Source organism: Oncorhynchus tshawytscha, linkage group LG05, assembly GCF_018296145.1.
Source record: "Oncorhynchus tshawytscha isolate Ot180627B linkage group LG05, Otsh_v2.0, whole genome shotgun sequence".
Lineage (NCBI taxonomy): Eukaryota > Metazoa > Chordata > Actinopteri > Salmoniformes > Salmonidae > Oncorhynchus > Oncorhynchus tshawytscha.
In genome coordinates, this window is record NC_056433.1 from 84929420 (window position 1) to 85073598 (window position 144179).

A 144179-nucleotide genomic window follows, 5' to 3' on the forward strand; every position below is an offset into this window, starting at 1 on the left:
CCACTTCCTGAATAGGTCCCCCAATGTAGCCACTGTTTGACCATCCATACAAGGCTTGGGGGGTGGGGGCCTCCCAGTGTGTAGTGGCTACCGGGGAAACACTTGAGGTAGATGATAAACGGGGGGACATCCTTCCCAGCTGCATTGAAGCAGGCCAGCACTGTGATGTGCTCCTTGGTCCCCTGCTGGTACACGCGTTCTGCGCCCCGGGGAGCCAGCACTTTGCGCCCGCTCTGGTCAGCTACGAAACCCAGACTCATCGCAGTTATAGATTTCTCTGGGTTTCTCCCTCAACCCACAACTCCTTCAAGTGCTTCTCATAAGAAGTAAAGAAGGTGTCCATCGTCGGACGTGTGGCACACTCAGCTCTCCCCGTGTCCAGGGTGTCCGGCCTCCTCATGCTCAGGTTCTTGTGCCTCACATTTCCCACCACCTCTTCCCCAGTGGTGGGATTGTATCCCCTGGGTGCCGAAGCCTACAATAGAATAGAATATACAATTGTCCATCCAGGATAAACAGTTTGGTTTGGCATCACCATCCACATTTACATCACACACATTGAGAACAGTCAGTCCTGCATTCTACATACAGAAACACATAATACCTGCATATTTTGTCAGCGTATTTCATCAGCCTCTGTCTGGTGAAGGGGAAAACCAATGGCTGGCGCAGTAGATACAGCACTACACCAGTGAATTTGCATCTTGTGGTGCAAGCAATGTGGATGGTCCACTGCTACAACCATGGGGTCACCCGGGTCGTTCAGCCAGTCTGCCAACGTCTGCCGAGGTACACCATGCACCTTGGTAGATAAGAAAATAAAACTGTTACTGTTAGCAGATAAAATTCACATACACGTGGTAATCTCCTAAAAAAACAGAAGATACCTAACCTTGGCAGCCTGGAGGATAGCCATCCCTGCCCCGCAGTTCTCCGTGGCATGGAACATGTCCACCTGACTAACCTTGGCAGCCTAGAGGATAGCCATCCCTGCCCCGCAGTTCTCCGTGGCATGGAATATGTCCACCTGACTAACCTTGGCAGCCTAGAGGATAGCCATCCCTGCCCCGCAGTTCTCCGTGGCATGGAACAGGTCCACCTGACTAACCTTGGCAGCCTGGAGAATAGCCATCCCTGCCCCACAGTTCTCCGTGGCATGGAACATGTCCACCTGACTAACCTTGGCAGCCTGGAGGATAGCCATCCCTGCCCCGCAGTTCTCCGTGGCATGGAATAGGTCCACCTGACTAACCTTGGCAGCCTGGCGGATAGCCATCCCTGCCCCGCAGTTCTCCGTGGCATGGAATAGGTCCACCTGACTAACCTTGGCATCCTAGAGGATAGCCATCCCTGCCCCGCAGTTCTCAGTGGCATGGAACATGTCCACCTGACTAACCTTGGCAGCCTAGAGGATAGCCATCCCTGCCCCGCAGTTCTCCGTGGCATGGAATAGGTCCACCTGACTAACCTTGGCAGCCTGGAGGATAGCCATCCCTGCCCCGCAGTTCTCCGTGGCATGGAACAGGTCCACCTGACTAACCTTGGCAGCCTGAAGAATAGCCATCCCTGCCCCACAGTTCTCCGTGGCATGGAACATGTCCACCTGACTAACCTTGGCAGCCTGGAGGATAGCCATCCCTGCCCCGCAGTTCTCTGTGGCATGGAACAGGTGCACCTGACTAACCTTGGCAGCCTGGCGGATAGCCCCGCAGTTCTCCGTGACATGGAACAGGTCCACCTGATTAACCTTGGCAGCCTGGAGGATAGCCATCCCTGCCCCGCAGTTCTCCGTGGCATGGAACAGGTGCACCTGACTAACCTTGGCAGCCTGGAGGATAGCCATCCCTGCCCGTAGTTCTCCGTGGCATGGAACATGTCCACCTGACTAACCTTGGCAGCCTGGAGAATAGCCATCCCTGCCCCACAGTTCTCCGTGGCATGGAACATGTCCACCTGACTAACCTTGGCTGCCTGGAGTATAGCCATCCCTGCCCCGCAGTTCTCCGTGGCATGGAACATGTCCACCTGACTAACCTTGGCAGCCTGGAGGATAGCCATCCCTTCCCCGCAGTTCTCCGTGGCATGGAATAGGTCCACCTGACTAACCTTGGCAGCCTGGAGGATAGCCATCCCTGCCCCGCAGTTCTCCGTGGCATGGAACAGGTACACCTGATTAACCTTGGCAGCCTGGAGGATAGCCATCCCTGCCCCGCAGTTCTCTGTGGCATGGAACAGGTGCACCTGACTAACCATGGCAATAGCCCCGCAGTTCTCCGTGGCATGGAACATGTCCACCTGACTAACCTTGGCAGCCTGGAGGATAGCCATCCCTGCCCCGCAGTTCTCCGTGGCATGGAACATGTCCACCTGACTAACCTTGGCAGCCTGGAGGATAGCCATCCCTGCCCCGCAGTTCTCCGTGGCATGGAACATGTCCACCTGACTAACCTTGGCAGCCTGGCGGATAGCCCCGCAGTTCTCCGTGACATGGAACAGGTCCACCTGACTAACCTTGGCAGCCTGGCGGATAGCCATCCCTGCCCCGCAGTTCTCCGTGGCATGGAACATGTCCACCTGACTAACCTTGGCAGCCTGGCAGATAGCCCCGCAGTTCTCCGTGACATGGAACAGGTCCACTTGACTCCACTGCTTCCTCTTGACTTTCTCCATGCTGTGGTGTTAAATACATGTTGCTAAATAACTTGACACAATATACACATTTTAGAAAGATAACTCATTCTGAATATGTATAAACATTTACATTTCAGAGTTAAGGCATTGAATGGTGATGATGACATTTTTCACAATAACTGAAAGTGTACTCACGTTTGTTTTGTCTTGTAATGAAAATGAGGTGTCCCAATGAGTTTAATATTGATGCAGACATTGTAACTTTTGCCTAAATACTGCCTCTATGTAGCTGTTGTAAGATGAAACACAGTCTACAGTGATAGGTGTCAAAATGTTCATAGTTCAAAGTTCAAAATACATTTTTGCAGATTGTGCAAAACACCCCCGTCAGAGGACTCCAATTTTGATATGGTAACGAATGACAAATATTCAGTTGTTTTCATGATAGGTATTTTTTAACTCTTACAATTTATTTCCTTTTTGCTAGCTTATCAGTTATTTCAACATTTAGCAAACCAAGCTAGCAACATTAGCAAATCCGTATATTTCAGAGCTAAAACGTTGGATATTAAATGATGTGTGGTCTGTCGCACAGATGAATTTTACAATATACAACGTGTCCTACAAAATGTGTATACATGGTACTTTTTTAAAAAAACTCTCATAACCTAACTTAACTTACATAAATTGCAATAAAAAAATTGGTTGTCAGCTAGCTAGAAGGGTGCCTTTAGTTGCAAAACTTACCGTTATTTTCCAGTCCATTTAAATGTTGAGTTCGAGTGGAGTAATTTAGTCTCAAGTTGTTCAACAGCCACACCATTCATTACCAGATTCAGCTCGTCTAGAAATTAGGGAATTATTTGGAAAGGAGGGGCGAGCCATAAGACTGCTGAACAATTCATCAAATGGCCATCGGACTATTTACATTGACACCCTTCACTCCCCTCCATTTGTTTGTACACTGCTGTTACTCGCTGTTTGTTATCTATGCATGGTCACTTCACTCCTACGTACATGTAGAAATGACCTCTAATCCCCCCCCCCCTGCACACTGACTCGGTACCGGTACCCCCTGTATATAGCCTCGTTATTGTTATGTTATTGTCTTAGTTTTTATTATTTTTTACTTTAGTTTATTTGGTAAATATTTGCTTAATATCTCCTCTTGAACTTCACTGTTGGTTAAAGGGCTTGTAAGTAAGCATTTCACTGTAAGGTCTACACTTGTTGCATTCGGCGCATGTGACAAATAAAGTTGGCTTTGAAGAGCTAAATTACTTATTTATCCTCACAACGTCATGTTGAGTTTTTTCCTTGGTGTGTTCTGTATTGGGGCTGCTAGCCTGTTGTAATCCACAGGGGATTTTGGGAACAGGGTCCTTCTTGATTGACTCTGGGAGTTTTCCCATCTTGTTAAACAAGATAAAGCTTTCATTAAGATGAGAGCAGAGGGCGGCTGTCCTGTAGTGGTAGCCGGAGAATGAGTTTCCCTGCTTGTTTCCTAACCACAACCTTGAATAATGTGTTCTTTATCCACATTTGGACTAGACCTTCGGGAAGAGTCAGCGCTTTACAGAGAGGACAGGAGGACTCCGCAAAGAGAACACACAATTCATGTCCCTGTCAGACACTACGTCCCGGGGAAGAAAAAAAAAGTAGAATATCAGAAGATGCGTGGAACGACCACAGCTCTGAAATCAAAGATGTCCGCCAGCCAACATAACAAGGACACTGGTTGTTTCATCCCAAAATTACTCTTTCAAAACTGCTGAGCCCATATGAGAAATGTTACACAGCTAAGTAATGTCATCAAGCTCCATATTTAATGTAACCCTAAACTCCAAGAGAGCGAGGCCCGGAGGTTTTTTAAAACACATTAGACGAACACAATCTTCCTTGTACTCTACTCACACCCAGCCCTGTATTAGTTGCAGATGTAGCTATGCAATCTCTTTGACCTAATTCATATTGAACTAATAATGGTTTTGTTGGGGGGGGTTCGCTCTCCTCTCAGAGTTTCAACTAATCTATTTTATTAGGAGGGAGGCAGTTAGGAGAGGATATTGCACACTGCATGAAGCAGAAGCTGAGGAATGTGTTATGTGTTGTCTGTCCGGGTGGGCAGGGAGCTTCTCTCTAAGTGCCCATCTGAATCCAATGAAACAGAAAGGTTTCCACAATCATGAAACAAACAAATCAAATAGACTGGATCAAATCAACAGAGTATTTACAGTGGGGCAAAACAAGTATTTAGTCAGCCACCAATTGTGCAAGTTCTCCCACTAAAAAAAGATGAGAGAGGCCTGTAATTCTTTCTCATAGGTACACTTCAACTATGACAGACAAAATGAAAAAAAAATCCAGAAAATCACATTGTAGGATTTTTAATGAATTTATTTGCAAATGATGGTGGAAAATAAGTATTTGGTCAATAACAAAAGTTTATCTCAATACTTTGTTATATACCCTTTGTTGGCAATGACAGAGGTCAAACGTTTTCTGTAAGACTTCACAAGGTTTTCACACACTGTTGCTGATATTTTGGCCCATTCCTCCATGCAGATCTCCTCTAGAGCAGTGATGTTTTGGGGCTGTTGCTGGGCAACACGGACTTTCAACTCCCTCCAAAGATTTTCTATGGGGTTGAGATCTGGAGACTGGCTAGGCCACTCCAGGACCTTGAAATGCTTCTTACGAAGCCACTCCTTCGTTGCTCGGGCAGTGTGTTTGGGATCGTTGTCATGCTGAAAGACCCAGCCACGTTTCTTCTTCAATGCCCTTGCTGATGGAAGGAGGTTTTCACTCAAAATCTCACGATACATGGCCCCATTCATTCTTTCCTTTTCACGGATCAGTCGGCCTGGTCCCTTTGCAGAAAAACAGCCCCAAAGCATGATGTTTCCACCCCCATGCTTCACAGTAGGTATGGTGTTCTTTGGATGCAACTCAGCATTCTTTGTCCTCCAAACACGACGAGTTGAGTTTTTACCAAAAAGTTCTATTTTGGTTTCATCTGACCATATGACATTCTCCCAATCTTCTTCTGGATCATCCAAACGCTCTCTAGCAAACTTCTAACAGGCCTGGACATGTACTGGCTTAAGCAGGGAGACACGTCTGACACTGCAGGATTTGAGTCCCTGGTGGCGTAGTGTATTACTGATGGTAGGCTTGTTACTTTGGTCCCAGCTCTCTGCAGGTCATTTACTAGGTCCCCCTGTGTGGTTCTGGGATTTTTGCTCACTATTCTTATGATCATTTTGACCCCACGGGGTGAGATCTTGTGTGGAGCCCCAGATCGAGGGAGATTATCAGTGGTCTTGTATGTCTTCCATTTCCTAATAATTGCTCCCACAGTTGATTACTTCAAACCAAGCTGCTTACCTATTGCAGATTCAGTCTTCCCAGCCTGGTGCAGGTCTACAATTTTGTTTCTGGTGTCCTTTGACAGCTCTTTGGTCTTGGCCATAGTGGAGTATGGAGTGTGACTGTTTGAGGTTGTGGACAGGTGTCTTTTATACTGATAACAAGTTCAAACAGGTGCCATTAATACAGGTAACGAGTGGAGGACAGAGGAGCCTCTTAAAGAAGAAGTTACAGGTCTGTGAGAGCCAGATATCTTGCTTGTTTGTCGGTGACCAAATACTTATTTTCCACCATAACTGGCAAATAAATTCATTAAAAATCCTACCATGTAATTTTCTGGATTTTTTTTCTCATTTTGTCTGTCACAGTTGAAGTGTACCTATGATGAAAATTATAGGCCTCTCTCATCTTTTTAAGTGGGAGAACTTGCATAATTGGTGGCTGACTAAATTATTTTTTGCCCCACTGTATGTGTAGGCTTACACAACATATTATGGTACAGTATAGGAATATTCAAGTGGCATAATAATGAATATTCAAGAACAGGAATTGTAAACACAACACAATAGAGACAACAGAGAGAGTGAACAGGATTGTTTCTATGGACATCCTCAGTCAATCAGGGGACAATCTGTCCATGAAAGAGCCAACTAGATGTCTTGATTCAATCAGGGTACAATCTGTCCATCAAAGAGCCAACTAGATGGCCTGGACATCCTCAGTCAATCAGGGGACAATCTGTCCATGAAAGAGACAATTAGATGTCCTGGTTCAATCAGGGGACAATCTGTCCATCAAAGAGACAACTAGACGGCTAGGACATCCTCAGTCAATCAGGGGATTGACAACTTGCAGACTTGTTTACGAAAACAGACCTGCTGTTTTCAACTCTCTAGAGACAGCAGGAGCGGTAGAGATACTCTTAAATGATCGGCTATGAAAAGCCAACTGACATTTACTCCTGAGGTGCTGACTTGCTGCACCCTCGACAACTACTGTGATTATTTGACCCTGCTGGTCATTTGAACATCTTTGCCATGTTCTAATATAATCTCTACCCGGCACAGCCAGAAGAGGACTGGCTACCCCTCATAAGGCTACCCCTCATAACCTGGTTCCTCTCTAGGTTTCTTCCTAGGTTTTGGCCTTTCTAGGGAGTTTTTCCTAGCCACCGTGCTTCTACACCTGCATTGCTTGCTGTTTGGGGTTTTAGGCTGGGTTTCTGTACAGCACTTTGATATATCAGCTGATGTAAGAAGAGATACATAAATAAATTTGATTTGACCATCTATCCATCAAAGAGACAACTATACTGAACAAAAATATAAAACATGTAAAGTGTTGGTCCCATGATTCATTAGCTGAACTAAAATATCACATAAATATTCAATATGCACAAAAAGCTTACTTCTTTCAAATGTTGTGCACAAATTTGATTACATCCATGCTAGTTAGCATTTCTCCTTTGCCAAGATAGTCCATCCACCTGACAAGTGTGGCATATCAAGAAGCTGATTAATCAGCATGATCATTACACAGGAGCACCTTGTGCTGGGGACAATAAAAGTCCACTCTAAAATGGGCAGTTTTGTCACACAACACAATGCCGCAGATGTCTCAAATTTTAAGGAAACGTACAATTGGAATATTGGCTGCAGGAATGTCCACCAGAGCTGCTGCCAGATAATTTAATGCTAATTTCTCTACCATAAGCCGCCTCCAACGTCATTTTAGAGAATTTGGCAGTACGTCCAACCGGCCTTAAAACCGCAGACCACGTGTAATCCCTATATGAACTATGAACTATAACGCAGTAAAATGGCTCAACAATTTTCCCTCGGCAATCTACACCCAATACCCCATAATGACAAAGTAAAAACAGGTTTTTCGAATTTTTTGCAAATGTATTAAAATAAAAAAAACGGAAATATCACATTTACATGAGTATTCGGACCTTTTACTCAGTACTTTATTGAAGCAGCTTTTGCAGCGATTACAGCCTCAAGTCTTCTTGGGTATGACGCTACAAGCTTGGCACACCTGTATTTGGGGAGATTCTCCCATTCTTCTCTGCAGATACTCTCAAGCTCTGTCAGGTTGGATGGGGAGCGTTGCTGCACAGCTATTTTCAGGTCTCTCCAGAGATGTTCGATCAGGTTCAAGCCTGGGCTCTGGCTGGACCACACAAGGACATTCAAAGACTTGACCCGAAACCACTCCTGCGCTGTCTTGGCTGTGTGATCAGGGTTGTTGTCCTGTTGGAAGGTGAGCCTTCGCCCCAGTCTGACGTCCTGAGCGCTCTGGAGCTGGTTTTCATCAAGGATCTCTCTATACTTTTCTCCATTCATCATTCCCTCGATCCTGACAAGTCTCCCAGTCCCTGCTGCTGAAGATCATCCCCACAGCATGATGCTGCCACCACCATGCTTCACCGTAGGGATGGTGCCAGGTTTCCTCCAGACGTGACACTTGGCATTCTGGCCAAAGAGTTCAATTTTGGTGTCATCAAACCAGAGAATCCTGTTTCTCATGGTCAGAGTCCTTTAGGAGCCTTTTGGCAAAGTCTAAGCGGGTTGTCATGTGCCTTTTACTGAGGAGTGGCTTCCGTCTGGCCACTCTACCATAAAGTCCTGATTGGTGGAGTGCTGCAGAGATGGTTGTCCTTCTGGAAGGTTCTCCCTTCTCCACAGAGGAACTCTCGAGTTCTGTCAGAGTGACCATCGGGTTCTTGGTCACCTCCCTGACCAAGGCCCTTCTACCCCGATTGCTCAGTTTGGCCGGGCTGCCAGCTCTAGGAAGAGTGTTGGTGGTTACAAACTTCTCCATTTAAGAATGACGGAGGCCACTCTGTTCTTTGGGACATTCAATGTAATGTGTTTTGATACCCTTCCCGAGATCTGTGGCTCAACAAAAGCCAGTCTCAGAGCTCTATGGAAAATTCCTTCGACGTCATGGCTTTGTTTTTGCTCTGACATGCACTGTCAGCTGTGGTGTGTGCCTTTCCAAATCATGTCCAATCAATTTAATTTCCACAGATGGACTCCAATTAAGTTGTAGAAACATCTCAAGGATGATCAATGGAAACAGGATGCACCTGAGCTCAATTTAGAGTCTCTGTCACGCCCTGGCCTTAGTTATCTTTGTTTTCTTTATCATTTTGGTTAGGCCAGGGTGTGACATGGGTGATTTATGTGTTTTGGTCTTGTCTAGGTTTTTTTTTTGTAGATTTATGGGGTTGTATTTTTTTTAGGTGTCTAGGTAAGTCTATGGTTGCCTGGATTGGTTCTCAATCAGAGGCAGGTGTTTATCGTTGTCTCTGATTGGGAGCCATATTTAGGCAGCCATATTCTTTGGGTATTTTGTGGGTGATTGTTTCCTGTGTCAGTGTTTGTGCCACACGGGACTGTTTTCACGTTTATTGTTTTGTAGTTTGTTCATGTTAAGTGTCTCTTATTAAAGAACCATGAACTTCAACGACGCTGCGTTTTAGTCCGCCTCTCCTTCGACGGAAGAAAGCCGTGACAGAATCACCCACCACAACAGGACCAAGCGGAGTGGTGACAGGCAGCGGCAGCAGAAGCAGCACAAGGAGGAATGGACATGGGATGATGTGTTGGACGGCAAGGGTTGCTACACTTGGGAGGAGATCCTGGCGGGAAAGGATCGCCTCCCATGGGAACAGGTGGAGGCAGCTAGGAGAGCAGAGGCAGCCGGAGAGAGGAGCCGTCGATACGAGGGAACACGGCTGGCAAGGAAGCCCGGTAGGAGAGTGTGGCGAAGCCAGGTAGGAGACCTGCGCCAACTTCCTGTGCTTACCGGAGGGCGAGAGAGACCGGGCAGGCACCGTGTTATGCTGTGGAGCGCACGGTGTCCCCAGTGCGGGTGCATAGCCCGGTGCGGTACATACCAACTCCTCGGATCGGCCGGGCTAGAGTGGGCATCGAGCCAGGTGCCATGTAGCCGCCTCTACGCATCTGGTCTCCAGTAAGTTTCCTTGGGCCGGCATACATGGCACCAGCCTTGCGCATGGTGTCCGGTCTATCCAGTACCACCTCCACGCATCATCCCTCCGGTGGCAGCTCCCATCACTCGCCCAGAGGTGCGTGTCCTCAGCCCAGTACCACCAGTGCCGGCACCACGCACCAGGCCTACAGTGCGCCTTGCCTGTCCAGCGCTGCCAGAGCCTTCCTCCTCTCCAGCGCTGCTAGAGTCTCCCGTCTGTCCAGAGCTGCTAGAGTCTCCCGTCTGTCCAGAGCTGCTAGAGTCTCCCGTCTGTCCAGAGCTGCTAGAGTCTCCCGTCTGTCCAGAGCTGCTAGAGTCTCCCATCTGTCCAGAGCTGCTAGAGTCTCCCATCTGTCCAGAGCTGCTAGAGTCTCCCGTCTGTCATGAGCCGCCAGAGCCGCCAGTCGGCAAGGAGCCGCCAGAGCCGCCAGTCGGCAGGGAGCCTCCAGAGCCGCCATTCAGCCGGGATCCGCCAGAGCCGCCATTCAGCCGGGATCCGCCAGAGCCGCCAGTCAGCCAGGATCTGCCAGAGTCGTCAGCCAGTCCCGAGCTGCCCCTCAGTTCGGAGCTGCCCCTCAGTTCGGAGCTGCCCCTCAGTCCAGTGGGGCCATTTAGTAGGGTTGCCAATCCTAGGTCGGCGACGAGGGTCGCCGTTCCTAGGATGCTACAAAAACGGACTAAGACTATGGTGGAGTGGGGTCCACGTCCCGCGCCAGATCCGCCACTGTGGACAGACGTTCACCCAGACCCTACCCTATGGGTTTAGGTGTGCGGCCGGGAGTCCGCACCTTTGGGCGGGGGGGTACTGTCACGCCCTGGCCTTAGTTATCTTTGTTTTCTTTATTATTTTGGTTAGGCCAGGGTGTGACATGGGTGATTTATGTGTTTTGTCTTGTCTAGGTTTTTTTTTTGTGGATTTATGGGGTTGTGTTCTTTTAGGTGTCTAGGTAAGTCTATGGTTGCCTGGATTGCTTCTCAATCAGAGGCAGGTGTTTATCGTTGTCTCTGATTGGGAACTATATTTAGGCAGCCATATTCTTTGGGTATTTTGTGGGTGATTGTTTCCTGTGTCAGTGTTTGTGCCACACGGGACTGTTTTCGGTTTTCACGTTTATTGTTTTGTAGTTTGTTCATGTTAAGTGTCTCTTATTAAAGAACCATGAACTTCAACCACGCTACGTTTTGGTCCGCCTCTCTTTCGACGGAAGAAAGCCGTGACAGTCTCACAGCAAAGGGTCTGAATACTTATGTAAATAAGGTATATCTTTTTTTAATTTTATATACATTTGCAAAAATGTCTAAAAACCTGTTTTCGCTTTGTCATTATGGGGTATTGTGTGTAGAATGATGAGGAACATATTTCATTTATTACAATTCAGAAAAAGGCTATTCGTTATAAAATATGGAAAAGGGGTCCGAATGCACTGTATGCACTGTATGTACTCTCTGTCTCACTCACTCACTCACTCACTCACTCACTCACTCACTCACTCACTCACTCACTCACTCACTGTCTAACCCCACAACACATGTACTCTCTCTGTCTCTCTGTCTCTCTCTCTCTAACCCCACAACACATGTACTCTCTCTCTCTCTCTCTCACTCACTCACTCACTCACTCACTCACTCACTCACTGTCTAACCCCACAACACATGTTCTCTCTCTCTCTCTCACTCACTCACTCACTCACTCACTCACTCACTCACTCACTCACTCACTCACTCACTCACTCACTCACTAACCCCACAACACATGTACTCTCTCTCTCTCACTGTCTAACCCCACAACACATGTTCTCTCTCTCTCTCTCGATGTCTAACCCCACAACACATGTACTCTCTCTCAACACATGTACTGTCTCTCTCTCTCAACACATGTACTGTCTCTCTCTCTCTAACTCCACAACACATGTACTGTCTCTCTCTCTGTCAATCCCCACACCACATGGTTTGCTTTTGGATAGAAGAAGAGCTGACTCAGAAGAATTGGTTCATTGATGTAGCTTTCAAGCTGTGAAAATGTTATCTTGTGGTTCTACTTCATTAAGACCGTCTGTCGTAATTGTATTCATAATTTACACGCCACAATATCGTAACAGAATCATTATGTATCAGTCAGTCCACGATCTGGGCAAATGACTACAGTCTGAATTACAGACAAAAAAAAGGGGATTGTGGCTACTTCACTGACCGCACCCCCAAGCCAACGTTGCCCTTTGACCCAGGCCTCTAGACTCTCTCCTCTTTCCATGTCAGAGAGGTGTGATTTACAGCAGCCGAAAAAGGACAAGGGTGTCAGGTTCTGTCTCGGGTGACTCTCCATGGCACAACACATGTACTCTACCCCTGTGTTCTTTAACTGCTAGACCCATTGTAGGTGTAAGTCAATACCTGCCGTGTCGATTACAACAGGGTTGTTCAAGCAGGGGTCTGTGGTACAACAGGATTATTCAAGCAGGGGTCTGTGGTACAGCAGGGTTATTCAAGCAGGGGTCTGTGGTACAGCAGGGTTATTCAAGCAGGGGTCTGTGGTACAGCAGGGTTATTCAAGCAGGGGTCTGTGGTACAACAGGATTATTCAAGCAGGGGTCTGTGGTACAGCAGGGTTATTCAAGCAGGGGTCTGTGGTACAGCAGGGTTATTCAAGCAGGGGTCTGTGGTACAGCAGGGTTGTTCAAGCAGGGGTCTGTGGTACAGCAGGGTTATTCAAGCAGGGGTCTGTGGTACAGCAGGGTTGTTCAAGCAGGGGTCTGTGGTACAGCAGGGTTGTTCAAGCAGGGGCCTGTGGTACAGCAGGGTTGTTCAAGCAGGGGTCTGTGGTACAGCAGGGTTGTTCAAGCAGGGGTCTGTGGTACAGCAGGGTTATTCAAGCAGGGGTCTGTGGTACAACAGGGTTATTCAAGCAGGGGTCTGTGGTACAACAGGATTATTCAAGCAGGGGTCTGTGGTACAGCAGGGTTATTCAAGCAGGGGTCTGTGGTACAGCAGGGTTATTCAAGCAGGGGTCTACAGCAGGGTTATTCAAGCAGGGGTCTGTGGTACAGCAGGGTTGTTCAAGCAGGGGTCTGTGGTACAGCAGGGTTATTCAAGCAGGGGTCTGTGGTACAGCAGGGTTATTCAAGCAGGGGTCTGTGGTACAGCAGGGTTATTCAAGCAGGGGTCTGTGGTACAGCAGGGTTGTTCAAGCAGGGGTCTGTGGTACAACAGGGTTATTCAAGCAGGGGTCTGTGGTACAGCAGGGTTATTCAAGCAGGGGTCTGTGGTACAGCAGGGTTATTCAAGCAGGGGTCTGTGGTACAGCAGGGTTATTCAAGCAGGGGTCTGTGGTACAGCAGGGTTATTCAAGCAGGGGCCTGTGGTACAACAGGGTTATTCAAGCAGGGGTCTGTGGTACAGCAGGGTTATTCAAGCAGGGGTCTGTGGTACAGCAGGGTTATTCAAGCAGGGGTCTGTGGTACAGCAGGGTTGTTCAAGCAGGGGTCTGTGGTACAACAGGGGTCTGTGGTACAGCAGGGGTCTGTGGTACAACAGGGGTCTGTGGTACAGCATGGGTTTTCAAGAAGGGGTCTGTGGTACATCAGGGGTCTGTGGTACATCAGGGGTCTGTGGTGCAGCAGGGGTCTGTGGTGCAGCAGGGGTCTGTGGTGCAGCAGGGGTCTGTGGTGCAGCAGGGTTATTCAAGCAGGGGTCTGTGGTGCAGCAGGGGTCTGCAAAAAATATAAACAACAGTGGATTTTTTAAAATGTGTTATTTCAATGTTATTTCAATGTTTTTATTATTATAATAAATATTATTATTATTAATAATATATTATTATTATTATTAATATTATTATTACAATATTGTTATTATCACTAGCAACAATAACAATAAAAATAAATGTTTTAATGACATACCTACACTAGAAACAAGGAATATATCTTAAATCTCAATTCCTAAATTCTTTAGCAAATTACACACCATTACACACTAATTGTTTTATGTACCGCTGGCTGCTTTCTTGACTTGGACATTATTTTTTCCCATCACCTTTGTTTAACCAGCTGCTACTATTTAAAAAAAAATCTCATTCTCATTTACAATTGCGACCTGACCAAGATAAAGCAAAGCAGTTCGACAGATACAACAACACAGAGTTACACATGGAGTAAAACAAACATACAGTCAATAATACAGTAGAAACAAGTCTATATATGATGTGAGCAAATGAGGTGAGAAGGGAGGTAAAGGCAAAAAAAGGCCATGGTGGCAAAGTAAATACAATATAGCAAGTAAAACACTGGAATGGTAGATTTGCAGTGGAAGAATGTGCAAAGTAGAGATAAAACTAATGGGGTGCAAAGTAGCAAAATAAATAAATAAATACAGTGGGAAAGGGGTAGTTGTTTGGGCTAAATTATAGATGGGCTATGTACAGGTGCAGTAATCTGTGAGCTGCTCTGACAGTTGGTGCTAAAAGCTAGTGAGGGAGATAAGTGTTTCCAGTTTCAGAGATTTTTGTAGTTCGTTCCAGTCATTGGCAGCAATGACGTCGGACCTTAGTAGAGAGGGGTTACTGTGACGTCAGACCTTAGTAGAGAGGGGTTACTGTGACGTCAGACCTTAGTAGAGAGGGGTTACTGTGACGCCTGACCTTAGTAGAGAGGGGTTACTGTGATGCCTGACCTTCGTAGAGAGGGGTGACTGTGATGCCTGACCTTCGTAGAGAGGGGTTACTGTGACGTCGGACCTTAGTAGAGAGGGCTTACCGTGACGTCAGACCTTAGTAGAGAGGGGTTACTGTGACGTCAGACCTTAGTAGAGAGGGGTTACTGTGACGTCAGACCTTAGTAGAGAGGGGTTACTGTGACGTCAGACCTTAGTAGAGAGGGGTTACCGTGACGTCAGACCTTAGTAGAGAGGGGTTACCGTGACATCAGACCTTAGTAGAGAGGGGTTACTGTGACGTCAGACCTTAGTAGAGAGGGGTTACTGTGACGTCAGACCTTAGTAGAGAGGGGTTACCGTGACGTCAGACCTTAATAGAGAGGGGTTACTGTGACGTCAGACCTTAGTAGAGAGGGGTTACCGTGAAGTCAGACCTTAGTAGAGAGGGGTTACTGTGACGTCAGACCTTAGTAGAGAGGGGTTACCGTGAAGTCAGACCTTAGTAGAGAGGGGTTACCGTGAAGTCAGACCTTAGTAGAGAGGGGTTACTGTGACGGCAGACCTTAGTAGAGAGGGGTTACCGTGACGTCAGATCTTAGTAGAGAGGGGTTACCGTGACATCAGACCTTAGTAGAGAGGGGTTACCGTGAAGTCAGACCTTAGTAGAGAGGGGTTACCGTGAAGTCAGACCTTAGTAGAGAGGGGTTACTGTGACGGCAGACCTTAGTAGAGAGGGGTTACCGTGACGTCAGACCTTAGTAGAGAGGGGTTACTGTGACGTCAGACCTTAGTCTTTGACACACAGGGAAGCCAGGGGATTTCGTTTCAATATTGGTGTCTTTCTTTACCTTCACAATGACCACAACACAACCCTCAAACTGATATCTACACTGACCAACAATATAAATGCAACATGCTACAATTTCAAAGATTTTACTCAGTTACAGTCCATATAAGGAAATCAGTCAATTGAAATTAGTTCATTAGGCCCTAATCTATGGATTTCACATGACTGGGAATACAGATATGCATCTGTTGTTAACAGACACCTTCAAAAAAGGTAGGGGCCTGGATCAGAAAACCAGTCAGTATCTTGTGTGACCACCATTTGCCTCATGCAGCGAGACACATCTCCTTCACATAGAGTTGATCAGGCTGTTGATTGTGGCCTGTGGAATGTTGTCCCCACTCCTCTTCAATTTGCTGTGAGAAGTTGCTGGATATTAGCAGGAACTGAAACACCCTGTTGTACACGTCAATCCAGAGCATCCCAAACATGCTCAATGGGTGACATGTCTGGTGAGTATGCAGGCCATGGAAGAACTGGGACATTTTCAGCTTCCAGGAGTTGTGTACAGATCCTTGCGACATGGAGCTGTGTATTATCGTGCTGAAACATGAGGTGATGGCGGCGGATGAATGGCACGACAATGGACCTCAGGATCTCGTCCCGGTATCTCTGTGCATGCAAATTGCCGTCGATAAAATGCAATGTGTTCGTCATCTGTAGCTTGTGCCTCCCGATACCCCCACCGCCACCATGGGGCACTCTGTTCATTACATTGACATCAGCAAACCACACATGTGGTCTGCTGCTGTGATGCCGGTTAGACATACTGCCAAATTCTCTAAAATGACTTTTGGATGCTACCAATGTCTGGTGGAGATTCCTGCAGTCAGCAAGTCAATTGTACGCTCCATCAAAACTTGAGATATCTTTGTCATTGTGTTGTGTGACAAAACTGCACATTGTGAGAGAAAAAAATAGGTATTTACCCGATTTGTTTGATATTAATAGTTAGCAAGTAGCACTTCGTGCATTATGCTGAAACATGAGGGGATGGCAGCAGATGAATGGCACAACAATCGGCCTCAGGATCTCGTCACGGTATTTCTGTGAATTCCAAGTGCCATCAACAAAATGCAATTGTTTGTTGTCTGTAGCTTATGGTATCTCTGTGCATTCAAATTGCCATCGATAAAATGTACATTTTAGTTGTCCGTAGCTTGTTCCTGCCCACACCATAACCCACAGCCACCATGGACACTCTGTTCACAACGTTGACATCAGCAAAATGCTTGCCCGCATTTAAAATGTTATTTTACCCTTATTTTACCAGGTAATTCTTACGACCTGGAGAATAGTTACATGGGAGAGGAGGGGGGATGAATTAGCCAATTGGTAGCTGGGTGTGTTTAAGTGGCAATGATGGTATGACGCCATACATGCTGTCTGCCAACTGCCCGCTACAGTTGAAACAAGGATCCGTGAAGAGCACACTTCTCCAGCGTTCCTGTAGCTACTGAAGTCAGTTATGACGCCGAACTGCAGTCAGGTCAAGACCCTGGTGAGGACAACGGGGCATACAGATGTGCTTCCCCGAGACAGTTTCTGACAGTTTGTGCAGAAATTCTCCAATTGTGTAAACCCACAGTTTCATCAGTTCCAGGTTCCTGTCCTCAGACAATCCACAGGCACGTGTCCGTCAGTCACAGTCACGTACCCGTCAGTCACAGTCACGTATCCGTCAATCACCGTCAGTCACAGTCACATATCCGTCAGTCACCGTCAGTCACAATCACGTATCCTTCAGTCACCCTCAGTCACCGTCAGTCACAGTCACGTATCTGTCAGTCACAACCACGTATCCGTCAGTCACAACCACGTATCCGTCTGTCACAGTCAGTCACAACCACGTATCTGTCAATCACCGTCAGTCACAGTCACGTATCCGTCAGTCACAACCATGTATCCGATGTATCCGTCTGTCACAGTCAGTCACAACCACGTATCCGTCAATCACCGTCAGTCACAACCACGTATCCGTCAGTCACTGTCACGTATCCATCAGTCACAGTCACGTATCCGTCAGTCACAGTCACGTATCCGTCAGTCACAATCACGTATCCGTCAGTCACCCTCAGTCACCGTCAGTCACAGTCACGTATCCGTCAGTCACAGTCACGTATCCGTCAGTCACCGTCAGTCACAATCACGTATCCGTCAGTCACCCTCAGTCACCGTCAGTCACAGTCACGTATCCGTCAGTCACAGTCACGTATCCGTCAGTCACAGTCACGTATCCGTCAGTCACAGTCACGTATCCGTCAGTCACCGTCAGTCACAATCACGTATCCGTCAGTCACAGTCACGTATCCGTCAGTCACCGTCAGTCACAATCACGTATCCGTCAGTCACCCTCAGTCACCGTCAGTCACAGTCACGTATCCGTCAGTCACAGTCACGTATCCGTCAGTCACCGTCAGTCACAATCACGTATCCGTCAGTCACCCTCAGTCACCGTCAGTCACAGTCACGTATCCGTCAGTCACCGTCAGTCACAGTCACGTATCCGTCAGTCACAGTCACGTATCCGTCAGTCACAGTCACGTATCCGTCAGTCACCGTCAGTCACAATCACGTATCCGTCAGTCACCCTCAGTCACCGTCAGTCACAGTCACGTATCCATCAGTCACAATCACGTATCCGTCAGTCACAACCACGTATCCGTCAGTCACCGTCAGTCACAATCACGTATCCGTCAGTCACCCTCAGTCACCATCAGTCACAACCACGTATCCGTCAGTCACAACCACGTATCCGTCAGTCACAATCAGTCCCAGTCACATATCCGTCAGTCACAGTCAGTCACAACCACGTATCCGTCAGTCACCGTCAGTCCCAGTCACGTATCCGTCAGTCCCAGTCACGTATCCGTCAGTCAAAGGGTGAAAAAAGGACAAGGTCAGCTGTGTTATATATATATATTTCAATACTGTTCATTCATGGTGATAAAATGGCCTGGTTCATTCCTACTATACCCATGGCTCAGTTTCAAGCCTTTGATGTCTGGGTTGTGAATGAGACTGCTGCACCCTTTCTGTATTGTCCAACATATGTAGGGTGGGGACAATATCCCCTCTTGTGCATGGAGGAATAAATTGAGCCTCTGGGTTCATTCAGCCTCTGGGTTCATTCAGCCTCTGGGTTCATTCAGCCTCTGTGAAAGACAGCAGAGAGAGAGAGAGAGAGCGAGAGAGAGAGAGCGAGAGAGAGAGCGAAAGAGAGAGAGCGAAAGAGAGAGAGAGAGCGAGAGAGAGGAAGGAGCAGAGGACTGGGGGTTATTGTAATTAGTTGCACCTGTTTCCTTTAACGCGGCTCCGGTTTCACTCCTCAAACGCATGCAAATTACCCATCAAAGCCCCAGGCCACAGCCTCTCTCCTCCTCTCCTCAATGGACCCTTTGTTGCCAGTTGTTAGGGAAGCAAGCGGCCTCCAGAAGTGTGCAGCACAAGCAGAGCAGGCAGGGCCGTAGAGTACTGGAACTACAGCGAGTACATAACATGCAGGCCGTGGCGGCGTGACACAGAGACAACGCCGCGGCTGTCCCCCTGCCGTCCCCCCACCGTCCCCCCCGGCCTAGCCACAACAATATTAAACGGGGAGAGTTCATGTGCAAACAGGGAGTGTGCACATCGCAGCGCCATGTCCTCCATACGGACAGAGACCACAACATTTGCCTCATCTGTTAGTTAGGGGTTTGACTGAATATACTAGCCATCCACTAGTATATTCTCTATTCAAAGAGAGAGAAAGAGAGAGAGAGAGAGAGAGCGAAAGAGAGAGAGAGAGAGAGACAGAGAGACAGAGAGAAAGAGAGAGAGACAAAGAGAAAGAGAGAGAGAGAGAGATGTAGCTAGCCGTTTCCTTAAAGTTCAAACCCTGCTGCCAAATGTGAAGTAACAGGGTAACTAACAGTAGCCTACTTCAGACCAGTCATTTATGAAAACAGGACAACTTGCTATACTCTTCTCTTCTCTCATGGTGATGACTCTACTTCAGCTGTCCAGACTGAATAAGGCAACAGCACAGCCTAGTGGTAGAAAACAAGAGGTACTTCAATTGAAAATCTTCCTATATCTTCCTATTCACATATATGAGTCACTACTCTACTGTAGGTACGGTTCATGAGTAATAACTGTTCTTCTTTAGTCATCTAAACATTCAACTTCGGAGGGAAGGACCTCATAAGCAATCTTAATATGTGGTATCTATGTTCTCATTCTGTGTGATCAGATACTGGTCATCCACAGCAATAATATGCAGAGCAGCAGGTAGCCTAGTGGTTAAGAGAGTTGGACTAGTAACCGAAATGTCGCTGTTTCAAATCCCCGAGCTGACTAGGTGAAGAATCTGTCAATGATAGACAAACATTGGCAGTAGAATAGCCACTTAACCCCTAATTGCTCCGGTAAGTCGCTGTAGATAAGATCATCTGCTAAATGACTAATATATATAAATATATATACAGGGTGTATAGAAAATGCATTCAAAGACACTTCACAGACGTTGTTCTGTCACATCCTCATTAAACGAGGCCTTGATTGTTGTTATCTGTTCATTATGGGATTCAATGAGAGAACAGGAGCAATGAGGAGAGGAGATAAGGGAGGGAGGAGGAAGGGAAGGGAGGAGGAAGGGAAGGGAGGAGGAAGGGAAGGGGGAGGAAGGGAGGAGGAAGGGAAGGGAGGGGGGAGAGGGGAAGGGAGGAGGAAGGGAAGGGAGGGGGAGAGGGGAAGGGAGGAGGAAGGGAAGGGAAGGGAAGGGAGGAGGAAGGGAAGGGAGGAGGAAGGGAAGGGAAGGGAGGAGGAAGGGAAGGGAGAGGGGAAGGGAGGAAGGGGGAGGAGGAGGGGGAAGGGAGGAGGAGGAGGAAGGGAGGAGGAAGGGGAGGAGAGGAAGGGAGGAAGGGAGGGGGAGGGAAGGGAAGGGAGGAAGGGAGGAGGAGATAATGGCGCTGGAGGGGATAGGCTGCCGTTTTTACAGAAACTCGGTACTTAAGCAAAAGTACTGTTACTAAGACTGTAATTTATTCAAGTAAAATGAACCCTCTTAAGAACCTACTCAAGTAAGTGTAAAAAGGTGTCCAGGCAGACAATTACAGAAAGCCCATTTTGTTTTTACACCTTATGGTACATTTTGACAGCAAACAAAAATAACAACTTAGTGCATTTGATTTGACTAATTTATTATTTATGCCTGCCAGCACCATCTTGCAGATTTCCTCCAGCACAGGTAGGCTGTACAGTTTCAATTACAGTCTTATTCAAAGTTGACTTATAGTGGAACTGACAACATTTTAACTACTTTGCAGATATGAAACAGACAATCATAGTATCAGTCAAACATATCAAATTCCCAGTTTTGTTACAAAACCAACTTAAAGGTTTTAAAAATAGATTATATTTGCCTCAACATTCCATGACGTACACTAAGGCATTGTTGACAGAATATATGGATACAGTTTCATTCATGACGAATGTAATTCACCAATACATTTCTTGGTAGTGCAAAAGATATTGCTATCAGGTTGTCAGTCACAGCTGGCCTGGTACATGTGTTGCTGCCTCCATTCGGGATGCACTGTTTCAGTTCCAATGGCTCAATATTTTGGATAAAAACAGGACAAATGTAATTAGTGCTGACAATGTCAATACAGTCAAACTAGCAAAGGCAATGATCACAAGTCAGTCATAACATGGCTAATAGGCTAGCGCATCTATTTATGTAGCAAGCTAATAACACGGAGCTGCTAGGAGGATATCATGTCATTGGAGGAGTGGGTGAATGATTGATTTTCCCCTCATATTGTTTTTTTTTGGTAGCTATACGGTACACAGCTAGAGATGCAGGTGGGATTTGGTTAGCTAGCAAGAACTTGAATGACTGTTATCCAGTTAGCAAATAGCTTGCGTTGGCAAAATTCACTCTGGCTAACTAAAAATGAATGGCGCTCCTAATCAACTGTGCTATTTAGTTTGTTTTTTCACGTTGTTTGTAACTTATTTTTGTACATAATGTTGCTGCTACCGGGGCGGGTGTGTGTGCCTATTTGTCAATAACAGCTGGTGCGCGATGTCTAATATTAAAGAAGTCTTGAGGTAATCCTCACCTGAGCATGAATACCTCATGATAAGCTGTAGACCACACTATCTACCAAGAGAGTTCTCATCTATATTCTTCGTAGCTGTCCATTTACCACCACAAACCGATGCTGGCACTAAGACGGCAGTCAACGAGCTGTATAAGGCCATAAGCAAACAGGAAAACGCTCATCCAGAAGCGATGCTCCTAGTGGCCGGGGACTTTATTGCAGGGAAACTCAGTTTTACCTCATTTCTACCTGCATGTCACATGTGCAACCAGAGAGAAATGCCGAATGGAAACTTTAGGGTGTTTTCCATCATAATCTGCCAATTATATGCATATTATAGCTTCTGGACCTTCTGGACCTGAGAAATAGGCAGTTTACTTTGAGCACGTTTTTCATCCAAACATCAAAATACTGCCCCCTAGCCTCAAGAGGGCTTGTAAGTAAAGCATTCCACAGTAAAGTATACACTTGTTGTATTCGGCGCATGTGACTAATAAAGTTTGATTTGAGAAGAGAAGAGGAGGGGATGGAAGGAGGAGAGATGAGGATGACAGGAAAACTTGAGGAGAGATGAGAATGGGAGGAGAAGTGGAGAGATGAGGAGTAGAGGAAAAGAGGAGAATATGAGTGAATGGGAGGAGAAGAGTAGAAACAGAGAAGCGGGGGGGATGTGAGGAGTAGAAGATGAGTAGAGGAGGGGAGGAGTAGATGAGGGATGGGAGGAGTAGATGAGGAGTAGAGGAGGGGATGGGAGGAGTAGATGAGGGGATGGGAGGAGTAGATGAGGAGTAGAGGAGGGGATGGGAGGAGTAGAGGAGGAGGAGATGAGGAGGAGATGAGGTGATGGGAGGAGTAGATGAGGAGTAGAGGAGGGGATGGGAGGAGTAGAGGAGGAGGAGATGAGGAGGAGATGAGGTGATGGGAGGAGTAGAGGAGGAGGATATGAGGAGTAGAGGAAGGGATGGGAGGAGTAGATGAGGAGTAGAGGAGGGGATGGGAGGAGTAGAGGAGGAGGAGATGAGGAGGAGATGAGGTGATGGGAGGAGTAGAGAAGGAGGATATGAGGAGTAGAGGAGGGGATGGGAGGATGGGAGGAGTAGAGGAGGAGATGAGGGGATGGGAGGAGTAGAGGAGGAGATGAGGGGATGGGAAGAGTAGAGGAGGAGGAGATGAGGAGTAGAGGAGGGGATGGGAGGAGTAGAGGAGGAGGATATGAGGAGTAGAGGAGGGGATGGGAGGAGTAGAGGAGGAGTAGATGAGGAGGAGATGAGGGGATGGGAGGAGTTGATGAGGATTAGATGAGGGGATGGGAGGAATAGAGGAGGAGGAGAGGAGGGGAAAGAAGGAGTAGAGGAGGGGATGGGAGGAGTAGATGAGGAGTAGAGGAGGAGGAGAGGAGGGGAAAGAAGGAGTAGATGAGGGGATGGGAGGAGTAGAGGAGGGGAAGGGTGGAAGTCTGTGTACTGCTGGAGCATCACAAAGAGACAACAATGAGTGATGAGGAGGAGGAATTAATACATTAATCCATTATCTGCTCTGAAAATCTCATCAGCAATGCTTCACAAGGGACACGGTTAAATTTCTCATTGCATCTCTCTCTGATACAGAGTGATACTGGATCTCCAATGTGGTTTTCAAAGCTGATTCAACACAATGTTGCAATGCTTGTATCAAAGGAGCAATACCTCGTGATGACGCAGTTGGAATGTTCGGACATCATACTTGTACCATCTGACAGGTGTAGAGCCCTCTGTTGTAGACCACCATCTGACAGGTGTAGAGCCCTCTGTTGTAGACTACCATCTGACAGGTGTAGAGCCCTCTGTTGTAGACTACCATCTGACAGGTGTAGAGCCCTCTGTTGTAGACTATCATCTGACAGGTGTAGAGCCCTCTGTTGTAGACCACCATCTGACAGGTGTAGAGCCCTCTGTTGTAGACTACCATCTGACAGGTGTAGAGCCCTCTGTTGTAGACTACCATCTGACAGGTGTAGAGCCCTCTGTTGTAGACCACCATCTGACAGGTGTAGAGCCCTCTGTTGTAGACTACCATCTGACAGGTGTAGAGCCCTCTGTTGTAGACTACCATCTGACAGGTGTAGAGCCCTCTGTTGTAGACTACCATCTGACAGGTGTAGAGCCCTCTGTTGTAGACTACCATCTGACAGGTGTAGAGCCCTCTGTTGTAGACTACCATCTGACAGGTGTAGAGCCCTCTGTTGTAGACCACCATCTGACAGGTGTAGAGCCCTCTGTTGTAGACTACCATCTGACAGGTGTAGAGCCCTCTGTTGTAGACTACCATCTGACAGGTGTAGAGAAAGGTGGTCGGAAGAAGCAGATGCTAAGCTACAGGACTGTTTTGCTAGCACAGACTGGAATATGTTCCGGGATTCCTCCAATGGCATTGAGGAGTACACCACATCAGTCACTGGCTTCATCAATAAGTCCATCAATGACGTCCCCCCCACAGTGACCATACGTACATACCCTAACCAGAAGCCATGGATTACAAGCAACATTCGCACAGAGCTAAAGGGTGGAGCTGCCGCTTTCAAGGAGCGGGACTCTAACCCGGAAGCTTATAAGAAATGTCACTATGCCCTCCGACGAACCATCAAACAGGCAGAGCATCAATGCAGGACTAAGATCGAATATGACTACACCGGCTCCGACACTCGTCGGATGTGGCAGGGCTTGCAAACCATTACAGACTACAAAGGGAAGAACAGCCAAGAGATGCCCAGTGATACGAGCCTACCAGACGAGCTAAACTACTTCTATGCTCACTTCAAGGCAAATAACACTGAAACATGCATGAGAGCACCAGCTGTTCTGGAAGACTGTGTGATCACGCTCGCCGCAGCCGATATGAGTAAGACCTTTGAACAGGTCAACATTCACAAGGCCGCTGGGCCAGATGGATTACCAGGACGTGTACTGCAAACATGCGCTGACCAACTGGCAAGTGTCTTCACTGACATTTTCAACTTCTCCCTGTCTGAGTCTGTTATACCAACATGTTTTAAGCAGACCACCATAGTGCCTGTGCCCAAGAACACTAAGGTTAACTGCCTAAACGACTACCGAACCATAGCACTCACGTCTGTAGCCTTGAAGTGCTTCGAAAGGCTGGTCATGGCTCACATCAACACCATTATCCCAGATACCCTAGACCCACTCCAATTTGCATACCACCCAAACAGATCTGCAGATGGTGCAATCTCTATTGCACTCCACACTGCCCTTTCCCACCTGGACAAAAGGAACACCTATGTGAGAATGCTGTTCATTGACTACAGCTCAGCGTTCAACACCATAGTGCCCTCAAAGCTCATCAATAACTGGATCCTGGACAGGCCGCCCCTGGTGGTTAGGGTAGGTAACAACACATCCGCCACGCTGATCCTCAACACAGAGGCCCCTCAGGGGTGCGTGCTCAGTCCCCCCTGTACTCCCTGTTCACTCATGACTGCACGGCCAGGCACGACTCCAACACCATCATTACATTTGCAGAAGACACAACAGTGGTAGGCCTGATCACCGACAACAATGAGACAGCCGATAGGGAGGAGGTCAGACAACAACCTCTCCCTCAACGTGATCAAGACAAAGGAGATGATTGTGGACTACAGGAAAAAGAGGACCGAGCACGCCCCCATTCTCATCTACGGGGTTGTAGTGGAGCAGGTTGAGAGCTTCAAGTTCCTTGGTGTCAACATCACCAACAAACTAACATGGTCCAAGCAGACCAAGACAGTCAAGAAGGCACGACAAAACCTATTCCCCCTCAGGAGACTGAAAAGATTTGACAAGTCCTCAAAAGGTTCTACAGCTGCACCATCGAGAGCATCCTGACTGGTTGAATCGCTGCCTGGTATGGCAACTGCTCGGCCTCCGACCGCAAGGCAATAGAGTGTAGTGCGTACGGCCCAGTAAATCATCCAGGACCTCTATACCAGGCGGTGTCAGAGGAAGGCCCTAAAAGTGGTCAAATACCCCAGCCACGTCAAGCGAAGTCTACGTCCAAGAGGCTTCGAAACAGCTTCTACTCCCAATCCATAAGACTCCTGAACAGCTAACCAAAATGGCTACCCAGACTATTTGAATAGCCCCCCCCCACACACACACACACTTTTCCACTGCTGCTACTCTCTGTTGTTATCATCTATGCATAGCCACTTTAATGACTCTACATACATGTACATACTACTTCGACTAACCGGTGCCCCTGCACATTGACTCTCTACCGGTACCCCCTGTGTATAGTCTCCACATTGACTCTGTACCGGTACCCCCTGTGTATAGTCTCCACATTGACTCTGTACCGGTACCCCCTGTGTATAGTCTCCACATTGACTCTGTACCGGTACCCCCTGTGTATAGTCTCCACATTGACTCTGTACCGGTACCCCCTGTGTATAGTCTCCACATTGACTCTGTACCGGTACCCCTGTGTATAGTCTCCACATTGACTCTGTACCGGTACCCCCTGTGTATAGTCTCCACATTGACTCTGTACCGGTACCCCTGTGTATAGTCTCCACATTGACTCTGTACCGGTACCCCCTGTGTATAGTCTCCACATTGACTCTGTACCGGTACCCCTGTGTATAGTCTCCACATTGACTCTGTACCGGTACCCCCTGTGTATAGTCTCCACATTGACTCTGTACCGGTACCCCCTGTGTATAGTCTCCACATTGACTCTGTACCGGTACCCCCTGTGTATAGTCTCCACATTGACTCTGTACCAGTACCCCCTGTGTATAGTCTCCACATTGACTCTGTACCGGTACCCCCTGTGTATAGTCTCCACATTGACTCTGTACCGGTACCCCCTGTGTATAGTCTCCACATTGACTCTGTACCGGTACCCCCTGTGTATAGTCTCCACATTGACTCTGTACCGGTACCCCCTGTGTATAGTCTCCACATTGACTCTGTACTGGTACCCCCTGTGTATAGTCTCCACATTGACTCTGTACCGGTACCCCCTGTGTATAGTCTCCACATTGACTCTGTACTGGTACCCCCCTGTGTATAGTCTCCACATTGACTCTGTACTGGTACCCCTGTGTATAGTCTCCACATTGACTCTGTACCGGTACCCCTGTGTATAGTCTCCACATTGACTCTGTACCGGTACCCCCTGTGTATAGCCTCCACATTGACTCTGTACTGGTACCCCCTGTATATAGTCTCCACATTGACTCTGTACCGGTACCCCCTGTGTATAGTCTCCACATTGACTCTGTACCGGTACCCCCTGTGTATAGTCTCCACATTGACTCTGACGGTACCCCCTGTACCGGTACCCCCTGTGTATAGTCTCCACATTGACTCTGTACCGGTACCCCCTGTGTATAGTCTCCACATTGACTCTGTACCGGTACCCCCTGTGTATAGTCTCCACATTGACTCTGTACCGGTACCCCCTGTGTATAGTCTCCACATTGACTCTGTACCGGTACCCCCTGTGTATAGTCTCCACATTGACTCTGTACCGGTACCCCCTGTGTATAGTCTCCACATTGACTCTGTACCGGTACCCCCTGTGTATAGTCTCCACATTGACTCTGTACCGGTACCCCCTGTGTATAGTCTCCACATTGACTCTGTAGCGGTACCCCCCTGTGTATAGTCTTGCTATTGTTATTTTACTGCTTCTCTTTTAATTACTTGTTACTTTTATTTCTAATTCTGTATTTTTTTAAAAACTGCATTGTTGGTTAGGGGCTCGTACGTAAGCATTTCTCTGTAAGGTCTACACCTGTTCTATTCAGCGTATGTGACTAATAGAATTTAGATGGATCCTGGATGTGGATCCTGATGTGGTTTCCAAAACATCCACCTCTGCTGAACGACTTACAGACTTAGTCGAGCTATTTTTCTCAATTTCTCACCAGACATGTGGTTTAGACGTGTGGTTTAGCCGTGTGGTTTAGACATGTGGTTTAGACGTGTGATTTAGCCATGTGGTTTAGCCGTGTGGTTTAGCCGTGTGGTTTAGCCGTGTGGTTTAGCCATGTGGAGCAGTGGCTATGCTGTATTTATTCATAGCTGCAGGAAGTAGGGGGTACTGAGGGTACTGCAGCACCCCCTCAAAAGTATTGCACTGGGCCTTTTCTAGTCCTGTGTTTGCGGACCGATATAGCCATCTGTAGCGTAAATGTTCAATTAGTTTGATCCCTCTGATTTCGCCGTGGTGCCGGTGCCTTTTTTTTCCGATGATAAGTTTCTTTCATACGCCGACCTCTACCGAAACCTTACTTACCAATTGACTTAGATTTGATTCAGTTTACAGCACCTGAACAGGTAGAGACAGGAGTCTGGGATCAGACACCAGCATAAGCACAAGATCTAATCCTGGCTACGGTTTAAACATTACTTTGTGAAACCACACTGTATTTCCCATTTGTTGTTCAATTGTATTTTATTGTAACCTATGATCACCTTGTCTTCAGCATCCTACAAAATACCACTGATGCACATTTAAAAAATATATCATTTAAACCTGGGGGGGGATAGGTAGGATGTGGGATTGAACAGAATGCAGCAAACCAATGCTCACACCACAAACCGTTGATGGATACAATGGGAAATGTAGTTTACGAAAGTTCAAATCAGGAAGACAGGTCTGGATACAATGGGAAATGTAGTTTACGAAAGTTCAAATCAGGAAGACCGGTCTGAATGTAATGGCTCGTCATTTTTTTAAATTAATCTTGTAAACACATAATTCACATCGCTTCCTACCTCACTCATTAGCATAGCAGGTATTTATAGGGTTGTATCATAACGTGACCTCATTAGCATAGCAGGTATTTAAAGGGTTGTATCATTTTTATTTATTTTATTTCACATTTATTTAACCAGGTAGGCAAGTTGAGAACAAGTTCTCATTTACAATTGCGACCTGGCCAAGATAAAGCAAAGCAGTTCGACACATACAATGACACAGAGTTACACATGGAGTAAAACAAACATACAGGCAATAATACAGTATAAACAAGTCTATATACAATGTGAGCAAATGAGGTGAGATAAGGGAGGTAAAGGCAAAAAAGGCCATGGTGGCAAAGTAAATACAATATAGCAAGTAAAACACTGGAATGGTAGTTTTGCAATGGAAGAATGTGCAAAGTAGAAATAAAAATAATGGGGTGCAAAGGAGCAAAGTAATTAAATAAATTAAATACAGTTGGGAAAGGTAGTTGTTTGGGCTAAATTATAGGTGGGCTATGTACAGGTGCAGTAATCTGTGAGCTGCTCTGACAGTTGGTGCTTAAAGCTAGTGAGGGAGATAAGTGTTTCCAGTTTCAGAGATTTTTGTAGTTCGTTCCAGTCATTGGCAGCAGAGAACTGGAAGGAGAGGCGGCCAAAGAAAGAATTGGTTTTGGGGGTGACTAGAGAGATATACCTGCTGGAGCGTGTGCTACAGGTGGGAGATGCTATGGTGACCAGAGCTGAGATAAGGGGGACTTTACCTAGCAGGGTCTTGTAGATGACATGGAGCGAGTCTCCCTGGTCAACTAGTTGGGTGGGTGGGTGGGTGGGTCCCCTGGTCAACTAGCTGGGTGAGTCTCCCTGGTCAACTAGCTGGGTGGGTGGGTCTCCCTGGTCAACTAGCTGGGTGAGTCTCCCTGGTCAACTAGCTGGGTGGGTGAGTCTCCCTGGTCAACTAGCCGGGTGGGTGGGTGAGTCTCCCTGGTCAACTAGCTGGGTGGGTGAGTCTCCCCTGGTCAACTAGCTGGGTGAGTCTCCCCTGGTCAACTAGCTGGGTGGGTGGGTCTCCCTTGGTCAACTAGCTGGGTGGGTGAGTCTCCCTGGTCAACTAGCTGGCTGAGTCTCCCTGGTCAACTAGCTGGGTGGGTGGGTGAGTCTCCCTGGTCAACTAGCTGGGTGGGTGGGTGAGTCTTCCCTGGTCAACTAGCTGGGTGGGTGGGTGAGTCTTCCCTGGTCAACTAGCTGGGTGAGTCTCCCTGGTCAACTAGTTGGGTGGGTGGGTGGGTCTCCCTGGTCAACTAGCTGGGTGAGTCTCCCTGGTCAACTTGTTGGGTGGGTGGGTCTCCCCTGGTCAACTAGCTGGGTGGGTGAGTCTCCCCTGGTCAACTAGCTGGGTGGATCTCCCTGGTCAACTAGCTGGGTGGGTGAGTCTCCCTGGTCATCTAGCTGGGTGGGTGGGTGACTCCCCCTGGTCAACTAGCTGGGTGGGTGGGTGAGTCTCCCTGGTCAACTAGCTGGGTGGGTGGGTGACTCCCCCTGGTCAACTAGCTGGGTGGCTGGGTGAGTCTCCCTGGTCAACTAGCTGGGTGGGTCTCCCCTGGTCAACTAGCTGGGTGGGTCTCCCCTGGTCAACTAGCTTTGTGAGTCTCGCCTGGTCAACTAGCTGGGTGGGTGAGTCTCCCCTGGTCAACTAGCTGGGTGAGTCTCCCTGGTCAACTAGCTGGGTGGGTGGGTGGGTGGGTCTCCCCTGGTCAACTAGCTGGGTGGGCGAGTCTCCCCTGGTCAACTAGCTGGGTGGGTGAGTCTCCCCTGGTCAACTAGCCGGGTGGGTGGGTGAGTCTCTCCTGGTCAACTAGCTGGGTGGGTGAGTCTCCCATGGTCAACTAGCTGGGTGGGTGAGTCTCCCCTGTCAACTAGCTGGGTGGGTGGGTGGGTCTCCCTTGGTCAACTAGCTGGGTGGGTGAGTCTCCCTGGTCAACTAGCTGGCTGAGTCTCCCCTGGTCAACTAGCTGGTCAACTAGGGTGGGTGGGTGAGTCTTCCCTGGTCAACTAGCTGGGTGGGTGGGTGAGTCTTCCCTGGTCAACTAGCTGGGTGAGTCTCCCCTGTTCAACTAGTTGGGGGGTGGGTCTCCCCTGGTCAACTAGCTGGGTGAGTCTCCCTGGTCAACTTGCTGGGTGGGTGGGTCTCCCTGGTCAACTAGCTGGGTGGGTGAGTCTCCCTGGTCAACTAGCTGGGTGGATCTCCCTGGTCAACTAGCTGGGTGGGTGAGTCTCCCTGGTCATCTAGCTGGGTGGGTGGGTGACTCCCCCTGGTCAACTAGCTGGGTGGGTGGGTGAGTCCCCCTGGTCAACTAGCTGGGTGGGTGGGTGAGTCTCCCTGGTCAACTAGCTGGGTGGGTGGGTGAGTCCCCCTGGTCAACTAGCTGGGTGGCTGGGTGAGTCTCCCCTGGTCAACTAGCTGGGTGGGTCTCCCTGGTCAACTAGCTGGGTGGGTCTCCCCTGGTCAACTAGCTTTGTGAGTCTCGCCTGGTCAACTAGCTGGGTGGGTGAGTCTCCCCTGGTCAAGCTAGCTGGGTGGGTGGATCTCCCTGGTCAACTAGCTGGGTGAGTCTCCCTGGTCAACTAGCTGGGTGAGTCTCCCTGGTCAACTAGCTGTTATTTGACTGACAGCATCACTTCTACAGCACCACAGAGGAAGAGGCACTGACTGACTGTTATTTACTAGCTAGCTTGCTGTTGGATTTTCTTTAAATCATGATGTCAATCTGTTCAACTAGCTGGTTTAAAAAAAAAAGACAATGCCACTTTTGACCGGGTCTTTTTTCTGCACCTGGAGAAAGCTGAAACAACAAGAATGACTTCCAGCTTATAGCATATCCTTGTTGTAAATTCAACAGGAAAGAGTCAACGTAAAAGACAGAAAACATTGAGAAGTATCTCTCAGGTAAGTGAGCTATAAGACAAACATGCATTCATATGTAAACATGATGGAAGGCTGGGTGAACTTCTCCCCACAATGGTTTTACAGCTCTATCAGATGTATTTTTGTTTTGAACTCTACTGTTTTTATTCATGGGATATTGCTTATCAAACAGGAAAACTTGGGATGTCTTTAATTAACCGAGTGTTTACACTTAAAAACAGAAGACCAGCGGAGACTGTGAAACAGTTCAGTATTTATTTTAAATGTTTGGGTTGTTTACAATAAGCAATTGATATGAAAAAAAATGAAAAAGTGGTATACTGGCAGAACCGATAATTGTGTCAAATGAATGGCACAACATTCAGAAAAATAAGGGGAAAATGACATGGGATATCAAAAAGTGGCTTAGGAGTCTTGTATAAAGATGCATCCCAAATCGCACTGGTCATTCCCTATGTTTTGTGAGTCTCGCCTGGTCAACTAGCTGGGTGGGTGAGTCTCCCTGGTCAACTAGCTGGGTGGGTGGATCTCCCTGGTCAACTAGCTGGGTGAGTCTCCCTGGTCAACTAGCTGGGTGAGTCTCCCTGGTCAACTAGCTGGGTGGATCTCCCCTGGTCAACTAGCTGGGTGGATCTCCCCTGGTCAACTAGCTGGGTGGATCTCCCTGGTCAACTAGCTGGGTGAGTCTCCCTGATCAACTAGCTGGGTGAGTCTCCCCTAGTCAACTAGCTGGGTGAGTCTCCCCTAGTCAACTAGCTGGGTGAGTCTCCCCTGGTCAACTAGCTGGGTGAGTCTCCCCTGGTCAAGAGCCTCATATTGCGATCCAAATATAAGGATCTGACACTCCACTGAAGTCCCAAAAAAATAGTCCAGTTGGTTACGGCTACATAGCTAGTGAATACCAGTCAGGTCAACTGTCACTAGCTGAACGAGGTCACCGTTTTGGAGCTCATTAACTCAATAGGATCACGTATTCCATTAAGATCAATGGAAGGTCTTGTCCAAATCACAGTGAACACTGTAATAGCAATCATGTTAGATTTCCCGGAGAGGTAGCCTCGTTTTGTACCACCGGTTCCGTAAAGCTGTTTGTGAGAGGTGAGATGCTGCTAAAACTTCCTTCTTCTTTTTTGCAATAAATAGCGAAATCATGGGAACAACCTATTTATGCTGTAAACCCTGGATTAAAATGGAGCTGTGTCATTATGCAATGCCCTGAGAGTGCAGCTGCACAAATTGTCCAAGACCAAGAAGATAACCTATTTATAGAGATCTCCATTAGGGCCCAGAACCAATTGAGCCATAATGGCTCAATCTGTATTCTTAATGGTGATCCCCTATTCGTTTGTTCCATTTGGCTCTGCTCTGTACAGGTGCATTAATGAGGTCTGCTGGTTAACAGACCAGTGAACAGTCCCAGGGAAAGCAGACCGACTTGCTTAGAGAATGAACAGGGTCGTGTAGTGGTTCAGTGGTTTCTTAGCGCCATCTAGTGGCGCTAAGACTACAGTCAACAAAAGGCCTTTTTAAAATGGAACAGTGAAACCGTTAAAATCTCAGCACACAGAATCAAATCAACTAACCAGGCTATTTACAGAATTCAGATTGATTAAATAAGAGAAGGCTGTCCAAGAAGGCTATTACTTCTATTCATCTGTGACCGTTGAAGGGGTGGGGGTGGGGGGCAGGGGGTTATTTTAGCATTATATAAAACAAAAACAAAGCAGTGTTTGTTTTTTAAAAAAGATTTAAAAAAGCTAAATAGCAAAAACTGGTAGATTAATAGCATTATCATTAAATCACACACAAAAACAAACAATCCATCATTAAAAACTCCAAAGTAAAAAATATATCAGCAACATGAAAAACCCACAGTGGAAACATTAACTTGTGTAGTTTTCCATTCCCCTATTCCCCTTCAGAGAACTCATCAGCTGACATCAATACACTGTAGAGAGAGAGAGACAGTGTTTTTAATTGAGAAGCAGTAATTATCCTATTGGATGAGGTTAATGAACACAACCAACACGCCATGTTGCCTACAGCTAAACTGGTAATTGAGTTTCTATTTCCTGAGACGGCTGCTCTGGCTCTCCTTGTGACTGTTCTACCCCCCCCCTCCTCCCTCCCCTCCCCTCCCCTCCCACACACACACACAAACAAATGGCACTCTATTCCGAATGCAGTGCACTACTTACCCATAGGGCCCTGGTCAAAAGTAGTGAACTATGTAGGGAATAGGGTTCCATAGGGCTCTGGTCTAAAGTAGTGCACTATGTAGGGAATAGGGTGCCATTTGGGATGCAGTCATGTGTTGCTGGCCACACAGTATCAGATTGGTTGGGGCCTCTGTATCAGATTGGTTGGGGCCTCTGTGTTGGACGGGGACTGCTAGATCGTGAAAGGCCTGAGGAGTAGGGACCACTGGCACGTTTCCCAAAGATGGGTGAAGTTATGTAGTCCCCTAGGTACAGATCTAGGATCAGTTTCCCCCTCCTACAATCCAAAACCTTTGGCCTGAGGAGTAGGGACCACTGGCACGTTTCCCAAAGATGGGTGAAGTTAGGTAGTCCCCTAGGTACAGATCTAGGATCAGTTTCCCCCTCCTACAATCCAAAACCTTAACCATTATTGTGGAAAATGCTAAACTGACCCAAGATCAGTATCTAGTGACAAATTCACCTTACATCTATCCCCTGGGGGTGGCACAGACGGTACAAGAGGTGTCACCAATCTCATCTTCAGGAGACCATCTTACACAGATCATACTGATAATATTCGAGGCTATTGTTAATAAGAGTCCTATGGTTGGGTTGGCCTCTTCTATAAACTGTTAAAGGTCAGACTTGTTAAGCTTTATTTCCTATGCCATTGGTGTGAATTTATAGGACGGCTACTGTTTCCATAGTGATTAAATAAGGCTCTTGTTACAGTTGAGGTCACATTTCCAGTGCAGCATCCTCCCTTATTACAGTTGTTGTTCTGTCCCATTTCCAGTGCAGCATCCTCCCTTATTACAGTTGTTGTTCTGTCCCATTTCCAGTGCAGCATCCTCCCTTATTACAGTTGTTGTTCTGTCCCATTTCCAGTGCAGCATCCTCCCTTATTACAGTTGTTGTTCTGTCCCATTTCCAGTGCAGCATCCTCCCTTATTACAGTTGTTGTTCTGTCCCATTTCCAGTGCAGCATCCTCTCTTATTACAGTTGTTGTTCTGTCCCATTTCCAGTGCAGCATCCTCTCTTTAAGCTTATGATTTAGTTATTTGACTGACAGCATCACTTCTACAGCACCACAGAGGAAGAGGCACTGACTGACTGTTATTTACTAGCTAGCTTGCTGTTGGATTTTCTTTAAATCATGATGTAAATCTGTTCAAAACAAGTGGTTTAAAAAAAAAGACAATGCCACTTTTTGACCGGGTCTTTTTTCTGCACCTGGAGAAAGGCTGAAACAACAAGAATGACTTCCAGCTTATAGCATATCCTTGTTGTAAATTCAACAGGAAAGAGTCAACGTAAAAGACAGAAAACATTGAGAAGTATCTCTCAGGTAAGTGAGCTATAAGACAAACATGCATTACATATGTAAACATGATGGAAGGCTAGGATGAACTTCTCCCAACACAATGGTTTTACAGCTCTATCAGATGTATTTTTGTTTTGAACTCTACTGTTTTTATTCATGGGATATTGCTTATCAAACAGGAAAACTTCAACAAAAAGGATGTCTTTAATTAACCGAGTGTTTACACTTAAAAACAGAAGACCAGCGGAGACTGTGAAACAGTTCAGTATTTATTTTAAATGTTTTAGGTTGTTTACAATAAGCAATTGATATGAAAAAAAAATGAAAAAGTGGTATACTGGCAGAACCGATAATTGTGTCAAATGAATGAGCACAACATTCAGAAAAATAAGGGGAAAATGACATGGGATATCAAAAAGTGGCTTAGGAGTCTTGTATAAAGATGCATCCCAAATCGCACCCTATTCCCTATGTAGTGCACTACTTTTTTCTCTTTTTTTTTACCAGGGCCCCATAAGACAGTGGTGAACTGTAGTGCACTAAACAGGGAATAGGGTGTAATTTGGGAAATAAAAATAATGATATGATGACGGCACTATCAAGCCTCTGATGCGTTTTTCTTCTTAGCGTAGCTCGCTACCTAACGAGCGTGACCCTGTTACCAAAAAAATAAATACCATTCTTAGGCATAAACCATGTGACTCGACGGTCCCGATTTGCACCTTCCCCCGCGGGCCAAACCACGTCTGTACATTTGTAAGGTGTATGCAACACGGTGGAAGATATACCGTTGCTTATACCAGACCTTTCTGATCTGCAAACACAAAAAAGGGTTAGGTCCAAGGGAGAGGGGTAGAGCGCCATTTGGGACTGGCTGGGGTAAAAATAATAACAACAACAACAAACAAAAAGTATTATTTCTGGTCAACGTTGATCTCACACACACACACACACACACACACACACACACACACACTGTTGAGTCATAGCGACAAATTGCTGCTGCATTCACACACTAAAACTTTGTGCTAAAGACAAGTTCGTTATCCGGACAACTCCAACAAACCGATGAATGAAACACGTTTGGAATGTTGTGGTGGTTAAAAAAAAAAAAAAAAAAAAAAATGGGAGGAACTTCAGGTCGATAGTACAGAACGGAGATTATTTTATTTAAAAAAATAAATAATAATAAATGTTTTTTTAAAATAAATAAATCAGATAATTTTTTCCTTAGTGGGCTACAAATTAACTAGATGTTAAAAGACACACCGAAAAAAAAAGGTACAATGTTCACAGAAGTCTTACCAAACAATTGGTCCAGTACATCAGATATGTAGTGTGTAAATACACTGTGTACTGTGGTTACATGTGTTTACTCTGTAAACTGCTGACAGTGGATCTAAAATATACAAATCGTGGCCAAAAGTTTTGAGAATGACACAAATATTAATTTCCACAAAGTTTGCTGTTTCAGTTGTCTTTAGATATTTTTGTCAGATGTTACTATGGAATACTGAAGTATAATGACAAGCATTTCGTAAGTGTCAAAGGCTTCTATTGACAATTACATGAAGTTGATGCAAAGAGTCAATATTTGCAGTGTTGACCCTTCTTTTTCAAGACCTCTGCAATCCACCCTGGCATGCTGTCAATTAACTTCTGGGCCACATCCTGACTGATGGCAGCCCATTCTTGCATAATCAATGCTTGGAGTTTGTCAGAATTTGTGGGTTGGTTGTTTGTCCATCTGTCTCTTCAGGATTGACCACAAGTTCTCAATGGGATTAAGGTCTGGGGAGTTTCCTGGCCATGGACCCAAAATATCAATGTTTTGTTCCCCGAGCCACTTAGTTATCACTTTTGCCTTATGGCAAGGTGCTCCATCATGTTGGAAAAGGCATTGTTCATCACCAAACTGTTCCTGGATGGTTGGGAGAAGTTGCTCCTGGAGGATATGTTGGTACCATTCTTTATTCATGGCTGTGTTCTTAGGCAAAATTGTGAGTGAGCCCACTCCCTTGGCTGAGAAGCAACCCCACACATGAATGGTCTCAGGATGCTTTACTGTTGGCATGACACAGTACTGATGATAGCGCTCACCTTGACTTCTCCGGACTAGCTTTTAGCCGGATGCCCCAAACAATCAGAAACAGGATCAGAGAAAATGACTTGACCCAGGTCCTCAGCAGTCCAATCTCTGTACCTTTTGCAGAATATCAGTCTGTTACTGATGTTTTTCCTGGATAGAAGTGGCTTCTTTGCTGCCCTTCTTGACACCAGGCCATTCTCCAAAAGTCTTCGCCTCACTGTGCGTGCAGATGCACTCACACCTGCCTGCTGCCATTCCTGAGCAAGCTCTGTACTGGTGGTGCCCCGATCCCACAGCTGAATCAACTTTAGGAGACGGTCCTGGCGCTTGCTGGACTTTCTTGGGCACCCTGAAGCCTTCTTCACAACAATTGAACCGCTCTCCTTGAAGTTCTTGATGATCCAATAAATGGTTGATTTAGGTGCAATCTTACTGGCAGCAATATCCTTGCCTGTGAGGCCGTTTTTGTACAAAGCAATGATGACGGCATGCGTTTCCATGCAGGTAACCATGGTTGACAGAGGAAGAACAATTCCAAGCACCACCCTCCTTTTGAAGCTTCCAATCCGTTATTCAAACTCAATCAACATGACAGAGTGATCTCCAGCCTTGTCCTCATCAACACTCACACCTGTGTTAATGAGAGAATCACTGACATGATGTCAGCTGGTCCTTTTGTGGCAGGGCTGAAATGCAGTGGAAATGTTTTTGGGGGATTCAGTTCATTTGCATGGCAAAGAGGGACTTTGCAATTAATTGCAATTCATCTGATCACTCTCCTTAACATTCTGGAGTATATGCAAATTGCCATCATACAAACTGAGGCAACAAAATGAAAATTCATGTGTGTCATTCTCAACTTTTGGCCACGACTGTACACACACACACAATGTAGATGAACAGCCCTTAACACACAGTGCTAGCGGCATCATACCGAGCTGAAGCCACTGACAGTGCTAGCAACATCACACCGAGCTGAAGCCACCCGACAGTGCTAGCAACATCACACCGAGCTGAAGCCACCCGGCATCGCTAGCAACATCACACCGAGCTGAAGCCACCCAGCAATCGCTAGCAAAATCACACCGAGCTGAAGCCACCCGGCATCGCTAGCAACATCACACCGAGCTGAAGCCACCCGGCATCACACCGAGCTGAAGCCACCCGGCATCACACCGAGCTGAAGCCCCCGGCATCACACCGAGCTGAAGCCACCCGGCATCACACCGAGCTGAAGCCACCCGGCATCACCCTTTCCTCCTTGTTACATTACCTCCCTTTCACAGCCACCCAGCTTAGGCACGAGCCAGCAAACTGTCCTTCTGGCACGAGCCAGCAAACTGTCCTTCTGGCACGAGCCAGCAAACTGTCCTTCTGGCACGAGCCAGCAAACTGTCCTTCTGGCACGAGCCAGCAAACTGTCCTTCTGGCACGAGCCAGCAAACTGTCCTTCTGGCACGAGCCAGCAAACTGTCCTTCTGGCACGAGCCAGCAAACTGTCCTTCTGGCACGAGCCAGCAAACTGTCCTTCTGGCACGAGCCAGCAAACTGTCCTTCTGGCACGAGCCAGCAAACTGTCCTTCTGGCACGAGCCAGCAAACTGTCCTTCTGGCACGAGCCAGCAAACTGTCCTTCTGACACGAGCCAGCAAACTGTCCTTCTGGCACGAGCCAGCAAACTGTCCTTCTGACACGAGCCAGCAAACTGTCCTTCTGACACTTTGATCTGACGTTTTGTTCAACAGATCAAACGTCCCAATTTCTGACATACTCCTGTTTTCTTTTGAATTGACCTTCTCATATGTTGTTTGTTTTAATTTTTAAAAAACGAAAAGTAAAATATACAAAATCTTTTGCTGGACGTCGTCCGATGTGGTTGTGGGCAGCCATTTTGAGTTGGAGCCTGAAGACCACAAGGCAGGTCCCCAGTGGAGGGGGGGCTTATTGACCTCTGACCTGCGTGTATCTACAGATGTTGGATCTGGCTTCAATAACCTGTAGAAGAAGTGACTAGCTACAGAGAAGTACAGGACACCATGTTGGAACTGGCTTCAATAACCTGTAGAAGTGGCCAGCTACAGAGAAGTACAGGACACCATGTTGGATCTGGCTTCAATAACCTGTAGAAGTGGTACAGTAGGTCCCCATCCACACGTCAGACACAGTTATTGTTATGATGGCATTCTGTAACGTGTGTAACAGGGTGAATAGTGGTCAGGCTCTGCCGTCTGAACTAGCACAGAGAGTAGAGTGTATGACCTCAACATCCCCCTGGCCTGATGTTAACCCAGACCTCATCACCATCCCCCTGGCCTGATGTTAACCCAGAACTCTACATCCCCCTGGCCTGATGTTAACCCAGACCTCATCAACATCCCCCTGGCCTGATGTTAACCCAGACCTCATCAACATCCCCCTGGCCTGATGTTAACCCAGACCTCATCACCATCCCCCTGGCCTGATGTTAACCCAGACCTCATCAACATATCCCCCTGGCCTGATGTTAACCCAGACCTCATCAACATCCCCCTGGCCTGATGTTAACCCAGACCTCATCAACATCCCCCTGGCCTGATGTTAACCCAGACCTCTACATCCCCCTGGCCTGATGTTAACCCAGACCTCTACATCCCCCTGGCCTGATGTTAACCCAGACCTCTACATCCCCCTGGCCTGATGTTAACCCAGACCTCATCACCATCCCCTGGCCTGATGTTAACCCAGACCTCATCAACATCCCCCTGGCCTGATGTTAACCCAGACCTCATCAACATCCCCCCCTGGCCTGATGTTAACCCAGACCTCATCACCATCCACCTGGCCTGATGTTAACCCAGCTCCACCCTAGTTCACTTTGGGGTAGATTTTCTCATAGAAGAAGTTCTGTGCCAGCAGGTAGAGCTCCCCGTCCTTCTCCCGGACGGCGTGGGCTCTGACAAATTGGAACTGCTCCTGGGCAAACTCATAGAACTCGTTCTCCATCTTCCAAACGTCAGACTGCTGCAGCTTGGCGATGGACTCCTTGGTGGGTGGCTTCTTCTCTGTGGTCTTACGCAGGTGGGACTTCTTACCTGGGAGCACACGGGAACAGGAGAGGATCGGTTAGGGACTACAGCAGTTCGTCCTTTAAAAAAAATGCAGCGCAGTACTTATTTATTTTGATTCAAAGCCATGAATGAGTGAGTCACTCAGCTTTATATTAGGTGCCGGCTATATGACTGTGCCATCAACTTGACAATATATAACGATATTTGGAGATTATTCAGATAACAAAATCGCAGACTTGTTTTTTTGAAAAGTAAATAAAAGGCCAAAACATTTGTTTTTAGAGAGAGAGAAACGCTGGGCCAATTGTTCGCCTCCCTATGGGACTCCCAATCACGTTCAGATGTGATAAACAACAACTTAGAACCTAACTTAGAAATAAATTTGACGATAGAATTCTCCCCCTACCCTCCATCTTGGCAAGTCTACTGTCTAGCTACCTGCTAGAACAGTGGGAACCTTTCCCTAGTCAGCCCCATTATTAGTGCAATGCCCCTTAAAGTGTTGCTCTGTGCTGCCCAGTGTGGCAGGGTGGGAGTCCACCCTCCTCGGTCTGTGCATGGCTCTGCGGCCCATTCCATGCCCTCTGCCCTCGTGCCTTGAACCTCGCACGCTTTCAGTGGATACAGCTGGAGAACTGCAAGACAGTCCCATTGTGCGCCACTCCTGAGCCATGACCAATATATATTGTCCTGCTAATAAAAAATAATATTTTGGAGATGATTTCGTTTTCAAACAATGTAAAATGAGCGAGAAAAAGGCCATTCTTGAACATGGGGTGAGATATTGTTACTAATTTGTAAATAAAGCCAGGTTGTTATTTATTTCTGTTTTTAAAGCGAGAAAAACCACAACAAAACCTAGTCATCTCAATGGGTCTCCCAGTTGAGGGTGGCACAGGTATTGAACCAGCATCTGTAGCAACACACTGCTATGCAGTGTCTTAGATCGCTGCAGTGTCTTAGGCGCTGTACAACGTGACTGGTTGGGAGTGGCCTACAGTACTACAGTAAGAGCAAAACAATCCTAACAAAATAAAATTATAAAAACCTTAATTTATTAAGTAATACTGAAGTCGTGCACAATTATCAGTTTCTATTGAGGTTTATGCCACCCATTCATTGTCAGTTAGAGACACAGTAGGACCCAAAAGCATAATCAGTACTCTAACTCCCCCTTGTGGTGGTCTGAAGCAATGAAGTGGTGACACAGGGTACCGTACTAATCCACAAATTACCTCTAAGTACCGCAGCATAATTGCAAAAACTTTGTGTTTGGCCCTGTCCGGGGGTGACCTCGGATGGGGCCACAGTGTCTCCTGACCCCTCCTGTCTCAGCCTCCAGTATTTATGCTGCAGTAGTTTGTGTCGGGGGGGATAGGGTCAGTTTGTTATATCTGGAGTACTTCTCCTGTCCTATTCGGTGTCCTGTGTGAATCTAAGTGTGCGTTCTCTAATTCTCTCCTTCTTTCTCTCTCTCGGAGGACCTGAGCCCTAGGACCATGCCCCAGGACTACCTGACATGATGACTCCTTGCTGTCCACAGTCCACCTGGCCGTGCTGCTGCTCCAGTTTCAACTGTTCTGCCTTATTATTATTATTCGACCATGCTGGTCATTTATGAACATTTGAACATCTTGGCCATGTTGTTAAAATCTCCACCCGGCACAGCCAGAAGAGGACTGGCCACCCCACATAGCCTGGTTCCTCTCTAGGTTTCTTCCTAGGTTTTGGCCTTTCTAGGGAGTTTTTCCTAGCCACCGTGCTTCTACACCTGCATTGCTTGCTGTTTGGGGTTTTAGGCTGGGTTTCTGTACAGCACTTTGAGATATCAGCTGATGTACGAAGGGCTATATAAATACATTTCATTTGATTTGATTTAGTGGAGCAACCACTAAACAGGCTACTCCTTCACTTGGTCTGCCCAAGTGCCCTAAATATAGTAGGTTATTCTGCCCAAGTGTACTAAATGCTGTTACCAGGAAAAGAGCAGAGCAGCAGAGTGGGGCTGCAGACCAGGGTCGGTCAGAAGGACATGGCGCCACAGAGACAAGGCTAGAACACTGACAGGGTTTTATCTGCTGAGGCTAAGTGAGAGGAACTAGGATACATGATGTGCCAGTACGGTACCTGTTTTGTAGAGGCCTGTGGCACCCTTGAAGAAGCGTGGCAGGGCTGCCTCCAGCATCATGATAAAGTCCTCCAGCTCCTCTGTCACCCCGACTAGTAGATATTCATTCAGCAGGTTATACTTGGCCTGATCCAGGGCCCACCTGCTGCCTACATTCCTATAGTACACATACACACAACATACAGTTCACACCATGGTAATTACATATAGAAAACTCATTTAATAAGATATATCTGTGGTTTACACACTGTTTAACGACAACAAATGACTTAGTAATCAGAACACATTGATAACGTAATGATTAAAGTCCCCTTAAAGTCCCCATGACCAAAGTCCCCTAGGCCCCAACCGGTGCAATGGGGATAAGTGGGTCAGCGCTGGCAGCCATGTTGGCTCCCACCCAGCACTGGCAGCCATGTTGGCTCCCACCCAGCGCTGGCAGCCATGTTGGCTCCCACCCAGCGCTGGCAGCCATGTTGGTACCCACCAGCACTCTGAGTAGTGTCCGCAGAAGAACGGGATCTGGAGCCAAAGCTTCTCAGAGGCACAGTCAGAACCACCTGCTGACACACACTCATCAAAGGTCTAAAACACACACACACACCACACACACACACACACACACACACACACACAACCACGTAAGAAATAGAGCTTCATATACACTCACTAGGGCGATAAGACATATTAAAACAACATTGAAAACCAGTATGTTACTGTGTAACTATTTGTAAATGTATACAACAATACCTTTTTGTCACCTTGTTTTCTCCGTCGAAGGCCAGGCCTGTAGTCATCACCAAACCTCAGGAAGTAGTAGTATGATACGAGGCGTTGGATGGGGTCCCGGACCACGTTGATGTAAACAGGTTTACCTCTCACCCCATACCTATCAGAGGGCAAATAGTTAGGAGTATACCTGTACCTAATCACAATAGTTAGGAGAATACCTGTACCTAATCACAATAGTTAGGAGAATACCTGTACCTAATCCCAATAGTTAGGAGAATACCTGTACCTAATCCCAATAGTTAGGAGTATACCTGTACCTAATCCCAATAGTTAGGAGAATACCTGGACCTAATCCCAATAGTTAGGAGAATACCTGTACCTAATCCCAATAGTTAGGAGTATACCTGTACCTAATCCCAATAGTTAGGAGTATACCTGTACCTAATCCCAATAGTTAGGAGAATACCTGTACCTAATCCCAATAGTTAGGAGTATACCTGTACCTAATCCCAATAGTTAGGAGAATACCTGTACCTAATCCCAATAGTTAGGAGTATACCTGTACCTAATCCCACCTGTACCTAATCCCTATACCTGTACCTAATCCCAATAGTTAGGAGAATACCTGTACCTAATAGTTAGGAGAATACCTGTACCTAATCCCAATAGTTAGTACCTAATCCCAATAGAGAATACCTGTACCTAACCTAATCCCAATAGTTAGGAGAATACCTGTACCTAATCACAATAGTTAGAGTATACCTGTACCTAATCACAATAGTTAGGAGAATACCTGGACCTAATCACAATAGTTAGGAGTATACCTGTACCTAATCACAATAGTTAGGAGAATACCTGTACCTAATCACAATAGTTAGGAGAATACCTGTACCTAATCACAATAGTTAGGAGAATACCTGTACCTAATCCCAATAGTTAGGAGAATACCTGTACCTAATCCCAATAGTTAGGAGTATACCTGTACCTAATCCCAATAGTTAGGAGAATACCTGTACCTAATCACAATACTTAGGAGTATACAGTGCATTCGGAAAGTAATAAGATCCCTACACTTTTCCCACATTTTGTTAAGTTACAGCCTTATTCTAAAAATGATTAAATATTTTTTTCCCCCTCATCAATCTACACACAATACTCCATAATGACAAAGCAAATTAAATGTTTGAAAAATGTATTAAAAATAAAAACTGAAATATGACATTTCCATAAGTATTCAGACCCTTTACTCAGTACTTTGTTGAAGCACCTTTGGCAGCGATAAAAGCCTCGAGTCTTCTTTGGTATGACGCTACAAGCTTGGCACACCTGTATTTGGGGAGTTTCTCCCATTCTTCTCTGCAGATCCTCTCAAGCTCTGTCAGGTTGGATGAGGAGTGTCGCTGCACAGCTGTTTTCTCCGGAGATATTCAATCAGGTTCAAGTCCGGGCTCTGACTGGGTCACTCAAGGATATTCAGAGACTTGTCCTTGCCACTCCTGCATCGTCTTGGCTCTGTGCTTAGGGTCGTTGTCCTGTTAGAAGGTGAATCTTCGCCCCCAGTCTGATGTCCTGAGTGCTCTGGAGCAGGTTTTCATCAAGGATCTCTCTGTATTTTACTCCGTTCATCTTTCCCTCGATCCTGACTAGTCTCCCAGTCCCTGTCACTGAAACACATCCCCACAGCATAATGCTGCCACCACCATGCTTCACCGTAGGGATGGTGCCAGGTTTCCTCCAGACGTGACTCTTGGCATTCAGGCCAAAGAGTTCAATCTTGGTTTCATCAGACCAGAGAATCTTGTTTCTCTGGTCTGAGAGTCTTTAGGTGTCTTTTAGCAAACTCCAAGTGGGCTGTCATGCGCTTTTTACTGAGTAGAGGCTTCCATTTGGCCACTCTACCACAAAGGCCTGATTGGTGGAGTGCTGCAGAGATGGTTGTCCTTCTGGAAGGTTCTCCCATCCCCATAGAGGAACTCTGTCAGAGTGACCATCGGGTTCTTGGTCACCTCTCTGATCAAGGCCACTCTGTAAATAAGGTCTGTTTATATTTTATAACTGCAAAACATTCTAAAAACCTGTTTCGCTTTGTCATTGTGGGGTAATGCGTGTCGACGGATGAGGATTTTATTTGATAAATGTTAGAATAAGGCAAACAAAATGTGGAAATGCTTTCCGAATGTGTTGTACCTAATCACAATAGTTAGGACTAAACAGCACAGTTCAAAAGTTTGGGGTTACTTAAAAATGTATTTTTTTTGTCCATTAAAACAACATCAAATTGATCAGAAATACAGTGTAGACATTGTTAATGTTGTAAATTACTATTGTAGCTGGAAACTGCTGATTTTTAGGGAATATCTACATAGGTGTACAGAGGCCCATTATCAGCAACCATCACTCCTGTGTTCCAATGGCACGTTGTGTTAGCTAATCCAAGTTTATTCATTTGATGTTATTTTAACTAGACAAAACACATGCTTTTCGTTCAAAAACAAGGACATTCCTAAGTGACCCCAAACGTTTGAACAGTGGTGTACCTGTCCCTAATCCCAACAGTTAGGGGGAACGCCTAATGGCAACAGTTAGGGGGAACGCCTAATGGCAACAGTTAGGGGAACGCCTAATGGCAACAGTTAGGGGAACGCCTAATGGCAACAGTTAGGGGAACGCCTAATGGCAACAGTTAGGGGAACGCCTAATGGCAACAGTTAGGGGAACGCCTAATGGCAACAGTTAGGGGAACGCCTAATGGCAACAGTTAGGGGAACGCCTAATGGCAACAGTTAGGGGAACGCCTAATGGCAACAGTTAGGGGAACGCCTAATGGCAACAGTTAGGGGAACGCCTAATGGCAACAGTTAGGGGAACGCCTAATGGCAACAGTTAGGGGAACGCCTAATGGCAACAGTTAGGGGAACGCCTAATGGCAACAGTTAGGGGAACGCCTAATGGCAACAGTTAGGGGAACGCCTAATGGCAACAGTTAGGGGAACGCCTAATGGCAACAGTTAGGGGAACGCCTAATGGCAACAGTTAGGGGAACGCCTAATGGCAACAGTTAGGGGAACGCCTAATGGCAACAGTTAGGGGAACGCCTAATGGCAACAGTTAGGGGAACGCCTAATGGCAACAGTTAGGGGGAACGCCTAATGGCAACAGTTAGGGGAACGCCTAATGGCAACAGTTAGGGGAACGCCTAATGGCAACAGTTAGGGGAACGCCTAATGGCAACAGTTAGGGGAACGCCTAATGGCAACAGTTAGGGGAACGCCTAATGGCAACAGTTAGGGGAACGCCTAATGGCAACAGTTAGGGGAACGCCTAATGGCAACAGTTAGTAATGGCAACAGTTAGGGGAACGCCTAATGGCAACAGTTAGGGGGAACGCCTAATGGCAACAGTTAGGGGGAACGCCTAATGGCAACAGTTAGGGGGAACGCCTAATGGCAACAGTTAGGGGGAACGCCTAATGGCAACAGTTAGGGGAACGCCTAATGCATTTCACAAATACAGGACTAGTTCCACTTTCAGCCACAAGGTGGCAGCAGCCGTTTTGAGAAAATGAAGAGCAAAGATGAATCCCACAGTAGGAGAATTATACAAAGCTATGAGAGCAGTAAAAAAAGTCTACATCAGTAAATAAATAAATAAAAGCACCAAGTCAAAGACCTTGTTCCTGTGTCATATAAAAAGTGTTTGTTACTCATCTGGATATCGTTTAAAGTAAAGAATATTGTGGAGAGTTTTACTTGGAGAAGTCGAGGAAAGCCACATGTCCGTGGTAGAACCCAGGCTTCATCGCTCTCCAGGACGTCACATTTCGGACAAAGCGCACCTGGAAGCACAAATCAAGAGTCCTAATCACACAAGCTGATTAGTTTGTGATCCATGTCGTCTATGCATGTCTGACACAGACACGAGGACAAGTACATTAGAGTGGCAGGGTAGCCTAGTGGTTTAGAGCATTGGACTTGTATCTGAAAAGGCTGTACGATTGAATCCCCCCGAGCTGACAAGGTAAAAATCTGTCGTTCTGCCCCCTGAACAAGGCAGTTAACCCACTGTTCCTAGGCCGTCATTGTAAATAAGAATTTGTTTTAACTGACTTGCCTAGTTAAATAAAAAGGTTTAAAAAAAACACAAAAAAACATACAACTTCCTTCCTGTCCCCATTAACATCTTCTTCTTCAAACTGAAATGTTTTGTTAACGTTCCCATATTCCTATTTCTTATTTTGGGGTAACACTCTTATCCAAACAGATAAGTTTAAAAAGAACATCAAAGATCGAATTTATGTGGAGAGATTGGATTTATGTGCAATCCACACTACAGTCCCTTGTGGCTACGAGTTTCTCTCATCTATCTAGGTGACATTTAACAATGCTCAGATTCTCCCCACCCTTGTCGTATCGTCTGCACAGGGAAGAGACCGCTGTGAGAACAGACAGGTTATTACCTTGGCAGAGCAGAGGAGCGGACTGAACTAACATCGTCACGGCTCTAGCCAGAGGCTCCCAGGCATTCCTTCTGCTTGTTCTCCGTGTTCTCAACAGGAGTCACAGTGACAGTCAGGAATACAAATGCACACAGTCAGACTAAACATGTCAGGGCCGTGGAGTCAGGGCCGTGGAGTCAGGGCCGTGGAGTCAGGGCCGTGGAGTCAGGGCCGTGGAGTCAGGGCCGTGGAGTCAGGGCCGTGGAGTCAGGGCCGTGGAGTCAGGGCCGTGGAGTCAGGGCCGTGGAGTCAGGGCCGTGGAGTCAGGGCCGTGGAGTCAGGGCCGTGGAGTCAGGGCCGTGGAGTCAGGGCCGTGGAGGACACAGCCAGACCAGACTAAACGTGGAGTCAGGGCTGTGGAGTCAGGGCTGTGGAGGACACAGCCAGACCAGACTAAACACTGTGGAGGACACAGCCAGACCAGACTAAAACACACTGTGGAGGACACAGCCAGACCAGACTAAACACTGTGGAGAACACAGCCAGGAGGACACAGCCAGACCAGACTAAACACTGAGGACACGGCCAGACCAAAACACGTCAGGGCTGTGGAGAACACAGTCAGACCAGACTAAACAAACACTGTTGAGGACACGGTCAGGACCAGCTGTGGAGACCAGACTAAACACAGCCAGACCAGACTAAACACTGAAAACACGTCAGGGCTGTGTCAGACCAGACTAAACACTGTTGAGGACACGGTCAGACCAGACTAAACACTGTTGAGGACACGGTCAGACCAGCTGTTGAGGACAGACAGACCAGACTAAACAAACACGGCCAGACCAGACTAAACACGTCAGGGCTGTGGAGGACACGGGGCTGTTGAGGACACGGCCAGACCAGACTAAACACTGTTGAGGACACGGTCAGACCAGACTAAACACTGTGGAGGACACGGCCAGACCAGACTAAACACGTCAGGGCTGTGGAGGACAGTCAGACCAGACTAAACACTGTGGAGGACACAGTCAGACTGTTTCTCTGACCAGGTGCTTGATGAGGCAATACAAGGGTCAATAAGTGCCGGAGGTCTAAGGAGACAGATTTGTATTCAGGTTTCCCCAACAAATCCTTAAATTAGTACTGCAGTGGCTCCTAGAAAATTATCTTTTTTAAATGTATACATGCCGAATTCCTTCCAAATCAGGCATCACTCCTACTTAATACCTCCTGTTTCTAAATGCTGGTGGATGCGTCTCGTTGTAGGAGTGTTTATAAAGTGGCAGGTGTCAGCTATGTTCTCACCTGGTCTTGTAAGGACATGACAGGATTGTTCTTGGTGGTGTTGATGTGCAAAACGTGGAAGTGGTTCTTTCCACAAAGGTCGTAGGCGATGTTGGTGAACGACGTGCTCGCCGTCTTGGGCACTCTGTTATATATGATAACCACGTCCTCTGCCTCAGCCAGCGGCGGCGTGTCCCGTACGCCATCTTGGGTGTGGCGCTGCTCCACCTCCCTCACCTCGTGTCTGGCGATGGTACGCTCTTATAGGAGGGAGACAAGAGGAAGGTCAAGGTTCACGCTCAGAAAATATTTATTGTGCCAACATTAGGCAATGGTTGCTAGCAATGATCTGGTTTCACAATAAATAGGGGCTTCTGGGGGAATAAATGATGAAGACAGAGCGTACTGCTGGATAGACTGGAGTGTCACAGTGTACCAGCAGAGGGAGCAGGGGAGGCCTCAGGACGTGGACACAATAGCCTTCCATCTTCTATGACAAATGCCTCCAGATAAGCAGGCTATAGTCAATTATTTGGCCCAGTGTTTTTCACTGAAAGGTGTGACAGAGAGAGGGAATAGAGAGAGAGGGAATAGAGAGAGAGGGGATAGAGGGAATAGAGAGAGAGGGGAGAGAGAGAGGGGAGAGAGAGAGAGAGAGAGAGGATAGATAGAGGATAGAGAGAGAGGGGATGGATAGAGAGAGAGAGGGGATGGATAGAGAGAGAGAGGGGATGGATAGAGAGAGAGAGGGGATGGATAGAGAGAGAGGGGGATGGATAGAGAGAGAGGGGATGGATAGAGAGAGAGAGGATGGATAGAGAGAGAGGAGGATGGATAGAGAGAGGAGAGAGAGGGAGAGGGGATAGAGAGAGAGAGGGGATAGAGAGAGAGAGAGAGAGAGAGAGAGAGAGAGAGAGAGGGGGGCTAGAGAGAGAGAGGGGATGGATAGAGAGGGGATAGAGAGAGAGAGAGGGGGGCTAGAGAGAGAGAGGGGGCTAGAGAGAGAGAGAGAGAGGGGGGCTAGAGAGAGAGAGGGGGCTAGAGAGAGAGAGAGAGAGGGGGCTAGAGAGAGAGGGGGAGGGGATGGAGAGAGAGAGGGGAGGGGAGAGAGGGGGCTAGAGAGAGAGAGAGGGGGCTAGAGAGAGAGAGAGGGGGCTAGAGAGAGAGAGGGGGCTAGAGAGAGAGAGGGGGATAGAGAGATAGAGAGAGGAGGGGGAGAGAGAGAGAGGGGGATAGAGAGAGAGAGGGGGATAGAGAGAGAGAGGGGGATAGAGAGAGAGGGGGATAGAGAGAGAGAGGGGGATAGAGAGAGAGAGGGGGATAGAGAGAGAGAGGGGGATAGAGAGAGAGAGGGGGATAGAGAGAGAGAGGGGGGGATAGAGAGAGAGGGGGGGGATAGAGAGAGAGAGGGGGGGGGAGAGAGAGAGAGAGGGGGATAGAGAGAGAGGGGGATAGAGAGAGGGGGGGGGAGAGAGAGGGGGAGAGAGAGAGGGGGATAGAGAGAGGGGGATAGAGAGGGAGAGGGGGATAGAGAGGGAGGGGGATAGAGAGGGAGAGAGGGGGAGAGAGAGAGAGGGGATAGAGAGGGAGGGGGGGGATAGAGAGGGAGGGGATAGAGAGAGGGGGATAGAGAGGGGGATAGAGAGGGGGATAGATAGAGAGGGGGATAGAGAGAGAGAGGGGGATAGGGGGAGAGAGGGGGATAGAGAGAGGGGGATAGAGAGAGAGGGGGATAGAGAGAGAGGGGGGATAGAGAGGGTGAAGGACAGGCATGTTTTAACAACGACAACAGACGAGACTGATCACACGTTCCGCTGATAGCTAGCCCCTGTACAAACTAAAACGGTGTAATTACACAATGCTGCTAATTGAGCCATCCTTCGTCTACAGTAGATAGATGCCCACTGGTGCATAAAATAACTAGGTTCCATTATCGATCACAGCTTCCCAAGGCACCATGCATCAACCTGGGAGCCGCCTGGATGTGAAGCTAGTCTCTCTGTTAAAAAGCTGTCTAAGACCAAGGACTCCATCATCCTGTAACAGAGGATGTTTCAGTTTACACCACAGCCGTCTGAGACCTGAGGGTCTAAACTATTTCTGTATCACTAGCTGGTCATGGTAGCAAAATCAGTCCGAGGGTAGGAGGGCTGAAAAACTGCTTACATCAAAAATAACTACTCTCTCTCTATCACATTGTAAGATAGATCATCCTGGGTCATGATGCAAGCAGGCAGTCTGAACACACAGCAGAAGGCTCAGAAGTTCAGAAACTGCTACATCAAAAAAGAGCTGCCGCTGTCTAGTCTGTCTGTCCTCCACAGTCCCAAGTCCCCAGGCACCGTTCAGGCTCAACTCAGCTTGTTTGCATACTCACTGATGCACTACTCTCGCAAAACTGCACTACTCTCTCAAAAACAGCACTACACGATGCACTGCACTACTCTCTCCAAACTGCACTACTCTACTCTCCAAACTGCACTACTCTACTCTCCAAACTGCACTACTCTACTCTCCAAACTGCACTACTCTATCAAAAACAGCACTACACGATGCACTGCACTACGCTCTCAAAAACAGCACTACTCTCTCCAAACTGCACTACTCTCTCCAAACTGCACTACTCTCGCAAAACTGCACTACTCTCTCAAAAACAGCACTACACGATGCACTGCACTACTCTCTCCAAACTGCACTACTCTCGTCAAACTGCACTACACATTGCACTACTCTCTCCAAACTGCACTACATTGCACTATTCTCTCCAAACTGCACTACACATTGCACTACTCTCCAAACTGCACTACTCTCTCCAAACAGCACTACTCTCTCCAAACTGCACTACATTGCACTATTCTCTCCAAACTGCACTACACTCTCCAAACTGCACTACATTGCACTATTCTCTCCAAACTGCACTACACTCTCCAAACTGCACTACATTGCACTACTCTCTCCAAACTGCACTACACTCTCCAAACTGCACTACACTCTCCAAACTGCACTACACTCTCCAAACTGCACTACACTCTCCAAACTGCACTACACTCTCCAAACTGCACTACACTCTCCAAACTGCACTACACTCTCCAAACTGCACTACACTCTCCAAACTGCACTACACTCTCCAAACTGCACTACTCTCTCCAAACTGCACTACTCTCTCCAAACTGCACTACTCTCTCCAAACTGCACTACTCTCTCCAAACTGCACTACTCTCTGCACTACTCTCCAAACTGCACTACTCTCCAAACTGCACTACTCTCTCCAAACTGCACTACTCTCTCCAAACTGCACTACTCTCTGCACTACTCAAACTGCACTACTCTCTCCAAACTGCACTACAAACTCTCCAAACTGCACTACTCTCTCCAAACTGCACTACTCTCTCCAAACTGCACTACTCTCTCCAAACTGCACTACTCTCTCCAAACTGCACTACTCTCTGCACTACTCTCTGCACTACTCTCTCCAAACTGCACTACTCTCTCCAAACTGCACTACTCTCTCCAAACTGCACTACTCTCTCCAAACTGCACTACTCTCTCCAAACTGCACTACTCTCTCCAAACTGCACTACTCTCTCCAAACTGCACTACTCTCTCCAAACTGCACTACTCTCTCCAAACTGCACTACTCTCCAAACTGCACTACTCTCCAAACTGCACTACTCTCCAAACTGCACTACTCTCCAAACTGCACTACTCTCCAAACTGCACTACTCTCTGCATACAGGCATTTAGAAGAAGCTCTGTACTCTGAAAATCAAAAAGGAGGGGGGGCTCATCAGGCCAGCGAGCAGAGCACCGCACGTCTTCCCTCGTTAGCGTGGCTCAATTATCTAAAACAACCTGCCCCTTCGCAACGCACAAACCTGTTTCCAGGTGATTAAACCTTTGATGAAAACATTTAAAGAGAGGAGGCATAATTACAAGTGAAGTTTGTTTCCATTGTCGCAGTCTGACGGAAGTTAATTATAGGTATGGCCTTGTCAGTGTGTGCGCACTGTTTCTCCTAGGATTTTTTTTTTCAGCATCGTTGGCAAGTGTGTTCGGGGTGCTTCTGTTGCTGCTGCAGTTTCAGAGGACAGGCATCCTGCCGGCATCCTGTCTTCAGCTGGCAGGCCTCTGTTAGGGTAATTTCACCAATTCAGTGCCCTTTGAGAAGTGTAACTTGGTCAACAACAAAAATAAACATTTGATTTGATCTAATTTTAACATTGTGATAAAGAGCAATGTTCAACTTCATTTAAACATGGTTTCCCATCAAGATGTTAAATAAAACAAATAGTATAGTAAGTGCCTATTAGGGGCCATTTAAAATAGTATAGTAAGTGCCTATTAGGGGACATTTAAAATAGTATAGTAAGTGCCTATTAGGGGCCATTTAAAATAGTATAGTAAGTGCCTATTAGGGGCCATTTAAAATAGTATAGTAAGTGCCTATTAGGGGACATTTAAAATAGTATAGTAAGTCTGCCCCTCATGCGACGTCTTTGTTTTGGATTGCCTACTGGAAATAGCTCCATTGTCCTGGGTGGTGTTCCGAACACAGGATCCGCTTCAGGAAAGTCGTATTCCTGGTTGTAATGTTGGTAAGCTGACGTTACTCTTATATCCAATAGTTCTTCTCGACTGTATGTAACAAGACTTAAGATTTCAATGTAAGAAAAAATACTGCATAGTTTCCTAAGAACTCGAAGCGAGGCGACTATCTCTGTCGGCGTCTTGCTGTTGATCCAGAACACGAACACCAGTGTTCCACAACACAAACACCAGTGTTCCACAACACAAACACCAGTGTTCCACAACACAAACACCAGTGTTCCACAACACAAACACCAGTGTTCCACAACACAAACACCAGTGTTCCACAACACAAACACCAGTGTTCCACAACACAAACACCAGTGTTCCACAACACAAACACCAGTGTTCCACAACACAAACACCAGTGTTCCACAACACAAACACCAGTGTTTAATCTAATTAGGTGTGAGAGCTGCTTTAGAATTACTCTGTCTCCACACTAGACGTCGACCTATTATGATTTTTCAACACCGATACCGATTATTGGAGGACCAAAAAAAAGCAGATACTGATTTTTAATCAGATGACTTCTTAAATGTATTTATTTGTAATAATGACAACTACAACAATACTGAATGAACACTTATTTTAACTTAACATAATACATTAATAAAATAAATTTAGCCTCAAATAAATAATGAAACATGTTCAATTTGGTTTTAAATAATGCAAAAACAAAGTGTTAAAGAAGAAAGTAAAAGTGCAATATGTGCCATGTAAGAAAGCTAACGTTTAAGTTCCTTGCTCAGAACATGAGAACATATGAAAGCTGGTGGTTCCTTTTAACATGAGTCTTCAATATTCCCAGGTAAGAAGTTTTAGGTTTGTATTTTTGTATTTCATATACCTTTGACTATTGGATGTTCTTATAGGCACTTTAGTATTGCCAGTGTAACAGTATAGCTTCCGTCCCTCTCCTCGCCCTTACCTGGGCCCGAACCAGGGACACATCGACAACAGCCACACTCGAAGCATCGTTACCCATCGCTCCATAAAAGCTGCGGCCCTTGTAGAGCAAGGGGAACAACTACTTCAAGGTCTCAAAGCGAGTGACATCACCGATTGAAACGCTATTAGCTAGCTAGCCATTTCACATCGGTTACACCAGCCTAATCTCGGGAGTTGATAGGCTTGAAGTCGTAAACAGCTCAATGCTTGAAGCACAGCAAAGAGCTGCGGGCAAATGCACAAAAGTGCTATTTGAATGAATGCTTACAAGCCTGCTGCTGCCTACCACCGCTCAGTCAGACTGCTCTATCAAATATCAAATCATAGACTTAATTATAACATAATGACACAGAAATATGAGCCTTAGGTCATTGACATGGTCAAATCCGGAAACTATCATTTCGAAAACAAAACGTTTATTCTTTCAGTGTAATACGGAACCGTTCCGTATTTTATCTAACGGGTGGCATCCCTAAGTCTAAATATTGCTGTTACATTGTACAACCTACAATGCTATGTCATAATTATGTACAATTCTGGCAAATTACGGCCTTTGTTAGGAATAAATGGGCTTCACACAGTTCCCAACGAGCCAGGCGGCCCAAACTGCTGCATATACCCTGACTGCTTGCACAGAACGCAAGAGAAGTGACACAATTTCCCTAGTTAAAAGAAATTCATGTTAGCAGGCAATATTAACTAAATATGCAGGTTTCAAAATATATACTTGTGTATTGATTTTAAAGAAAGACATTGATGTTTATGGTTAGGTACACTGGTGCAACGACAGTGCTTTTTCACGAATGCGCTTGTTAAATCATCCGTTTGGCGAAGTAGGCTGTGATTCAATGAGAAATTAACAGGCACCGCATCGATTATATGCAACGCAGGACAAGCTACATAAACTAGTAATATCATCAACCATGTGTAGTTAACTAGTGATTATGTTAAGATTGATTGTTTTTTTATAAGATAAGTTTAATGCTAGCTAGCACCTTACCTTGGCTCCTTGCTGCACTCGCATAACAGGTAGTCAGCCTGCCACGCAGGCTCCTCGTGGAGTGCAATGTAAGGCAGGTGGTTAGAGCGTTGGACTAGTAACCGGAAGGTTGCAAGATCGAATCCCCGAGCTGACAAGGTACAAATCTGTCGTTCTGCCCCTGAACAAGGCAGTTAACCCACTGTTCCTAGTCCGTCATTGTAAATAAGAATTTGTTCTTAACTGACTTGCCTCGTTAAATAAAAAAGGTAAATAAAAAAAATTAAATAAAAATGGTCCACAATCAGTCCAAAAATGCAGATTACCGATTGTTATAAAAACTTGAAATCAGCCCTAATTAAAATCGTCCATTCCGATTAAAAATCGGTAGACCTCTACTCCACACCACTCCCCCTTTATCTAGACTGAGAGTGTAAATGTGCCCCGCCAGGACGCATGCTCTGCTCTTTTAACATCCAAAGTAAATGAAGAAAGTAGCAAAGCATTCCACGATCAGGAGTGGGGGTCCATATGACAGAACAAATGGCAAGGAAGGAACATTGCTTTACTGTGACAGTAAATGGAGAGGAATCCTGGTTAAAACAAGTCTGAACTCTTAAGTGAAGACAAATCATAGTGACTGTATCGTGTAGTGCAAATTAGTACAACATGATCCAAGAACAGTGGCTATTAAGGGGGAAGCTCAACCATTTGGAAGCCTGTATGAATACAGTGACAACAAGGTGGAGCAATCTCAGGCCTACCTAGGGTGGAGTTATAGCACCTAGCCTGACAAACGCATCTCAGGCCTACCTAGGGTGGAGTTATAGCACCTAGCCTGACAAACGCATCTCAGGCCTACCTAGGGTGGAGTTATAGCACCTAGCCTGACAAACGCATCTCAGGCCTACCTAGGGTGGAGTTATAGCACCTAGCCTGACAAACGCATCTTAGGCCTACCTAGGGTGGAGCAATAGCACCTAGCCTGACAAACGCATCTCAGGCCTACCTAGGGTGGAGCAATAGCACCTAGCCTGACAAAAGCATCTCAGGCCTACCTAGGGTGGAGTTATAGCACCTAGCCTGACAAACGCAATCTTAGGCCTACCTAGGGTGGAGTTATAGCACCTAGCCTGACAAACGCATCTCAGGCCTACCTAGGGTGGAGTTATAGCACCTAGCCTGACAAAAGCATCTCAGGCCTACCTAGGGTGGAGCAATGGCACCTAGCCTGACAAACGCATCTCAGGCCTACCTAGGGTGGAGCAATGGCACCTAGCCTGACAAACGCATCTTAGGCCTACCTAGGGTGGAGTTATAGCACCTAGCCTGACAAACGCATCTCAGGCCTACCTAGGGTGGAGTTATAGCACCTAGCCTGACAAACGCATCTCAGGCCTACCTAGGGTGGAGTTATAGCACCTAGCCTGACAAACGCATCTCAGGCCTACCTAGGGTGGAGTTATAGCACCTAGCCTGACAAACGCATCTCAGGCCTACCTAGGGTGGAGCAATAGCACCTAGCCTGACAAAAGCATCTCAGGCCTACCTAGGGTGGAGCAATAGCACCTAGCCTGACAAAAGCATCTCAGGCCTACCTAGGGTGGAGCAATAGCACCTAGCCTGACAAAAGCATCTCAGGCCTACCTAGGGTGGAGCAATAGCACCTAGCCTGACAAACGCATCTCAGGCCTACCTAGGGTGGAGCAATAGCACCTAGCCTGACAAACGCCGACACTGATATACGACCACCCATTCCAGAGATGGTTTCTATTATCATATCATTACATCATCTCACCTCAGCAGTACAGAGAGTAACCCCACCCAGTCCCAAAATGGCAGCCCACAGGGCTCTGGTCAACAATAGTGCACTATATAGGAAATAGGGGGTAATTTGTACTGCAACCCATAGTGATGGCCACACTGTCACAGTCAGTCAGCTTCCCAGCAGACACTGCACACATCTTCCCCTAGGCAAACGCTTGTGGTACTCTGCTGTGGAGTCCTGCTGTCGATCCACCTCTTTCACTTATTCAAGTTTTAAAACATTTTTTTTTTAAAGTCAACTTTATCCACAACCACAGTTCAAATATGGATACATTTCTCCAGCTATTAGAACATGGAGTATTGTACTTGCAAGTACAGAACAAGTCTCATAAATCTCCATCATCAAAAGTCTAGCCAAAATCATCCTGCTTTAAAAATCGCACTCAAGGAAAACAAACAGTTCCAAGGTAGATATTCCTCTAGGTACTCCACCTGACACTAGCCCCAAGGTAGATATTCCTCTAGGTACTCCGCCTGACACTAGCCCCAAGGTAGATATTCCTCTAGGTACTCTGCCTGACACTAGCCCCAAGGTAGATATTCCTCTAGGTACTCCGCCTGACACTGGCCCCAAGGTAGATATTCCTCTAGGTACTCTGCCTGACACTAGCCCCAAGGTAGATATTCCTCTAGGTACTCCGCCTGACACTGGCCCCAAGGTAGATATTCCTCTAGGTACTCCACCTGACACTGGCCCCAAGGTAGATATTCCTCTAGGTACTCCGCCTGACACTAGCCCCAAGGTAGATATTCCTCTAGGTACTCTGCCTGACACTAGCCCCAAGGTAGATATTCCTCTAGGTACTCTGCCTGACAGAAGCCCAAAGGCAGATATTCCTCTAGGTACTCTGCCTGACACTAGCCCCAAGGTAGATATTCCTCTAGGTACTCTGCCTGACACTAGCCCCAAGGTAGATATTCCTCTAAGGTGTTCCGTCCTGACACTGGCCCCAAGGTAGATATTCCTCTAGGTACTGCCTGACACTAGCCCCAAGGTAGATATTCCTCTAGGTACTGCCTGACACAGCCCCAAGGTAGATATTCCTCAAAGGTACTCCGCCTGACACTAGCCCCAAGGTAGATATTCCTCAAAAGGTACTCCGCCTGACACTAGCCCCAAGGTAGATATTCCTCTAGGTACTGCCTGACACTAGCCCCAAGGTAGATATTCCTCTAGGTACTCCACCTGACACTAGCCCCAAGGTAGATATTCCTCTAGGTACTGCCTGACACTAGCCCCAAGGTAGATATTCCTCTACCTCTAGACAGACAGAGAGAGAGAGACAGAGAGAGACAGGTAGAGAGAGAGAGACAGGTAGAGAGAGCGAGACAGGCAGAGAGAGAGAGAGAGCGAGAACATCCCAAAGACCATTGTACACCACCATATTCTATGCTAAGTTCAACTGATTTATGGGTATAAAACAACCCTGTGGACAGCCATAACAGACCTGGCCACCTATCAACATTCTCTTGACAGCGTAGAATTGAAAAGAGACAAACACGACCAGTCATCATCAGGAAGAGATGAAAGAGAGCAGTCAAACAGCTTCCTCTCTCTCTTCTTCTCTGTATGAGCAGCGTCATGTTGCCCTGAACAGTGTCTTGTAATGGCCCCCATGGGATGGCAGATAAAACCTAAAATATATATATATTTTTTTTTAAAAGGTACCCTACGCCCAGAAATACCCGACCTCTGTCAAGCTGGATAAGTCCCAAATGGTACCCCAGTCAAAATCAAATCAAAATGTATTTATAAAGCCCTTCTTACATCAGTTGATGTCACAAAGTGCTGTACAGAAACCCAGCCTAAACAGTGGCTAGGGAAAAACCAGTGAGCGCCAACAGTTATTGGGGAAATGACACGCTTAATTGGTTTTGGCTCTGCACTCCAGAACGTTGGATTTTAAATGAGACAATGACTAGGAGGGTATTCTCATACATATTGGTTGGACCGTTTAGAAATTACAGAACTCTTTGTACATAGTTCCCCCTTTTAAGTATTCAGACCCCTTGACTTTGTACATAGTTCCCCCTTTTAAGTATTCAGACCCCTTGACTTTATCCACATTTTTGTTATGTTACAGCCTTATTCTAAAATTGATAAAATAGTTCCCCCCCCTCAATCTACACACAATATCCCATAATGACAAAGAAAAACAATATATATATATTTTGTGAGGATTTATTTAAAATCTAAAACTGAAATAATCACATTTACATTAAGTATTCAGACCCTTTACTCAGTACTTTGCTGAAGCACCTTACAGAATTAAGTCTTCTTGGGTATGACGCTACAAGCTCGGCACACCTGTATTTGGGCAGTTTCTTCCATTCTTCTCTGCAGATCCTCTCAAGCTCTGTCGGTTGGATGGGGTTCAAGTCTGGGCTCTGGCTGGGCCACTCAAGGACATTCAGAGACAGCCCTGTATTATCTTGGCTGTGTGCTTAGGGTCGTCGTCCTGTTGGAAGGTGAACCTTCGCCCCAGTCTCAGGTCCTGAGCGCTATGGAGCAGGTTTTCATCAAGGATCTCTGTACTTTGCTCCGTTCATCCTTCCCTCAATCCTGACTAGTCTCCCAGCCTAAACGGTGGCTAGGATAAACTCCCCAGTAAGCTCCAACAGTATTGGGGAAAAGACACGTTTAATTGGTTTTGCCACTGAAAAACATCCCCATGGAATGACGCTGCCACCACGTCACTGTAGATCTGTGCCTCGACACAATCCTGTCTCGGAGCTCTACGGACAATTCCTTTGACCTCATAGCTTGGTTTTTGCTCTGACATGCACTGTCAACTGTGGGACCTTATATAGACAGGTGTGTGCCTTTCCAAATCATGACCAATCAATTGAATTTACCACAGGTGGACTCCAAGTTGTAGAAACATCTCAAGGATGATCAATGGAAACAGGATGTACCTGGGAGCTCAATTTTGAGTCTCATAGCAAAGGGTCTGAATACTTATGTAAATAAGGTATTTCTGGTTTTTATTTGTAAAAAAATGTGCAAACACTTCTAAAAACCTATTTTCTGTCTTTTCATTATGAGCCATTGCATGTAAATTAAATGAGGAAAAAATTATTTTATCTATTTTTGAATAAGGCTGTAACTTAATAAAATGTGGAAAAAGTCAAGGGGTCTGAATACACATATAGGGCATTCATAAAGTATTAAAAGTAGTCAAATGTTTAGTGTAGTTTAAAGTTTAGTCCAATATTCCTAGCATGCAATGATTAAATCAAACCTTTTATTATTTCAAAGCCAAAGTGCTGGAGTACAGAGCCAAAACAGAACATGTGTCACTGTCCCAATCGCGTTGGAGCGCACGATCGTGCACTACCTTTACCAGACCCTTACTTTTGGGACACACCCTCTAACCCAGGACACACAGCATTCTGGGAGGTGGAGGACAGGCAAAGATGAATAAAACTCTGAAATTAGTTTTGTCCTTTCGATTGACTCGGTGACTGGCGAACACAGTGACTCTGAAGCTGCTTAGGAAAATGAGAAACTTCAGGACTAACTGCATTTGGACATATTTATTGGTTTATTCAGACTTAATTTGTTCTGGTTCCATGTAGAGATATTTTAGCACTTTCCATTAAGTTAATGTTTCTAGAGCTGGTCAACGGTCACAATTCACCAGACAAATCTAACATGTCAGCAAGGTGAATTTAGGACAAATTCAGATGAGATTTTGATCCATAGGCCATGTTAGTCCCAAATCTGGAGCTGCTGCAGTGGGACGTTCATCTAGCCACCTGTTCCATCCCTCAGCATGACCTAATCCAGGAAGGGTGGGGGAGGGAGGGGGACAGGAACATAAATCATTTTTACACTACAAATTGATGCAAGAAGCCCAAACAGATATTGTATCTGACAAAAACAATCATTTAAAATCTGGATTACATTGGGACACAACAATCACATTGCTATGAGTGGAAATACTTTCCAATTACAATTATTTTGAGCTGAATTCCTAATGATTTACATTCTTTGATCAAATAGTTGAACACACAAAAAAAATCTACCCCCAAATTACACTTTTTTTTGCTGTTTTTTTTGTGTGTGAGAATTTTACCCCCTTTTTCTCCCCAATTTCGTAGTATCCAATTGTTAGTAGTTACTTTCTTGTCTCATCACTACAACTCCCGTACGGGCTCAGGAGAGACGAAGGTTGAAAGTCATGCGTCCGCCGATACACAACCCAACCAAGCCGCACTGCTTCTTAACACAGCGCGCATCCAACCCGGGAAGCCAGCCGCACCAATGTGTCGGAGGAAACACCGTGCACCTGGCAACCTGACTGACTCAAAGCACCACCAGCCTGCATGATGTTTAGGCTTAAAAGCATCTTAAACTAAAACAGGAACCTCTTCCTGATCCTTCTCCCTCCCAGAGGCAGATCTCAAAAAGAGCCATAGAGAATGAGTCTGACTCAACACTGTCAGAAATCCTCATCCCAATTAAGAAGCTTCCTCTGATGAAACCTCATCTCACAGCCCATCGAACACTAGGGTAGGGCTAACCCCCGTCTCACCCCCTCAACCTCATCCTCTCACCCCCTCAACCTCATCTCACCCCCTCCTCCTAGTCTCCTCTCCTCCCAGTCTCCTCTCTCAACCCCCTCCTCCCAGTCTCCTCACCCCCATCTTCACCCCATCCTCACCGTCTCCTTCCTCACCCTCTCCTCCCTCAATCCCTGCCAAGCCTGCCCTGAACCCTGTCGAATCACCAGACAAGACAAGCCCTCTCTAATACTGGTTCCCAATTAGTGTTAGACTTGCCACCATATAGCATGGTGGGGGGGGGGGGAGAATAGACAGCTTAATGAAATTACAGAACACTGCTGGGAGCAGAGAACAAGAGGAGGAAAAAAATCCCTTACATTATTGTGCTCTGGCCTAATTATTCTGTTTCTTGTATCCAGCCGTAGGGGCTCTGTATGTTCCTTCCTTCTGCAATGAGCAAAAGGCTAATGATTCAGCAGAAATCTAGGAAATCGTCCAAAAAAAAAAAACATGCTTTGATAAATGCAGTGAAACAGCGTTCGCATATTATCATGGCCTGAAACAAAAATCAGGATGCAGACCAACGTCACTGGTGAAACGGCATGAACAGGAGTCCCAAAATTAACAAAGCTTTGACACCCCACACCACACCCCCCCCCCCAAAAAAAAACTTGTCCATTTCACTTAATGTCACCTTTTTTGCTGTCCTGTCAATGCCTGCCCCAGACCTGAGGCTAACGTGTCCCCGAAGCCTGCAATTCTGGATCAGGTGAGGGGTTGACAGTGTCACTCAGGGAGGACGGGGCCTCGTCCCAACCAGCATCCTACTATTAGTAGTGCACTACACTTGACCAGTAGACCTATAGGCCCAACATATAGGGAATAGGGTGCTATTTGGGTCAAAAAATTCAGGGATGAAGATCACAGCTGACAACTGGAAACAAGGGATGTAAAAAAGCAGTTCTCTGAAGACACTACTTCAGGACTAGACTGAAAATACTGTTGCAGCAGCACAGACAGTTCATGGTTTAAAAAGCAGGGTCACCAAGAGGCTGAGATCAGAGGGAAAAATCTGGGATTGGTAAATAATTGGTTTTAGTGGTGACCACTTTGTTGTTGTATGAATCCCAGCTTGCCCCTTTAAAAAAAAAAAAAAAAAAAAGAGACATGTTGTACAGCTTGTCCTCTGGGGGAAGTCTGACACGTTGTACAGCTTGTCCTCTGGGGGAGTCTGACATGTTGTACAGCTTGTCCTCTGGGGGGAAGTCTGACACGTTGTACAGCTTGTCCTCTGGGGGGGAGACTGACACGTTGTACAGCTTGTCCTCTGGGGGGGTCTGACACGTTGTACAGCTTGTCCTCTGGGGTCTGACATGTTGTACAGCTTGTCCTCTGGGGGTGGGGGGAGTCTGACACGTTGTACAGCTTGTCCTCTGGGGGTCTGACATGTTGTACAGCCTGTCCTCTGGGGGGGGTCTGACATGTTGTACAGCTTGTCCTCTGGGGGGAAGTCTGACACGCTGTACAGCTTGTCCTCTGGGGGGTCTGACATGTTGTACAGCTTGTCCTCTGGGGGGTCTGACATGTTGTACAGCTTGTCCTCTGGGGGGAGTCTGACACGTTGTACAGCTTGTCCTCTGGGGGGTCTGACATGTTGTACAGCCTGTCCTCTGGGGGAGACTGACACGTTGTACAGCTTGTCCTCTGGGGGGTCTGACACGTAGTACAGCTTGTCTGACGTTGTACAGCTTGTCCTCTGGGGGGAGACTGACACGTGTACAGCTTGTCCTCTGGGGGGAGACTGACACATTGTACAGCTTGTCCTCTGGGGAGACTGACACGTTGTACAGCTTGTCCTCTGGGGGGGTCTGACATGTTGTACAGCTTGTCCTCTGGGGGTCTGACATGTTGTACAGCTTGTCCTCTGGGGGTCTGACATGTTGTACAGCTTGTCCTCTGGGGGGGTCTGACATGTTGTACAGCTTGTCCTCTGGGGGGTCTGACATGTTGTACAGCTTGTCCTCTGGGGGGGAGACTGACACTGTACAGCTTGTCCTCTGGGGGAGACTGACACGTTGTACAGCTTGTCCTCTGGGGGGGAGACTGACACGTAGTACAGCTTGTCCTCTGGGGGGAGACTGACACGTTGTACAGCTTGTCCTCTGGGGGGAGTGACACGTTGTACAGCTTGTCCTCTGGGGGGTCTGACATGTTGTACAGCTTGTCCTCTGGGGGTCTGACATGTTGTACAGCTTGTCCTCTGGGGGTCTGACATGTTGTACAGCTTGTCCTCTGGGGGTCTGACATGTTGTACAGCTTGTCCTCTGGGGGTCTGACATGTTGTACAGCTTGTCCTCTGGGGGGGGGTCTGACATGTTGTACAGCTTGTCCTCTGCGGGGGGGAGACTGACACGTTGTACAGCTTGTCCTCTGGGGGGGGTCTGACATGTTGTACAGCTTGTCCTCTGCGGGGGGGGAGACTGACACGTTGTACAGCTTGTCCTCTGGGGGAGTCTGACACGTTGTACAGCTTGTCCTCTGGGGGGGGTCTGACATGTTGTACAGCCTGTCCTCTGGGGGAGTCTGACACATTGTACAGCTTGTCCTCTGGGGGGTCTGACATGTTGTACAGCTTGTCCTCTGGGGGGAGACTGACACGTAGTACAGCTTGTCCTCTGGGGGGTCTGACATGTTGTACAGCTTGTCCTCTGGGGGGAGTCTGACACATTGTACAGCTTGTCCTCTGGGGGGTCTGACATGTTGTACAGCTTGTCCTCTGGGGGGAGAGACTGACACGTAGTACAGCTTGTCCTCTGGGGGAAGTCTGACATGTTGTACAGCTTGTCCTCTGGGGGAGGGGGGAGTCTGACATGTTGAGATCCATGTCTCACTGAGCCTCTGGTGCCACCGACCAGCCGGCCCAATTAACAGACACCTGGTGGAGGGTGTTAAGACACCAGGCTGGAGTCACAGGGTCAAAACGCATCAAGGTTCTCATGTCCTCAGGCTGTGTTGTGTTAGAAGAGATATGACCAGTATCCCTCAGAGTATTCATTCAATAATGCTTGGTCAACTGGGTTCCTCAGGGTTCTATTTGAGAGTCTATGCTTTTTAAAATGATCATGGCAGGGGGTTTAAAATGTACACTGAACAAAAATATATATAAAAATGCAAGATGTAAAGTGTTGGTCCCATATTTCATGAGCTGAAATAAAAATACAAAGCCAGACATTTCTAGACAAATAGCTCATTTCTCAAAAAAAAAAAAATATAAAAATTAAAAAAATAAAATCGCACACGTTTGTTTACGTCGCCTGTTAGAAAGCAATTCTCGTCAAGATAACCCATCCACCAAAAAGGTGTGGCATATCAAGAAGCTGATTAAATATCGTGATTACACAGGTGCACCTTGTGCTGGGGGGGGGACAATAAAAGGCCACTCTTAAATGTGTACTTTTGTCACACAACACAATGCCACAGATGTCCCAAGTTGAGGGAGTATGCAATTGGCATACAGACTGCAGGAATGTCTACCAGAGCTGTTGCCAGAGAATTTAATGTTAATTCTCTACCATAAGCCGCCTCCAGTGTTATTTTAGAGATTTTGGCAGTGCGTCCAACGGAGTCGTGTGGGCGAACGTTTTGCGGTTGTCAACATTGTTAACAGAGTGCTGCATGGTGGTGGTGGGGTTATGGTATGGGCAGGCATAAGCTACGGACAACGAATACACTTGCATTTTATTGATGGCAATTTGAATGCACAGAGATACCGTGACGAGATCCCGAGGCCCATTTTTTTTTTTTAAAAGGTACAGTATCTGTGACTAGTGTTGCAAAGGGTCGGAAACTTTCCGGGAAATTTTTTGTGGGATACACACAAGGCAATTCTAGGTCTTGTGGCATATTTTGGTTAAACTATCCCCAATTCAATGGAATGGCAACCCTCTGCATGCACAGTGCATTCTTCCATCACATGTACAGCTGATTCTCAAGATCTTGCTATTGAGCCCACACTACGACACTGTCTGCGCCAAGGACTACATGCTTTCTGGTAAGTTTTGATTACAATACTGGGTGGGGTGAATATATTTTATATGATATACATTATTTTTTGTTAACTAGTAAATAGTAGCCTACAGCAAAGTGTGTTTAAATCATTTCTAACCTGTTAACAATTTCTGATAGTTTTTGCTACCATGTGGGTATTAGTTTCCATACATGTTTCATTTAAAACACATTTATCTTACAAAGGCATTGTTTAATCTAAATGCTTAACTATTTATCTGTACATGGAATTGTATATGATGTTTTTTTTACTCATTTTTCTCTAATCTTTAAAGGAAAATGCCACGGGCACTATTTGATGTGTGGAGACATTTCACTGCAGCTAATGTAGAAGGAAAAGCTGTGTACATTTGTAAATACTGTGCCAAATCACATGTGAAGAATGCAACAAAGATACAGAATCATCTGGTCAAGTTCATTAAGTTCCCTCGGCGCTCACAACAAGCAACCTCTGACAAAAGTCCCTCTACTTCTATTCGAGGTGAAAATGATGAATCAGACACCTTATCGACAACAACAGCTCATGGTCCTCCTGGAATCAGAAGTTGTTTTGACTCAATGGAGGAACGTAGTCAGAGAAATGCTGATAAATGCTCACAGGCAATGTGTATTGGAAGAGACTTCTGAATGTTAATCGCCCAGCATACACCTCTCCAGCCAGACATGCTTTATCTACTCATTTGCTGGATGCAGAGTTCAGAGTTCAAGTGAAGGTCAAGCAAATCATAGAGAAAGCAGACTGTATTGCAATCATCTCTGATGGGTGGTCAAATGTTCGTGGGCAAGGAACAATTAACTACATCATCTCCACCCCTCAACCAGTACTCTACAAGAGGACAGACACAAGGGACAACAGACACACTGGTCTCTACACTGCAGATGAGCTGAAGGCAGTCATCAATGACCTTGGACCGCAAAAGGTAGTTGCATTGGTGACAAGGCTGCGAACATGAAGGCTGCTTGGTCTAAAGTGGGAGGAGTCCTACCCTCACATCACACCCATTGGCTGGGCTGCTCATGCATTGAATCTGCTCCTCAAGGACATCATGGCACTGAAAACAATGGATACCCTCTACAAGAGAGCCAAGGAAGTGGTTAGGTATGTGAAGGGTCATCAAGTTATAGCAGCAATCTACCTCACCAAGCAAAGTGAGAATAAGAGCACCACATTGAAGCTGCCCAGCGTCATCATGTGTGAGTCTCCTGGAAGGGAAGGAGTCTCTCCAAGAAATGGCCATATCACAGTCTGCTGATAGGGACAGCCCCATCAAGGGGATCCTCCTGACTGATGTATTTTGTGAGAGAGCCTGAAACCTATAGCAGTAGCCATTGCACAGATTGAGGGAGACAATGCCATCCTGTCTGATGTTCAGACTCTGCTTACAGATGTAAGAGAAGAAATCAGTACTGCCCTGCCCACTTCACTGTTGCTCCAAGCAGAGGAAACTGCAGTTCTGAAATACATCCAAAAGCGTGAAGACTTCTGCCTGAAGCCCAGCGTACATGATGGACCCCAAGTATGGGATGGAGATGCAATATGGCAGCCGTGCCAACATATCTCATCAGCCACCTGGTGGGAAGGGACTTTGTGGATCTGAGGCTCTTTCCCCTGTTGCCTCCATCATCCTCCAAATCCCACCAACATCAGCCACCTGAGAGCACAACTAGTTCAACAAGGGTTGAAAAAAAATAGGTGGCCATCTGGGCCAATTTGAGGCTTTTTGAGCTTGACAAAGAGCCATCCTCAACAAGGTTGGAAAGTGACAGTGAAGATGTCTGATGTTCAAGAGGTGGATATTGAGGAGGTCCAGGGAGAAGACATGGAAGCCTGAGAGGAAGACAACCAAAGCTTTAGTTTCTAGACTATAATTTTACAGATGTATGTTGAAAACGTTTCTGGGAGATGCGATGGATCACTGAATATTCCCTTTTGTTGTTCAGTGAAATCATCCCATGTGAAAAGTCAACTCATTTAATTAAAGTTCAATTAGTAACTTTTTATGGGAAGGATTTAATCATTTGGAATTATGTCTACTTATGATAAAAGGTTTGTTTCTGTCGCCAAAACATCTACATTTAAATGGTATTAATATTTATTGCCATATATTCCCACAGAAAGTTTCCATCTCTGAATATTCCCCAAAATGTGCACCCCTATCTGTGACAGATGCATCTTTATCCCCAGTCATGAAATATCCATAGATCAAGGCCTAATGAATTTATTGATTTCCTGATATGAACTCGGTAACATTTTTGAGAAGAGGCCTAGCTGTATGAGAAGCCTAGCTGTATGAGAAGCCTAGCTGTATGAGAAGCCTAGCTGTATGAGAAGCCTAGCTGTATGAGAAGCCTAGCTGTATGAGAAGCCTAGCTGTATGAGAAGCCTAGCTGTATGAGAAGCCTAGCTGTATGAGAAGCCATACGAAAGCCCAGACTGAGAAGAGGCTTAGAGGCTATTGCATCTGGTTGCTATGTGACTGTGCGTTTCACTTCAACAACAGCGGATTGAGAGATCAATGAAGGATGAAGAAGAGAAGAGGTTGTCGATGCTGGAAATGGGAGACATGGCCAGTAGACGCACGCACTCACAAACACACGCCAGGAAGCCTCCTCCCCGGCTGGGACTAATTACAGGGCTGGCATTTAGCTCTCGCTCCACTACAATCCCCCTCGGCTCATCCTCTCATCCCTCTCCTCTGTTTATTCATCTTTACATCAAATCGCAGAGAGAGGCGCTGCTGCTGATTCAGAAAACCTCCGTTTACTTCATCTGCGTTTCCACATACTTTTCACCGTCTGCTATTGAAACACATTGGAGGAGATGCAAACCTCCTGCCATTAGGCCAAGCCCATCTTCTCCTAAACCAACCAATCAGGAAGCTATTACTCACATGCACAGGGTTGCAAATAGAATCCCAGGGTTATTTAGACCTGCACTGGTCTAAATATGATAAATGAATTGTGTGAATGGTGTGGCTGTTGAGAAAGTTGAGACTAAATAACTTGGCTTGTAAACTGTCACGATCAAAACATAGAGTCAATGGTTGTAAAGATGGAAGAGAGGTCTGTCTGTAATAAAGAGATGGAGAGAGGTGTCTGTAATAAAGAGATGGGGAGAGGTCTGTCTGTAGTAAAGAGATGGGGAGAGGTCTGTCTGTAGTAAAGAGATGGGGAGAGGTCTGTCTGTAGTAAAAGAGATGGTAAAGAGAGAGGTCTGTCTGTAAAAAGAGATGGGGAGAGGTCTGTCTGTAGTAAAGAGATGGGGAGAGGTCTGTCTGTAGTAAAGAGATGGGGAGAGGTCTGTCTGTAGTAAAGAGATAAAGAGGGGAGAGGTCTGTCTGGTAAAGAGATGGGGAGAGGTCTGTCTGTAGTAAAGAGATGGGGAGAGGTCTGTCTGTAGTAAAGAGATGGGGAGAGGTCTGTCCGTAGTAAAGAGATGGGGAGAGGTCTGTCCGTAGTAAAAAGAGATGGGGAGAGGTCTGTCCGTAGTAAAGAGATGGGGAGAGGTCTGTCCGTAGTAAAGAGATGGGGAGAGGTCTGTCCGTAGTAAAGAGATGGGGAGAGGTCTGTCCGTAGTAAAGAGATGGGGAGAGGTCTGTCTGTCCGTAGTAAAGAGATGGGGAGAGGTCTGTCCGTAGTAAAGAGATGGGGAGAGGTCTGTCCGTAGTAAAGAGATGGGGAGAGGTCTGTCCGTAGTAAAGAGATGGGGAGAGGTCTGTCCGTAGTAAAGAGATGGGGAGAGGTCTGTCCGTAGTAAAGAGATGGGGAGAGGTCTGTCCGTAGTAAAGAGATGGGGAGAAAGTAAAGAGATGGGGAGAGGTCTGTCCGTAGTAAAGAGATGGGGAGAGGTCTGTCCGTAGTAAAGAGATGGGGAGAGGTCTGTCCGTAGTAAAGAGATGGGGAGAGGTCTGTCCGTAGTAAAGAGATGGGGAGAGGTCTGTCCGTAAGTAAAGAGATGGGGAGAGGTCTGTCCGTAATAAAGAGATGGGGAGAGGTCTGTCCGTAATAAAGAGATGGGGAGAGGTCTGTCCGTAATAAAGAGATGGGGAGAGGTCTGTCCGTAGTAAAGAGATGGGGAGAGGTCTGTCCGTAATAAAGAGATGGGGAGAGGTCTGTCCGTAATAAAGAGATGGGGAGAGGTCTGTCCGTAATAAAGAGATGGGGAGAGGTCTGTCCGTAATAAAGAGATGCTCTGCTTTTTTGACACCACACTCCAAAAATTCCAAGTTCTGCAGGCTCTAGTTTTGTCTAGTCTTGATTCTTGTCCAGTCGTGTGGTCCAGTGCGGCAAAGGAAGACCTAGTTAAGCTGCAGCCCAGAACAGAGCGGGACGTCTTTCTCTTCATTGTAATCAGAGGGAAGAAAACGTACAGTATTATATAGAGCCACCTATTGCTTGGAACTTCCATCTCATAATGCTCAAATGAACAGCAAACCTGTTTTCAAACACCAGATAAAGCAACACCTCACACCTCTCCCCTATTTGACCTATATGTAGGCTACTTGTACATTTAAATAAAAATAAAAATGTTTAAATAATGTATGTAGTTCTTCCCTTGAGCTGTTCTTGTCTATTGATGTTCTGTATTATATTTCATGTTTTGGAAGAGTAGCAGCTGCTTTTGCAACAGCTAATGGGGATCCTAAAAAAAAAATTAAATTGTGTGTGTGGGGGGGTGTAGTTGTCCATTGGGGGTCGTGGGCAGGGTAAAGTTTCAATATAGACCTAGCCTACCTTCTCCTCTGATTGGTTTAGGAAAAAAGATAACTTCTTGATATACAATGCATTTGGAAAGCATTCAGTCCCCTTGACTTTTTCCACAATTTGATACGTGACAGCCTTATTCTGCAATGGTTAAAACAAGTTGGTTCCCCTCATTAACTTACACACAATACCCCATAACAACAAAGCAAAAAACAAGTTTAGAAATGTGTGCAAATGTATTAAAAAAACTTAAATATGACATATTTCCATAAGTATTCTGACCCTTCACTCAGTATTTTGTGAAGTACCTTTGTCATCGATTACGGCCTCTAGTCTTCTTGGGTATGACGCTACAAGCTCGGCACACCTGTATTTGGGGAGGGTTTCTCCCATTCTTCTCTGCAGATCCTCTCAAGCTCGGTCAGGTTGGATGGGGAGCGTCACTGCACAGCTATTTTCAGGTCTCTCCAGAAATGTTAGATCAGGTTCAATTCCAGGCTCTGGCTTGGCCACTCAAGGACATTCAGAGACTTGTGCAGAAGCCACTCCTGCATTGTCTTGACTGTGTGCTTAGGGTCGTTGTCCTGTTCGAAGGTGAACCTTCGCCCCCAGTCTGAGGTCCTGAGCAGGTTTTCATCAAGGATCTCTTTGTACTTTGCTCCGTTTATCTTTCCCTTGATCCTGACTAGTCTCCCAGTCCCTGCCGCTGAAAAACATCCCCACAGCATGATGCTGACACCACCATGCTGCACTGTAGGGATGGTGCCAGGTTTCCTCCAGGCATGACGCTTGGCATTCAGGCCAAAGAGTTCAATCTTGGTTTCAACAGACCAGAGAATCTTGTTTCTCATGGTCAGAGCCCTTCAGGTGCCTTTTGGCATACTCCATGCAGGCTGTTATGTGCCTTTTACTGAAGCGTGATTTCCGTCTGGCCACTGTACCATAAAGGCCTGATTGGTGGAGGGCTGCAGAGATGGTTATTCTACTGGAATGTTCTCCCATCTTCACAGAGGAACTCTGGAGCTCTGTCAGAGTGACCACCGGGTTCTTGGTCACCTCCCCGACCAAGGCCCTTTCCCCCCCCGATTGCTCAGTTTGGCCGGGCAGCCAGCTCTAGGAAGAGTTTGTGGTTCTAAACTTCTTCCCATTTAATAATGGAGGCCACTGTGTTCTTGGGGATCTTCAATGTTGCAGAAATGTTTTGGTACCTCTCCCCAGACCTGTGCCTCAGCACAATCTTGTCTCGGAGCTCTACGGACAATTCCGTCGACCTCATGGTTTGGAATTTGCTCTGACGTGCACGGTCAACTGTGAGACTTTATATAGACAGGTGTGTGCCTTTCCAAATCATGTCCAATCAATTGAATTTACCACAGGTGGACTCCAATCAAGTTGTAGAAACATCTCAAAGATGATCAATAGAAACAGGATGCACCTGAGATCAATTGAGTCGCATTGCAATGGGTCTGAATACTTATGTCACCATGGTGGGATATTGTTTGTAGATTGAATACAATCAAAAATCCTCAAATTTCAGAATAAGGTTGTAACACAAGAAAATGTGGAAAAAGTCAAGGGGTCTGAATACTTTCCAAATGCACTGTATGCCTAGCCTACAGCACAGCACAGCTCCCTGTGCAGCACAGCACAGTACAGCATAGCACACCACAGCACACTTCCCATCAGTACAGCGCAGTACACTTCCAAGTGCAGTACACTTCCCAGTGCAGTACACTTCCCAGTGCAGTACACTTCCCAGTGCAGTACAGTGCACTTCCCAGTGCAGTACACTTCCCAGTGCAGTACACTTCCCAGTGCAGTACAAGAGCAGATTTACCAAGAGAGTAAATCACAACAAACACCTTTTCAAACTAATTTAGATACCGTTTGCCAGGGAATGACCACTGCCACTCCAACATTGAGTCAACCTTCAAAATCAGTGAGGAAAACTGAGCAGACAAGCCCACACTGTGTGTCTGTCACCCTACTCACTCTCACCCTACTCACTGTCCGTATGTCTGCCACCCTACTCACTCTCACCCTACTCACTGTCCCTATGTCTGTCACCCTACTAACAGTCTCCCCCTACTCACTGTCCGTATGTCTGCCACCCTACTCACTCTCACCCTACTCACTGTCCGTATGTCTGCCACCCTACTCACTCACCCTACTCACTCTCCGTATGTCTGCCACCCTACTCACTCTCCGTATGTCTGCCACCCTACTCACTCTCCGTATGTCTGCCACCCTACTCACTCTCCGTATGTCTGCCACCCTACTCACTCTCCGTATGTCTGCCACCCTACTCACTCTCCGTATGTCTGCCACCCTACTCACTCTCCGTATGTCTGCCACCCTACTCACTCTCACCCTACTCACTGTCCGTATGTCTGCCACCCTACTCACTCTCACCCTACTCACTGTCCGTATGTCTGCCACCCTACTCACTCTCCGTATGTCTGTCACCCTACTAACAGTCTCCCCGTCTGCCAGACTGTCTGTCACTGCTATCATCAGTGGGCTCTACAGATGAAGGTCCTACCCTATGTAGTCACAGTGCAGGTCCCAGACGGCACTAAATGCACAACACAATGACCAACAACAACAAAAAAATTGAAGCTGGAATTGGCTGCTGACCAATCGGGTTCTGTGAACCTGACCCACTTACAACCCTGCAGTCTAATTGGTCTATTGATTTCCTAAAGTGTGATGAGCTTTCTGTCTCTCTCTAAAGACAGAATGCCATCATTGCTGGAGTCCCAAACGGCATCCTACTCAGTACACTACTTTAGACACATAGGGCTCTCTGGGTCAACCGTGGTTCATTCTTTAGGGAATAGGATGCCATTTGGGATGCACCATGTGCCATGTATCATCAGAAGTGGGCATTAGATGCCCTGTAAAGTGAACAACCTCTTATTCCCTCAGTGAAGGACAAACATTAACAGTGATATGTGATCACAGAGTAACAGAGAGAGAGCGAGAGAGAGCGCGAGAGAGAGAGAGAGCGAGAGAGAGAGCGAGAGAGAGAGAGAGAGAGAGAGCGAGAGCGAGAGAGCGAGAGAGCGAGAGAGAGAGCGAGAGAGCGAGAGAGAGAGCGAGAGAGAGAGAGGGAGATTATACTGTGTCACTGCCATCAATCATCTCACTGAGGGTTCCTTTCTTTACCCCAGTGTTTTCCCATTAGCACCGGCTGTCGGCTCATCAGCCGGTTACAGACTCATTTTCAGCCGGCTACATTTTCCACTTCATTCGAAACCATACTACTTTTCATTGAAGTTTCAATCCGCTAGTCTGTCAAGCCCTCTCCCACTAGAATGGACAATATGAATCTTCTAGCGATCCATTGATAGGCGCCTGTCAGGTCACAAAGTGAGCGATGACACAGTAACGCAGCAGAGAGGAAGAGACGAAACGAGCGGTTTCACTCTCGCCAAAATCTGTCCAAAATAAGCCTGCCTTTGGAACAACTCCTCCCCTTGTTGGGGGTAGAGACATGAGCGTCATCATTATATACAGATCTGTGGTTGCAGTCAAAATGTCCTTACACGGAAGGGAGAGAGAGCATGAGGCTCGTGAATTTGCACGTCCCATGTAATGTAAGTAATGGTAATGGTGAGGCAAATTACTATTCTCTGAAAAGTTCATTTATTTTCTTTCGTGTGTTTCACATAGCCAGCCACACGGAGTCCTGGCGCGTAGTAGACTATTTACTGTGCGTTGATTGACAACTGAACAGCAAGTGTTGACTAGTTTATAAAACGGTGTCAAATTGACTGAAATAAAGTCGATCTATATCCCTTTGTCATCCATAAATCATGCAACGTGGTTATTTTTTTTTTTTTTTTCATTTATTTAACCAGGTTGCCAGTTGAGAACAAGTTCTCATTTACGACTGCCACCTGGCCAAGATAAAGCAAAGCAGTGCGACAAAAACATGGGATAAACAAACGTACAGTCAATAACACAATAGATTAAGTCTATGTACAGTGTGTGTAAATGTAGTAAGGACAGTCAATAAATGGGCCAATAGTGGCGAAGTAATTACAATTTAGCAATTAACACTGGAGTGAGATGTGCAAGTAGAAATACTGGTGTGCAAAAGAGCAGAAAATATAACAAATATGGGGATGAGGTAGTTGGTTGGATGGGCTATTTGGAGATGGGCTGTGTAGAGCTGCAGTGATCGGTAAGCTGCTCTGACAGCTGACGCTTAAAGTTAATGAGGGAGATAAGTCAATTCATTGCAGTCATTGGCAGCAGAGAACTGGAAGGAAAGGCGGCCAAAGTAGGTGTTGGCTTTGGGGATGACCAGTGAGACATAACTGCTGGAGCGCGTGCTACGGGTGGGTGTTGTTATCGTGACCAGTGAGCTGAGAAGGCAGAGCTTTACCTAGCAAAGACTTATAGATGACCTGGAGCCAGTGGGTCTGGCAACGAATATGGAGCGAATGCCAACCAACGAGAGCATACAGGTCCTAATGGTGGGTAGTATATGGGGCTTTGGTGACAAAACGGATGGCACTGTGATAGACCGCATCCAATTTTCTGAGTAGAGTGTTGGAGGCTATTTTGTAAATTACATCTCCAAAGTCAAAGATCGGTAGGATAGTCCGTTTTATGTAGCCTAGTGGTTAGAGTGGAGGGGCGGCAGGGTAGCCTAGTGGTTAGAGTGGAGGGGCGGCAGGGTAGCCTAGTGGTTAGAGTGGAGGGGCGGCAGGGTAGCCTAGTGGTTAGAGTGGTTAGAGTGGAGGGGCGGCAGGGTAGCCTAGTGGTTAGAGTGGAGGGGCGGCAGGGTAGCCTAGTGGTTAGAGTGGAGGGGCGGCAGGGTAGCCTAGTGGTTAGAGTGGAGGATTTCCTTGGCTCGTTTGGAGGTTATATGTCCATGGTATTGTATCAGAACACGTAAACCCAAGGATTTCCTTGGCTCCCTTTCCTAGGATGTCGGTGCTTGCCAAACAGTGAGTGATTTGTCAGTCAACGTAGCCTACCGAATTGCATCAATGAAATAGCCGTTCATTTGGCTCCTTAAATTTGCAAAGGCTACCGGTAGGCCTAAGATTTCTGCAGATAAATTACTAAAACAATTTGATGACAATGGTGAATCATCACTATAGGAACAATAGGTAGTGGAGAGCCTCATCCTGGTTCAAATACGATAATTGGGGCCCTCGCGGAATCCAGGCATTAAAACAGGAAAACACATTTAAAAATATATATATATTGACCTTAGTAGAGAATGAACCAAATGTATTCTTTGCCAAAGTTTATCATAAGACATGAACAGAATGCATCAGTCATTCATATTTCCTGCAACTTTATGTAGATGAAATGAGAATGCCCACTGCTCTGATAGATGGACAGGCTTCCCCAAAAACCTTCTCAATGAAATGTTAACTACGAAGTAACCTATGCTGACCTGGCAGAAGAGATATCATGATTATTTTTTATCAATCCAGTACTTGTCTGGTGGGGAGTAACACATTATAGTATTTCGGTACAATTCTGGAGGAACTAGGACTATTATAGTTACTGTCTGGCGGAACCAGTACTGCTATAGTTACTGTCTGGAGGAACTAGGACTGTTATAGTTACTGTCTGGAGAAACTAGGACTGTCTGGAGAAACTAGGACTGTCTGGAGAAACTAGTACTGCTATAGTTACTGTCTGGAGAAACTAGGACTGCCTGGAGGAACTAGGACTGCCTGGAGGAACTAGGACTGCCTGGAGGAACTAGGACTGTCTGGAGGAACTAGGACTGTCTGGAGAAACTAGGACTGCCTGGAGGAACTAGGACTGTCTGGAGAAACTAGGACTGTCTGGAGAAACTAGGACTGTCTGGAGAAACTAGGACTGTCTGGAGAAACTAGTACTCTATAGTTACTGCCTGGAGGAACTAGGACTGCCTGGAGAAACTAGGACTGCCTGGAGAAACTAGGACTGTCTGGAGAAACTAGGACTGTCTGGAGAAACTAGGACTGTCTGGAGAAACTAGGACTGTCTGGAGAAACTAGGACTGTCTGGAGAAACTAGGACTGTTATAGTTACTGTCTGGAGAAACTAGTACTGCTATAGTTACTGTCTGGAGAAACTAGTAACTATAGTTACTGTCTGGAGAAACTAGTACTGCTATAGTTACTGTCTGGAGAAACTAGTACTGCTATAGTTACTGCCTGGAGGAACTAGGACTGCCTGGAGAAACTAGGACTGCCTGGAGAAACTAGGACTGCCTGGAGAAACTAGGACTGTCTGGAGAAACTAGGACTGTCTGGAGAAACTAGGACTGTCTGGAGAAACTAGGACTGTCTGGAGAAACTAGTACTGCTATAGTTACTGTCTGGAGAAACTAGTACTGCTATAGTTACTGACTGGAGAAACTAGTACTGCTATAGTTACTGACTGGAGAAACTAGTACTGCTATAGTTACTGACTGGAGAAACTAGTACTGCTATAGTTACTGACTGGAGAAACTAGTACTGCTATAGTTACTGACTGGAGAAACTAGTACTGCTATAGTTACTGACTGGAGAAACTAGTACTGCTATAGTTACTGTCTGGAGAAACTAGTACTGCTATAGTTACTGTCTGGAGAAACTAGTACTGCTATAGTTACTGACTGGAGAAACTAGTACTGCTATAGTTACTGTCTGGAGAAACTAGTACTGCTATAGTTACTGTCTGGAGAAACTAGTACTGCTATAGTTACTGTCTGGAGAAACTAGTACTGCTATAGTTACTGTCTGGAGAAACTAGTACTGCTATAGTTACTGTCTGGAGAAACTAGTACTGCTATAGTTACTGTCTGGAGAAACTAGTACTGCTATAGTTACTGACTGGAGAAACTAGTACTGCTATAGTTACTGTCTGGAGAAACTAGTACTGCTATAGTTACTGTCTGGAGAAACTAGTACTGCTATAGTTACTGTCTGGAGAAACTAGTACTGAAGGAACCAGTACTGTCATAGTTACTGCCTGCAGGAACTGGAGAAACTAGGACTGCCTGAACTAGGACTGTCTGGAGGAACTAGGACTGTCTGGAGAAACTAGGACTGTCTGGAGAAACTAGGACTGTCTGGAGAAACTAGGACTGTCTGGAGAAACTTACTGTCTGGAGAAACTAGGACTGTTATAGTTACTGTCTGGAGAAACTAGTACTGCTATAGTTACTGTCTGGAGAAACTAGTACTGCCTGAAGGAACCAGTACTGTCATAGTTACTGCCTGGAGGAACTAGGACTGCCTGGAGGAACTAGGACTGTCTGGAGGAACTAGGACTGTCTGGAGAAACTAGGACTGTCTGGAGGAACCAGTACTGTCATAGTTACTGCCTGGAGGAACTAGGACTGCCTGGAGGAACTAGGACTGCCTGGAGGAACTAGGACTGCCTGGAGGAACTAGGACTGCCTGGAGGAACTAGGACTGCCTGGAGGAACTAGGACTGCCTGGAGGAACTAGGACTGCCTGGAGGAACTAGGACTGCCTGGAGGAACTAGGACTGTCTGGAGGAACTAGGACTGTCTGGAGGAACTAGGACTGTCTGGAGGAACTCTGTGGGCTGTACTTGTACTCAAGTCTCTGAAGGAAGTAACATCCTTTTTACTCTGTTACATTTGACCAAATCAGTTGAAAGCCTTGTCCATCAAAATGTTATAAAATTATTTAAAAAATGTAATCATGAAATCGATACTATGGTTTCTCTTTGTTTTAAGGTTTTAACGACCCCTTGACCAATGAAATGTATTCAAAATAGCTTGTCAAAACTCATAAGTCCATTGGCTTTCAAAGTTGTCCGTCAAACCCCGCATCTCCACCATGGCTCTTGAAGAGACGCGCACGTCTTCACTCCTAATAAAGATTTCTACGAACCTACAAACAAAGACTGGAACAGAAATGATTTCCCAATCGTTACGTTCTGAACAGAACCATGATTTGTGTTTGTTCCATTACACTGTTCCGTCCAGCAAAATACGTTTCTAAACCGGATCGAACCCCCCCAAAAAAGTACTGTTCCTTTGAAACCAAAATGTTTTTATAGAAATAGAGGAGCAATTTAAATCTGTATAGGAAAGACGCTACGGGCAAATTGTATTTTTCCATAACAGCATAGTTTAATCATAACGAAAGACACACACACACATCGTGTTGCCAGTCATAATTAACAGACCTGTGTAGGGCATAAGATGCAATGAATATTTTGCGGGTGAGGAGAGAGGGTGAAGGAAGCTTGCCTTTGGGCGCTGGGCCTCTTGTTAGAAACACCTGGAAGGATTTCTGCAAATATGTCAATACCACTTGGGAGTCCTCTTACATTTGAGAACATTACAGTCCTATTGATCAAACAACCATAAAAATAGGTATGCCCTCTCTCCCTCAGTTATGCAACAAAAAGATCCATCAACTAATGTTAGCCAGAGAAAGATGAGCTAAAATATAACGAAGGAACATTAGATAAACCCTCAAAAAAAATTTGCACTGATAAAAGACGGGGAATTGTAGCCTACTTGTCCTTCTGCAGCTTGCCTGACAACAACGCATCCATGTCCCAACTAAGCACCCACAACTAACTGGCTAAAAATCGGATAGCTTGCTACTGACCATTTTACTCACCCTAGCAGAGCTGGTAAGGCTGGCTAACTAGATAAGTCGTTTAAGTTCTCGCTAGCTAACCAAATGCCACCTGCATCTCTAGCTGTGTACCGTATAGCTACCAAAAAAAAACTATGAGGGGAAAATCAATCATTCACCCACTCCTCCAATGACATGATATCCTCCTAGCAGCTCCGTGTTATTAGCTTGCTACATAAATAGATGCGCTAGCCTATTAGCCATGTTATGACTGACTTGTGATCATTGCCTTGGCAAATTTGACTTTATTGACATTGGTCAGCCCTAATTACATTTGCCCTGTTTTTATCCAAAATATTGAGCCATTGGAACTGAAACAGTGCATCCCGAATGGAGGCAGCAACACATGTACCAGTTTTGTAACAAAACTGGGAATTTGATATGTTTGACTGATACCATGATTGTCTGTTTCATATCTGCAAAGTAGTTAAAATGTTGTCAGTTCCACTTTAAGTCAACTTTGAATAAGACTGTAATTGAAACTGTACAGCCTACCTGTGCTGGAGGACATCTGCAAGATGGTGCTGGCAGGCATAAATAATATAAATAAATTGCACTAAGTTGTTATCGTTTGCTGTCAAAATAATACCAAAAGGTGTAAAAACAAAATTGGTTCTGTAGATTTATTTTATTTTTTTACTCTTACTTGAGTAGTTTCTTAAGAGGGTTCGTTTTACTTAAGTACAGATTTCACTATTCAGCCAACCTCTGGGATTTGTTATGTAAACTCTACCATCATATGTTCACTACAAAAACACCCTAGGTGCACACTTTAAATAAAAGGGTAACCACACCCTGATTTTTCCCAGACCACAAAGGTGATCACCTGATGTGGTTTAAGTGTTGTTGTGGACTTACATCCAAATGTTGTTGTTTTTCTTATTTCAAAAAAATATATATATATATAAAACAAAAAAAGTGATTGAGAGTGAAATGGAAAAACAAAATCTTTAAATGTATTTTTTAAGATAAATGTGGTCTATTTCTCTAATGTTTCAGTTTTTTCATAAAACACCATTTGAAGAACAAACATCACTGTGGCAATTCATATCTCGCAGTAAAACAGTAACTAAGACTAATCAAGAGGTTAAATGTTGTTTTTTTAAAACAAAGGTTTAATGTTCTCTTAATTAGTTGAACACCTATGCATTTCTGAAAACGTGCAAGAACAGCAAACAAACAAAAAAAACAACACCAATTCAAGTCTGATCACATTTACTTTTAGTTTCATTCATAATATTTTATTGCGTTCCTATTGTCCACATTTCACCAAGCTAAGTCCATTTAACTTTCTCATTCATGAATGCCGCATGAACAAAGCTTTAGCTACACAACCACATCTTTGTCTATTAGTGTGGAAATGGGCCAAAAAGTTTACTCACCCCACTTGGAAGGGAGAGAGGTCTGCCACCCATGTGGAGAGAGACACAGAGACCAAGAGAGGAGAGATTTTTTTTTATAAATCTACATTTTATTTTATCTTTATTTAGCGAGACAAGTCACTCAAGTTCTTATTTACAATGACAGCCTACACAGGCTAAACCCAGACAACATTGGGCCAATTGTGCGCCGCCCTATGGGACTCCCAATCACGTCCGGTTGTGATACAGCCTGGATTCGAACCAGGGTGTCTGTAGTGACGCCTCTAGCACCGAGATGCAGTTCTTTAGGAGCGCTGAGGCACTCGGGAGAATAATCCATCATAATAATAATACTCACATAATAATAGTGAGCTAATGTAAACAGCATCTGCACAGATGGCATTTAGGCCTTACCCATGGCTGCCAATGCTTAGCTTACATGACCATTATTCAAGTTCACCTTTTGTGCTGCTGATTAAGATTGTCAATATCCGATAAGGCAAGCTAAAAAATATATTATTACACTTGAAATGCTCTCCGTTTTATCATAAATCATTCAGGTGTACTCACCACCCATTCATTCCTCTGATACTTGATAGCGTTCAAGGACAGGCAGGAATCAAAACAGCAGCAGACATGCAAATTCAGTCAGTGAAAGGTTTGATAATGGAATATCAGAGAATATAGCTCAGCAAAGTCACCTCCCTCTCCCTCTCTCTCTCTCTCCTGCAGAGAGGGTCTATTTTCACTCGATGAGAAGATGTGTTTCTTGGTCTAAACTCTGTTAGTGCTGTATGGATGTGTTGTGTCCCAGTGAAACTGTTAGGGACTACACCACACTGATTCTCTAACAGTCTCATCAAACGGGTTCATTCGGTCACACTGCAACCAAATGTTTCAAAACGCTTTGCAACTGAACACGACAAAGCCCAGGTTGTCCCTCCTGTTTGCGGTACCTTTTTAACCAGAATTTTGGAACCATCTATGGGCGATTCCAGCGTGATGGATGTTACATTTGCACGCAAAATCACAACTTTAATAAAAATTAAACTTTGGTGTGTGTGTGTGTGTGTGTGTATATATATCCCATTGAGGGGAGTGCATAGCCAAAAGGCAGATTTCAAAACATTGGCATGTTGGAAAAATCTAATTAAAAACAATTATTTATGAAGGTTACATGAAATGTACAAGCTGTGTTAGATAGACTTTTGCTAAGATGCTCAGTTGGCTGAGTTTGTAAGACGGGCGGGAGGTAGCCTAGTGGTTAGAGCATTGGGCCAGTAACCGAAAGGTTGCTAGATCGAATCCCTGAGCTGACAAGGTAAAAATCTGTCGTTCTGCCCCTGAACAAGGCAGTTAATACACTGTTCCTAGGCCGTCATTGTAAATAAGAATGTGTTCTTAACAGACTAGTAACATGAAAATAAAATATTGTGGCTAAAGATCTTTACTAACGGCCTGTCTAACAGCACACAGGTTGTTAGGAACATAATCCAGGTAGAATCAGGAATTCCCCGGGGTCTAGGCCTTTTACTTTTTTCAATCTTTACTAACATGCCGGCTTTGAGTAAAGGCCATATGCTTTACTCAACACTATACAAGTCAACTGCTACAGCTGTTTCAGAATTGGTGGCAAAGAATAAGTGAGTCCTAAGTATTTCAAAAAGTTGTATTTGGGACAAATCATTCACTAAACCCTAACCCATAAATAAAAATATGAATGAATAATGTGTAAATTAAGCAAGTTGAGGTACCTAAACTGCATGGAGTAACCCTGGATTGTAAACTGTCATGGTCAAAACATATTGATACAACAGTAGTAAGATGGGGAGAAGTCTGTCCATAATAAAGAGTAACAACACTGTCAACAAGGCAAGTCCTACAGGCCCTAGTTTCTACCTTCTTAACAACACTATCAACAAGGCAGGTCCTTGTTTTGTTGCACTTGGACTACTGTTCAGTCGTGTGCCACAAAGAGGGACTTTTTGGCTCATAACAGGGCAGCACAGCTGGCCTTGGATATACACAGAAAGCTAACAATAATATGCATGTCAACCTCTTCTGGCTCAAATTGAAGAAGAGATGGACTTCATCACTACTTGTATGTGTGAGACGTATTGACATGTTGAATGCACCAAGCTGAACTACTAGCACACAGCTCAGACACCCATGCATACCCCACAAGACATACCACCAGAGGTCTCTTCACAGTCCCCAAGTCCAGAACAGACTATGGGAGGGGCACAGTACTACATAGAGCCATGACTACATGGAACTCTATTCCACATCAGGAAACTGATGCAAGCAGTAGAATCAGATTTAAAAAGGTATACACACACAAAATGGTATTGTTCTATGGTGGTATCATGCATTTTGTGTAGTAGATCTGTAGTGGTGTAGCAAAGTTATGATGTACTGTTTTATTTGTAGTTTTTTTTTTTAATGTACAGTAAGTGTCTTGATGTGTTTGGACCCCAAGAAGAGTAACTGCTGGGGATCCCTAATAAAAACACACGCCACTGGCTAGCTAGCGAACATGCTAACATGCTAACATGCTAACCAGACACGTCGCGTGCGTCACAAAATACATTTAGAAATCCTTGTTAATTCAATTATTGCGCCAACGAGCATCTGCGATGCCAAGGGCTAAAATAGAACTCCTCGGTTTCAGATGCAGATCTCGCTGAAAGTCCTGCCTCTCCCATCTCCTCATTGGTTTATAGAAGCAGGTACCCACGTGCCATCTCATTGGTTATACCCACGTGGGTGACTGAAAGACTAACTGTTTTGTCGGTCGTCGTGGTAATACAATGAAATTTTAGATGCGATCACCATATAAGTTAAACGATGAAAAAGTCTGGAAGGAGGAGAGATGACTGGAAACGATTCGGTTGGTCATTTTGTGTGTGGATTAATTGTTGGAGTAGAGGTCCTTCTGCATTTCAGATAAAATAACAACTCAATGTTTATATCCCAGGACAAATTAGCATTAGCAAGCTAGCTAAATCGGCCAAATTTAGCTAGTTAGCTTGCACTTGCCAGCTAATGTTAATTGCCATACATGTTTAATGATTTTCGACCTGTCCCCAAATTAATGTCATTAGTTCAGAGTTTGTTTTGATATTTTAACCTGCGTGTCGTGATCACGTCTGGTGTGGGGGAGCAAAATAAATGTATGCACGATAGCACACGCGCGCAGCCAAACATTTGGCTATGGACTGGCGCTATGGGATTATGGAGAGGGAATTAAATATATTTTGTCATCTTGCTAGGTAGTTATCTAGCTGTGGCCATCTGGCTAGTATCAACCATGACTTTCTACAAAATAGCTAGCATTGGAATCTCGACCATAAGCGAAACACCACACACAGACATGCATTGCCAAACACTACCACCACCTTCTGGTTTGGGGTATTTTAACAAGGCTGAGTGGCTGACGACATGGGCTTTACGGTGTGATACACAAAAGAATGACTGCCAACACTGTTCAGCCAAGTACCGTCGGCAGGCATACAGTTTGACTATCCTACCGGTTTGTCTGAGCTATTAAAGCTATATTTTGGACAACGTTTTGGTTCTTTGATAGCTTGTCAGCTGTCTAACTAGCTCATATAAATTACAAGAACACACATATGACAACTTTTTCAGTTTAACTATAGCCAATTTTCTATTTACCATATGTGGAAAATTAACACATTACAAGTTAGTTATTGACAAGTACAGCGAGCAAAATTTTATTTTTTAAAAAGCTCTTACAGTTCAGAATGAAGAAATGAAAGCAGTGCATTCCGTCAGTGGAATTTAAATCTTGATCCAACGTCACGGTCAGGTTACCATGACCAAGATCGCAACAACGGGGTCAAAGTTGAATGTATATTCAAGGGGCAAATGGATCCAGGTGATAAATCAGATGGCAGGTTCACCTGGGAGAGATGGAGCGCCATCTTGGGAAGGTACAGAATGTACAGACAGCGAACAGATTGGAAAAACCCTGCATGGAAGGGAGATTTTACACACCTGCTCAACATAGGGACAGCTGGCGGAAAAGATGCCTTCCATACACTCAAATAGTGTGATTTAAAAAACATAGGAGGGATTTAAATACCATTTTGTAAGAAAACGTACTGATCAGATCCAGTTGAAATGAATAGTATTATTGCAGATTACATCCCAAGACTGTAAACACTTAGCCAAATGGGTGGGGGGGAAATCATAGGGAGCAATATAATTGGAACATCAAATAAATCAACAATCCCAACACACATAGCATCGTAATACGTAAATCATATCGGCGCCGAAGTATCGTGATAATATCGTATCGTAAGGTCCTTATAGCTTACACCAACATAGGGAACTGTATCTTATTGTCAGAGATGAGTTCACTTCTAACAACGTCCCCCATGGACTTCTCCCTGAATTATTTATCACTACAAGGCGCTGCTAAAGAGAGAAAGTATTTGATTTCATTTCTCCCTCCCTCCTTAACCCCCCCGTTAAATATCTGCAGCATAGCATATGAATCACAAAGCCAACAAGACAATAGCAAGTGAAACAAGTAGACCTGTATGCATCCCAAATGGCACCCTAATCCCTACATAGTGCACTACGGGAATAGGGTGTCATTTGGGACACTGGGCTAGGACACATTGTATTGATATAATGATGATTAATAGGACTAATCAATTCAAGCCACATGCTTCAAATTATAAAATTATCCATCGCAGCCAAATCTATAACTAAAAACAGGTGTTTTAATTAATGATGTTGTCAGTCTCATAACATTGACCTACAGTTTGATGTTTTCCTGGAGCTAGACTACTGTGTGCGCGTACGCTAATTGAATACACATCTATTGCTGCAGACTGATGACAATGGGAGATTTGTGCTAAAATATTCAAGGCACACCCACGGATCTTACATTAATTATTATATATGAAAACGTTAATATATTTTCCTAGTACATTGGAGAGCCAGTATTTGCGCCACACACACAGTGACATTGCAATTTGGATAATGTGGTGCATGCAGGCTCCCATGCTGTTCTACAGACAGAGCAGATGGGATAATGTGGTGTATGCAGGCCATGCTGTTCTACAGACAGAGCAGATGGGATAATGTGGTGCATGCAGGCCATGCTGTTCTACAGACAGACAGAGCAGATGGGATAAATAGAGGTAAGGCCAATCACAACCTCGTAAATCATTTGAGCAGCTGTCACAGACATATTTTACTTGCTGTGTCCCAGATAGAGTACTTTCAGTAACCACCTCAGTGGTTCACCATAGCAGATTTGTGTTCAATCCAATAGGCTTTGGCTTAGTGATGCTACTGCCCAAGCTTTAAGAAAAGTAGAATCTACGGTCCAACTCACTGGCTCACTCAAATTGGTAAGAAAAACTGGGACGTCAACAGACATCAGTATTTTCCACGCTAATTTGAGTAACCTAGCCTCAATGACAAATCCATTGCGGCTTTGTTCTTCCTAAAAATAAAAATTGTAATTCTTAGTCAAATCAAACCCCCAAAAAAGGTGTGCATTTATTTTTTAAGTTTAGCAAAGACTGTAATGGTTCTGTTTCCACTAGGCCGCCCACCTCAGTGGGAGATAAAGGACAAATCATCCGGCAGCAGCTGATGTTACGCCTGAAACAAAGCGACAGGTACCAAACAGCAATAGCACAGTGGGTAAAATAAGCATGAGAGAGATTTACATTTAGTCTAATCCTTTGCAGGAAAAATCATCAGTTATAGAGATGTGCCCACGGTGCAATGCTTTGGGGAAATGGGCTTTGGACAGGTTGGTGCTACAGCACATGCCCCCTACTATGTCTTCAACTGGAAAACGCAGACTCTTCCCCCCCTCTGGTTACAAAGACAGTAGAAGCGAGCAGACACGGTAGCCCTGTAGAAGCGAACAGACACAGGGTAGCCCTGTAGAAGCGAACAGACACAGGGTAGCCCTGTAGAAGCGAACAGACACAGGGTAGCCCTGTAGAAGAACAGACAAGCCCAGAGCGAACAGACACGGAGCCCTGTAGAAGCGAACAGACACAGGGTAAGAGAACAGACACAGGGTAGCCCTGTAGAGGAACAGACACAGGGTAGCCCTGTAGAAGCGAACAGACACAGGGTAGCCCTGTAGACGAACAGACACAGGGAGCCCTGTAGAAGCGAACAGACACAGGGTAGCCCTGTAGAAAACAGACACAGGGAGCCCTGTAGAAGCGAACAGACACAGAGTAGCCCTGTAGAAGCGAACAGACACAGAGTAGCCCTGTAGAAGCGAACAGACACAGGGTAGCCCTGTAGAAGCGAACAGACACAGGGTAGCCCTGTAGAAGCGAACAGACACAGAGTAGCCCTGTAGAAGCGAACAGACACAGGGTAGCCCTGTAGAAGCGAACAGACACAGAGGAGCCCTGTAGAAGCAAACAGACAGAGAGTAGCCCTGTAGAAGCAAACAGACAGAGAGTAGCCCTGTAGAAGCAAACAGACACAGAGTAGCCCTGTAGAAGCAAACAGACACAGAGTAGCCCTGTAGAAGCGAACAGACACAGAGTAGCCCTGTAGAAGCGAACAGACACAGAGTAGCCCTGTAGAAGCGAACAGACACGGTAGCCCTGTAGAAGCGAACAGACACGGTAGCCCTGTAGAAGCGAACAGACACGGTAGCCCTGTAGAAGCAAACAGACACAGAGGAGCCCTGTAGAAGCAAACAGACACAGAGGAGCCCTGTAGAAGCGAACAGACACGGTAGCCCTGTAGAAGCAAACAGACACAGAGTAGCCCTGTAGAAGCGAGCAGACACAGTAGCCCTGTAGAAGCGATGCGATCGGATGTCAGCCGGTGAAAGAGAAGGCCACTGTAATCTCTATGATCTCCCTCTCCTTATCGCCACCATCACTCCCCTCTTCTCTGGATCAATATAGCTGTCCTGTCCCGGGTCATGTTGGAGCACAAACAGTTTGTTGTTCCCCACCAGAAGTTACGTCTGTTTCCCAGTGAACGTGTGTAATAGCAGGAAGTGGAACAAGTTCAGAATCACAGTCGTGGCGCTCCTAGTCGAGTCCTGATCGTGAATTGGACTGTCTGGAATGTGATAGGTCATTAATTCAGTACGGTAGCCTGGCTGCAAGGGCATGATCAATTATGGATACATTTGACAAATTACTAAACTTTTTTTTTTTTTAATTTAAAAGGCCAAAACTATAGAAGGAATTCACCAGACGAAATTCGAATGCATTCAGAGAAACATACACTCAGAGATCCATGCCTAAGCATTATCAAGCAGGACTAAACATGTATCTTATTAAAGTCTCCCCGCCCATTTCTTTTTTAAATAAATAAAATTAAAATAAAACAGGTTAGAATATCTCAGATGAAACTCCTGCAGAATCTGCCACATAGCCTGTTTTACCACTCAATCACTAGCCCATTATACAACATTAAAAAAAAAAATCGGTCAAGTTGCTGATGACGTAATGGAATGTGGACACCCAGCTGAGATTGAGGGATAGTGAATGGGGACACCGAGCTGGATTTGAGATGGAAGGTAGGGGTGTGAACATTTAAACTAAAATTGGGAACCTGATCAAGAAAAAAAATAAAATCCCACTTTTTGCCTCCACAAAATTAAAATCACTGTGCAGTTATCACAAAACATAACGTTCTGTGTTATAGCCCAACAAGATAATAGGCTATAAAGGCCTGGGTTGTCATTTAAAATGGTAGACTCCGCGATAGGAAGTGCATGGAGAAAATACACAGCATAGTGAGTCAAATGGTAGTACAGGTGCAACCATCTGAACGGGATGCACCATGAGACCCATATTGTTGCTAGCAGTGTAACAGTATAACTTTAGACCGTCCCCTCGCCCATACCCGGGCGCGAACCAGGGACCCTCTGCAAACATCAACAACAATCACCCGCAAAGCATCGTTACCCATCGCTCCATAAAAGCCGCGGCCCTTACAGATCAAGGGGGAACCACTACTTCAAGGTCTCAGAGCAAGTGACGTCCCCGATTGAAACGCTATTTAGCGCGCACCACCGCTAACTAAGCTAGCCGTTTCACATCTGTTACAGCAGCAGCATTGTGAATTCATGTGGAATTAAATCATTTTACAAGAAAAACAGATTTAAAAATACAAAATTTTTAAAAAATAGTTTAAACGTTAAGAAAAAATAAATAATGTGTCACATTCCTAATTGAGGGATAGTGAATGTGTACATGGACATACAGAGTTAGACAGGAAGTAGTCAGCTGAGACAGGGAGAGGAGGTATTCGGGGCCATGCAGAGTGTTAGAGACAGGAATCAGCATGCCTTCAGCCGAGACAGGGAGAGGAGGTATTCGGGGCCATGCAGAGTGTTAGAGACAGGAATCAGCATGCCTTCAGCCGAGACATGGGAGAGGAGGAGGTATTCGGGGCCATGCAGAGTGTTTGAGACAGGAATCAGCATGCCTTCAGCCGAGACAGGGAGAGGAGGTATTCGGGGCCATGCAGAGTGTTAGAGACAGGAATCAGCATGCCTTCAGCCGAGACAGGGAGAGGAGGTATTCGGGGCCATGCAGAGTGTTAGAGACAGGAATCAGCATGCCTTCAGCCGAGACAGGGAGAGGTGGTATTCGGGGCCATGCAGAGTGTTTGAGACAGGAATCAGCATGCCTTCAGCTGAGACAGGGAGAGTGTTTGGAGGAATCAGCATGCCTTTCGGGGCCATGCAGAGTGTTAGAGACAGGAATCAGCATGCCTTCAGCCGAGACAGGGAGAGGTGGTATTCGGGGCCATGCAGAGTGTTAGAGACAGGAATCAGCATGCCTTCAGCTGAGACAGGGAGAAGAGGCATTCACTCTTCCGTTCTTTTCCATCAGGGACTCATTATTTAGGGTACCATGTCTTCCATAGTGCTCATGCACTCACTTCCACTCTAGTTTAGATGAATTACTCCTATCTGCCTAGAAAGGGGAAGTGTTAGGCTTTGTTACTTGACAAAATACCCTAAATCTACAATAAGACCGGAGTTATTGGTTTCTAAAAAGAGAATGATGACCATCCTCCACTTGCCGTCTGTCTCGGTCGGTCTCTGTCCGTCCGTCCAGTCTAAACTGCACAAGGCTGAGAGGAAGAAGACAAAACCGGTAGAAATCAAACCTGAACTCTCATCGTGATGTGCCAGTTTGCCCACAACAGCAGCAGAATAAGTCCTGTCGAAGTAGAATGTGTGGTCTGGCCTGGCATCGCTCTCCTCACCACTACATTTACATTTGGCCGGCAGCTCGTTTATCAAAGCACTGCTGATTAACACAAAAGCCAGCCTCCTGATAAAAGATTAATATTGACAGTCAGAAAGACGATAGTCCTGCTGCAGTCGTATTAATCACACACACACACCCCTCCATTCATCACTCAGCTAACCAGCATCATAATGGATGTGCAGCCAATCACAAACCAAACTTACTCCAGTGGGCTCGGACGATTGGTTACAGAGTGAGCAAAAACATGAATAATTAAAAATCAGTTACACAGAAACAAAACCTTATTTTGGTGCTGGCAAGTTGTGGGACAACAGATAAGGTTTGTAAAATTATTATTTGATGAATGTGTATTTTATTTCCGTGTCTAATCGCCAGTTGACAACCCATCCTTTACAGGATTAATTGACACATTACAATGATTCACAGAGAACTTCGTAGTGCAGCATTAATAGCCTAACCCTAGAACAGTTAAAACAATGCAAATAAATACAGAAAAATTAGATGTTTTAAATAAATGGAACCAAAACATTAAAAAAAAGTTACCTCTGTCTCTGCACCACTTAAAACAAGAAATCAGAGAGCATTTTGCTGGGATTCCAACCATCCATGAAAATACAAAATGGTTCCAATCAGGTTCAACTGAAAAGTTGCAGTCTTCGTGATAAGGTTGCTGAGCAGAGATCCAGAATGAACAGACATTAAAACCAGGCCCAGAAAAGAACAGGGCTTTACTGAACCGTGTGAGAGGCGTCTGTCAAATCGCTCCACCTTCTAACCACTAGGCTACCCTGCCGCTTCAAATGTCCTCAGTCAATAAGTATTCAACCCCTTTCGTTATGGTAAGGAGCTTAAATAAGTTCAGGAGTAAAAATGTGCTTAACAAGTCACATACTAAGTTGCATGGACTCACTTTGTGTCCAATAATAGAGTTTAACATGACTGTTGAATGACTACCTCACCCCTGTACCCCACACATACAGATAATTGTAAGGTCCCTCAGGCGAGCAGTGAATTTCAAACAAAGACCAGGGAGGTTTTTCCAACACCTCGCAAAGAAGTGCACCTATTAGTAGATGGGTAAAAATAATGTAAAGCAGACATTGAATATCCCTTTGAGCCTGGTGAAGTTGTGAATTATACTCTGGATGGTGTATCAATACACCCAGTCACTATAAAAATACAGGCGTCCTTCCTAACTCAGTTGCCGGACAGGAAGGAAACTGCTCAGAGATTTTACCATGAGGACAATGGTGACTTTAAAACAGTTAAGAGTTTAATGGATTGGTCAACATTGTAGTTACTCCACAATGCTAACTTAATTGACAGAGTGAAAAGGAGGAAGCCTGTACTGAATTTTTTTTTTTATATTCCAAAACATGCATCCTGTTTGCAACAAGGCACGAAAGTAACACTGCTGAAAATGTGCCAAAGAAATACACTATGTCCTGAATACAAAGCCTCATGTTTGGGGCAAATCCAATACAACACATTACAGAGTACCACTATCCATATCTTCAAACATAGTGGTGGCTGCATCATGTTATGGGTATGCTTGTAATCATTAAGGACTGGGGGAGTTTTTCAGGATAAAAAAGAATGGAAGGGAGCTAAGAACAGGCAAAATCCTAGAAGAAGGTTCAGTCTGCTTTCCACTAGACACTGGGAGATAAATTCCCCTTTCAGCAGGACAATAACCTACAAAGAAGACAAATCTACACTGGAGATGCTTACCAAGAAGACACTGAATGTTCCTGAGTGGGCGAGTTACAGCTTTGGCTTAAATCTATTTTAAAATATATGGCAAGACCTGATAATAGTTTCTCTAGCTTTTGATCAACAACCAATTTGAAAGGAATAATGGGCAAATGTTGAACGATCCTGGTGTGGGAAGCACTTAAGAGATTTACCCAGAAAGACTCACAGCTGTAGTCAATGTCAGAAGTGCTTCTACAAAATGTCTATAAACATGTTTCCACTTTGTCATTATGGGGTATTTTTTGTTGCTGGGAAAAAGAGAAAATGTATTTAATCCATTTTGAATTCAGGCTGTAACACAAGATGTGGAATAAGTCGAGGGGTATGAATACTTTCTGAAGGCACTGTATCAACATGGTATGACCAGTAGTAGAGATACTAAGAATGGTATGACCAGTAGTAGAGATACTAAGAATGGTATGACAAGTAGTAGAGATACTAAGAATGGTATGACCAGTAGTAGAGATACTAAGAATGGTATGACCAGTAGTAGAGATACTAAGAATGGTATGACCAGTAGTAGAGATACTAAGAATGGTATGACAAGTAGTAGAGATACTAAGAATGGTATGACAAGTAGTAGAGATACTAAGAATGGTATGACAAGTAGTAGAGATACTAAGAATGGTATGTACAGTAGTAGAGATGGTTTGGAGCCATGTCAAGAATATCGTATTTAAATACACAGTACAAAACCCCATGGCAAGATGGATAGAATTGCATGAAATTATCTTCCGGACCAGAGTCCAGAATATAATATGTGAATGGTGTGTATATACCGAATGTGAATAGAAAATATGTGTATATCAAGCAGTAGTTAGTTATACAGGATGAGCCATGTGTAGAATACAGTATATAGATATAAAGTGTGTAGAACAGTGTGTAAACATTGAAAGTGATCAGTGTTCAATGATTCTATGTACATAGAGCAGCAGTAGGCTAGAGTACCGGGTGGTAGGTAGCCGGGTAGAGTACCGGGTGGTAGGTAGCCGGGTAGATTACCGGGTGGTAGGTAGCCGGGTAGAGTACCGGGTGGTAGGTGGTAGAGTAGCCGGGTGGGGTAGAGTACCGGGTGATAGGTAGCCGGGTAGAGTACCGGGTGGTAGGTAGCCGGGTAGAGTACCGGGTGGTGGTAGGTAGAGTACCGGGTGGTAGGTAGCCGCGTGGTGTAGCCGGGTTGGGTACCGGGTGGTGGCAGGGTAGAGTAACGGGTGGTAGGTAGCCGGCTAGAGTACCGGGTGGTAGGTAGCCGGGCTAGAGTACCGGGTGGTAGGTAGCGGGTAGAGTACCGGGTGGTAGGTAGCCGGGTAGAGTACCGGGTGGTAGGTAGCCGGGTAGAGTACCGGGTGGTAGGTAGCCGGGTAGAGTACCGGGTGGTAGGTAGCCGGGTAGAGTACCGGTGGTGGCCGGGTAGAGTACCGGGTGGTGGCCGGGTAGAGTACCGGGTGGTGGCAGGGTAGAGTACCGGGTGATAGCCGGCTAGTGTCTAAGGTTCTGGGCTCCAGAATGACACAACGGTCTAAGGGACTGTATCTCAGTGCTAGAGGCTTCACTACAGACCCTGGTTCGATTCCAGGCTGTATCACAACCGGACGGCCAGTGATTGGGAGTCCCATAGGGGCGGCGCACAAATTGGCCCAGCGTCGTCTGGGTTTGGCCGTCATTGTAAATAAGAATTTGTTCTTATTAACTAACTTGCCTAGGTAAATAAAGCTCAATAAAATAAGGTTCAGGGCAGGGTACTGGGCGGAGGCCTGGCTAGTCTGATGGCCTGGAGATAGATGTCTTCTAGATGGTAGAGGGGTGAACAGGCCGTGGCTCGGGTGGCTGAGGTCCTTGAAGATCTTCTAGATGGTAGCGGGGTGAACAGGCCGTGGCTCGGGTGGCTGAGGTTCTTGAAGATCTTCTAGACCTTCTATGACACTGGCTGCTTTAGATGTCCTGGAGGGCATTGTGCCCCCGATGAGGAGTCTGGCTGACCGCACCACCCTTAAGGCGGTTTCAGGCGGTGCAATTGCCTTACCATGCGGTAATACAGCCGACAGGATGCTCTCAATGGTGCATGTGTAAGTTTGTGAGGGAGGGTATTGGGGGGCCAAGACTAATTTCTTCAACAAGGCTCTGTTGAGCATTCATCACCACGCTGTCGGTGTGAAGAGGACCATTTCAGGTCCTCGGTGATGTCCAACCTTTTGACCCTCTCCACAGCGGCCCTGTCCATGTGGATAAGGGCGTGTTCTCTCTGCAGCAGTATCATACCCAGGTGAAACGATAACCTGACATTCTATTTGTTGGAAGGGGAAATCTTTTTGGATCAGACCTAGGTGGGGACAACTGCATGATGCAGAATTGCCTCTAAGGGAATGGGAAACATATCAACACAGCTATAGCTGTGACAGCTAGCTTCTTCAAATCAAAATTCTTCACGCGTAGATATGAGAGCCATTCCTGCTCCATCTTTAGCTTGATTTGAACAAGACGACACAGATTTCCAACCAACTGAGTTACAATGCAGCTGTAACGAGAAGATTGAAACACTGCACATTTTTACCCGGGAAATGGCAACTTTCATCTTCATGCTAGCTAGCAGTAGCCACCTCATGCTAGCTAGCATGAGGACAAAAAGGGAATTTTTCAAGGAAAACTAGCAGTATTTCAATCTTGTCTATGTATCAGTGTGGATAAAGTTACAATTTGGAGTACAGTGGCATATCACATCTCTGCATTGAGGTATGTTTTCCGACTCCATCGTGTCTGAAGGCCGAGATCCTTTTGCACATAAATTGTATAGCCACGTTTGCATCACCCTCATGTTGGTGCTAGCAACAGCTTAGTAGTGCTATGTATCAACAGTAAATCTAGTATGGCCTGGAAACTATAGTTACTGGAAACTAGTGAACTTCGAAATGTCAATAGCAACACAATTTTCCTAAAGTTAATCTCTCCCCAACTTTGATCCTGCCATGTCCCTCACCCATATTAGCATCACTCAATGCCTCCCCGCCCCTTCTGTCATTGAAATGGGATGGTCTTCCATTGGTTCATCACTCCCAATTTGCTATGTTGATCTCTTGCGTTAATGAAACCATGATTACGTTCTGACCCCAGTGCAGCTCAGTGTAAAAAAAAGCGTTACGGTAGGTTCGGGTATCTTCTGGTAAATACTAAAAACGTATTAAGTTACCTAGTTTGTTTTTGGAAAACATCAGCTAAATGTGGAAACAGGGGATAAATTGTAGCCAGTCAACTAGCTACTGAGTTGCCTTTAGGTAACCAGCTGCAAGCGAGCTCGATTAGAATGCAAAACTGCACTCTTGACTGGAAAGCTATCTTAAGCTAGTTAAACGTTACGCAAAAACCCCAAGATAGCTTTCCAATCTAAAGTCGATGATTGTAATTCTCCAAACACTTAGCACGTAACTAAATGTTCATATTTTATAAAATATCGTGTGCACAACGTTCAAACGCTTACCCAGTTTTGCCCGCGACTCCTCCAATTTCTGGATTTGGTTTTCAATGAAGAGCATCGACACTCCAAAAACCAAAATAGACAAAAGCTGTAACTTGGGAGGCATCATAATCCTTAAAAGCCCCATCAAACTATCAGATGTAAACAATTCATACCGCGAATTCAATATTCATAAGAGACAGGGTGAAGTCAAGTCTTGTGTTCATCAATGCAGGCAAACGATGGGAATGTCCGAGACTAACGTTCACTTATCAAGGGATTAAAAAAACTAACTAATGCTACCCACTAATTTAATATCTGACACTTATCAAATCAGTTCAACGTTGGGTCTTGTTCTCTTCGCGGTCCAAATTCTCTCCGCTCCGTCCGTAGTTTCATCCGTGCTCCGGTGAAAAGCAGCCTGCTATACACACAGCGCGCTTTCAAGCAGGGTTGCCAGGACTGGCTCTTTTCGAGGGAATGATTTACTCAAAACCCGCACCGCCAAAAATGACAGAAAACGAGCAAAACAATTTTTTTTCACAGCAGGAGATTAGTTGCCATATCTATACAATAAACCATTTTCTATAACGTTACCAAGCCAATTAAGAAGGAACATTATAGTAACAGCCTGACTACACCTCTTGCATTGCAAAATCAATTTAGAAATCTATGTTATTCAATTATTGCACCACACTGCTCGTGTGCGCCAACAAGTATCTGCATAGAAGTCATTCCTATATCTGACGCAGATCGCGCTGCAAGTCCTGCCTCTCCCATCTCCTTATTGGTTTATAGAAGCAGGTACCCATGTGCCATCTCCTCATTGGTTATACATATATATTGTATATAGACTCCCCCTTTGTTTTCTACTGTGTTATTGACTTGTTAATTGTTTATTCCATGTGTAACTCTGTGTTGTCTGCTCACACTGCTATGCTTTATCTTGGCCAGGTCGCAGTTGCAAATGAGAACTTGTTCTCAACTAGCCTACCTGGTTAAATAAAGGTGAAATAAATAAAATTTAAAAAATACCCATGTGGGTGACTGAAAGATGATCGAGGTCAGTTTCGGTAATGCACCTAAGTTATGAAAGTTGCCAATCATAATATAAAGTAAAGAGAAGAAAAAGCCTGGAAGGAAGAGAGATGACTAGAAACGATTCGGTTGACCGTTTTATGTGTGGATTAATTGGCGGAGTAGAGGACCTTGTGCATTTCAGGTAAAATAACAACTCAATGTTTATATCCCAGGACAAATTAGCTAGCAACAGCAAGCTAGTTAAATAGGACAAATTAGCTAACAAGTGCATGCTAACTGGCTAAATTGCCATAAATGTTTAATGCGTTTCGACCTGTCCCCAAATTAATATAATTAATTCAGAACTTGTGTTGATATTTTATCCTACGTGTCGTGATCGCATTTTGTGCGGGGGGGACACAATACATTTATGCACGATGGCGCACGCGCGCAGCCAGTTTGGGTTCCGTGTAACTTGTAACGATGTCAGAAGCTAAATTTGAGTTTCCTCAATATAAGAATTATTGCAAGCTTTGAGATTACTTAGCAAAGGAATTTAAATATATGGCAAGAGAAAAGATCCCTTGTTAAACTCGCCAGATCATTTTCCATCAATGGATGTCAATTGAATTTGTTTGACTGCTATGATTAAACAATAAGCCACAAGGGGTTATGGTATATGGCCAAAATACAGTGCCTTCGGAAAGTATTCAGACCCCTTGACATTTTGCACATTCTGTTACGTTACAGCCTTATTCTAAAAATGGATTTTAAAAATTAAAAATCCTCAGCAATAATGACATTACAATACCCCATCATGACATCACAATACCCCATAATGACATCACAATACCCCATAATGACAAAGTGAAAACAGGTTTTTAGAAATGTTTGCAAATGTATTAAAAATTTAAAAAACTGTGCATGTCGGAGCAAAAACCATGAGGCCGAAGGAATTGTCCGTAGAGCTCCGAGACAGGATTGTGTCGAGGCACAGATCTGGGGAAGGGTACCAAAAAATATCTGCAGCATTGTGATCCCCCAAGAACACAGTGGCCTCCATCATTCTTAAATGGAAGAAGTTTGGAACCACCAAGACTCTTCCTAGAGCTGGCCGCCCTACCAAACTGAGCAGTCCTTGGTCAGTGAGGTGACCAAGAAACCCATAGTCACTCTGACAGAGCTCTAGAGTTCCTCTGTGGAGATGGGAGAACCTTCCAGAAGGACTACCATCTCTGCAGCATTCCACCAATCAGGCCTTTATGGTAGAATGGCCAGACAGAAGCCACTCCTCAGTAAAATGTACATGACAGCCCGCTTGGAGTTTGCCAGAAGGCACCTAAAGGGCTCTCAGACCAGGAGAAAACAAGATTCTCTGGTCTGATGAAACCAAGATTAAACTCTTTAGCCTGAATGCCAAGTGTCACATCTGCAGCAAACCTGGCACGATCTCTACGGTGAAGCATGGTGGTGGCGTCATCATGTGTTGAGGATGTTTTTCGGCGGCAGGGACTGGGAAACTAGTCAGGATCGAGGGAAAGATGAATGGAGCAAAGTACAAAGAGATCCTTGATGAAAACCTGCTCCAGCTCGCTCAGGACCTCAGACTGGGGCGAAGGTTCACCTTCCAACAGGACAACGACCCTAATTACACAGTCAAGACAATGCAGGAGTGGCTTCAGGACAAGTCTCCGAATGTCCTTGAGTAGCCCAGCCAGAGCCCTGACTTGAACCTGATTGAACATCTCTGGAGAGATCTGAAGATAGTTGCTAGAAATCTTAGCAAATATATATATATATGTGTGTGTGTGTGTGTGTGTGTGTGTGTGTGTGTGTGTGTGTGTGTGTGTGTGTGTGTGTGTGTGTGTGTGTGTGTGTGTGTGTGTGTGTGTGTGTGTACATTCGCTAAGATTTCTAAAAACCTGTTTTTGCTTTGTCATTATGGGGTATTGTGTGTAGATTGATGAAGGAAAAAACAATGTAATCTATTTTAGAATAAGGCTGTAACGTAACAAAATGTGGAAAAAGTCAAGTGGCCTGAATACTTTCCGAAGGCGCTGTATATCATCAGTACACTCAACATCTTAAGCACTACAAAACTTCTATTCGATCAAACAAACCTCAGGTAGCAAGTAGGCCATGATTTGTTGTAGACCAAATTTGACACTTTCTCATTGACAGATTTTCTGCCGGGTTAGGACTGTTAGTTAGGGCTGGGTATAATAAGAACTATGGGAGAGCAGACCGGAATTTAGCATTTTATTCAATGTTAAACGGCCTGAGTGAACGTTCATCATTTATCCACCATCTTTGATATAACAATAGCGCTTGGTTCGTTCTCATGCCAAATTCAAGACAACTCGGGAACTCTGCCATTTTCTTATTGCAAAGTTGTTGCAAAAAGTTTCACACTTGGAAAGTATCAGCAAAGATTTTTTATAACTAAACCAAGATAGACCACAGCCTGTCGTTTCCAATGTGGATAAATGAGTCATAGTGTGCAGAACAAGCAAGGAGGTGGGCAGAGCCAAGCACGAGCTAGCAAGATCCTATTGGTACATCCGTTAGGGAACGCCTACTCTGCGAGGTGCGCATGTGCAATTCCATCTTCTCCCACTGCCGGCCACTGGGCTTCCTTTCACCACCATATTTGGTGAGTGGAAAAGCCAAGCGGATGCTTCACATTTATACATCTGGTGAAATATCTGTCTCATTGTTCTATCTGTGGTATCAGAATCAACCAATAGGAACCTCTATGCAAAAATGTAGCTACTCAAATGTTTTAACTCTGAGGTTTTGAGTTTCGAATAGTCTTGAAAGCATTGTTGCCATGTTCACGGTTTTCCCGCAAAATTGGGATACTTTGAAAACGATGTCACGGGTGAAAATGTATTGGTTGTGGGTTTTTTGGGGCTATTTCTAAGTTGCACCTCCACTGTCATGGCATTTCTCTTAAACAATATGCAGTATATTTCACTGTAATCTGCTGCTTACTGTCAGGCTATCACGACCCAGGATAAGACCCAGATACAGATAGGAGGCGGATAGTTCAATTCTCTGATTATTTATTATAACACAGGGGCAGGCAAAAGGCAGGTCGAGGGCAGGCAGAGGTTTGTAACCAGGTCAGAGTCAGTAAAGGTTCAGGACAGGCAGAAAGGTCAGAACCGGGAAGATTAGAAACAAAAACTTGAGAACAGGAAAACAATGGGAAACATGCTGGTAAGACCTGACAATACAAGACTGAACTGGCAACAGCCAAACAGAAAACGCAGGTATAAATACACAGGGGATAATGGGGAAAAATGAGAGACACCTGGTGGCGGTTGGAGACAAGCACAAGACAGGTGAAACAGATCAGGGTGTGACACAGATCAGGGTGTGACACCGATCAGGGTGTGACACCGATCAGGGTGTGACACCGATCAGGGTGTGACACCGATCAGGGTGTGACACCGATCAGGGTGCGACACCGATCAGGGTGCGACACCGATCAGGGTGCGACACCGATCAGGGTGTGACACAGGCAGTGAGGCAGGCTGTTGCTGACCTAAGACCTAAGGATGTATGTATCAGATGTTCAACATGCTCTGCTCACACCTACTGTGATGGTCTGGGCCTAAACCACACAAAAACACTAGACCTTATTTGACACATTTGAGTTAACTGCAGTGAATGGATGGCGAGCAGCAAATAGTTTGAACTTCCTCATGCTGTTGCTGAGAGGAAATACTCTTGAGATTTTGTAATACTTTAACCTCAGGATACAAAGAACGATTACAACAGCATTCACTTTCACTGCTAACTCAAATTGTTCAATCCAAACAGTCCATTTGCTTTCCTTCCCCTCGAAAGATTCTGGCATGAGCACCGGCTGGTCAATCCGTCTGTCCGTGGCACCCGGCTGATCCACCACCAGCTGTCGTTCGGTTGGTGGTTATTTGATTGCTGTTCCCAGGTTGTTTCGACTTCTCCCTCCATTTTCCCACCAAAGTGGCTTTGCAGCGCCATTTTGAGCCATCGAAACATGCTGACTGGATTTGTGCAATTTTATTTATTTTTTTCAGGACAGAGAACGTAAAGTGGGTGAGTGCATTCGTGACTTTGGTCATGATTTAAGCAGACTAGCTTCAAAAGGTTTATCCAGATGAAAGTGCGACCTGATTCACTGGCACGAGATCATTTTATTACACACATTGGGTGCAGTTATCTTTGTATGCACCTGCTCAAAGGAGTACCAAAAACTTTGGAAGAGGCCATTAGCATTGCTATAGAGCTTGATCAGATACAGCCTGGACCAGGGGAGAGGGGAGGGAGGATCTAGTTTCCCCGGGAACGACAGAGGACGACCTATTTTGACCAATAGCAGGGTCTGCTGGCACTGTGGTTGCACATTGCACATGAAAAAAAAAAAATAGGTAGGCTACAGGATTCTAACTAGCTGCCATACTCTCCCACCACAGCAAAGTGGGATGTAAAAACAGTTCATCCAAAAGCTGGACATAGATTTCAGCCAGCTAACTGAGGTGCAGCTGAGAGCTGTAAAAAGAAATTGGTGGGAAGGAATGTGGAAGTGTTTAAAACAATGGTGATTTTTTTTTTTTTTTTTTTTTTTTTTTTACTTGGGCGACACAAGGATTGACACAGGGGACACCAGGCCTATCAAACGAGTGTTGAGGTTGGGTACCTGTTCATCTGGAAGCAGAGTTTCACAAGCATTCGCAGGACATGCTAGAAAGGGGAAAAGTTAACCCATCCGACAGTGTCCATGGACACCACCAGTGGTGTTATTAAGAAAGGAGGACGGCTCAATCAGGTTCTGTGCGATTAACAGAAGGCTAAACGAGAACACTGGTTAAAGATGCTTATCCACTTCCTAGGATCGACGAGACCTTGGACTCGCTAGCTCAGTGGTTTTCCACTTTAGACTTAGCCAGTGGGTATCGGCAAAGTGGAGATGCATCTCAAGGATGGTTGCAAAACTGTTTTTGTGACAAAGAGAATTTTGAATTCCAGGTCATTGGGTTTGGGTTGACAAATGCTCCAAGCAGCTTCCAGCGTCTCATGGACCTGGTTCTGGCTGATTTACAGTGGACAACATGTCTGGTGTACTTAGACGACATCGTAGTGTTTGGTCCTACATTCCAGGAGGATGTGAAACGTTTAGACAAGGTTTTCACCAGATTGGAGCAGGCAGGACTTAAAAGGTGAAGCCGTCTAAGTGCCGTTTGTTCAGGTCGTAGGTGAGCTACCTGGGAAACGTTATCTCGGAGGAGGGAGTGTCCACTGACCCCTTGAAAACAGAGAGTCAGTTCATGGCCTAGCCCCAGTTTTGTAGTGTTGACGGATGCCTTTGTATAGATTGACAAATAAGGGGGACAATGTTTTGAGTGGAATGCAGTGTGTGAAGTGGCTTTTAGTTCATTAAAATCCAAGCTTACCCCTCCCCCCCAAACTGGCTTTCCCGGACCCAAATCTATATTTCATAATGGATAGCGACACAGACATAGGGGCAGTCCTCTTCCAGAAACGAGAGAGAGAGAGAGAGAACGAGAGAGAGAGAGAACGAGAGAGAATGAGAGAGAGAGAGAGAGAGAGAACGAGAGAGAACGAGAGAGCGAGAGAGAGAACGAGAGAGAGAGAGCATGTGCCACTTGGCCACTGTCAAAACAGGAGAGGAAGTATTCAAATCAAATCCAATTTTATTAGTCACATACACGTGTTTAGCAGATGTTATTGTGGGGGTAGCGAAATGCTTGTGTTTCTAGCACCGACAGTACAGTAATATCTAACCATTTCACAACATATACCCAATACACACAAATCTAAGTAAAGGAATGGAAGTAAGAATATATAAATATAAGGACGAGCAATGTCAGAGAGGCATAGACTAAGATACAGTAGAATAGTATAGAATACAGTATATACACATATGAGATGGGTAATGCAAGATAAGTAAACATTATTAAAGTGACTAGGGTTCCATATATTAAAGTAGTCAGTGATTTTTAAAACTATGAGACAGATGACACCATCTGGAGAGGGGTTGTACTAGAGGAACTCGTACAGGAGATACTTAACCTTTATCCACAATGATAGAACAGGAGGCTATTTAGGTGTTGAAAAACTCACCGAGTAAAATTAGAGCAAGATTTAACTGGCCAGGCTAGCAGAGAGCCATAAAGCAGTGGTGTAAGTGCTGTGTGGCATACGCTGCATACAATTTACAGGGTCCAGCCCCCCCCCCAGAGCACCCCATGACAAGGTCTGTCACAGGCCGTCCTTTTGAGAGGAGAGCTGTAGACTTAATGAGTCCGTTTTACATGTTTTCTCAAAAAAATAATTCATTTAAAATTTCACCCCTGGTCACTATGGATAGAGCGAGGAACGCCTAGCTTCAACACAAATTCCTCTACCAGTTTCTTGGCAACTGTTACTGCTTCCTGATTGGGTATGGCATGTGCCTCTGACCACCTAGTAAAGTAATCTGACACTACCATTATGTGTTTGTTACCTCGTCCCAACTCTGTAAACAAACTCATTAAGTCTACAGCTCTCCTCTCAAAAGGGCGGCCTGTGATAGACGTTGTCATGGGTGCTCTGGGGGGGGGGGCTCTCTGCCAGCCTGCAATCTTTTACAAATGAACAAAACATGAACCACTCTGTACAACCCACAATCAGACAGTTTTAATGGAAAGAAGGAACAGTACTTTGATCCATAAACTGGCAGTCTTTGTTCATGACTGTCAAATGGTACCTACGCGTGGTATTCTGCTGCATTGCAGAGTCCACTTCAGCGCTTAGAGTACTGATTTTGGACACGTGAGTGTCGCACTTGCTCCTTTTCGGTCTCAAACTTATCTGTCATGGTTTGCAGATAGAGGTCTTGAGTACGGAGCGAGAGATTCAGTGATGAGATTTCCTCCGCTTGCTTAGAAATCAATATTTCCATCTTCATCACCCGAGTTCTCTCATCATTCATTTGGTCAGCGACTTCAATGAGTTCTGCTGATTTGTCATCCAACTTGGTCATTGTGTTCATTAACTGATGGTCTTTGGTCTGCAGTGTTTTGAGGAGAACATTGCTACTCTGGGTAACGTTTAACAAAATAGCATGTTATCAATTTGAGCTCCTGTTTGTAGATAACTCTTCAGATTTATCTAGTTTGGCGTGGACATCATCGTATTTAGTTTTGGCTAAATTGATTTGTTCCTGTAGCATATGATTTTGTTTCTGTAGAAGACAATTTTGTTGAAGAGCTTGTGCTTGTTCATCGTCATATGTTTTTGCAATTACATTTAATTGTTCAGTTTTCAAGTGCAGTTCCATAGCTAGCAGAATTCTTCCCTTTTCTGCATCTGCCATTGGTTTCCCGGTTCTCTCCCTCTGTCCCTTTATGTCTACCATTACTCCACCTGTCCCTTTATGTCTCCCATGACCTGCTCGTGCTTCAGCTGTGCACTGCGGTATTGAACAGATGCCAAACTTGGGTGGCAAGACATCAGGGCTAGACTGGAGAGAACCTTTACGAGGCCTGCACCCGATGGTTGATTTTGGAAAGCATTGTTGTCTGCTTTCCCACTAATGGCATAATTAAGGTTGGTATCGCTGCTGAGGTCAGAGATCAATCCATTTGCGTGTGGAGGTTACCTAATTAGCAGGCGGGTGGGGACTACCCCCTCTGATAGCTTGCACATTATTAGAACATTTTGAAAGGAAAAAAATGTTTTTCCTAATTTTCCAAAGTTTGGTTTTGGAATATATTGGGAGCTGCAAAAACAATTTTATTCTATTTATAGATGTTAATGTACCATCAGTACTGGACAATACTGTGGAAGTTGGATGCGAATGAATTTGCAAAAGCAAATTGAATTAATCAATGATAATGATTAATCATACCTGGATAGGCTATCTGGGAATTCAACTTTAAATTAACCTGGGGAGTTGGTTCATCTAGGTTACTATTGCAAAGTTTAAGGTGTCTCATTTAATTGGAAGAACCTAGAATGGTATGTCCGACAATTTAAATAAATAAATTGAATGAGACGATAATACCGAAGCAATTGAGATTGCTGGATTATCATAAAGATAATGTTAGGTACATTTACCACTATGGTACACTTTCCCCTCAGGCCAAAGCCATATGGGATTCCCGCTGGAGGGGGGACTGATTGATTGTGCTTTGCAGAAGCAGATTTTACTGATTGATCAAATTTAATGAATAATCAAACCTATATAGGCTATCTGGGAATTAAACTTTAAATTCACCTGGGAAGTTGGTTCATCTAGGTTACTATTGCAAAGTTTAAGGTGTCTCATTTAATTGGAAGAACCTAGAAAGATATGTCCGACAATTTAAATAAATAAATTGAATGAGACCCAAGCAATTGAGATTGCTGGATTATTTTAACGTGATCCACGTTTGGATTTCCAACACTTCTTTTAAGAGATGTACTTGCGATTCTTCACCAGCAGTGATGCAGAATGCTGAAATCAAACGGAAGTATAAAGGGCGGGACTTCCGTCGCGCAAGGCGGAGGAATTTAAACGGAACACAGGAAGTGAAAAATGTTCCCCCTCTGTTAGCATCTCGTATTCCGACGATAATCAGAAATACCACGTTCTAAGCACAAAATAGGGTCCCCTTTACCACGGAAAGGGTGGGTTTACTAGTGACGTCTCACATTAAACCATTCGGCATACTTTGCTAGCGTTGTGTTGACCGGAGCGACACGGTACATAACGGATATGCCTGTAGTCTGTCCACACTGGTGTAGTGCGGTAGGCGGAGAAAAATACTTAGGCTCGGACACCAAACGAATATCTTCTCATTTCTAACCTTACTGTCTCTAGAAGTTAATATTGACCGACAGAAATAGTACCGTTTGGCCTAACGGACTAAATCTGGAATTTATCACTCATTGCTCTGACGCTAAAAACCACTACTGGAGGCGCTCTGGAGCCCCTTCGAATGGGAACACACAACCAGTTTGAATGTATACAAAGCAGTCTGTTTGTACAATTCTGTTTGCAAAATTGATATATAGAATTCTACAGCAAAGTCTAATTCTCTCTTAGATTCCTCGCACGGGGCGTAATAAATGTCGTGTCTTTTACTATCATTAACTGAATACTGATAATTTTTATCAAAGATTCTCTGTAATTAGTTAATACGCGATTAGATTGATTAATCATGTAACCGTAATTACTAGGAAGTTGGGGCACCAAGGAAAAATATTCAGATTAAATTTATAATTTCCTAAAAATAACTTTTCAGATATTTTCTTATTAATTAGTCTTCTAATTAATTCAGTATTTACTTTACCTCACGTTAGTCTCATTCCAAACATCGTAAATTGTTGGTTATCTGCACGAACCCAGTCTTCACTATGAGTCATCCATACATCAATTGTCTTAAATCATTTATTTATTACTAACTAAGTAATTCACAGAAATGCATAAACAAACAAGGTAAATGTGGTTACATGTAATGATAGGAGAATGTGCCCTAGTGGGCTAAACCGGCATGTCGGCTTGTTAGACAAAAGGGGAAGTGGGGGTCGACTAAGAAGTCACTACAGAGTGATAATTATAACAATTGAAATGCTAATCCTTTGCACATGAACGCTCACTCATTCGGGAACAATTGCAATCAATATATATATATATTTACGCTCAGTGTTGATCGCTGGTGAAAAGTACATTTATTTTGTAGAATTGTCCGTCTCTCTCCCTCTCTCTCGATTGTGGTTAGAGGAGATTGTTCAGAGTGACATTCGTTATAAAATTGATGTTTCAACGGTTGTCGTTCTTCACGTTCAATTTTTTAAATTTTATTTTACCTTTATTTAACTAGGCAAGTCAGTTAAGAACAAATTCTTATTTTCAATGACGGCCTAGGAACAGTGGGTTAACTGCCTGTTCAGGGGCAGAACGACAGATTTGTACCTTGTCAGCAATGATACCGAATTCCTAGCTGCAGACTAGTAATTAAAATCAAAGACTTGTTCTTATTCTGTCGGTATCGATAGTCTAAGGGTTTAACCACGTGGTATGGTTAAAAGATTCAGCAATGGTACAACCTTTGTCCTCCTAATGGAGAAAAACATGGTCTGCAACCTTTAGCCATCTCGTAATTGAGGTAAGCTCAGTCTGCTGATTGAAAACCAGAGTGGGGGTTTTATTTGGAAGGGCGGAAGAGCGCTGTCCCAGGATGTCTGACCCTAACTGGGCTCAGGGGCGGTCCTCTGATTTAGTTCAAATCTAAAGGGAATTGTATTTTTCTTCATTAAACAGTCCAAAATCATATTACACAATTATACAAACAGTATCATACTCACTCATTCATCTTATACAACAATTAGATGTAAACCTCATATCTGAGGTTATTATATAAACAGCGTTATGGTCATGTGGCCACACCGTCTCCCATGAGCTTCCCCAAGTTGTGACAAACGGACCAGTTCGTAGCTGGATTCTTCACCAATCTTTTATACTTTCTCCGGAACATGAAATTTGTTCGTACCTCAAGTTCTGTGAGGTGGAAAGATTTCCTTTGTTCTCCATGAAAATCTACTCTTTCTCTCTACTGTGTGGCCATGTGGCAGGGTCTACTCAGGAATGTACGACGTCTCTCTGACCACAGCAGCCTAGTTGAAGGAGGCAAGAGGGGAGGCAGGGAGAGGGGGATGGGGCTTGCTAAACCCAAAGAGGCCAACGCCATGACACTAGTCCAACGCTCTAACCACTAGGCTACCTGCCGCCCCATATGTGATGTCATACAGGAATAGTGTTCAATCTCCCACAAGGGTTCACACCACACAGGGTGGCTGTTTGGTACCGAAATGACTTTACCGGTTGATGTGGTTATGGGAACACAACAAAAGACAGGGAAACATGATGTTTTTCAGTGGCTGCGTTTCAAACTCATATAAGACACTCCCTCGTCTACCTACCCTCGCATTATGCCCTTGGGGGAATCCCCGCGGCCATATTTATGGTCGGTCCAAATGATTAGCCAAGCCGTTTTTAATGGAGTTTGTGAGTGTACAATTATCTTCACTTCGGGGCCTGAAACACTCCATAATTCAATTTGCGATGATTGTACGTCTAAGAAAAATCTCAACGTCAATATGGAGTCAACATACAAGTATAAGTTAAAACGAATGTAAATAAGTTAGAAATTGTGCTAATAGTGCACAAACACATCTCGTAAAAGTAATGATATTTTTCTTTGGTTATCTTTTGGAAATGGTAGAAATAAAACATTTTACTCCTTTAGAAGTTCCAGCTAGGCAGGCTAATGCTAGTTAGCTAATTAATTTGCTAGATATCATACAGTAGGCGTATATTAATAATTATAAGGTTAATATAAGTAGACAGGCAATCATAATTGACGGTAGCACCTATAAAGCACCCACAAGCTACCGGTGGCTGAAAACAAAATCGTTGCTGATACATTTCCAGGCAAGGGCGGTCCATTTTTTTAAATGAATTCCTGTCACGTTCTGACCTTAGTTCCTTTGTTTTTGTCTTTGTTTTAGTATGGTCAGGGCGTGAGTTGGGGTGGGCAGTCTATGTTTGTTTTTCTATGTTGGTTTTTGAGTTTGGCCTAGTATGGTTCTCAATCAGAGGCAGCTGTCAATTGTTGTCCCTGATTGAGAATCATACTTAGGTAGCCTGGGTTTCACTTTTGGTTTGTGGGTGTTTGTTTCCGTGTGAGGGTTTGGGCAACACGGTACTGTTTCGTTTTGTTCACATCGTTTATTGTTTTGTTCCAGTGTTCAGTTTGTTTATTGAAAAGACATGAACACTTACCACGCTGCACCTTGGTCCTCCTCTCTATCTCCAGATGACATCCGTTACAATTCCATCCTCCCTCGCCCCTTGCCCTGCAAGTGTATACTCGTCAGACGTCATGATACGTCTTCAGAAGTGTCCACTTAATTTGAAGGCTGAGGGGATAGGGTGTGTCTGTTAAGTGTTTGGAATGCAGCTAGTATGTGCGAAAGGTGCAAGGGTAATTTAAGCACTGTAAGGGAAGCTGTAAAGAGAAATCACCTAAAAGCCACAGGCAAACAAAAGCAATACTTTAATCTAAAAGGTGACACCCCAGAGATATGAGGAAAATGAATGTGTGGCTTAGAGATAATCAGAGGACAAAGGGGGTTGTCACTCAAACTGATGAAGAAATTCAAAGGGTCCTTTCAAAATTGTGAAAATAAACTGTCAGAGGTGCTGTATGAAGTAGTACATCGTACCGTGGTAAACTACAACAGGCTCAAACCTTACTCTGGGGTTGTTTCAAAGCATCAAGTCACTGGCACGGGGACAAGAGACTGAGTTGAGATGAGAGCTGACTTATTTGTGCCTAGTCAGTCATACTACCCTTCAAAGAAACACGGTACTCCTGAGGAAAAAGCAACCAAAGTTGCCTAGGTTACCCTTCTAGAGAAGGGTGGGGGGCATTGTGAGACTGTGGGTTCCAAGGGATGTTAATGCCTTAGTGGAATGGGAACTGGACACTGTCAGGACTGAAAGCTCAGTCGAAGACACAGAGACTCGTACCATGCAAACGGATGTAGGAAGAGCCTGTAAGTCAGCCTTGTTGGGAAGAGCCCGTAAGTCTGCCTTGTTGGGAAGAGCCTGTAAGTCTGCCTTGTTGGGAAGAGCCTTTAAGTCTGCCTTGTTGGGAAGAGCCTGTCAGTCAGCATTGTTGGGAAGAGCCTGTCAGTCAGCATTGTTGGGAAGAGCCCGTAAGTCAGCATTGTTGGGAAGAGCCTGTCAGTCTGCATTGTTGGGAAGAGCCTGTCAGTCAGCATTGTTGGGAAGAGCCTGTCAGTCAGCATTGTTGGGAAGAGCCCGTAAGTCTGCATTGTTGGGAAGATCCTGTAAGTCTGCATTGTTGGGAAGAGCCTGTAAGTCTGTATTGTTGGGATGTGCTGTAAGTCTGCATTGTTGGGAAAAGCCTGTAAGTCTGCATTGTTGGGAAGGACCCGTAAATCTGCATTGTTGAGAAGCGCCCATCAGACTGCATTGTTGGGAAGGACCCCTTAAGTCTACATTGTTAGGAAGAGCCTGTCAGTCTGCATTGTTGGGAAGAGCCCCCCCGTCTAGAGTCCCCCCGTCTGATAACCAGAAGGAATGGGACACACCCCTAGCACCTCCACCTTCTTAGATCTGCCCCTTGTGCAAATATCACCCTTGTGCAAACACACCAAATGTGTTTGATGGATCGCGGGGAAAGAGCAGGAATAGGTTTTGTAGGCCACTATGTCTTCCAATTGTTCGACTGCTGTCATCATCCAAAGATTATCCAATTTGAATAAACCCTTGGAGGTAAGGATGACAGCAGTGGTGTAACCTACAGCAAAACGGATATCACTTATTGTTGATATTTACATGGCGCATTGACGTGAATCACACTGCTGCTCTCTCATTTAACTATTTGCGCTTTACGGATTGTGGTTGTTGTGGATGGCTGTTCACAGATATAAATGTGTATTGGAACCCAATAATGGTTGAGTTAAAGACGTTTAAGCTGCCTAGCAACCATTGTTTTTGAAACCAGTGGACAGCCAGTCAAAATATTGCTCTTGCAACAGTTGCATAGTGTGGATCCCAGCCTATAGAAAACAAGTGGGGCTTTCATTGCTCAATCTAATTCATGCTGATAAAATAGTTTTAAATCCATAGGCGTAATGGACACATGCTCAAACTCGCACACTTTTGATAGACTTAAAGGGGTACTCTGTATTTGCTACATCCATTTTTAGACTTATAAATTATATTAATTGATTCTTGAAGAATGTAACTCATAAATGCCTCATGAGTTTAGTTCAACCGTCAGAACCCAAAAAATATAAGCTTGTTTTACTCCAATATTTATAAACATTGTAAATGTAAACACACTGTATAGTCTCATAACATGGTTATAACTATAATGTTGATATCATGGGTGGTCAGTCCTGTATAGCCTCATAACATGGTTCTAACTATAATGTTGATATCATGGATGGTCAGTCCTGTATAGTCTCATAACATGGTTATAACTATAATGTTGATATCATGGGTGGTCAGTCCTGTATAGCCTCATAACATGTTTCTAACTATAATGTTGATATCATGGGTGGTCAGTCCTGTATAGCCTCATAACATGGTTATAACTATAATGTTGATATCAAGGATGGTCAGTCCTTGCATCCATATCTCTGTCTATTAATCTGAGAGTGGTTTTCAACTTGTCACCCAAGTCATAGACTGTTTTCTCTGCTACCACATAGCAAGCGGTACCGGAGCGCTAAGTCTAGGACCAAATGGCTTCCTAACAGCTTCTACCCCCAAGCCATAAGACTGCTGAACAATTGTATTTTTTATTTTACCTTTATTTAACCAGACAAGTCAGTTAAGAACAAATTCTTATTTTCAATGACGGCCTAGGAACTGTGGGTTAACTGCCTGTTCAGGGGCAGAACAACAGATTTGTACCTTGTCAGCTCGGGGATTTGAACTTGCAACCTTCTGGTTACTAGTCCAATGCTCTAACCACACTGCTGCTACTCGCTGTTTATTATCTATGCATAGTCACTTTACCCCTACCTAGATGTAGAAATTACCTCTAACCTGTACCCCGCACACGGACTTAGTACCCCCTGTATATAGCCTCATTGTTGTTATGTTATTGTGTTACTTTTTATTTTTTTACGTTAGTTTATTTGTTTATTTATATGTATATCTCCACTTGTTGTATTTGGCGCATGTGACAAATAAAGTTTGATTTGAAAATAGCAGTGCAGCAATGCACCCCATCCAACCTGACAGCGCTTTGGAGGATCTGCAGAGAGGAATGGGAGAAACTCCCCAAATACAGGTGTGCCGAGCTTGTAGCATCATACCCAAGAAGACTTGAGGCTGTAATCACTTATCATTCGCGCTAGCTAGGGGCTCCTTTGAATGATAAATTACAAGATTGTGTGAATCCAAGCAAAGTGGTGGTAACCTTTCTTGTATACCTCAATGGTAGCATTAGTGATAAGTAGGGTATATCTGCTGACCGCAGACTGGGGGGGGGGTACGCAAGGTAAAGATCATGCCCTAATTATACCCACCAGCTAGTGCCGTGTGCGATTTGAGTTCAATAGCGTCTGGCTCCAGCAAAAATCATGCGTACTAGCTAGCTAGTGTGTGTACTAACTAGCTCTGTCGATGTGATCTTGAGCAAGACACCTAACCCTAATTTACACACAGGAGTGCTGTATTACTACGGCTGACCCTATAAAACAACACATTTCACTACGACTTTCGTGACAATTAAACTTTTTTTCCCCCTAGCTAGTGTATACTAGATGGTGTGTACTAGCTAGCTAATGTGCTAATGTGCTAGCCAGTGTGTACTAGGTAGTGATGGGGGGGGACATACAGTATGCACTGACTGCATCTCGGACAACTTCTGCTTTTTCTAGGAAACGCAACAATGCTATTCGCCTTTGTTATTGATGACGAAGTGGATGCTTTCGAAATTTCCCTTCTCCTGCACGAAGCTGAACATGATCAACACGGTCCAAGAAATGAATATCCTGTTGATGAGAACATTTACATACCAGCCCAAGCTCTTGTCTAATGATGAATAAAAAAAATAAAAGTAAATTGTATTTTCTCACAATCCAGCCAGGTAGTGAGTGCTAGGCTACATAGGCTACTCGAATGAGAACATATACTGTTAAGTGTTTTTTTTTTTGCAGGATATAGGATATGCTTTATTGTTTGTAATTATTTCATACCCTTTTGTACCTTACTCATGATTATTTAAGATTGTGTAACATAGAATTGTACCAGATGTGATTAAATGGAGTCCACAAAGATTCTTAATGTATGGTCATTGATCGCATGTCAACATCACTAGAGTCTGCATTGTTATTTTCATACATTCTCAACCTTTTATGTTGCTTTTTTTGGTCAGTAAGCATGTAAAGAAACGGAATATGAATCAATCACATGAAGGAAAAAACACTCACTGTACAGAAAATGATTAGACTAGATGTACATCAGTTCCTGTACTGGGTAAACAATATGAACAGGATTAGACTACATCAGTTACCGTGTAAACATTATAAAAAGGATTAGACTACATAAATTCACATGGATTACTGAGTAAACAATATGAACAGGATTAGACTACATGTACAATCGCCATCGCACTGCACACTGCCCTATCCCATCTGGACAAGAGGAATACCTATGTAAGAATGCTGTTCATTGACTATAGCTCAGCCTTCAACACCATAGTGCCAGCCTTCAACACCATAGTACCCTCCAAGCTCATCATTAAGCTCAAGAGCCCTGGGTCTGAACCTCTCCGTGTACAAATGGGTCCTGGACTTCCTGATGGGCCGCCCCCAGGTGGTGAAGGTAGGAAACAACACCTTCACTACACGGATCCTCAACACAGGGGCCCCACAAGGGTGCATGCTCAACCCCCTCCTGTACTCTCTCTTCACCCGTGACTGCGTGGCCATGCACGCCTCCAACTCAATCATCAAGTTTGCAGACGACACCACAGTAGTAGGCCTGATTACCAATAATGATGAGACAGTCTATAGGGAGGAGGTGAAGGCCCTGGCGGATAGGTACCAGAAAAATAACCTTTCCCTCAACGTCAACAAAACAAAGGAGCTGATCGTGGAGTTCAGGAGACAGCAGAGGGAGCACAGCCCTATCCACATCGACGGGACCGCAGTGGAGAAGGTGAAAAGCTTCAAGTTCCTCGCTGTACACATCACTGACAATCTGAAATGGTCCACCCACACAGACAGTGTGGTGAAGAAGGCGTAACTGGCTGAAGAAATCAGGCTTGGCGCCTAAGACCCTCACTAACTTTTACAAATGCACAACTGAGAGAATCCTGTCGGGCTGTATCACCCCCTTGTACGGCAAATGCACCGTCCACAACCGCAGGGTTCTCCAGAGGGTTGTGCTGTTTGCCCAACGGGTCACCGGGGGCACACTGCCTTCCCTCTAGGACACCTACACCATCCGATGTCACGGGATTGCCAAAAATATCATTAAGGACAACAACCACCTGGGCCACTGCCTGTTCACACTGCTACCATCCAGAAGGCGAGGTACAGGTACAGGTGCAGTACAGGTGCATCAAAAGCTGGGACCCGAGAGACTGAAAAACAGCTTCTATCTCAAGGCCATCAGACTGCTAAATAACCATCACTACCCGGCTACCACCCAGTTACTCAACCCTGCACCTTAGAGGCTGCTGCCCTATATACTGTACATAGACATGGAATCATTGGCCACTCTAATAATGTTACATACTGCTTTACTCATCTCATATGTAATATACTTTATTCTATTCTACTGTATTTTATTCAATGCCACTGCGACATTACTTGTCCTAATATTTATATATTTCTTAACTCCATTCTTTTACTTTTAGATTTGGGTATATTCATTTGTAAATTGTTAGATATTTCTGCACTGTTGTAGCTAGGAACACAAGCATTTCGTTACACCCGCAATAACTTCTGCTAAATATGTGTATGTGACCAATACAATTTGATTTGAAAGTGCATTGATTCCTTCTGCACAACCTCACTGGGCCTGGTTTCCCAAAAGCATATTGTGGCTAAATGCATCAATAGAACCTACGTAGAAGCATCTTAAATCTTTCCCAAAACCAAAGACAGTACAGTATGAACATAGGATAAAACTGCTTCTCCAATATAAATCCCTGGTCACGCTTATAGTTAACGTCATGGCGACGTTGGCTTGCGAAGCCAAAGATTTATAACTAAACCAAGATAGACCACCGCCTGTCGTTTCCAATGGGAACAAATGAGTCGTGGGCGGAGCCAAGTACGCGATAGAGAGATCCTATTGGCGTGTTCTAGCATCATTTGCATATTTCGTTAGGGAACGCCTACTCGGGGAAGTGCACATGTGCAATAACTCAATTCACCTTAGCAGTCATACGTGATTTTTATTTTTTTTGCAAAGGGTAAACTCTACACAACTCTGTTCATAGCAGATTGTAGATTTGAGAACAGGAAACTGTATTAAGAGCAAATGGTTCATCGATGACAACATTTGGAACAATATCGACCAAAATCCATCTCGTTCCATCTTCTCGCCCACTGCCCGCCAGTGCGCTTCCTCTCACTACCATATATTTGGTAGTGAGTGGAAAAATCCAAGCGGATGCTTCATATTTACACGTCCAGTGAAATATCTGTCTCATTGTTCTATATGTGGCTAAACTCATGCGAAGAAATACGTCGTTGGGTCTAGCGCCGATCTGCGCATGAGCAGGACATCAAATCAAAGGCACTCCTTCGATAAGAAGTTGTTTTTGACGAAAATGAAAACGTGTCAGTTTGTCATTTTTACGAGGTTGGGGTAATAATATATTTACCTACTTAAGACATTGGATCGAATCTAGGTTGTGCCTTTAGATTTTGAAAAAAAATAACAACTAAAGGAATAATTTTTAATTCCTCTCATTTACTTCTCAAACCCCGGCCTTGTCTGTTTGGTTTGCTTTACAAGCGTTCCCGACAGTTTCGCGATGTTGCGCCTCGGGGTTTTAAAAACTGTGTCAAAACTAACGTTGCGCCTGAAAACAGTCGTAATTGCAGACCGCTCGTAAAACAAGCGTGTGTCGTTAGATGCTTATTTGCCCTCCCGCATAACTTTATACACAGAATCACATGGTTTATCCGCCTCTCTGTGACCGCAGATAACTTCACAACAAAGTGGACTACAAATACAAAGTTGCCAATGTCTTTGCAATTGATCAAAACAATAAACATATTTTTTTAAATGCTTCAAATTTAAACCCGAGATGAATGCATTACATTTTAAAAGCATACAGCAAGCTATAGACCTATTTCAATAATATTGATATACATTTATGGTCAATCAATTCAGTTCTATTTTGCTACTTGTATGCATGCTACTGTCTGTAATTTGTCTCAATATATTTCATGTAGTAGCCTAATGTGATCAATGAGGTGTTAAATTTGTGCGTTAGTGCATTGCTATACGGTAGGCATTATAATAAACTGACTCAATATTTTCAGCCATATGTGATAATATCTTTCTGGGAGGTGATCCGTTGTCTGTATTGTGGAATAATTAACATGTTAAGTTAAGATTTGAATGGAGCTGCGATGCCTTTCTTTTGACCCTACTCTATGAAGTGGACTCCCAAGTGGCACAGCATCTCAGTGCTAGACGCGTCACTACAGTACCTGGTTTGAATCCAGGCTGTATCACATCCGGCTGTGATTGGGAGTCCCATATGGCGGCGCACAATTGGCCCAGCGTTGGCCGGGGCAGGCCGTCATTGTAAATAAGAATTTGTTCTTAACTGACTTGCCTAATTAAATAAAGGTCAATAAAATAAGGTTCAGGGCAGGGTACTGGGCGGAGGCCTGGCTAGTCTGATGGCCTGGAGATAGATGTCTCTTGATCCTGGATTTGATGCACCTGTACTGTCTCCGCCTTCTAGATGGTAGCGGGGTGAACAGGCCGTGGCTGAGGTCCTTGAAGATCTTCTAGATGGTAGCGGGGTGAACAGGCTGTGGCTCGGGTGGCTGAGGTCCTTGATGATCTTCTAGTTGGTAGAGGGGTGAACAGGCCGTGGCTCGGGTGGTTGAGGTCCTTTTTTTAATTTATTTTTTATTTTATTTTACCTTTATTTAACCAGGTAGGCAAGTTGAGAACAAGTTCTCATTTACAATTGCGACCTGGCCAAGATAAAGCAAAGCAGTTCGACACATACAACGACACAGAGTTACACATGGAGTAAAACAAACATACAGTCAATAATACAGTATAAACAAGTCTATATACAATGTGAGCAAATGAGGTGAGAAGGGAGGTAAAGGCAAAAAAGGCCATTGTGGGAAAGTAAATACAATATAGCAAGTAAAACACTGGAATGGTAGTTTTGCAATGGAAGAATGTGCAAAGTAGAAATAAAAATAATGGGGTGCAAAGGAGCAAAATAAATTAATTAATTAAAATTAAATACAGTTGGGAAAGAGGTAGTTGTTTGTGCTAAATTATAGGTGGGCTATGTACAGGTGCAGTAATCTGTGAGCTGCTCTGACAGTTGGTGCTTAAAGCTAGTGAGGGAGATAAGTGTTTCCAGTTTCAGAGATTTTTGTAGTTCGTTCCAGTCATTGGCAGCAGAGAACTGGAAGGAGAGGCGGCCAAAGAAAGAATTGGTTTTGGGGGTGACTAGAGACATATACCTGCTGGAGCGTGTGCTACAGGTGGGAGACGCTATGGTGACCAGCTAGCTGAGATAAGTGGGGACTTTACCTAGCAGGGTCTTGTAGATGACATGGAGCCAGTGGGTTTGGCGACGAGTATGAAGCGAGGGCCAGCCAACGAGAGCGTACAGGTCGCAATGGTGGGTAGTATATGGGGCTTTGGTGACAAAACGGATGGCACTGTGATAGACTGCATTCAATTTGTTGAGTAGGGTATTGGAGGCTATTTTGTAAATGACATCGCCAAAGTCGAGGATTGGTAGGATGGTCAGTTTTACAAGGGTGTGTTTGGCAGCATGAGTGAAGGATGCTTTGTTGCGAAATTGGAAGCCAATTCTAGATTTAACTTTGGATTGGAGATGTTTGATATGGGTCTGGAAGGAGAGTTTACAGTCTAACGAGACACCTAAGTATTTGTAGTTGTCCACGTATTCTAAGTCAGAGCCGTCCAGAGTAGTGATGTTGGACAGGCGGGTAGGTGCAGGTAGCGATCGGTAGCGATCCTTGAAGATCTTCTAGATGGTTGCGGGGTGAACAGGCCGTGGCTCGGGTGGCTGAGGTCCTTGAAGATCTTCTTGGCCTTCCTATGACACGGGCTGCTTTAGATGTCCTGGAGGGCATTGTGCCCCCGATGATGAGTCTGGATGAACCACACCACCCGGTTTCAGGTGGTGCAATTGCCTTACCATGCGGTAATACAGCCCGACAGGATTCTCTTAATAGTGCATCTGTGTAAGTTTGTGAGGGTATTGGGGGGCCAAGACTAATTTCTTCAACAAGGCTCTGTTGCGCATTCATCACCATGCTGTCGGTGTGAAGGGGACCGTTACAGGTCCTCGGTGATGTCCAACCTTTTGACCCTCTCCACAGCGGCCCTGTCCATGTGGATAGGGGCGTGTTCTCTCTGCTGTCTGGCTGCAGCAGTATCATACCCAGGTGAAACGATAACGTGATATTCTATTTGTTGGAGAGGGAAACCTTTTAGATCAAATTAAATAAAAATCAGTTTTGACACGTGTTCTCTCTGCATGTTGTTTTTGGAAACGTATACTATATATTACAAAAGTATGTGGACACCCCTTCAAATTTGTGGATTCGGCTACTTCAGCCACACCCGTTGCTGACAGATGTATAAAATCGAGCACATGCAATCTCCAATCTCTGCTGTTATTGTGAAGAGGAAACATCCAGGAGCCGAGTGCTGAAGCGCACAGCGCGTAAAAATCGTCTGTCCTCGGTTGCAACACTCACTACCAAGTTCCTAACGGCCTCTTGAAGCAACTTCAGCACAATAGCTGTTCACAATAACTGTTCGTCAGGAGCTTCACGAAATGGGTTTCCATGACCGAGCAGCCGCACACAAGCCTAAGATCACCATTGGCAATGCCAAGCGTCGGCTAGAGTAGTGTAAAGCTCGCGCCAGTGGAAACGCTACTCTGGAGTGATGAATTATGCTTCACACTCTGGCAGAACAACGGATTAATCTGTGTTTGGCGGATGCCAGGAGAACTCTAACTGCCCGAATGTATAGTGCAAACTGTAAAGTTCGGTGAAGGGGAATAATGGTCTGGGGCTGTTTTCATGGTTCGGGCCCCTTAGTTCCAGTGAAGGGAAATCTTAACATGAAAGCATATAATGACATTCTAGACGATTCTGTGCTTCCAACTTTGTGGCAACTGTTCAGGGAAGGCCCTTTCCTGTTTCAGCATGACCATGCCCCCGTGCACAGAGCGAGGTCCATACAGAAATGGTTTGTCGGGATCAGTGTGGAAGAACTTGACTGGCCTGCACAGAGCCCTGACCTCAACCCCATCGCACACGTTTGGGATGAATTGGAACGCCGACTGCGAGCCAAGCCTAATCGCCCAACATCAGTGCCCTATCTCACTAATGCTCTTGTGGCTGAATGGAAGCAAGTCCCCACAGCAATGATCCAACATCTATTTTTTTTTTACCTCTATTTAACTAGGCAAGTCAGTTAAGAACAAATTCTTATTTACAATGACGGCCTACCAAAAGGCAAAAGGCCTCCTGCGAGGTTGGGGGCTGGGAATAAAAATAAAATATAAATATAGGAAAAAACACACATCATGCCAAGTGGTGGGAAGCCTTCCCAGTAGAGTGGAGGCTGTTATAGCAGCAAAGGGACAAACTCCATATTAATGCCCATTATTTTGGAGTGAGATGTTTTGACGTTCAGGTATCCACATACTTTTGGTCATGTAGTGTGTATATTACATCTTCGGCCGTTGTCAGAAAGAAACCTAATGCCATATTTATATGCTAGTCCGGAACTAGCAAACTCGGAAATGTCAGATTTGCTAACAGGTTGTAGTTATACACGTGCTGCGTTCAATCAGTTAGCAAGTCAAACATTTCTGAGTTTCCTAGTTCCGACTAGTACTTGAACGCGGCATAATGGTACTTGAAACTCGAAAAGTTCAAAAAATTCCGAGCTCTAGAAAGACGCGTGAGTTCCCGAGTTGCAAATTTCGAGCTGGATGACTGTTCTAAATATTTTTTTTCCCAGTTGTAGCTCGTTAAAGCCCTAGTTACCAGTTGTCTTGAACGCGCTGAAATCAGGCCCATAATCCCAAATCGTTCGAGGGACGAGAGTCACGCAGGAGTGACGCCATCTGACGCAAGACAATGGCCCAAAGGGCGTTTCGTTTCCTAGGTAACGGCCGGAGCGTGCCTTGTTACTGCACCTTCCCCTGTAGAAGGCAGCAGGGGGGCAGCCCTCCACCCATCACACCGATTTTTGGTGCAAACTAGCGAACACCACATGCATTATTCGTGCAAATAAAATTTTTGCAAAGTTATACCTCTAGAAACCTTTTACTGAAATATTGCATATAAATTTACTTCGCAGGAGCAAGCAAGATACCAAAACAGTGCTACGCCACGCCACGCCAAGGACAGGTAAGCAAGCTAGCTAACTTTGAAACTTTCACTATGCTATGATGCATTTTCCAGTAACTCTTTGCTGTCAGATCTAGATAGCTAGTTACGTCTTGTGCCATTTAGTCCGGTGAGTTTAGCTAACCACTCCTAGTTGTGTGTATGTGATCCATGCGGGAAATTGAACTCACGACCCCTAATCTAATCTTGATTATTGTCCAGTCGTGTGGTCCAGTGCTGCAAGGACAGACCTATTGAAGCTGCAGTTGGCCCAGAACAGAGCGGGACGTTTTGCTCTTAATTGTAATCAGAGGGCTAATATCAATACGATGCATGCCAGTCTCTCTTGGCTAAGAGTCGAGGAGAGTCTGACTGCATCAATTCTTCATTTTTTTATAAGAAACATTAATGTGTTGAAAATTCCGAATTGTATGCATAGTGAATTTAAACATAGCTCTGACACACACACTTATCCCACCAGACATGCCACCAGGGCACTTTTCACAGTCCCCAAATCCAGAACAAATTCAAGAAAACGTACAGTATTATATAGAGCCCTTATTGCTTGGAACTTCCATCTCATCTTGCTAAAATAAACAGCAAACCTGGTTTCAAAAAACAGATAAAGCAACACCTCATGCCTCTCCCCTATTTGACCCAGATAGTTTGTGTGTATGCATTGATATGTAGGCTGTGTGCCTTCCTAATAAAATACACCCCCCAAAAAAAATACCCGTGGCGTTGCTAGCTAGCGCCTCCCTCATATCAACTGCCACACACGGCCAGTGAAATCCCTCTTGAAAGGAAGGCGGTGTTGTTCTCTCACCTGTTGAAAGGATAGCAACAAGGATGCAGCAACGATCCTGTTTGTTTGTGTTTTGTAAGGCCAGGTTACATTGGAACAATGGATTCTTATGAGCTGATCTGTTTACATCATTAACTCCAAGGAGACAAGTCCAAGAAGCTGCACTTAACACCAGTGCTGTGCCGTGTGCAGTCATTCGGCAGTCAGATTACTGCACCTGTACATAGCCCATCTATAATTTAGCCCAAACAACTACCCCTTCCCCTACTGTATTTATTTATTTATTTTGCTCCTTTGCATCCCATTATTTCTATCTCTACTTTGCACATTCTTCCACAGCAAATCTACCATTCCAGTGTTTTACTTGCTATATTCTATTTACTTTGCCACCATGGCCTTTTTTTTGCCTTTTTCTCCCTTATCTCACCTCATTTGCTCACATTGTATATAGACTTATTTTTCTACTGTATTATTGACTGTATGTTTGTTTTACTCCATGTGTAACTCTGTGTCGTTGTATGTGTCGAACTGCTTTGCTTTATCTTGGCCAGGTCGAAATTGTAAATGAGAACTTGTTCTCAACTTGCCTACCTGGTTAAATAAAGGTGAAATAAATGAATACAAAATTCTTCTCCAGGTGTTTATTGATACAAGATGAGTTAATACCCCAGGTTAATGTTTGAGTCCAAGGTGAAGAAGCCTCTATCCAGAGCATCCCAAACATGCTCAATGGGTGACATGTCTGAGTATGCAGGGCATGGAAGAACTGGGACATTTTCAGCTTCCAGGAATTGTGTACAGATCCTTGCGACTTGCATTGTCATTCTGAAACATGAGGTGATGGTGGAGGATGATTGGCATGACAATGGGCCTCAGGATCTCATCACGGTATCTCTGTGCATTCAAATTGCCATTGATAAAATGTACATTTTAGTTGTCTGTAGTGTGTTCCTGCCCACACCATAACCCACCGCCACCATGGGCACTCTGTTCACAATGTTGACATCAGTGAACCGTTCGCTCACACTACGCCATACACTCTGTCTGCCATCTGCCCAGGACAGTTGAAATTGGGATTCATCCGTGAAGAGCACACTTCTCCAACGTGCCAGTGGCCATCGAAGGTGAGCATTTGGCCACTGAAGTCACCGAACTGCAGTCAGGTCAAGACCTTGGTGAGGACAACGGGCACGCATATGAGCTTCCCAGATATGGTTTCTGACAGTTTGTGCAGAAATTCTTCGGTTGTGAAAACCCACAGTTTCATCAGTTGTCCGGGTGGCTGTTCTTAGACGATCCCGCAGATGAAGAAGCCGGATGTGGAGGTCCTGGACTGGTGTGGTTACAAGGGGTCTGCGGTTGTGAGGCCGGGCTGGACGTACTGCCAAATTTTTGAAAATGACCTCTGAGGCGGCTTATGGTAGACAAATTAACATTAAATAATCTGGCAACAGCTCTGGTGGATATTCCTGCAGTCAGCATTCCAATTGCACGCTACCTCAAAACTTGAGACATCTGTGGTATTGTGTTGTGTGACAAAACGGCGCATTTTAGAGAGACTATTATTGTCCCCAGCACAAGGTGCACCTGTGTAATGATCATGCTGTTTAATCAACTTGATATGTAACACCTGTTAGATGGATGGAGTATCTTGGCAAAGGAGAAATGCTCACTAACAGGGGATGTAAACAAACTTGTGCACAAAATTTGAGAAATCCGCTTTTTATGCTTATGGAAAATTTCTGGGATATTTTTATTTCAACTCGTGAAACATTGGACCAACACTTTACATGTTGCATTTTATTTTTGTTTAGTGTTAATAGGGTTCTCTTTCTTTCTTTCACAGCAGCATCTCCTCCAAGTGCCACTACCCCACCTCATTCCCTGCCAGAGCCTACACCACCATGCCTGGCCAGTTCAGAACCCCCAGTGACCCTCCTGTGTCCGGCCTCCTCTCTTTCCCCTCCTCCTGGAGCTCTGGCCCCCTGCAGCCCCTACGTTTCCGAGCCCGAACTGAATCCATGGACTGGCGGCGCCTCTCTGCCCTGGATGTGGATCACGTGGCCAGGGAGATGGACGTGGTCGTACTGCAGGAGTACATATCTGCTGTCACCTTCTGTGATGTCACAGGTAACAGAGCAGGGTTGGTCCTGGGGTCAATTCCATTTCACTTCAGTCAGTTGAAAAGCAATGACTTCAATTGGAACTGTCCTGACTTGTCAATTTAATTTAAATTTTTTTAACTTAATTTTTTTTTATTTTTTAACTTCATTGCTTATTGGTTTAATGCACCAAACAAGGACTGTTTACATTTAAAATTGACCCCCAACTCCATCCCTGAAGGTGAGAGGTGTCCCTACTGCCGTAGCCCTGCTGACCCGGCCCTTGTCAACCTACTACGTATGTCCCAGCTCAGCACAGAGTACCTGCTGCACTGTCAGGACTACCTGAGCTCCCAGGTGTCTGGCCTAGAGGACCGTCTACAGGGGGTCCTCTCTAAGGCAGATCGAGAGGGAGAGGAGAGGGCCAGGCTGGACTCTGAGCTACAGGCCACTAAACAGGAGAGCAAACTCAGGAAGAAGATGCTAGCCACACAGCAGCTTCTACTACAGGCTAGCTTCAACAACTACCACAAGGTAAACGTTATCTTTGGACCACACCCGGTCCTCCTTTTTACATCCGGATGAACCATCAAATGATATTATTTTATTTCTACCCATCAACTCACTTCTGCGCTTTAATGCTGTCTTGAATTTATTCTTTCCAATTGGCTTGTGATACTTGGGTTTAGTATCAAGTGAGCATATTTGTAAATGTCAGTTTGATGAGCTCACAATGTCGTTAAACCCGTTTGTCCTCCTGACCAATAATTTAATTGCTATGACAGTTGAAGTCGGAAGTTTACATACACTTAGGTTGGAGTCAAACAAAACTCGTTTTTCAACCACTCCCCAAATTTCCTGTGAACAAACTATAGTTTTGGCAAGTTGGTTAGGACATCTACTTTGTCCATGACACAAGTAAATTTTTTACAACAATTGTTTACAGATGGATTATTTCACTTATAATTCACTGTATCACAATTCCAGTGGGTCAGAAGTTTACATACACTAAATTGACTGTGCCTTTAAACAGCTTGGAAAATTCCAGAAAATTATGTCATGGCTTTAGAAGCTTCTGATAGGCTGATTGACATCAATTGAGTCAATTGGAGGTGTACCTGTGGATGTATTTCAAGGCTTTACCTTCAAACTCAATGCCTCTTTGCTTGACATCATGGGAAAATCAAAAGAAATCAACCAAGACCTCGGGAAAAAAAATTGTAGACCTCCACAAGTCTGGTTCATCCTTGGGAGCAATTTCCAAACGCCTGAAGGTACCACGTTCATCTGTACAAACAATAATACGCAAGTATAAACACCATGGGACCATGCAGCCGTCATACCACTCAGGAAGCAGACGCGTTCTGTCTCCTAGAGATGAACGTACTTTGGTACGAAAAGTGCAAATCAATCCCAGAACAACAGCAAAGGACCTTGTGGAGATGCTGGAGGAAACAGGTACAAAAGTATCTATATCCACAGTAAAACGAGTCCTATATCGACATAACCTGAAAGGCCGCTCAGCAAGAAATAAGCCACTGCTCCAAAACCGCCATAAAAAAGCCAGACTACGGTTTGCAACTGCACCTGGGGACAAAGATCGTACTCCACCCTGACCATTTTGGAGAAATGTCCTCTTGTCTGAAGAAACAAAATTAGAACTGTTTGGCCATAATGGCCATCATTATGTTGGAGGAAAAGGGGGAGGCTTGCAAGCCTGAAGAACACCATCCCAACCGTGAAGCACGGGGTGGCAGCATCATGGGGTGCTTTGATGCAGGAGGGACTGATCCACTTGACAAAATACATGGCATCATCAGGAAGGAAAATTATGTGGATATATTGAAGCAACATCTCAAGACATCAGTCAGGAAGTTAAAGTTTGTTCGCAAATGGGTCTTTGAAATGGACAATGACCCAGTGCACACATCCAAAGTTGTGGCAAAATGGCTTAAATACAAAAAAGTCAAGGTATTGGAGTGGCCATCACAAAGCCCTGACCTCAATTCTATAGAAAATGTGTGGGCAGAACTGAAAAAGCGTGTGAGAGCAAAGAGGCCTACAAACCTGACTCAGTTACACCAGCTCTGTCAGGAGGAATGGGCCAAAATTCACCCAACATATTGTGGGAAGCTTGTGGAAGGCTACCCAAAACATTTCACTGGAAATGTGATGAAAGAAATAAAAGCTGAAATAAATCATTCTCTCTATTATTATTCTGACATTTCACATTTTTAAAATAAAGTGGTGATCCTAACTGACCTAAAGACAGGGAATTTTTACTAGGATTAAATGTCAGGAATGTATTTGGCTAAGGTGTATGTAAACTTCTGACTTCAACTGTCATTGTCATAGTTTCGTTTAAGTAAATGCCCCATGAAAAGTTTAAACTCTGCAGTCTGTAAGAATGACAGAAAACACTAAGCCATTATGAATGCCCGTTCTTCTGACAGCTGACCATCTCTTCACCCTCCACCCTGACCATCTCTGTACCCTCCACCCTGACCATCTCTATACTGTACCCTCCACACTGACCATCTCTGTACTGTACCCTCCACACTGACCATCTCTGTACTGTACCCTCCACACTGACCATCTCTGTACTGTACCCTCCACCCTGACCATCTCTGTACTGTACCCTCCACCCTGACCATCTCTCTACCCTCCACCCTGACTATCTCTGTACCCTCCACCCTGACCATCTCTATACTGTACCCTCCACCCTGACCATCTCTGTACTGTACCCTCCACCCTGACCATCTCTGTACTGTACCCTCCACCCTGACCATCTCTGTACTGTACCCTCCACCCTGACTATCTCTGTACCCTCCACCCTGACCATCTCTATACTGCACCCTCCACCCTGACCATCTCTGTACTGTACCCTCCACCCTGACCATCTCTGTACTGTACCCTCCACCCTGACCATCTCTATGCTGTACCCTCCACCCTGACCATCTCTATACCCTCCACCCTGACCATCTCTATACTGTACCCTCCACCCTGACCATCTCTGTACTGTACCCTCCACCCTGACCATCTCTGTACCCTCCACCCTGACCATCTCTGTACTGTACCCTCCACCCTGACCATCTCTGTACCCTCCACCCTGACCATCTCTGTACTGTACCCTCCACCCTGACCATCTCTATACTGTACCCTCCACCCTGACCATCTCTCTACCCTCCACCCTGACCAAACTATGATATTTTTCAGTGCCAATGCTGTGAGAAGTCCTTCATCAACTATTCCTACTTACAAGCCCACCTACACCGCAGGCACCCGGAGCTGACAGACACAGGTCGGTTTCATATCTACACTCCTCAGACTTTTTTTGTACCCGATTTACTCTTTATTTGTAAGTAGACAGTCAACACAATGGCTATCATTCAACACACGGTGCATTATATAATACGTTTATGTGGTTAGGAGGTTTGAACAGTACTGTGTTATGTGATGTAGAGTACATTTTTCAATCATGATATGTTCATTTAGTAGCCACTTAATCTCTTTTATCCAGAGTGAGTTACAGAACTGTGTCCATTGAAAGTGGCGCATATTCCCCATGCAGGAATTTAACCTTCGACCTCATGTTGCCTACCTACATCGTGCTCTAATAGTCACTGAGTGGTTGCGTTCCCTACTGTCTGTTGTCCTCTCCTCAGAGTGGCAGATAACTACTGTCTGTTGTCCTCTCAGAGAGGCAGATCCCTACTGTCTGTTGTCCTCTCCTCAGAGGCAGATCCCTACTGTCTGTTGTCCTCTCCTCAGAGTGGCAGATAACTACTGTCTGTTGTCCTCTCCTCAGAGGCAGATCCCTACTGTCTGTTGTCCTCTCCTCAGAGCAGGCAGATAACTACTGTCTGTTGTCCTCTCCTCAGAGGCAGATCCCTACTGTCTGTTGTCCTCTCCTCAGAGTGGCAGATAACTACTGTCTGTTGTCCTCTCCTCAGAGTGGCAGATAACTACTGTCTGTTGTCCTCTCCTCAGAGTGGCAGATAACTACTGTCTGTTGTCCTCTCAGAGAGGCAGATCCCTACTGTCTGTTGTCCTCTCCTCAGAGGCAGATCCCTACTGTCTGTTGTCCTCTCCTCAGAGTGGCAGATAACTACTGTCTGTTGTCCTCTCAGAGAGGCAGATCCCTACTGTCTGTTGTCCTCTCAGAGAGGCAGATCCCTACTGTCTGTTGTCCTCTCCTCAGAGGCAGATCCCTACTGTCTGTTGTCCTCTCTTCAGAGAGGCAGATAACTACTGTCAGTTGTCCTCTCTTCAGAGAGGCAGATAACTACTGTCTGTTGTCCTCTCTTCAGAGAGGCAGATAACTACTGTCTGTTGTCCTCTCTTCAGAGAGGCAGATAACTACTGTCTGTTGTCCTCTCTTCAGAGAGGCAGATAACTACTGTCTGTTGTCCTCTCTTCAGAGAGGCAGATAACTACTGTCTGTTGTCCTCTCCTCAGAGAGGCAGATAGATAACTACTGTCTGTTGTCCTCTCCTCAGAGAGGCAGATAGATAACTACTGTCTGTTGTCCTCTCCTCAGAGAGGCAGATAGATAACTACTGTCTGTTGTCCTCTCCTCAGAGAGGCAGATAGATAACTACTGTCTGTTGTCCTCTCCTCAGAGCGGCAGAAGAAGAGGCAGGTGGAACAGATGGAGGATGGGATAGAGGAGCTGAGAGAGAGACTAAAACTGTCCCAGACTAGACTGGACATAGAGAGGGAAGCAGAGGCCCTTAGGAAACAGCAGGTAACACCATACACAAGCATATTGCCTGCCTTGTGAGTGGGAGGGGAAAGAAAATGAATGGAAGGGAGACTTCAGGAGGTTGAAGCCACACAGTACGATGAGCCATCGTCAGGAAATGAGCTTATCGAGGTGTCAAGCTCATTGAGGAAGGTGTAGATGTGGGTATAGGTGTGGGTATAGGTGTGGGTATAGGTGTGGGTAATAGGTGTGGGTGTAGATGTGAGTATAGGTGTGGGTATAGGTGTGGGTGTAGATGTGGGCATAGATGTGGGTATGGATGTGGGTGTAGATGTGGGTATAGGTGTGGGTGTAGATGTGGGTATGGATGTGGGTATAGATGTGGGTATAGGTGTGGGCATAGATGTGGGCATAGATGTGGGTATAGGTGTGGGTATAGGTGTGGGCATAGATGTGGGTATGGATGTGGGTATAGGTGTGGGCATAGATGGGGGTATAGATGTGGGTGTAGATGTGGGTGTAGATGTGGGTATAGATGTGGGCATAGGTGTGGGTATAGATGTGGGTACGTTGCAGACCCACGAGCCGGTGTGGCCACTCATGATGAGTTCAGATTTTTGTTGTTGTTGTGTTCCCCCACCCCCTTCACAGTTACCCATCCCAGATGTATATCTAAACTGCGGTGTCTCTCATGAGTGCTTCAATGGGTTTAACCAACAGGAGCTGGAAGATCAGCGAAGGAAAGAGACCTCGGAGAGAGAGAAGATGGAGAGCTGGAAAGAGGAGGAGAGGAAGAAGTTTCATGAGGAAATGAGGGACCTGAAGCAGCTGTTCCTGCAGGAGTTCAGAGATATGGCCAGCAGGAGCTCCTCCATCGAGGCTGTGAGTCCTATTCCCATTTTAAAGGACATGCATGAACCAGGGGCTTAGTGGCGTGGTGGTAAAAGTGATGTTGAGTCAATCCAAGGTGTAGTGCTTTCCAGCCACTAGATGGCGCCACAGTGTAAAGAAAGAGACGGTTTTCAAAAGCTCAAGCACACACCCCTGCTGCTTGCCTAACACACAAAACCAGTATCAAGTCATTTTCCGATGGCCTTTGAAGCTATAATCCTTAATGGTGAAACAGTCACATCCGTTTGGGATATTACAACCAAACAAGTGAATTACTGCATACAACCAACATGGTTTCTTTCCGCTCTGACATCATCGCACGCACAGTAGAACATCACAATATGTACCGCTATTTAATACACGTTTTTGTCACGCCGCTGTTGTACCCTCCTCTCATCCGTTTCATCATCAAAACAATAACAATAACAGAGCTGCTGAAGCAAACGGTGCCTCTGTTTCCCCCAAAAAGCGGATGCCATTTAAAAAAATATATTTATATATATTTTTTTTTATTCCTCAATGTATTCTTCTGAAACAAATACTTAATTCCAAACATGAAAATAAGTTATGTTTTTTTTTTCTTTTACTTACTGTGTTGTCTCATGACTTAACAAGATGGGAAAACTCACTTGACAGAAACTGCAGGAGCTCCAGACCAGAGAAGAAGTGACTGTTTCTAACCTGGGCTCCTATCAAGAGGAGGAGGAGCTGCAGCAGAGAGAAGAGGCAAAGAAGAGGATGATGATGATGAAGAAGAAGATGTCTGAGCAGGTAAGACAGAAGAACACACCACTACCTGGGCTCTTTTTCCCAGTACTCTTATGGCATGCATGCATGTATGTATGTGTGTGTGTGTGTGTGTATGCGTGCGTGCGTGCATGTATGTATGTGTGTATGTGTGTGGGTGTATGTATCTATGTGTGTATGTGTGCGTTTGTGTGTGTGAGAATGATCGCAATGTGGGTGCGCATGTGTGTGTGTGAGCATGATCGTGATGTGTGTGTGTGTATGTGTGTGTGTGTGTGTGTGTGTGTGTATGTGTGTGTGTATGTGTATGTGTGTGTGTATGTACATACCAGATGTCAGTATGTAGATGTCAGATGTCAGTATGTGGTCCATTAAGACATCTTGTATGTATGTGTGTATGTACATACCAGATGTCAGTATGTGGTCCATTAAGACATCTTGCTATGAAATCAGAACAATTGACACAAAACATAAACTAAAAATCCACGTTGGCCTTTTTTCCATCTCTGTCCGTCTCCTTCAGAAGCGTGAGTGGAACAAACGGTTTAAAGAGATCCAGAACAGGCACGTGTTGGAGAGAGACGAGGTAAGACGCACGTCTGTGCGTGTGTCGGGGTTTGGGTTGAATAGCGGACACTAAAGTATTCTCCTCCTGACCTCCTCAGCTTCAGAGTGAGAATGATAGGCTGCAGCTGGCCCTGTCTGTAGAACACAGGTCAGACCGACACAGGCTAGAACAACAGGTCACTACCCTGTCTGCCAGGGTCCAACAGAAAGACCGGCTCATCAGGTCTCAGGAGGATAAGGTATGATCATCAGCTACCAAACGCTATGCTGTTGTTGTTGATGCTGTTCATCTATAATTACGGCAGTATGTTAAGTTGTCGTCTTGGTCGAGAGTGTTTTTTATCAGGGTTGTATTACAGATCAGCAAGATGTCTAGAAGACCAGTGACAGGTAATACAAAACACAGGCCTATTCATTCTAGACTTTGTTATTGTATTCAATAAGGGTGGGTGGGGGAGGGGGTTCTTGGAGGGTGAGGGTCCCAGTTTTTTGGCCTTGTAGGAGATCTGTTGACGTGCCCTTGAGCAAGGCGTTGACCCTGGATGCTTCTGTGTGTCGCTCTAACTGGGAGTCTGTTGGATGACTGGTGTGGTGTAGTTGTTGAGATATGTACTATGGTCTATTTTAATGTGATGGTTTTCTGTCAGATACTCCCATCAAACAAACGTTCCAACACTCCACGGAGGAGGAGGAGGAAGAAGAGGAAGAAGAGGAGGAGGAGGAGGAGGAAGAAGAGGAAGAAAGTATGTATAAATCATACTATGAATCATGTATCTTTTGTTAGTTTTCTTTTTATAGAACAATACAGTCAACATCCTTCGATATCTCATAGATCTGGAGGATTCTGGTGAGACCAGGAGTAGACTGTTGGAGTCCCTCTGGTGGAACCCCGCCTTGGTGAAGGAGTTCAGACCCATACTAGAGGAGACCCTGGAGGAGAGGCTGGAGAAGATGGGTCTCAGAAAGGTACATGTATTGAGTCAGCAGTTGTCACAAAGTGAAATACAGCGCCTTGGGAAATGATTCTTCCCTTTTGACTTTTTCCACATTTTGTTACGTTACAACCTTATTCTAAAATTGATTAAATAGTTTCCCCCCCCCCCTCATTAATTGTGGCCAAAAGTTTTGAGAATGACACAAATATTCATTTTCACAAAGTCTGCTGCCTCAATTTGTATGATGGCAATTTGTATATACTCCAGAATGTTATGAAGAGTGATCAGATGAATTGCAATTAATTGCAAAGTCCCTCTTTGCCATGCAAATGAACTGAATCCCACACAAAAAAACATTTCCGCTGTATTTCAGCCCTGCCACAAAAGGACCAGCTGACATCATGTCAGCGATTCTCTCGTTAACACAGGTGTGAGTCTTGACGAGGACAAGGCTGGAAATCACTCTGTCATGCTGATTGAGTTCGAATAAGAGACTAGTAGCTTCAAAAGGAGGGTGGTGCTTGGAATCATTGTTCTTCCTCTGTCAACCATGGTTACCTGCAAGGAAACACATGCCGTCATCATTGCTTTGCACAAGAAGGGCTACACAGGTAAGGATATTGCTGCCAGTAAGATTGCACCTAAATCAACCATCTATCAGATCATTAAGAACTTCAAGGAGAGCAGTTCAATTGTTGTGAAAAGGCTTCAGGGCCCCCAAGAAAGTCCAGGAAGCGTCAGGACCGTCTCCTAAAGTTGATTCAGCTGTGGGATCGGGGCACCACCAGTACAGAGCTTGCTCAGGAATGACAGCAGGCAGGTGTGAGGGCATCTGCACGCACAGTGAGGCGAAGACTTTTGGATGACAGACTGATATTCAGCAAAAGGTACAGGGATTGGACTGCTGAGGACTGGGGTAAAGTCATTTCCTCTGATGAATCCCCTTTCCGATTGTTTGGGGCATCTGGAAAAAGGCTTGTCCAGAGAAGACAAGATGAGCACTACCATCAGTCCTGTGTCATGCCAACAGTAAAGCATCCTGAGACCATTCATGTGTGGGGTTGCTTCTCAGCCAAGGGAGTGGGCTCATTCACAATTGTGCCTAAGAAAACAGCCATAAATAAAGAATGGTACCAACACATCCTCCGAGAGCAACTTCTCCCAAGCATCCAGGAACAGTTTGGTGACGAACAATGCCTTTTCCAGCATGATGGAGCACCTTGCCATAAGTCAAAAGTGATAACTAAGTGACTCGCGGAATAAAAAAAATTGATATTTTGGGTCCATGGAAACTTCCCAGACCTTAATCCCATTGAGAACATGTGGTCAATCCAGAGATGTTCGATCGGGTTCAAGTCCAGGTTTTGTCTGGGCTACTCAAGGACATTCAGAGACTTTTCCCGAAGCCACTCCTAAGTTTATCTTGGCTGTGTGCTTAGGGTGTTTGCCCTGTTGGAAGGTGAACCTTCTCCCCAGTTGGAGGTCTTGAGCTTTCTGGAGCAGGTTTTCATCAAGGATCTCTCTGTACTTTGCTCTGTACTTTGCTCTGTTCATCTTTCCCTCGATCCTGACTAATCTCTTGGAAACCCTGCCTATTGAAAAACATTCCCACAGCATGATGCCGCCATCACCATGCTTCACCATAGATGGTGCCAGGTTTCTTCCAGACGTGACGCTTGGCATTCAGGCGAAAGAGTTAAATATTGGTTTCATCAGACCAGAGGATCTTGTTTCTCGTGGTCTGAGAGTCCATTAGGTGCCTTTTTGGCAAACTCCAAGCGGGCTGTCATGTGGCTTTTTTAGAGGAGTGGCTTCCATCTGGCCACTCTACCATAAAGGCCTGATTGGAGTGCTGCAGAGATGGTTGTCCTTCTGGAAGGTTCTCCTATCTCCACAGAGGAACTTTGGAGCTCTGTCAGGGTGACCAACGGGTTCTTGGTCACCTCCCTGACCAAGGCCCTTCTCCCCCGATTGCTCATTTTGGCCGGGCGGCCAGCTCTAGGAAGAGTCTTAGTGATTCCAAACTTCTTCCATTTAAGAATGACAGAGGCCACTGTGTTCTTGGGGATCTTCAATGCTGCAGATATTTTTTTGGTACCCTTCCCCAGATCTGTGCCTCGACACAATCCTGTCTCGGAGCTCTACGGACAATTCCTTTGACCTCATGGTTTGGAATTTGCTCTGACATGCACTGTCAACCGTGGGACCTTTATATAGACAGGTGTGTGCCTTTCTAAATGATGTCCAATCAATTAAATTTACCACAGGTGGACTCCAATCAAGTTGTAGAAACATCTCAAGGATGATCAATGGAAACAGGATGCACCTGAGATCAATTTCGAGTTTCATCACAAAGGGTCTGAATACTTATGTAAATAAGGTATTTTTGTTTTTATTTAGACAAAAAAAATCTAAAAAACCTGTTTTCACTTTGTCATTATGGGGTGTTGTGTGTAGATTGAGGATTTAAAAAAAATTGATTCCATTTTAGAATAAGGCTGTATTGTAAACAAAATGTTGGAAAAAGTCAAGGGTTCGGAATGCGCTGTATATAGGGTGTTCTCTCAGTGCTCTAGAATGTAGTGAAATATAAATGTCTAAATGGCATTTTTATTTAGCCTATTGTCATCACGAATTACATACAATCAATCATTAGATTGTTCTCTACAATATTATAACCTAAGTATGCTTTTACTGAACAGTGTTGATTATTAAATACGTTTGTTAGTTTAGACCGCGGAGCTCTTGGTTGTATTTCTGTAACCGATGTGAAATGGCTAGCTAGTTAGCGGGGGTACGCGCTAATAGCGTTTCAATCGGTAACGTCCCTCACTCCGAGACCTTGAAGTAGTTGTTCACCTTGCTCTGCAAAGGGCCGTGGCTTTTGTGGAGCGATGGGTAACGATGCTTCGTGGGTGTCAGTTTTTGATGTGTGCAGGTTCGAGCCCAGCTAGGGGCGAGGAGAAGGACGGAAGCTATACTGTTTACATCTCTTTCATATCTCGTCACTGGGAGGTGGTAACAGGTGTTTCTGCACTTTGGACCAATCAAAATCAACTTGATACCGCCGCCATTTATCTTCTGTAGATCTGCGTTTTTTTTTTCTCTCTCTAACCCTGGTCAGTCAATGTTGAGGGGCCGTTTCTATGGTGATTTAAAGGGAAAGACTCAGAAGTACATCATTATATATATATATATTTTTTTTAAATGTCAGAGGGAGGATATTGAAATTAATTTTGAAATTAATTTTATATATATATATATATATATATAGGCTCAATTTTGTTTTGTGTTTCGCCGATTTCGTTTCGAAAAAAGCCCATGCACACCAACCTGCAGCTACTAGCTAGCTTGTGAGTTGACGTTCAAAGTTAACGCCATTCTGCCCACAGAGCAGTGACAGCGTTCTGTTGAGCAGCGACCACTGTTGACGTTCTAGTCACTCTAATCATGCTAAATTCTCAAGACGTAGATTGTCTGTAACTTTTGAACCGTATATGGTAGAGACATATGGGTTGAACTAATGTTCTTCCGATTTAATTATCTATTGAATGAACATATTTCATTAACATTTCATTAAATAATAATTTTATGTGTGAACACCCTACATGCAAGGAAATACACATATTCAAGACAGTCCTCTTTAAAAAAAAGTATTATTATAATTTTTGTAATCTTTATTTTACTAGGCAAGTCAGTTAAGAACAAATTCTTATTTTCAATGACGGCCTAGGAACAGTGGGTTAACTGCCTGTTCAGGGGCAGAATGACATATTTGTACCTTGTCAGCTCGGGGATTTGAACTTGCAACCTTTCGGTTACTAGTCCAACACTATCTGAAGTAGAAATCTGTAATTTTATTATAACAAATGACCAATGGGAGAAGTGATTTATATCTAAAAATCCCTTATGTAACATTCCAGGGAACCAAGGGTATATCCAAGAAGACCTTTAAGAGCCTGAGCACGTTGGTATCTGGTCAGCGACATCAGATGTCCAGACAGAAAGCAGACCTCCTGGAGCTCAGGGAGAGCCTGGCCAGAGAGCTGACACGCAGAGTGCACGCCCTGCAGAGGAGTCAGGGGATCACCGTACCTAATTTACCCAGACAGGTTACCATACCCAGTACCACCCCTCAGTCCCACAGTAAGAACCAACACCCAGCTCTGTACTGTACCTAACCCTCAGGTCCAAGAACCATGTAACACAGCCTCACCTCCACGGGGATGTGCTTCTCAGTCTCTACATTCTCACATATACACTCCTGCTCTTAGTACAAAGGTTGGGCTCAATTATATTTAAATTTACTCAATTCAGGAAGTAAACTGAAATCCCCCAGATCTGCTTAGCACACTATCACGTTTGTCTTTAGAGAAGAGGAGTCCTAGCCGGGAGAAGAGTCCAAAAAGCAGACAGACACCAGTGAAGGTGAAGGTCTCTTTGAGGAAAAAGAAGGCTCCACAACCTCAACAGACACCAAGCACTCATAGAAAAAAGAACAGGTATGCCCACAGTATCTACTGAAATACCCCACTGCCATGTTTACAGTATCTACTGAAATACACCACTGCCATGTTCACAGTATCTACTGAACATACCCCACTGCCATGTTTACAGTATCTACTGAAATACCCCACTGTCATGCCCACAGTATCTACTGAAATACCCCACTGCCATGTTTACAGTATCTACTGAAATACCCCACTGCCATGTTTACAGTATCTACTGAAATACCCCACTGTCATGCCCACAGTATCTACTGAAATACCCCACTGCCATGTTTACAGTATCTACTGAAATACCCCACTGTCATGTTTACAGTATCTACTGAAATACCCCACTGTCATGTTTACAGTATCTACTGAAATACCCCACTGTCATGCCCACAGTATCTACTGAAATACCCCACTGCCATGTTTACAGTATCTACTGAAATACCCCACTGCCATTTTTACAGTATCTACTGAAATACCCCACTGCCATGTTTATAGTATCTACTGAAATACCCCACTGTCATGCCCACAGTATCTACTGAAATACCCAACTGCCATGCCCACAGTATCTACTGAAATACCCCACTGCCATGTTTACAGTATCTACTGAAATACCCCACTGCCATGTTTACAGTATCTACTGAAATACCCCACTGTCATGCCCACGGTATCTACTGAAATACCCCACTGCCATGTTTACAGTATCTACTGAAATACCCCACTGCCATGTTTACAGTATCTACTGAAATAGCCAACTGCCATGCCCACAGTATCTACTGAAATACCCCACTGTCATGTTTACAGTATCTACTGAACGTACCCCACTGCCATGTTTACAGTATCTACTGAAATACCCCTCTGTCATGTTTACAGTATCTACTGAAATACCCCACTGCCATGTTTACAGTATCTACTGAAATACCCCACTGCCATGTTTACAGTATCTACTGAAATACCCCACTGCCATGTTTACAGTATCTACTGAAATACCCCACTGCCATGTTTACAGTATCTACTGAAATACCCCACTGCCATGTTTACAGTATCTACTGAAATACCCCACTGCCATGTTTACAGTATCTACTGAACGTACCCCACTGCCATGTTTACAGTATCTACTGAAATACCCCTCTGTCATGTTTACAGTATCTACTGAAATACCCCACTGCCATGTTTACAGTATCTACTGAAATACCCCACTGCCATGTTTACAGTATCTACTGAAATACCCCACTGCCATGTTTACAGTATCTACTGAAATACCCCACTGCCATGTTTACAGTATCTACTGAAATATCCCACTCTTCTCCTGTACTGTTTTGTACTGTACTTTACTGTACTTTACTGTACTTTACTTTCCTGTCCTCTACTTTCCTGTCCTCTTTTCCTGTCCTGTCCTGTCCTCTACTTTCCTGTCTCTCCTTTCCTGTCCTCTCCTTTCCTGTCCTCTCCTTTCCTGTCCTCTCCTTTCCTGTCCTCTCCTTTCCTGTCCTCTCCTGTCCTCTTTTCCTGTCCTGTCCTGTCCTCTACTTTCCTCTCCTTTCCTGTCCTCTACTTTCCTGTCCTCTACTTTCCTGTCTTCTCCTTTCCTGTTCTCTCCTTTCCTGTCCTGTCCTCTCCTTTCCTGTCCTCCCCTTTCCTGTCCTCTCCCGTCCTCCCCTTTCCTGTCCTCTCCTGTCTTCTCCTTTCCTGTCCTCTACTTTCCTCTCCTTTCCTCTACTTTCCTGTCCTCTCCTTTCCTATCCTGCCCTCTCCTTTCCTGTCCTCTCCTGTCCTCTCCTGTCCTCTCCTTTCCTGTCCTCTTCTGTCCTCTCCTTTCCTGTCCTCTTCTGTCCTCTACTTTCCTGTCCTCTCCTGTCCTCTACTTTCCTGTCCTCTTCTGTCCTCTACTTTCCTGTCCTCTTCTGTCCTCTACTTTCCTGTCCTCTCCTGTCCTCTACTTTCCTCTACTTTCCTGTCCTCTTCTGTCCTGTCCTCTCCAGTCCTCTACTTTCCTGCCCTCTCCAGTCCTCTACTTTCCTGTCCTCTCCTTTCCTGCCCTTTCCTGTCCTCTCCTGTCCTCTCCTGTCCTCTCCTGTCCTCTCCTTTCCTGTCCTCTACTTTCCTGTCCTCTCCTCTCCTGCCCTCTCGTTTCCTGTCCTCTCCTGTCCTCTACTTTCCTGTCCTCTCCTGTCCTCTCCTTTCCTGTCCTTTCCTGTCCTCTACTTTCCTGTCCTCTCCTCTCCTGTCCTCTCCTTTCCTGTCCTCTCCTCTCCTGTCCTCTCCTGTCCTCTACTTTCCTTTCCTGTCCTCTCCTGTCCTCTACTTTCCTGTCCTTTCCTGCCCTCTCCTGTCATGTACTGTATTGTACTTACTTTAACCTCCCGAGGAGCCTAACCTAATATGCATTTCTCTTTCAGCACCTCTCCCTAGCTTGGGATTTGTTTTGTAAGAATGTGTTTTGAATAGGTTTCATTTTTATAATTGTGTCTGTTTAATGTTTTATGTAAAAAAAATAAAAAAAAACGTTTTAAAAATTTAAAAAAAAAATATATATTTCCCACCCCTCAGAAACATGTCTTTCTCTTTCAGCACCCCTCCCTTCAGTTCTGAGGATGAGGCGTCAGGAGAAGACATTCCTTCTGTCACCAGCCCTGGCAGTAGGTCTGGTGTTTCTTTCACCAGCCCTGGCAGTAGGTCTGGTGTTTCTGTCACCAGCCCTGGCAGTAGGTCTGGTGTTTCTGTCACCAGCCCTGGCAGTAGGTATGGTGTTTCTGTCACCAGCCCTGGCAGTAGGTATGGTCCCTCTGTGAGGGTGGTGCGGTCTGGATCCAGCTCAAGGCAGAAGTACCCCATGTCTGGTTCTACCCAGGGAGAGGACTGGTCTGGGACAGACACAGAGCTCTCAGAAGGGCCTACAAGTCTAACAGCCCACCGTGGAGCACAAAATCAGACTGGTTTGTTTATTTGGATCTATTTTAGCCCACGATAAGGGACAATCTTCCATTATTTCAAAAATGTATCATATCACTTTGTAAACCTTATAGTTCTACAAATTGTATTGTCATTGCATTGCTATACAGTAAGTTTTCATCTTGCCCAGGGCTCTAATAATGAGTATTGAAGAAGTATCAGGATTATTTCAGCTGGGTCCCTTGTTTTGTGTTGTCTGGGTCTGTAGTTAAAACCCTGACCAGAAGCTTGGAGAGACAGTTGAGTTCTCCAATGAACAAGCCAGTAGGAGGGACCAGAGTGGTGATGCCACCAGTAGCAGCCAAGGTCTTACCCAAACCCAAACCCAGGACAGCGTTAAAACCCCTACCGGTAAGAAATACAGCTCCTTCAGAAAGGATTCGCACTCTCTTGACTTTTTCCACATTTTGTTGTGTTAACAGTGAATTTAAAATGGACACATTTTGTTGTGTTAACAGTCTGAATTTTAAAATGGACACATTTTGTTGTGTTAACAGTCTGAATTTTAAAATGGACACATTTTGTTGTGTTAACAGTCTGAATTTTAAAATGGACACATTTTGTTGTGTTAACAGTCTGAATTTTAAAATGGACACATTTTGTTGTGTTAACAGTCTGAATTTTAAAATGGACACATTTTGTTGTGTTAACAGTCTGAATTTTAAAATGGACACATTTTGTTGTGTTAACAGTCTGAATTTTAAAATGGACACATTTTGTTGTGTTAACAGTCTGAATTTTAAAATGGACACATTTTGTTGTGTTAACAGTCTGAATTTTAAAATGGACACATTTTGTTGTGTTAACAGTGAATTTAAAATGGACACATTTTGTTGTGTTAACAGTCTGAATTTCAAAATGGACACCTTTTGTTGTGTTAACAGTCTGAATTTTAAAATGGACACATTTTGTTGTGTTAACAGTCTGAATTTTAAAATGGACACATTTTGTTGTGTTAACAGTGAATTTAAAATGGACACATTTTGTTGTGTTAACAGTCTGAATTTCAAAATGGACACCTTTTGTTGTGTTAACAGTCTGCATTTTAAAATGGACACCTTTTGTTGTGTTAACAGTCTGCATTTCAAAATGGACACCTTTTGTTGTGTTAACAGTCTGCATTTCAAAATGGACACATTTTGTTGTGTTAACAGTCTGAATTTTAAAATGGACACATTTTGTTGTGTTAACAGTCTGAATTTAAAATGGACACATTTGTATTTTTTGTCACTGGCCAAAACCCCATAATGTCAAAGTAGAACTATGTTTGTTTTTTTTGTTTACAAATTAAACATTGAAAAACTGAAATGTCTTGAGTCAATAATTATTCAACCCCTTTGTTATGGCAAGCCCACATACTGTAGTTCAGGAGTCATAATGTGCTTAACAAGTCACATAATAAGTTGCATGGACTCACTCTGTGTGCAATAATAGTGTTTAACATGATTTTTGAGTAACTACCTCATCTCTGTACCCTACACACATACAATTATCTGTACAGTCAAGCAGTGAATTTCAAACACAGATTCAAACAACAGGGAGGTTTTCCAACGCCTTGCAAAAGACACATATTGGTAGATGGGTAAACAAAACAAAACAGACATTGAACATCCCTTTGAGCCTGGTGAAGTTATGAATTACATTCTGGATGGTGTATCAATACACCCAGTCACTACAAAGATACAGGCGTCCTTCCTAACTCAGTTGCCGGAGAGGAAGGAAACCACTCAGGGATTTCAGCACGAGGCCAACGGTGACTTTAAAACACTTACAGAGAAAAGAAGGAAGCCTGTACAGAATACAAATATTCTAAAACCTGCATTGTGTTTGCAACAAGGCACTAAAGTAATACTGAACCAATTGCGGAGCCTCCGGGGGGGCATGCAGAGGCCAAATTGAGCTCTGCAAATTGAGCTCCCAAATTTTGTAACAATGTGGAGGGCTCCGTATAGCTCCGCATTGACATGATTGGTTGACTGTAGGTGGGGGCGGTACATCCTGTATAAACACAAACTCACTTCCTTGAGAACTTCCTTCATAACAGCTCTGTGCTGCTCCGCAAAGTACAAGAAGTATGAATGCCCTGACTTCTGCAGAGGCCGTATCACCGTAAATGCTGTACGGCAAATGCAGACGTCGGATTGGCAATGCAGCACCACCTTTTACCCAGAAAGCCTGACAGCTCTAGATTGCTACCAAAGGTGCTTCTACAAAGTATTGACGTGTGTGTGTGTGTGTGTGTGTGTGTGTGTGTGTGTGTGTGTGTGTGTGTGTGTGTGAATACTTATGTGAATTTGATATTTCTGTATTTCATTTTCAATACGTTTGCTAACATTTCTAAAATGTGAACTGAAGGGAGGGGTGCTGAAAGAGAAAGACATGTTTCTGAGGGGTGGAAAATATATATGTTTTCAGTTTGTCATTATGGGGTATTGTGTGTAGATGGGTGGATTTAAAAAAAATCATTTAATCCATTTTGAATTCAGGCTGTAACACAACAAAATGTAGAATAAGTCAAGGGGTGTGAATACTTTCTGAAGGCTCTGTATACTCTTAACACTTTACTTAAGGATGTAGATATAATTCATTATAATTTGTTGTAAGCATGTATGAGCCTTTATAATGTCTCTCTATGTATCAATATACTTTTATTTGTATATTTCCTCTCTCAATACTTCTATAGCATAGAGCTGTTTCTGTTTCTTTGTGTGATACCTACACGAGTGATTCAATATTCATACATGTTCCATTTTGTCCCAGTTATCGGACGAAGAAAGCGACCTAGAACTGTCTTCCATCGAGGAGCTCCTGTCCCTGCCGGTAGGGGGCCAGTCTCAGTCCCTAGGGGGGCGAGGGAGCACCGAGGTGGGCCTGGGAGGAACCTCAGGAACCAGCATGTGGAGCTCCTCAACCAGCAGAGCAGGAGGGCTTTAATGCACTTTTCCTGTTTTTTTAAATTTGTATTTAGTGCTATGTATCCTTTATTTATCCAGATGAGTGCCTTTTTTGTGATGGAAATCTATTTTTCAATGGGCGTATGTGATATATGACTGTTTGACTGAATGACTCTTTTCCAAGTCTTAAAACAATGGGCGTATGTGATATATGACTGTTTGACTGAATGACTCTTTTCCAAGTCTTAAAACAATTAGCAGAAGATGCATTCCAACATGATGAGGAGCTGGCGTGTTATACCAGTTATAAAACAATAACAGAATAAAATAACATTTAGGTTTTATTCCATTTTCCAGAATCAAGCTATGCTCAGCAAAAATATAAACACCACATGTAAAGTGTTGGTCCAATGTGTCATGAGCTGAAATAAAAGATTACAGAAATGTTCCATATGCGCAATAAAAAGCATATTTCTCAAGAAAAAGTGTATTTCTAATCTATAGATTTAGGGCCTAATGATTTGTTTTCTCAATTTACTGATTTCCTTATATGAACTGTAACTCAGTAACAGTTGGAAAAAGGTGCATGTTGCGTTAATATTTTTGTTCCGTGTATATATAGGGACTTTCTTGGTAGGACTCGAACTATGTTGGTGCTTTGAATGTGGTAATGACTTGTTTTTGTTTTTTTTATAATCAGGAGATATAGTGCCTTCAGAAAGTTATGGCAAAGCCTAAATAAGTTCAGGAGTACACATGTGCTTAACAAGTCACATAATACGTTACATGGACAATGTGTGCAATAACAGTGTTTAACACGATGCAGGTTTTAGAATATTTGTATTCTGTACAGGCTTCCTTCTTTTCTCTGTAACTGTTTTAAAGTCACCGTTGGCCTCGTGGTGAAATCCTTGAGCAGTTTCCTTCCTCTCCGGCAACTGAGTTAGGAAGGTCGCCTGTATCTGTGTAGTGACTGGGTGTATTGATACACCATCCAAAGTGTAATTAATATCTTCACCATGCACAAAAGGATATTCAATGTCTGCTTCTTTTTTTCTTTTCTTTTTACCCATCTACCGATAGGTGCTCTTCTTTGTGAGGCATTGGAAAACCTCCCGGGTCTTTATGGTTGAATCTGTGTTTGAAATTCACTGCTCGACTGAGGAACCTTACAGATAATTGTATGTGTGGGTTACAGAGATGAGGTAGTCGTTAAAAAATCATGTTCAACACTATTATTGCAGACAGTGAATCCATGCAACTTATTATGTGACTTGTTAAGCACATTTTTACTCCTGAACCTATTTAGGCTTGCCATAACAAAGGGGTTGAAAACTTATTGACAGTTTGAGCTCTTCATTTTTTAATGAATCTGTAAAAACGTCTAAAAACATAATTCCACTTTGACAATATGGGGCGGTGTGTGTGTGTGTGTGTGTGTGTGTGTAGGCCAGTAACACAAAATATCAATTTAATCAATTTTCATTGCAAGTGATGAATACTTCCTGCCACTGTAGGGATTTTGTACTGTGTGTTGTTTTGGTTTTTAATGATTTTTGTACTGTTGTTTTGTTTAATGATTTTGTACTGTGTTGTTTTGGTTTTTAATGATTTTGTACTGTATGTTGTTTTGGTTTTTAATGATTTTGTACTGTATGTTGTTTTGGTTTTTAATGATTTTGTACTGTATGTTTGGTTTTTAATGATTTTGTACTGTGTGTTGTTTTGGTTTTTAATGATTTTGTACTGTATGTTGTTTTGTTTTTAATAATGTTGATATAGCTACTGTTAATATATATTTTTATTTTCTAATTTGAAAGGAAATTACCAATATTCATATTTATAACATATTTCCCACTATTTCCACTATGAATAAATAATGAATTAATAATTAAATATTTCTACAATTCGATGTGTGAAGAAATTGATTGTTCACTAACCTTTTTTAAAAAATATATTTTATGCTGCGTTTGAAAACAAAAAAAACAAACATGAAGTTCTGGAAATGTAATTCTTTTAATATAGATGCCTTAGAAAATTACAATATTGTCCCCTTAAATGCAGAATAACAAAAACACAGAAATATAAGAGAGCTCCAAGTACAAAAATAATGAATCAAACCTGAATAAGTACTTCCTTCAAAGTTACCCTCTATAGCAACCCTCTATGAAACCTCTATAGCAACCCTCTATGAAATCTTCTAAGCCCTTCAGAGCTACATGAGATTGGCATCGATACATTAAAACAGTTTTGCTTCGTTTCAGAGAACCTCTAAAAACGGTACATAATATTATATTCTTCACACATATTGCTGGTTGGATTGTCTTCCATCCATACTCTGGGCTCTGAAAGAATCATCATAGGCCGTTCTGGGTCTGGTGTTAGCTTTGTAAACTGTTGTGTGTTGGGAAGCAGGCTTGTAGGCCATCCCATAACTGAGGTAGAAAGAAAACAAAATGATTATGGATTCTATTTGTGATTTAAGAATAACACGGGAATATTCAGGAATTACTTGGAAAGTTTGGTCACACTATAACTTTAATGTATAAGCCGTGTATGAGGCATGTGTTTCATGATTTGAAAGTTATTTTATTTAATTTTTTTTCTTGAGAATGATGTCATTTTATGGAGGGAATGTTTCTCTGACTCGTGATCTGGTGGAGAAAAATGCAACTTACTTTGGTCTCTTCTCCTCTGGTGGAACCATCCCCCGACAGGCCATACACATCATAACCCCTCCCACGACCAGCACGGCTCCGCCTATCCACCCCACAAAGAGGGCGGAGCCAAAGGTGTACCTGAGAAACCAAGGAGATACATTGACACGTTAAAACAAATTACAAATTGCCATCATCACCTTATAATTGATACCAACTTATGTACCAAGTCTTGCCACCCAAATGCCACACTCTTCCCCACATAGTGTACTACTTTTGACCAGGGCCCACATATTCATTTTATACCACTTGTTCATGTCCACTAATAGAAACAAATGCCGTATCTTATCCCATAAGACACTGGTCAATAGTTGTGCACTATATATGTAATAAGGTGCCATTTTGGACACAACAAAAGTGAATTCTTCTCATGTTGCAGTTAAAGGGCCAGTACAGTTTTTTTTTTTTTACTTGATTTTGCCATTTGTTTTGATGATATTTCCACACTATGAGGTTGAAAATAAACCCCCCAAAATTCTGTAAGAGCTGTTTGAAAAATAATGCCTGGAATTTTTGGCCCAGCTCATGACATCACAATCTGATCTGATTTTTTTTGGACCAATGACCAGTCATCTTTTATTTGCATAGGTATCCTCCTACTTTAAAGGGGTAAGCTGGGTAGGCTCTAGAGTCCAGACGATCCTATCCACCAATCAGGGCTGTGTACGTAAATATATTTACATTTGTATTGACACGCCCACAAGATTAGACCGAGCGTTTTCAATTACACAAATGATACAAAAATATATTTGGAGTTACTCTATTTAAAAAAATAATAATAAACACACACACTGATTTATTAGACTACAGTGACGATTAAAACAATGAATAAAAAGACTGTTTGAGGGCTTTAATGTACCTGGGAGTGAGAGATCCTCCCATTCCTCCTAATCCTCCCCCCAGTACTCCTCCTCCTCCATATCCACCATCTGCATAGGTGGTGAACCGGAAGCTGCTAACGATTAGGTTGGCAAAGACCGACACTCCAGCAATGCCACAAACACCTAAGGAGGATGGAAATTACATTGTCATTTTCAGATCACAGTGTGTCTTTTTGGCTTTAAATGTGTCTTTTTGGCTTTAAACCCAAATTTGAATCAGAAAGATTTTGCTTGCCAGTTATGAACATCAATACCAAAACATCACCAAAACATCACCACAACATTACCACAACATCACCTTACCTCCGAGCAGAAACATGACCCCAGAGGTCAACGTCATGGTAGCCTTGACGCTGTCCTCCATGTTCCCCATCTTCAGACACTTGAGGGCAAAGATGGCGACCAGACAACCGATGGCTCCCAGGACCATCCCCACTATCATCAGGGCCCGCACAGCTTGGAGCATAGCTGCAGGTCAAACCAAAACACACAGTCAGATAGACTAGTCTATAGGTCAAACCAAAACACACAGTCAGATAGACTAGTCTACAGGTCAAACCAAAACATACAGTCAGATAGACTAGTCTACATTTCAAACCAAAACACACAGTCAGATAGACTAGTCTACATTTCAAACCAAAACACACAGTCAGATAGACTAGTCTACATGTCAAACCAAAACACACAGTCAGATAGACTAGTCTACATTTCAAACCAAAACACACAGTCAG

The 144179-nt window shown here is 44.7% G+C and overlaps 3 protein-coding genes and 1 long non-coding RNA gene across 6 annotated transcripts in view; 2 read left to right on the forward strand and 2 right to left on the reverse strand.

Annotated features, from left to right (window-relative positions):
- Positions 1–37626: 37626 nt before the first annotated feature.
- Positions 37627–95203, reverse strand: hs2st1b (heparan sulfate 2-O-sulfotransferase 1b). The gene is made up of 7 exons (XM_024422435.2): positions 94574–95203; positions 48501–48739; positions 46507–46592; positions 42776–42914; positions 42513–42610; positions 42025–42182; positions 37627–39921 (listed from the first exon to the last, which is right to left on the reverse strand). Exons 1-7 carry the CDS (start codon positions 94695–94697, stop codon positions 39695–39697), a joined length of 1071 nt encoding a protein of 356 aa, XP_024278203.1. The 5' UTR covers positions 94698–95203; the 3' UTR covers positions 37627–39694.
- A 4077-nt stretch (positions 95204–99280) lies between these two features.
- LOC121846555 lies at positions 99281–111430 on the forward strand. The gene is made up of 2 exons (XR_006083493.1): positions 99281–99655; positions 111032–111430. It is a non-coding gene; the product is annotated as an uncharacterized LOC121846555 (long non-coding RNA).
- Positions 111431–118497: 7067 nt separating this feature from the next.
- Positions 118498–140598, forward strand: dzip1l (DAZ interacting zinc finger protein 1-like). 3 transcript variants are annotated; one of them, XM_042322580.1, is made up of 17 exons: positions 118500–118780; positions 121414–121694; positions 121908–122200; positions 124883–124967; positions 126289–126413; positions 127092–127253; positions 127899–128033; positions 128533–128595; positions 128675–128815; positions 128936–128966; positions 129224–129319; positions 129409–129542; positions 133435–133657; positions 133884–134013; positions 136576–136940; positions 137165–137307; positions 139717–140598. In XM_042322580.1, exons 2-17 carry the CDS (start codon positions 121469–121471, stop codon positions 139888–139890), a joined length of 2526 nt encoding a protein of 841 aa, XP_042178514.1. In that variant the 5' UTR covers positions 118500–118780; positions 121414–121468; the 3' UTR covers positions 139891–140598. The 3 variants fall into 3 exon arrangements, 2 of the variants coding, with proteins under 2 accessions (XP_042178514.1, XP_042178513.1); XM_042322579.1 differs by having other exon boundaries at positions 118501–118780; positions 121411–121694; XR_006083494.1 differs by lacking the exons at positions 136576–136940; positions 137165–137307; positions 139717–140598 and having other exon boundaries at positions 118498–118780; positions 121411–121694; positions 133435–133792; positions 133884–133993.
- A 1249-nt stretch (positions 140599–141847) lies between these two features.
- LOC112251458 (claudin-18) overlaps positions 141848–144179 on the reverse strand; it is an 8180-nt gene continuing 5848 nt past the window's right edge. Inside the window, exons 2-5 of the mRNA XM_024422436.2 lie at positions 143752–143916; positions 143427–143571; positions 142529–142648; positions 141848–142285 (exon numbers count right to left, since the gene is read on the reverse strand). Of these exons, the coding sequence (XP_024278204.1) occupies positions 142150–142285; positions 142529–142648; positions 143427–143571; positions 143752–143916 (566 nt within the window). The 3' untranslated portion in view covers positions 141848–142149. The remainder of the gene's footprint in view (positions 142286–142528; positions 142649–143426; positions 143572–143751; positions 143917–144179) is intronic.

Excerpts from the sequence above, each read along its gene's own strand:
- hs2st1b (XM_024422435.2), bottom strand. The coding sequence starts at position 94,697 with ATGGGGCTTTTAAGGATTATGATGCCTCCCAAGTTACAGCTTTTGTCT. Across the intron at positions 46,593-48,500 it reads TCATGTCCTTACAAGACCAG|GTGCGCTTTGTCCGAAATGT; the intron begins GTGAGAACATAG and ends TTGTGCTTCCAG. Across the intron at positions 39,922-42,024 it reads CACAGGCCTCTACAAAACAG|GTAAGAAGTCCCACCTGCGT; the intron begins GTACCGTACTGG and ends GTGTGCTCCCAG.
- dzip1l (XM_042322580.1), top strand. The coding sequence starts at position 121,469 with ATGCCTGGCCAGTTCAGAACCCCCAGTGACCCTCCTGTGTCCGGCCTC. Across the intron at positions 124,968-126,288 it reads CCCGGAGCTGACAGACACAG|AGCGGCAGAAGAAGAGGCAG; the intron begins GTCGGTTTCATA and ends TCCTCTCCTCAG. Across the intron at positions 128,816-128,935 it reads TCAGGTCTCAGGAGGATAAG|ATCAGCAAGATGTCTAGAAG; the intron begins GTATGATCATCA and ends GTTGTATTACAG.